The following is a 119,806-nucleotide window of genomic DNA, read 5'->3' on the forward strand; positions in this document are numbered from 1 at the left end:
AATAACTAACAGGATCCTCAATAACTTATAAATAGTTAAACATTCAACAAAATTCACAAAAATAGAAGGAGAGAGCCAAATAATTAATTCAAATAGTATCTACTATTTGCATTCTAGACAGAGAAAAAACATAAACAAAAAATTGCACTCAACCTGCCACCAAGAAAATGGCATTTCAAGATACAATCAAAATGATACTCTTTTCTCATGTAACGTACATTATCCATAATATTTTTCTCTGATTGAGTGCTGTAAGAACATGATACTTTATACCTTCTAAATTAACTTCACTCCCATGACACGAGAAATTCATAAGATTCATAGATACAAAATATCACCCAAGATTCATTTCTATGCATGCCTATTTGTGGTGGTCATTACTCATTAGTTTTTTTTCTTTTTTTTTTAATTTAAAAGTGTAATTAAATAAACTTGTTATCAACATAGACACATAGGTTTTGTAAAAAAAAAAAAAAAAAAACTTAGATACATAGGAGAACTGTAGGTCTATAGTCACGATAAGTTATTTAGCTTCACTGAGGTTGGGTACAAAATTTTTTGATAAAAATTAAGGTAGTACTCCGGCGACCCCGGACACTTGCCCGAACTCAATCGGTACTTTCTTTATATATGACACAACCCAATAGCCCATGAACTCACTTAAAAAAAGAAAATTTTGGGCAAAATCTGAAAATTCTCACATGCAAAGAGGTCTCGAAAAAGACATTTACCTCCTCATTTTATTTAGCACACTATTGACATGTTCATCTCTCTTATTTTAAAGAGTTAATTGTTCAAATTGACCATGTAATATACACTATGTCTGAAAAATGATCCTGTAAAATACAAAACATATATTCTAGCATTGTAACATGAGTTTCTGCAGCAAATTCTGCTACTGCTACTGCTCAAATTCTGCAGCAGCATAACACAGATGCACAGCTGCCTGCTACGCGTGTTCAGTGGCAGCGTCCTCCCCGCGGACGCCTCAAATGTAACGTGGATGCAGGTTTTTCGACTGCCATGAACAGAACAGGGATCGGTATATGCATTAGAGACGATGATGGTGCGTTTGTGCTTGCCAAAACTATTACTTTTGAAGTGGTTCACTCAGTTTATGTTGGCGAGGCATTGGGACTGTACCATGCTATGGAATGGCTCAGTGATATGCAACTCAATAATGTTGACTTCGAGACGGATTCTAAAATCACTCATGATGCTTTTCATGCTCATAAAGATGATGTCTCTGAATTCGGGCATATCATCTCGGCTTGTCGATCTCTTTTCAACAACCATTTAACAAACTCTCGGGTTGAGTTTACTCGGCGACAAGCAAATGAGGTTGCTCACGCTTTGGCTGGAGAGGCTACCTTGTCAGCTAGTCCCATTATTTATTTTAATCCCCCGCATTGTATAAACAATATTATCTTTAATGAAATGCTATAAGCATCTTTCCCTCAAAAAAAAAAAAAAAAAAAAAAAAAAACATGAGTTTCTTCTTATTTTTTACCACCCTATAATATATGCGTAGTCTAAAAATGTGACTTACAGGTCGAATTTTTTCACTATTTTTTCTATACATGTTTAGCACGTTAAAATATAGCTTTACACAAAAAATTAAATTTTTTCAACCAGGGACAAATTAATTATGAATTTTTTATTCCCCCGTAATTCTGAATTTCTTAAACAATTTATAATCAATTTGTATCTCGTTTAAAAACTACAAAATTTCATTGTGAAGGTTCTTATCATGTTCTAGTCATTCCTACAAAATTAAGGAATTAAATTTGACCTGTGAGTATACGCTTACTCGGAACAAAATTTCAATTTTGCACGTTTTGGTTGAAAAATCAAAATAAATTTAAACGACTTCGAAATGCTATGATACTTTACAGATCATTTTTATGTATTTTTATAGATATCTCTGCAAATAATGAGCTCAAAATTTGATTTATAGATCGAGATTTCCGTTGTTTTGTTTTTTGAGTTTTTGACACTTTAAAAATTCATAGTTAATTTGTCATTTGTCGAAAATTTATAATTTTTTTGTGTAAAGTCATATTTTATTGTTTTTAACACGCATCTAAGAAATCATGAAAAAATTCAATCTCTTGGTTGTTTTTTGGACTTCAGAGTCAAAATGTGTTATTTAATTACAAGGTCGATTTTCAGACTTCACGTATATTACAGGGTCAATTTCACTAATTAACCCTATTTTAAATTGTACTTTTGTTGACCTAATGAGGAACCTCTTGATTTATGACTGTTTATATATTATGTCACATGTGAATTTGTGATAAAATTTGTGTCCGAGCTCTATAAAATTTCTGGCTCCGCCACTGCTCTAATAAACGAACCTTTTGGTTTTAATTCAAGTACCAAAACTAGTAAAAATATCCAACTTCAGATTTCCAATAGAAAATATACATCCGTACACACTTTTTGTTTGCCAAAGTGGTTGACATAAAAATCATAACAAATTGGTGACCATGATCTTATTTAGGTTGAAGATTTAGGCTTATCCACGAGTAAGTTAATAGAACCTAAAGAATACAGAGATTAGAAGAAGAAGACAAGAGATTAATAAGTTTTGTCAAAAAATAAAAGAGATTAATAAGCAAATATTAGAAAAAGGTCCTAATAGCAAGATGGTTAAGGTGGAACACCTGAAACTTGCATTACTTTGAAATCTTCAATGGAAATGGAATAATATAATCATGGATCTGATGATGGTTCATGGTTCTCTTTGTTAATTCATGATGATGGTGGTTGCTAAATGAATTGTTTCCTATATGAATCATTTGAAGCACAAAGAGAATCACAATTGAGAGCTATTGGACAATCATTCGGCTACATTTCAAGTTTGACAACAATGGCGTATTCATAACGACTAAAAAATTCAGTTCTCATGATCATGACTACATTTGGCGTATTCATTTAAGTTTTGGTAGAAGTCTCGGTAACATGGATCAACCATCATCAAAGAGTTATGTCCCTTATACCACATGAATCAACTTGAATTTCGTAAAAAAATCTTATATTTGGTTTTGATGCCTAGGCATTCCACAATGCTTCTTCAACAAATCTTATATATCACTTATGTATGAGTAAGTATAGGTTCTGCATGATTATAAAACAATAAAATTGGTCCATACCCAAGAAAAATGTCTTTGACAATGAGGAAGGTGAGATGGGAATGTCCGCCGACAGGTTGGTATAAATTGAATATTGATGCAGCGGGGCCAAATGAGGAAAGAATCTGGGGAATTTCGGCGCTAATCGGAGATGAAAATGGCGTTGTTATGGCTGCTAGTTGCTGTCAAAAACTTGTTCATAGTGATTCAGATCAAACTGAAGCTTTGGCATTAAAGGAGGGCTTAAAATTTATAACGGATATGCTTTTCTTGAACCTAATTGTGCAATCAGATTCTCTTAATTAGAGACCAATTGCAAGTCAGCAACAAAATCACTCTTATTTAAGTGTCATAGTTGAGGATTGTGTCAATTTATTTTCTAGCTTTCATAGTTTGCAATATTCTCATATATATTAGGCGTGTTGTTAATCAAGCTGCACACTATTTAGCAAAATTGTTATATCCAACTCTGATTTTGTTTGAATTGAGGAAACTCCTATCTATATTTTTGTCGACGCTTTCGATTTGATGTCAAACTTTACTTAAAAAGAAAAAAGAAAAATGTGCTTTTGAATTGATACCATGCAAGTGAATCAATCAGTCATCCATAACATTTTCAAACGTAATCAATAAACATATGCCATAAATAGTCAAAGATAATTTCTTAACTATTCATATACAACATCTATTACTAAATTTGTCTATCCCCTATGCTTCTTATTTGATAAATGTTCATGTCATTCACACATGTATCATCATATAAATATAACAATACTGTTTTCATGATAAATGTATTTTTTCGATGCAAGAAAAATTAAAATAAAGGAAAAATTCCAAAAATCGGATTACAAAAAGAGAGAGAATAAAAACCAAATTAAAGAGTTTCTTATTTTTCTATTCGTGATCGCTTAGATCACTCATCAAGAGGATTGAGCACTTGTCCGATAAAGAGGATTGTTCCCGTCAAATCTTCTCTAATTAGAAACAAGAAGGGGTGGTTAACTTCAAAGTTTAGTGGCGGAGAAAATGAACAACCCTTGCTCAACCTTGCAGCACTAGCTGCAGCAACTTCCGTACCTTCTTCATTTACTCTGATGAAAGACTTGTGAAATATGTGAGAAACAAAAAGGCTTTGACTCGCAAGAGAGTCCGCCATTTTTGTCAAACCTCCTGGAAAGAATGGTAAAACCACTCCTAACTCCTTTAGGGTATCACTAGTTTCAAGCCCGAATGAAACATTGAATCTTGGAATTTTAAATTCACCTACTTTCACTTGTTTCAATTGATCATAAAGACTAAGCTTTTCGTGAAGTAATTCATATTTGGAAGTCATCTTCTCGATTAAAGCTGACAGTCCATCTTTTGCGTTTGGCAAAAAAATATACATAGAGAATTGACGCGTATCTTGACCTTTTTTATAAGGAAGACGAAGAACTTTTGAACCGTCATATGCTTCAATAAACTGCATCTTCTTGCTTACCATGAAAGGAACCTTGACTGAGCTTCCATTCGAAAGATGAAAATCACAGTTTTCTGTTTTTGAATGGTCGAACTTCTCATTCCATGCTCCTATAAAGTACAATGCATTACTAAAGATGATGCTGGCTGATCTATCAACTGGTCCTCGAGGAAGAAGTTCTTTAATAAGGCCAAGTGTCTCTTTTTCTGACCATAAATTCACTTTTTTTGTCACTTCAACAACCTTTAAAACCACATCAAATACAATAATCAGCTATGCAAATATGTTGCTAAATTAGTCGGATGCTTGAAAACTGTTAGAAGAGGAAAGTTGTATTCGTCAATTATTTTCATAGAAGTTGATTGATGCTCTAAAATCATTTTAGGTGAATAGTCTTATGCTAAAGGATTAACGTTTATTTCTCTTTAGTACTATAAAATTTGAAGAACATCTGAATAAAAAAGAATCGTTACATACTTGGAATTTCTTTGATTGTTTTAGAATTTGTATTTACCGAAGTCATGAAGCTACACTATCAAAATATAAACCAATTCATACCTCCAAATATATAATACAACTTTCAATTCAAATAAAAGGAAAACAAATAAATGCAATGCAAAACATTGTAACTATGAACCTATCTTTAGGCTACTTGGTCTTTAGAAGTATTGGTATATTATCATATAGCCAAAATATTTTAGGGTTTGCATCGAATAGTGGTTTTTTTTTTTTCCGATAACTAAATCAACTTATTAAAATACATCCTGGAACTAAGTAAATCAAATCACATAGAAGGCACCAGAGGATAGCACCAACGAAGTTATTTCATTGATTAACAGGAAGGAAAAAAAAATGAGATATGCACACCTTGGTTAGAAAATCAAGTGAAGCCGGCGTTGCTTTGTAATTATCACGTACTATTTGTTTGAAGGAAGGTTGAAGAGAAAGGGTTTGTTCAACCCATACACCATCGACAAAAGAGAGGCGAGGGCCACCACCATGAGCAACGTCCTTGAGTAGGACGGAATGGAGATAAGAGGCGAAGGAGTTGAGATGATTGGAGGATTTAAACCGGAGGAAGTCGACAAGTTGTTGTTGTGTGGGACCTTCAGAACCAGCAGCGATAAGGCTGAGCACAATTTGGAGTGATAGTGGCGAAAACACGACGTTCTTGTCCAATTGTTTCAACAAGAGATGTCTGGCGATGTCGAGGGAAACCTTTGTTTGGTTAGTGATTGATTCTTGGAGAGCCATTGTTCTTCGGATTTTTTAACCGATGACTAAGGCTCGAATTCTTGAAACACTAGCTAAAAGACTATTACTCTTTGTTTTGTTTGCAATTCCTTCTGCTTTATATAGAGGCGTTTCCTTGTGCTTCAAGATATATAAGATAATATTGAACCCTTATTTTCTATTGCAATCTGTTATGTTAAATAAATAAAAAATCTTGCGTTTTTTCTTTGTTAACCAAATCTTGCGGATATATTGTTAAAAATAAATCTATGCTTCAAATCTAATATTAACTTTTTATTAAAACAAAATCAACCCAAATATTGATTTCGTTAAAATTTAAATAGATCAAATATTGATTTCACAAGTTCATTGACTAATTATAGGTAAAGATAATAGGTATAGATAATAGATATTTTGCATTTTCATTAAACTTATTTTTATTTTATTTTGATTAAAATTATAGGTATAGATGATAGATATTTTGCATTTTAAAATTGTAACAAACTATACTTATCTTTTTCAATGATACCAATAATATAAAAAAGGAAAAAACTTAGGTACAATTTCTTAGGTGCTTTTCGTATGGTTCTTAACTAAATTCATCATGATTTCCTTAAATCCATAATGTTCTCAAAGTTTGTTATATCCAAAAAAAGATGTAGTTTTAGTTAAGAACCATACGAAAAGCACATAGAGAATTGTACCTAAGTTTTATCCTATAAAAAATATAACAAAAATAATATAAATTTTTATCTTTTTGAATGATACCAATAAAATAGCATTTTTATAGTCAAATTTGTTTAAGGGTATAATTGAAAAGAGAAAAAGTCACACTAAAATTGTCTATTTTCTTTATATATACCAATGGTGTATCTGCTCTTTTTATTGTGTTAACACATGTAGATTTCAAATAATTTTTTTAGTAAATTTAGATTTTAATTAAAATTATATTATAGATATTTGTGACTTATTGAAACAAATCATGCTTTTGTCTTTCAGTTACACAATATAATATAAACTCTTATCATTTTCATTGAACCAACAATATACTCTCTCTGTTCATTTTTAAGTGTCGTTTTAGAATATTAACGCTAAAATAGTGAAATGTATTATTACACATTTTCTTTCTATTATACCGTCATTTTAATCCACCAATATATTCCTATTTTTTTGCACACACTTTCACTTTCTAATAATTTTAATATATCTTTCTCTGGTAACAAACATGTGTTAGTTACTATCTTTTTCTCCAACAAATTCGTTTTTTTTTTTGCACACTCTTTCTCATAACAAACAAATGTCAATTTTCTAAATATTGTTCTTCTATCTTGTCAAACGAATGTTCAACTATTTCTCCCTCTTCACCTCTTATCAGTCGTTCCAATGAGTCTTCCACTCTTTCTTCCTTTTGAACATTCATGGATCCTTTATTTTATTTCTCTCTCAGATCTGTTCTTTTACTTTGCACTTGAAATTTTTAACAATTATTACTCGTCTTGTTTATAGAATTTTAACTATTCATGAAACCATTATTATAGGTAACAAAATTTTATTTAATTTTTAAGATAACAAGAAACAAACTTTGTTTTAAAAAAAACAAACAAACTTTAGTTTTCCAAATATATAACATTAATTAGTTTTATTGAAAAAGATAAGAGTAATTGACAAAGGGTATAATTGACAACCATACCCTCAAAATACCAAAACGACAGTTAAATAGAAACGAAAAATTCACACAAGAACGACTCTTAAAAAAGAACAGAGGGTATGTTTTTATCTTTACTAATTTGTCTTTAGTTACCATGGGTAACTAATTCTTTTTAGGTTTGAGTTCTAAGATGAACCTCTATTTATTTTTATTGGATATTTATTTAATTTAATGTCGTTTATATTTTATTTATCTTTTGTTTGTTATTAAGTTTAATTAGGAATTTAGTTTATTTTGTAGTAGCGCAGCCCTAGATTAGATACATAGGTTATGACAGGGCCTAATATTGATATTACTATCCTGATCCTTATATCTTGATATTTATATCTTGATACTAATATATATCTGTCTAGGAAGTAATTATTTATAACTAGCAAAAGATACCGAAAGCAATTTGACCCTAGTAGTAAGTACTTAGGAGGTGACATTACTAATATTGAGTGTCTACTTGAAGGAAATAAGTCGTAGCATAGTAGAACCATTATATTAAACCCTTGGTAAGGTAGACGTTGATAGGGTTGTCCGTTTGTAGAACTACTAAGAGAGAGAGAGAGAGAGAGAGAGAGAGAGAGAGAGAGAGAGAGAGAGAGAGAGAGAGAGAGAGAGAGAGAGAGGTGTGGTTATGGTGCATAAGGAGATCCTTATGCACCGTGCATAATTGCTTTCTACACCCAACATAATTGCTTTCTACACCCCAAGTGAAAGTTTAATTCTAATAAGTCTTGCATAAGTCCATCTCATTAACACCTAGTCCAACAAAAACAATTTAACCTTTCTACACCCCGATTGCTTTCTAATTCTACCGCTGACAATATCAACAACCAGTTTCAATGACACAGGGCATAAAAATACATAATTGTTTGGCAGACTATTTGGCTTGTTTGTACTTTGAAATAGCTTATGCCTTATGATTTATTTAAGTTAATATATTTTGGCCTTTAATAGAAAAAAAATTAGTTTTGTTCTGTTACTTGTGAAGACCAATTGCTGCTTGTTCATACTACAAACGTCAGATTCGAACAAGCTTGTTTGGTTGTTTAATTGGAACTATCCTAAGGGTGAATACCAACCAATTTGAGCTTAATAAACAAACCGAACTCAGTGTTAAGTCCACCAATGTAAATGGAAATGCACTTAAAGTTGTATAAAAATATTCATGATCATCTAATTTATCTTATTGTTGTGGCTTATAATTTTTTAAATCTCTCACTCAATAAATAAATGAAAAACAAAATAGCACAGGTATTAAAACAAAATAAGCAAAACCATTTTGTTGTGGAAATGGTTTCAGCGAGTTGTACTCCAAAACCATTTTGTTGTGGAAATGGTTTCCAGAATCTTCAATCTCATCATCAACACCGTCGTTCATCATCATCACCGTCATCATCACTGTACCGGAATGCCAAAACCATTTTGCTGTGGAAATGGTTTCTACGAGTTGGACTCCAAAACCATTTTGCTGTGGAAATGGTTTATGTGAGTTGTACTCCAAAACCATTAGATGTACTTAATGGTTTTCTTTGATCGATCTCCTCTCTTCTCTCAACTTCGTCTTCTTAAAAAAAACTATTTCCAGAAACACAATTCAAACCCTCTCTCGTACCAAAAAACGGATCAAACTCATTCAAAAATTCTCAAGAACATTCAAACAATGTTCATGAGCAATTTTTCTAGAAAATCATAAACTCACATAACACCACAAAAATCATCGTTACAATCCACACAAGCACAAATCAAAACACACAAACTCAAATCGTTCATCAATTCAAAGCCGAATTTCGAATCTACGTTTTGCAAAATCGAACAGCAACAACATACTAACCAAAACCACAAATCGGCGTTCAAACCAGTTCAAATCTCCTTCCAAATCGTGAAGCATCGTAGATCCGAAACTCGAATCTCAACAACAACAAACCGTTTTCAGATAACAGAGAAAGAGGTAGACGATTCTCTTCGTATTTCCGATTTACGTCCTATCTTTTCCTTCCTTTCAAAATTTCAAAACTGATGTCGTAGATCTAGAGTGATTTGTAGCTTCTTTTCAAAAACTATTTGAAGATTTGAAACAGGGATGAGAAGAGGTTTCTAAAGATGTAAAAAGATTAAGTTTAAGATTCTGGCGCGGTGGTTCCGTCACCGGAAACTCAACTGTCGCCGGAATCTTCATGTTTATTAACCGGTTTTCTGGAAAAAAATTGAGAAAGATGAAGTTTGAGAGAAAGGAGAGGGTAGCATGTTTGTTAGAGAGAGATGAATGAGATGTTATGACCTCCTCCCTTCGCGTGCATGCTTAATGGGGTCCAGCAGATCTGGAACGTTAAACAAATCTGACGGTTGTGGTGTCCTTATGCATGGTGCATAAGGAAATCACTTATGCACCATAACTTCAGCCGAGAGAGAGAGAGAGAGAGAGAGAGAGAGAGAGAGAAAGTGTTATAAGTGTCTTAAGATTCATAGATGGGTAGACCTACAGGAACATTGGCTAGGCCCACACTAATAATTCTTACGAAGGTGGCAGAATCCTATATGATTAATAATCTTATACTATAGCGCGTGTATAACCTTAGTGTGACCATTATGCCTTTGAAAATCTTGGAAAGCCCATTTAAGTCTATGTTTTCAATTACCTTTGTGGTGGTAAGACCCCACACGTAAGGATCACCGTGTGACTAGCAGGTGTAACCAAACATTGGAGATAGTATATACCCCACACGTAAGGATCATCGTGTGATCAGCAGATACAGCTTGATGACCGATTAGGTTAGTAACGTCCCAACGGCCTCATCACTTGTATAGTCTACTTAAGATAAATGAACGTGACATTACTGTTATTTAATATTCAATAATATAAATATGGGGGATTCGAAAAATCCTAACCGCTGCTTACTTTTCTGCAACCAAAAACCGGTAACTTACTATGTTACATACAGATAAAAATTGCAAGACTCTAACCCTTTTCAATATTATTTTATATCGTCAACTTAAAAAAGGTAACACAAATTGTTTGGTCGAAACAAAAATCCCCGTGGATACAATACTTTGCTTATCACTTTATTACTTGGTAACGATTTGGTACAATTTTCTAATCCTCACATCACAAGCACATATGCCTAGCGCATGGCCTTAGGCACCTGGCGCATGAAGACTTGCGAAAAAAGTTACTTTTTGTGACTTTTTATCCCCTAGAAGACCATGTTTTTAGCCCAAGTCAGGTGGAAAATTTCCATACAAATACTGTCTTCCTCACTCATATTTCTCGTTCTGGAGCAGTTCAAGAGGAAGGTGATCCTAGGAGCCAAGGAGGAGCTCTATCTTCTCCTATCTTTTCTAGGCTATGTTTTTATCTTTTTGTATTTTGTCTTAGTTATCATGTGTAACTAGATATTTATAGGCTAGTATTCTAAGATGAACCTCTATTTGTTGTTGGATAATTATTTAATTTAATGCTTTTAGTAGTCTTATTTAGGTTTGAGTCTTCCTTTATATAACCAGAGAATGCATGAGCTTGATGAACAATCGGGATAAATAATACAGCTGGTCCAATAATCTTCAGCTACAATCTTCTATAAGCATATATAATGTTTCCTAAAATGTTTAGGATATATAATACAAATAACACGACATAGACAAATCGTCATAAACAGCTTCTAGAAACACACACCTCTTGTAGCACAAGCTACATGAATCATATCTTCAATCAAATCTTCAGTGATCTCACGCATAAACCAAATCTTCCACGATTGCGAAACAAAATACTTCACCTTAGACTAAGATGTCGTATTAACATGTTTAGGACATTTGTCCTACAACTTGCTAGAACATTTTGTTTTAACAAAATGCGGCCGACACAATATAAAAACCCAACAAAAAATTTATTTTGAACTATAAAAACCACATGTACAAATATATTCTCTGTTTTTCTATAATGTTAAAAGATTTTGGTTTTTACGTTAAAATTTATTTATAGAAATAAAAAAAAAATATGGTTGTCTTAAAATAACTGAAAACAATAATTTAAATTAAAAAATTTATTCTTGACGGGAAAATTTATACAATTTATTGTTTTCCTACAAATAACACAATAATATGATATGGCAAACTTGACCGAAATGTTTATCCTTTTTGAAAAATTTATTCAAACTATTACTTTTCTTTGGTACATTGTATCAAACTATTATTTTTTTGGGTACATTGATTCAAATTATTAAAAAAATTACTCTATTATATATATGTAAAAGAAACTGTTATATTTAACTTTTGTATATATAACTAATATTTGAAAAATAAAACTGTACATGCACATACTGAATTTTAAGTAATTGCAATATATCTTTAAAATATACCTTATATTTTTTTTGACCAAAAAATTAATTTACACTTAAACAGTTGTAATACATCTTTAAATCATCGAAACATTATTTTAACTAATATTATATAGATTTATTAAATTAATAACGAGAATACAGTTGTATGGCTTAGGCTTATTGGTTATTTGCATGTCTCTTAAAGCTCAACTTTAAAGGATAGATCCTACTTGTGACCGTATAACATGTGTAAGTTTAATGGTAACGACTTTGTAAACTCATGAGACAAAATTTAAATCTCACTTAAGATAGTTGTGAAAAATAATCTCTAGTGTTACCATTATTGACAATAATTTTTCTATCTCAAATTTATTTATTTATTAATAATAATAATAATAATATTATTATTATTATTATTATTATTATTATTATTATTATTATTATTATTATATATATATATATATATATATATATATATAGTGTCAAAAATTAAATTTTTTAATTAACTATTGAACAAATAAGAAATAGCAGACCTCTAAAAAAACAAAGTATCAATACTGCTCTAAAAAAACAGTCATTCGTAAACATATATTTTTCAAAGTATTTAATCTTAGGGGTATTAATGATCATATAACAAATGTCCGATCTGAGATTCAAACTACGTCTCTTAATATTACAAAGTCAATCTCTAACCTCTAAGCCAACACCTCTTAGAAGTACGTTCATCTCAAAATATCATATTTGAATCCTCCATGAGATAACAATTTTCATGTTGGGTCGGTCCGTACAAGACTTTGTTCAAACTTTAATTCAACATTCACGAATGAAAGGTGAGATTGATCCCCCTGATTAGTCGGTTCTTAAACCGAACAGCGAGTTTAAAAAAAATATATTATTATTATGAGTAAATTTATGAAATTAATACAATTACCTTTTTTATTGCATGACTTTTCCCTTAAGAGAGTCCTTCTAGAAATTCTAGAAGTATGAGTTGACCATATCTTGTAGAGGATTTAAAAATAATTTCGACCCCTCAATAGACGTGCCTCGGTTAACCTACAATGTAAACAAATATGCAAAACCTTAATTCTTTAGTTTGAGCGGGAAATCTTGCAAACCTACTCATTTAATGCGATTTTCAAAATTCAAATTCCTCTTAACTTATGCCTAGGCGCTTAATGCATCTGTTGATGCTAATTAAATGTATATTTCCCATTACGAGGCACTTAACTAGGTTTTCTAAGCAGTTTACACAACTCTTCATGTTCCATTTGTTACAATTGAGGTGCGTGTTTCCAAGGCAAATAAAGACCAATGAGCTCTGTCATTACCTCCTATAAAAGAAACACATCCCTTCACCATGCCTTCATTATTTTTCCGTTTTGGGTTAAAAGATGGCTCACAATAACCTGCTTTCAATGCTCTCCTACCATTTCTTGATTGGTATTAATCCATTTACAGCTTTATATCATTTGTTAACGTTTTATTTTTGTATGTAATCATTGTCTAATTTTTCTTATTTGTTTTATGTTTTCTTTAAAGCTCCTCTCGATCCAAATCCTCAGACTAAGATGAACAGGATGATCAATGAATTGTGGCTGCAATATAGGATTTACCTGATAGAGTTGGATGTTGAATACGTGAGTTTCCTGTTTGCTGTTATGTTGTTTACTGTTTTATTATTTTATATGTTGTTTCCTATTATGGACTGTGTTCTTTTTTCCATGTTGTTTCCTATTGTGGACTGTGTTCTTATATTAAGAGATAAAACTATAAAGAGATTTGGATTATGTTCTTCTAATTATATTAAGATTATATGTGAGTTTCCTGTTTGCTGTTATGCTGTTTATATCTCTTCTTTGTAGCTCTAATTATATTAATATTATACGTGAGAGGAACAATCAAGGAATTTACTTGACGAAAGGATTGGGTGCAGGTCTATATCTCTTCTTTGTAGCTCCTCTGTAATTTTAGATGGTGAAGATGATAATGAGTAGAAGAAACATGCTAAGCTTTGTGCCCTTCCAGCTTCCACAACATGGGTCTCAATTGGGGGAATTAATTCCTCACGAATTTTCTGAAAAAGATTTAAGGAATTTTGTCAATTTGTGGGAGAAGTTGCAGAGCTAAGATATATAAGTTGCTATACCTTTTTCCTTTTATCATTACTTTCTTAATTGAACAACTTTTGTATAAGTAAGGACCAATGACAAAAGCAAGAAAATATGTCATGAAGGACCAATTTAGTGTCCCTGTGTTGTTGCAAAGGGCTGTCTAATGTAAGTTTAACTACCAATGACATATTTAGTCAATATTTTGTGGATTATTTGACATTGTTTTTTCTATATGAATTGTGAACTGATATTGAATAACTTTCGACATTGCTAATTGATTTTTCTAGAAAGGTTGTTACTGATTTTCTTCAATAGTCACAATTTGCTATCAATTCTATTTTGAACATTCCCTCCTCTACTATATTGTGTTTTGTATCTTCTTGCTGGTTTAGTATTCCATCATGCACGCTCTTAGAAATATTCATGACAAGCATTTGTAAAACCAACCAAGAATGCCATTGAATCGTAACCACTAGCCATATATTTTGAATTGTCTAAAGGGTCACACCGTCTCTTTTAGCTTCATGAAGAATGGATGTAAGTTTGCAAAAAAAAAAAAAAAGAAAAAGAAGAATAGATGTAAGTTATTCAAAAAAAAAAAAAAATAGGTGTATGTTGTGATTCATTGAGATATAAAGGCTAGCAATATGCAAATAAATATTTGATTCTTTGGAAGGCAATCCATTTATTTAAAATGAGCATTCTGCATGTTAAAATATGTATTCTAATATAACTTATAAAAAATATTTTATTGGGTTCCGAAAAAAATGAAGAAACTATCACTTTTAGTCGATGAAATATCACAATCTCTAAATAATATTCATAAAATATATGAAATTTTTTTAAGATAATTGAGGCTATCTTTTTCGTGGTTTATTAGAATTTTTAGTGTGAAATTTTGTCATCTTAACCACTCTAGGCCCATTTTGACCCTTCTTTAACTTGGTTAATTACTATCATTGGAAAAAAGTGTATTTAATTTCAAATTACTCTCTTTCTAATGAATGGTAGACGTGCAATCTTTAAATTTTACGTGGCTCAATAAATGGCAGTTGTGCAATCTTTAAATATTGTGTCGCTTAACGAATGTTAGACGTGCAATCATTAAATTTTGGGTGGCTTAATAAGGGGTAAGTTGCAATCTTTAAATTTTCTGTGGCTCAATGAATGATAGGCGTGCAATCTTTAAATTTTGTGTGGCTCAATGAATCTTAGAAGTGTTGATGACATCTTGTCATTACGTAATTTTATATGTATTTTAGCACAAAAATGGAGTTCACAAGGAGACTTATGCAGCAAAAGAGTAGAAAAACTGAAGAAAATACAAAGAAAGAAAACGTGTCACGATTTATCAGAAACGTGACACGATTTAAGAGCTTCAGAAAGGTTTGGTTCGACATTATGAAAACGTGTCACGATTGGTAAAACGTGACACGATTTGGTGAAACCCTAATTCAGTTTCTTGCTCCAGAAGGTAAAAACGTGTCACGATTCACTTAAAACGTGACACGATTTGGGCGATTTTCTGTGCCTATTTATGCTGAAGTCTATTCCAAAAACAAGGGTTACGAATTCTGGAGAGAGAAAGTGCGATTTGCAGACCTGGAGACTGAAGAACGGGGCGATTTCCTCCATTCTTTACCAGTTTATGTATGTTTTAATTCTTTCATTGATTATGCTATTTGTAAACTCAATTATGAGTAGCTAAATCTCTTAGAGATTAGGTCTGAGATGATTCCTTGTAACCCTAATTGATACCTTGTGCTGTGAAACTCTATTTATTGTGAATGATATTCTAGTCTTTATTCAATTCAATTGTTCTTAATGCTTTTTATATCCTGATCAAATATAAATATGATTTTGTGAGAATGAATGACTACTGACCATAGCTTTCTACTTAGACCTATTGAATTGTTCTAATAAACATGGTTAGTCTAGGAATGGATAATCGTTTATTAGTGATATTAGGTTAACGTGCTTTAAACCTTCAAAGATTATTAGACCACCTAAGGGATTAGGGGTTGTAGTTTAAGAAGAGGGTCCTAACTCAAGGGATTGATTAGGACTATTTTGTTAACTATCGTGGGATTAGAAGATCATTCATAAGAATAGGTGCAGTATAACAATTAGGGGAACATAGATGATTCAAAAGACCTGATCTCATCTCTCTACTATTTTCTAACCAAATCTTTATTTTATGTTATTTAATTTTATGCAATCAATTCTACTGCCTAGTGGCAAACCAAAAATAACCTTTACACATCCTAAATATTTTACCTTATTGCTGAATTGAGATTAACACAGTCCTCGTGGGATCGATATTTTTACTACTTCGATAGTATTTGGTGCACTTGCCAAACATCTATCAAGTTTTTGGCGCCGTTGCCGGGGACTGTTGAGTCATTTCAATTTGGCAATTTTGTTTTTTATTTAGGATTTCTGTCATTTATATTTTTGTATATATATATTTATAAAAAAAAAAGATTTATGCTCTTCTTTTTCTTCTCATTGTACCGTGCTACTAAAAAGTTTATCCAAGTTTTGCAGCTATGATAGACAGGGTACTCCTCTATGACACAGAAGAGATTGCTAAGTTGCAGTATGAAAAATATATGCTATCTTTTAAGATCAAAATTTTGGACAACAAAATCTCGAGTTGTGGTCTTTATGAGGCGAATCAACCAGGTAGTGATGGTGAAGGAAAGAAAGAGGTGATCAACATCGATTACAATACTCAACTTCAGAATATTTTAGATGATTTCTTGGTGTCAAATCAAGTTTTATTTGAAAATTTTGATGTTCAGTGTGGTGATCTTGTTAAGAAAGCACATGAGTCTCAGAGGAAGCTGGTTCAGATGGAGATTGAGTGTCACAAGGTTGTGGTGGAAGAAAATCCAAAAGTGAGGAGTGTTGACATTTTCTCGAAGTCTGAACAAACAGGGGTTAAGGAAATCACTTGTGTGCAGATGGTTGCTTGTCCTTCTCTAAGGTGGGAGAGCTTAAATTCCAAAGGTTTAACTGTGAGCGCATGGGAGCATCTACTTCTTTGCTACAAATTCATGGAATTCCTACCAAACAAGAGGAAGAAGAAGGATGATGTGTTCTTTCTGACATATTTGCCACCCTAACAGTGGTTGAAGCGTCAAGCTCAATGACGTAAAAGAAAGCGCTTGGTGGGAGGCAACCCACATTTAGATTTCAGGTAGTATTTCTTATTTCCTTTTTATTGCTTTCAAATATTCAAAAATACAAAAAGATTTTTGCTGAAACAGACAGAGGAAAGAAAATTTTTGTTTTCCAATACTATGCAAATCGTGACACGTTTTGGGCCAAACGTGACACGATTTGCCCCCCCCCCCCCCCCCCTCTGAAGCTCCTCTCAGAAATTTTTCTAAGTTAAAAAAGGTGCCATTCGACATTTTCAAAAACGTGGCACGATACTGAAATCGTGACACGATTTTTGGCACCTAAAAATTTTTCTAAGTCTCAAACTGGTGCAATTCGACAATTGGAAATCGTGACACGTTGGCCAAAACGTGACACGATTTCTGGGCAAGAAAAATTTTCAAAAAGAGCAATCGTGACACGTTTAGCCCAAACGTGACACGATTTTAGCAGTTTCAAAAATTTAACCGTTACAAAACAAAATCGTGACACGTTCTTGGCCAAACGTGGCACGATTTTCCCAACCTATAAATATATCCAACACGATTTTCATTCCATTCAATTCCAAAAGTAGCCAAACTCTGCCAAAATTTTCCCAGAACCCTAACCTACGATTTTCTAACCCTTTTCTACCAAAAATCTTCATCTTTTCATCTTCTAATCACCAAACCATTACCATACACCTTCATCATCACCAACAAACAACCAAACCCATTATCTCCATCTTAACCCTAACCCTAATATCCATTTTTCTCCAAACCCTAACCCTAACCATGGTTGAGACCCGCAACAAAGGCAAGTCCCAAGCCACATCCCAACCAGCCAAAAAGGCCAAAATAGCCCCCAAACGCAAACAACCTGTCAAACCTAGCCCTAACACCGCACCCCCACCGTCCATCAACCACCGGTTTTATAATACTGCTGCCCGTGACCGTTTCAAGGACATCCGAGGCTATAGGGTGATCCCGGAGAGAGGTTTTGATTTCACCAAACTCATCTCCAACCCCGAATTCCATCAAGTGATCACTGAGAGAGGGTGGGAGTCTCTTGTGAGTATGATATTTGAGCAGGCCAACAAAACGATTGGGATAGAATTTTATTCCAATGCTAGGTATATGGGGAGGAAGTATGTGTCCTATGTGAGGGGGAAGGAGATAGACTATAGCCCGGAGAGGATTAATCAGTTGCTGGAGATTGTGCCACCGGAGATTTGTGATGTGAAGAGGAGGATGGAGGAGTGCAAGAATTGGGATGATGAAAGGTGGGAGGAGTTGCTATTGCAGATTTGTGTTGAAGGTGCTAAGTGGCATGGAGGGTCACATATGCTGTTGAGGGCTGACTTCAAGCCCCATGCAAAGGCGTGGGCATCTTTTGTGGTGCAAACTATTGAGGGCACCTCTTGTACTTCAGAGATTCCGCTGCCCCGCTTGTTGACGCTGTCTGCTATTCTTGATGGTGCACCCATCAATGTTGGTGAGTTAATTGCCGACAATATCTATATGTTTGCTTCAGGTACCAAGAAAGCACTCCCTCATTTGAGCCTTATCAATTGGCTTTGTGAGGAGGAGGAGTGCGATTTGTTTGCTAATGATTTGAGTGCAGCAATGATGAAGCCCATCACCGACACTTACATGGATGGCTTTGTCAAGGATTATCATGACCGCATGCAGACTATCATGGGTGCCGAGGCAGCAGCAGCAGGACAGCCACAGCCGCCACCACCACAACAGCCACAGCCACCACCTCAGAGTCAGACTTTTGCAGGAGAGGGGAGCAGTCAGCAGGGTACCTATGCACCCATTCATCCGATGATGCTGGACTACATGTTCGGCCATGCCAACTGGATGAATGAGGTGTCAGATCAGGAGTATTGGAACCGTCCGAGGTTTGGTCAGGAGTTCACTGAGGCGGTCTGCCTCAACAGGAGGAAGATGACTGGGTCTTTCGAGCGCTTTGATGGGTCCGAGGAGGCTATGGACCACTACTTTGATGTCACCAGAGGTCGAGCTCAGGATAGAGAGCAGGAGATCCGAGCTGACTTTGCTGCTGGTGGAGCTCAGTCTAGGCAGCACTTTGGGGAGGATACCTATGCAGAGGAGGACCCCAACACTTGGATTCCGACGGACCAGATGCAGGATTGAGTGGGCTACTGATGGCCCACCTTTTATTCTTTTTCTGTTTTTGTTTCAGCACTTTGGTTGTGTAACTTTAATTTTATGTTCGAACAATTTTATTTGCTTTCATTAAGTTTAACTCGGTTTTACTCCCCGTTTATGTAATTATTCCTGCACTTGTTTATTATTGATGAATTTGTTTGTTTAGTTGACTTTTTACAGTTTGATAACAAATAGTTGTTCAAGTGGTATTCCAAAAGTTCAAAAGGAGGAGTGACTTGGTTTTCAAAGGCGAAGTGTACGGCGTTGCTAGGTAGTCACATACTCCCAGAAATCTCAGCCATAAGGTTCATTGCCATATTTTGTTTTTCAATTTACTTATATTTAGCTTAGTTTTCCATGCAACTACATTTCTAGAACTTGCATTGTTTCTCTATTATTGATTGGTCTTTGTTAATTACACACTGAGGCAAAAGTGTTTGGTCCTGTGAGCCTTTTGAAGCCTACCCTGATTAAAATTGTTAAACTTTATCCTTTTCTTAGCCACTTTGAGCCGGTAGGATTAGAACTTTTTGTTCGGTGACAAACTACATTACAAACTTAGAGACTTTTAGGACTTGTCCCTTATTGTTTTTCTGAGTTAGGCATTGTAGAATGTTGCTTAAAATTAAGTTTGGGGTTGCTATTGGAATTTGCAACCAATTAAGTTTGGGGTGGGGGTACCAGAGAATAAGAGAACAAAAAGAAAAAGAATTGTCATGCAAAATGCAAAAATACATTCAAAAATTGATGTATGAAAAAAAAAATATGAAATGAATGATGAAAAAGGGACCAAACTTTGAAACATGCGAGTAACTTCAAACTCGATTGTCCCTAAAAGTTATAATTATTCTCTAGTACCTTTGCATTGATTGTTATTCCACAAGGTGAATGATCGTAGGATTGAATTTGTTCTTTAACTTCCGTAGGAATGCCTAACTCAAATTTTGTGTAGCCTACTTATCCAAATATGTCCCACCTTTCACCTAAGCCCCGTTATAACCCTAAAGACCTCAAAAGTGTGTAATGATATTGACTTTGATTGATATTTAGAAACTTTTCAAGCGTATGGTAATATGTAGACCTGCATGTCGACTGGTAGAACCCTATTTCATATTGATGCGTGGAGTTGTGAATTGGTGGATGCGAACAAGTCAAACTAGCTCATCTTTAGCTAGTAAGGAGTTGAACTTTTGGGTACTATCGCTTGATCAGGTAATTGTTATTTCACTGTCGATTGTCAGCTTTGCAAGCAAATTCCTTGAGGACAAGGAATGGTTTAAGTTTGGGGTTGTGATGACATCTTGTCATTACGTAATTTTATATGTATTTTAGCACAAAAATGGAGTTCACAAGGAGACTTATGCAGCAAAAGAGCAGAAAAACTGAAGAAAATACAAAGAAAGAAAACGTGTCACGATTTATCAGAAACGTGACACGATTTAAGAGCTTCAGAAAGGTTTGGTTCGACATTATGAAAACGTGTCACGATTGGTAAAACGTGACACGATTTGGTGAAACCCTAATTCAGTTTCTTGCTCCAGAAGGTAAAAACGTGTCACGATTCACTTAAAACGTGACACGATTTGGGCGATTTTCTGTGCCTATTTATGCTGAAGTCTATTCCAAAAACAAGGGTTACGAATTCTGGAGAGAGAAAGTGCGATTTGCAGACCTGGAGACTGAAGAACGGGGCGATTTCCTCCATTCTTTACCAGTTTATGTATGTTTTAATTCTTTCATTGATTATGCTATTTGTAAACTCAATTATGAGTAGCTAAATCTCTTAGAGATTAGGTCTGAGATGATTCCTTGTAACCCTAATTGATACCTTGTGCTGTGAAACTCTATTTATTGTGAATGATATTCTAGTCTTTATTCAATTCAATTGTTCTTAATGCTTTTTATATCCTGATCAAATATAAATATGATTTTGTGAGAATGAATGACTACTGACCATAGCTTTCTACTTAGACCTATTGAATTGTTCTAATAAACATGGTTAGTCTAGGAATGGATAATCGTTTATTAGTGATATTAGGTTAACGTGCTTTAAACCTTCAAAGATTATTAGACCACCTAAGGGATTAGGGGCTGTAGTTTAAGAAGAGGGTCCTAACTCAAGGGATTGATTAGGACTATTTTGTTAACTATCGTGGGATTAGAAGATCATTCATAAGAATAGGTGCAGTATAACAATTAGGGGAACATAGATGATTCAAAAGACCTGATCTCATCTCTCTACTATTTTCTAACCAAATCTTTATTTTATGTTATTTAATTTTATGCAATCAATTCTACTGCCTAGTGGCAAACCAAAAATAACCTTTACACATCCTAAATATTTTACCTTATTGCTGAATTGAGATTAACACAGTCCTCGTGGGATCGATATTTTTACTACTTCGATAGTATTTGGTGCACTTGCCAAACATCTATCAAGTTTTTGGCGCCGTTGCCGGGGACTGTTGAGTCATTTCAATTTGGCAATTTTGTTTTTTATTTAGGATTTCTGTCATTTATATTTTTGTATATATATATTTATAAAAAAAAAAGATTTATGCTCTTCTTTTTCTTCTCATTGTACCGTGCTACTAAAAAGTTTATCCAAGTTTTGCAGCTATGATAGACAGGGTACTCCTCTATGACACAGAAGAGATTGCTAAGTTGCAGTATGAAAAATATATGCTATCTTTTAAGATCAAAATTTTGGACAACAAAATCTCGAGTTGTGGTCTTTATGAGGCGAATCAACCAGGTAGTGATGGTGAAGGAAAGAAAGAGGTGATCAACATCGATTACAATACTCAACTTCAGAATATTTTAGATGATTTCTTGGTGTCAAATCAAGTTTTATTTGAAAAGTTTGATGTTCAGTGTGGTGATCTTGTTAAGAAAGCACATGAGTCTCAGAGGAAGCTGGTTCAGATGGAGATTGAGTGTCACAAGGTTGTGGTGGAAGAAAATCCAAAAGTGAGGAGTGTTGACATTTTCTCGAAGTCTGAACAAACAGGGGTTAAGGAAATCACTTGTGTGCAGATGGTTGCTTGTCCTTCTCTAAGGTGGGAGAGCTTAAATTCCAAAGGTTTAACTGTGAGCGCATGGGAGCATCTACTTCTTTGCTACAAATTCATGGAATTCCTACCAAACAAGAGGAAGAAGAAGGATGATGTGTTCTTTCTGACATATTTGCCACCCTAACAGTGGTTGAAGCGTCAAGCTCAATGACGTAAAAGAAAGCGCTTGGTGGGAGGCAACCCACATTTAGATTTCAGGTAGTATTTCTTATTTCCTTTTTATTGCTTTCAAATATTCAAAAATACAAAAAGATTTTTGCTGAAACAGACAGAGGAAAGAAAATTTTTGTTTTCCAATACTATGCAAATCGTGACACGTTTTGGGCCAAACGTGACACGATTTGCCCCCCCCCCCCCCCCCCCCCCTCTGAAGCTCCTCTCAGAAATTTTTCTAAGTTAAAAAAGGTGCCATTCGACATTTTCAAAAACGTGGCACGATACTGAAATCGTGACACGATTTTTGGCACCTAAAAATTTTTCTAAGTCTCAAACTGGTGCAATTCGACAATTGGAAATCGTGACACGTTGGCCAAAACGTGACACGATTTCTGGGCAAGAAAAATTTTCAAAAAGAGCAATCGTGACACGTTTAGCCCAAACGTGACACGATTTTAGCAGTTTCAAAAATTTAACCGTTACAAAACAAAATTGTGACACGTTCTTGGCCAAACGTGGCACGATTTTCCCAACCTATAAATATATCCAACACGATTTTCATTCCATTCAATTCCAAAAGTAGCCAAACTCTGCCAAAATTTTCCCAGAACCCTAACCTACGATTTTCTAACCCTTTTCTACCAAAAATCTTCATCTTTTCATTTTCTAATCACCAAACCATTACCATACACCTTCATCATCACCAACAAACAACCAAACCCATTATCTCCATCTTAACCCTAACCCTAATATCCATTTTTCTCCAAACCCTAACCCTAACCATGGTTGAGACCCGCAACAAAGGCAAGTCCCAAGCCACATCCCAACCAGCCAAAAAGGCCAAAATAGCCCCCAAACGCAAACAACCTGTCAAACCTAGCCCTAACACCGCACCCCCACCGTCCATCAACCACCGGTTTTATAATACTGCTGCCCGTGACCGTTTCAAGGACATCCGAGGCTATAGGGTGATCCCGGAGAGAGGTTTTGATTTCACCAAACTCATCTCCAACCCCGAATTCCATCAAGTGATCACTGAGAGAGGGTGGGAGTCTCTTGTGAGTATGATATTTGAGCAGGCCAACAAAACGATTGGGATAGAATTTTATTCCAATGCTAGGTATATGGGGAGGAAGTATGTGTCCTATGTGAGGGGGAAGGAGATAGACTATAGCCCGGAGAGGATTAATCAGTTGCTGGAGATTGTGCCACCGGAGATTTGTGATGTGAAGAGGAGGATGGAGGAGTGCAAGAATTGGGATGATGAAAGGTGGGAGGAGTTGCTATTGCAGATTTGTGTTGAAGGTGCTAAGTGGCATGGAGGGTCACATATGCTGTTGAGGGCTGACTTCAAGCCCCATGCAAAGGCGTGGGCATCTTTTGTGGTGCAAACTATTGAGGGCACCTCTTGTACTTCAGAGATTCCGCTGCCCCGCTTGTTGACGCTGTCTGCTATTCTTGATGGTGCACCCATCAATGTTGGTGAGTTAATTGCCGACAATATCTATATGTTTGCTTCAGGTACCAAGAAAGCACTCCCTCATTTGAGCCTTATCAATTGGCTTTGTGAGGAGGAGGAGTGCGATTTGTTTGCTAATGATTTGAGTGCAGCAATGATGAAGCCCATCACCGACACTTACATGGATGGCTTTGTCAAGGATTATCATGACCGCATGCAGACTATCATGGGTGCCGAGGCAGCAGCAGCAGGACAGCCACAGCCGCCACCACCACAACAGCCACAGCCACCACCTCAGAGTCAGACTTTTGCAGGAGAGGGGAGCAGTCAGCAGGGTACCTATGCACCCATTCATCCGATGATGCTGGACTACATGTTCGGCCATGCCAACTGGATGAATGAGGTGTCAGATCAGGAGTATTGGAACCGTCCGAGGTTTGGTCAGGAGTTCACTGAGGCGGTCTGCCTCAACAGGAGGAAGATGACTGGGTCTTTCGAGCGCTTTGATGGGTCCGAGGAGGCTATGGACCACTACTTTGATGTCACCAGAGGTCGAGCTCAGGATAGAGAGCAGGAGATCCGAGCTGACTTTGCTGCTGGTGGAGCTCAGTCTAGGCAGCACTTTGGGGAGGATACCTATGCAGAGGAGGACCCCAACACTTGGATTCCGACGGACCAGATGCAGGATTGAGTGGGCTACTGATGGCCCACCTTTTATTCTTTTTCTGTTTTTGTTTCAGCACTTTGGTTGTGTAACTTTAATTTTATGTTCGAACAATTTTATTTGCTTTCATTAAGTTTAACTCGGTTTTACTCCCCGTTTATGTAATTATTCCTGCACTTGTTTATTATTGATGAATTTGTTTGTTTAGTTGACTTTTTACAGTTTGATAACAAATAGTTGTTCAAGTGGTATTCCAAAAGTTCAAAAGGAGGAGTGACTTGGTTTTCAAAGGCGAAGTGTACGGCGTTGCTAGGTAGTCACATACTCCCAGAAATCTCAGCCATAAGGTTCATTGCCATATTTTGTTTTTCAATTTACTTATATTTAGCTTAGTTTTCCATGCAACTACATTTCTAGAACTTGCATTGTTTCTCTATTATTGATTGGTCTTTGTTAATTACACACTGAGGCAAAAGTGCTTGGTCCTGTGAGCCTTTTGAAGCCTACCCTGATTAAAATTGTTAAACTTTATCCTTTTCTTAGCCACTTTGAGCCGGTAGGATTAGAACTTTTTGTTCGGTGACAAACTACATTACAAACTTAGAGACTTTTAGGACTTGTCCCTTATTGTTTTTCTGAGTTAGGCATTGTAGAATGTTGCTTAAAATTAAGTTTGGGGTTGCTATTGGAATTTGCAACCAATTAAGTTTGGGGTGGGGGTACTAGAGAATAAGAGAACAAAAAGAAAAAGAATTGTCATGCAAAATGCAAAAATACATTCAAAAATTGATGTATGAAAAAAAAAATATGAAATGAATGATGAAAAAGGGACCAAACTTTGAAACATGCGAGTAACTTCAAACTCGATTGTCCCTAAAAGTTATAATTATTCTCTAGTACCTTTGCATTGATTGTTATTCCACAAGGTGAATGATCGTAGGATTGAATTTGTTCTTTAACTTCCGTAGGAATGCCTAACTCAAATTTTGTGTAGCCTACTTATCCAAATATGTCCCACCTTTCACCTAAGCCCCGTTATAACCCTAAAGACCTCAAAAGTGTGTAATGATATTGACTTTGATTGATATTTAGAAACTTTTCAAGCGTATGGTAATATGTAGACCTGCATGTCGACTGGTAGAACCCTATTTCATATTGATGCGTGGAGTTGTGAATTGGTGGATGCGAACAAGTCAAACTAGCTCATCTTTAGCTAGTAAGGAGTTGAACTTTTGGGTACTATCGCTTGATCAGGTAATTGTTATTTCACTGTCGATTGTCAGCTTTGCAAGCAAATTCCTTGAGGACAAGGAATGGTTTAAGTTTGGGGTTGTGATGACATCTTGTCATTACGTAATTTTATATGTATTTTAGCACAAAAATGGAGTTCACAAGGAGACTTATGCAGCAAAAGAGCAGAAAAACTGAAGAAAATACAAAGAAAGAAAACGTGTCACGATTTATCAGAAACGTGACACGATTTAAGAGCTTCAGAAAGGTTTGGTTCGACATTATGAAAACGTGTCACGATTGGTAAAACGTGACACGATTTGGTGAAACCCTAATTCAGTTTCTTGCTCCAGAAGGTAAAAACGTGTCACGATTCACTTAAAACGTGACACGATTTGGGCGATTTTCTGTGCCTATTTATGCTGAAGTCTATTCCAAAAACAAGGGTTACGAATTCTGGAGAGAGAAAGTGCGATTTGCAGACCTGGAGACTGAAGAACGGGGCGATTTCCTCCATTCTTTACCAGTTTATGTATGTTTTAATTCTTTCATTGATTATGCTATTTGTAAACTCAATTATGAGTAGCTAAATCTCTTAGAGATTAGGTCTGAGATGATTCCTTATAACCCTAATTGATACCTTGTGCTGTGAAACTCTATTTATTGTGAATGATATTCTAGTCTTTATTCAATTCAATTGTTCTTAATGCTTTTTATATCCTGATCAAATATAAATATGATTTTGTGAGAATGAATGACTACTGACCATAGCTTTCTACTTAGACCTATTGAATTGTTCTAATAAACATGGTTAGTCTAGGAATGGATAATCGTTTATTAGTGATATTAGGTTAACGTGCTTTAAACCTTCAAAGATTATTAGACCACCTAAGGGATTAGGGGCTGTAGTTTAAGAAGAGGGTCCTAACTCAAGGGATTGATTAGGACTATTTTGTTAACTATCGTGGGATTAGAAGATCATTCATAAGAATAGGTGCAGTATAACAATTAGGGGAACATAGATGATTCAAAAGACCTGATCTCATCTCTCTACTATTTTCTAACCAAATCTTTATTTTATGTTATTTAATTTTATGCAATCAATTCTACTGCCTAGTGGCAAACCAAAAATAACCTTTACACATCCTAAATATTTTACCTTATTGCTGAATTGAGATTAACACAGTCCTCGTGGGATCGATATTTTTACTACTTCGATAGTATTTGGTGCACTTGCCAAACATCTATCAAGTGTAATCTTTAAATTTTTGCGCGGCTCAATGAATGATAGGTGTGCAATCTTTAAATTTTGCGTGGCTCAATGAATGGTAGGCGTGCAATTATTGAGTTTTCCAATGCTTAACGAAGTAGTGTGTCTATTAGCGTGCACACATTAAATATTGTGAGAAACAATGGTAAATATGCCTATGAGCTGTTAGATAGGCGTGTACTCCTTAATAGTTCTGTCGATCAACATGTGCATTTATGAACGAATCATTATAGATAGGTTTGCAAGCAAGGAATATAGGAGATGAATAGATAGACATACAAGCATTAAAGATTGTGTGACTCTATATCTACATATCTGTGAGAGAACCACGTTAGATAGCTATGCAAGTACGGAGTCAGGGCCGTCTTAACAAATTCATAGGTCCAGTTTTAGTTTTATAAGGGATAAAAAAAAAATTAAATTCTGGGCCCCAAAAAAGAAAGTCATTTTAAATTTTTTTATTAAAAGTCACACTTTGGTGGGACCAATGACCTCACACCCAACTAAAATTGACTGTGCCACTGCAGTACACTGATCAGATTTTATATTTTCGCTTTTAATAGATATATAACCATTATTTTAGTGTTTTACATATAAAAAAGTATTTTGGGCCCCAAAAAATTGGAGGCCCGGTGACATAGCCCAGCCTCGACGGGCTATGGGCCGGCCCTGTACGGAGTATAAGAGATAAAAAAAAGATAGTCGTGCAACCATGCATTAAAAGTTTTGTGGCTCACTGTATGTCTCTGTGACCATAATGTTGTAGATATGCGTGCAAGTAAAGGGTATATGAGATGAATAGATAAAAGTGCAACCATTTCTAATGTAGTTTACAAGGAGATTTTCCGCAATCTACCCACTTGAGGGCTTTGTTTACTGTAATTCTGTTTTAACCAATTTAATTTGCACTGCAACCTTTTTATTTTCATGTTATTTACATGTTTTGTTTCCAGGAGATAGTCAACGCATCGAAAGCATTTATAATGTAGCTTACAGACAGATTTGAATGCTTTCTACCAACATGAAGTATTTTTTTTTATATTACTTTTCTTTACAAACACTTTATGTTGCACCGCAAGCATTTTAATGTCAATCGTGCATGATTTGTTTCAAATCGATATGACCCGTGCGACAGCACGGGTGGATGGTCTAGTATATTCTATTTCGAACAATTTTTACTATATTTATTAAATTTACTATAATTATTTATATATTAAATACAAAGAAACCTGCTTTAAAGGGACATTGAGAAAATACGACATATCAAAATAAACTGCTCGGTAATAATAGTTGTGACTCGTGAGAATCTCGTCTGGAACATACTGGGCAAAGTAACAATTTGGTGTCTCGCGGGAAACAATGGCTACTTCAAAGAACGCGACAATATCTTCAGAGATACAGCCAACAGTAACATGATCTGCGTAAGTTCTTTCATAATTACTTATAATCAATTTAAGAATTATACATATTTTACTCCACTAACCTGTAACGGAAAAAATGTGATGAGTTTAAATCCTTGTTCATTATTATAATATTTTTTTGGGGTATTATAAACCAAACCAAAATAAAACCATATATAAATTTATCCAGAAAAATTGGAAACTTCACAAAATCGAATATTATTAAATTTGTTTGTAAGTTGTGAAAACAGGTTAGATCGGATTTCACATCACTTTTTCAAAATCGAACCAAACTAAACCAAATTGAATAAGTATTTTTTAATTTTTTGATAGTATAATATATTACATTAATGTATTGTTTTGTGGTTTTAAATTTTATTTATTTTTATTTTTTATTTTATATTTTATGGATTTTTGTTTAAATTACCGACAATTATTCAAAGTAGCTTAGTCTAAAAATATTAATCTCAAAGAAGTACTAGACAATTAAAAGTTTGTGATGAATTGCTCCAACACCTATGGCTACACACATCCAAATTAAATTCGTTCGGAATGAACAATCCTTACTTATAATTATTCTTTCAAAAAAAAAAAGGCATAGTTATCATTTACTTTATAGTAGTATCATGTTGTAATATATTTTTGTTAAATTTCTTTTGAGTTTTATAATGTTTCAAATGGTATCTTACAAATCTATTTTGCATTGATATATGTATATATATAAAGATTCTCCATTACAATTGAACAGATAGCATGCCCGAAAAAATTAACAATAAGAATGAATACAATAAAATATGAAAAATTGCAAGAAAGGGAAAAACAAGACAAGAAGTTTGTTTACATGGTTGATTGGAAAATGCAAGAAAAGAGAACAACACTCACAGTTCCTCTAATGCCTTCATGGATGGTTTTTTCTTGGCATAAACCTCCATCGGTGCAAATCAAGGAAGAGAGGCCAATGAGAAAATGAGGAGAAGTTTGAGAGTTTTTTGTTTTTATATATAAACCAAGAAAATGAGGAGAATAGGAAAGAAAATGATAATATATTGAGAGAGAAAAGACTATGATATCCTCTATTTTTTAAACATGATATCCTCTGCGCACGCAAGAGTGCTTAGATATAGTCTTTTATGATTGGCAGGGACTCTTTTAATTAAATCATTGTCTTGGGTTTGAATGCCAGCTTGAATATACGGCCGGTTGAAACTCTTATGCGGAGAGGATATCTTGTTTAAAAAATATTGGATATCATGTTTAAAAAATATTGTCTTTTCTCACTCAATATATTATCATTTTCTTTCCTATTCTCCTCATTTTCTTGGTTTATATATAAAAACAAAAAACTCTCAAACTTCTTCCTTGATTTGCACTTATGGAGGTTTATGCCAAGAAAAAATCATCCATGAAGGCATTAGAGGAACTGTGAGTGTTGTTCTCTCTTTTTGCATTTTCCAATTAACCATGTAAACAAACTTCTTGTCTTCTTTTACCCTTTCTTGCAATTTTTCATATTTTATTCAATTCATTCTTATTGTTGTTTTTTTTTGGGCCTGCTATCTCTTCAATTGTAATGGAGAATCTTTTAATATATGTATCAATGCAAAATGGATTCGTAAGATACCATTTAAAACATTATAAAACTCAAAAGAAATTTAACAAAAATACTATATTGCAACACAAAAAGTAAATGATAACTATGCCTTCTTTTTTTTTAAAGAATAATTATGCCTTATTGTTCATTCCCAATGAATTTAATTTGGATGTGTGTAGTCATAGGTGTTGGAGCAATTCATCACAAACGTTTAATCTTTTTTTTTTTGAAGGGATCACAAACTTTTAATTGTCTAGTACCTTTTTGAGATTAATATTTTTAGACATAAGCTACTTTGAATAATTGTCGGTAATTTAAACAAAAATCCATCAAAATTATAAAAAAAAAAATCTTTTAACTACAAATTCAATGGAAAAGGCACATAAATTAAAGGATCAATTTCACCATTCTTTAGGGGGAACTGTCTCTTACAATTTATTAAAAGAAAACTACAAACTACATTTCAGCAAATTGAAAATGAAACATGATTTTTCGTAAATAGAAAATAAAAGATAAAAAAATTCACCTACCCTATTCTTGAATCGTTATTTTTTTGTCTATCTGAATGTGTAGTAAAATATTGTGTACTTTTATTTAATGTATAGGGCTAGGAGAAAGAACAATGATGTATTTGGAGATAATTCAGAATCTGGTGCTGGTGCTGCAGGTACTTTTTCAACTATCATGTACCATCGTACTTATTAATTCTATAAGGCACTATGAAATTGTTGTACTTTTTCAAAATCAAAGTTTATTTAAAAACCAATTGAACATAGCCATGTTTGCATTCTTCCATTTCACGTTGCTTGCTGGTTCGACAGTATATATTTGTACCATATAAGTCTGTAACTTTCCGCGTTGGAACTGTTCACCATCGCGCGTGCGTTTCTTCACTTTGACAATTTGTAGCTTCATAATTATTGGCGTGGAACGAGTGTTGTGATGCTAGAAAAATGTTGCAAATGCGTTACTAAACGAGCACTTAATGCGTATATGTTTGGTATACGCATAAGAAACTTTAACCTTATGTTTGGATCGAAGCGTATGTTGTTGTATATGCTGAATAATCTTTAGCTTAAGATATGATATAGGTGTTGCCAGAGATTTTTTTTTTTTTTTCTTTTCATTTTCAAAAGGGAAACATTGGAGTTGAAAGATTTACTGCAGGTGCCAAGCTACTATGAGGTGATTCTCGCAACTATGGTAATGATGAGTAAGGCAAATGCTATCTGTGTGGATGTCCATTTTCAACAAGTTTGGATTGTGATTCGAGTCCATTTTCTTGCGATTTAAGTTACCACCTTGCAGGTAGTTTCTCAGGGAGGTATCATTTCGTCGTACTTTAAACAATAAATGATCATGTTGTAACATTTACAATTTTGCAACTGTTTTCTTAATGTTGTAGGCTCTTTAGATTTAATAGCTGACAGATTTGGTGTCGATTTTTAAAGAGGTGTCTTTATTACGAAATACAATATGTAGTCAAGAATTGTGTAATTTCTTTGGGGAGAATAGCTCGAGTCCAGCCCCTTCATTTCGCGACACTTTTGGATGAAACTCTCATTTTCGCCGTAGTTATCCATCAAATATCAAATGGATGAGAATTAGTCTTGTAGTCATTTACCACAAGTTACATTCATATAATGAATGTGAAAAATGTCTCATCATTGTTGACATGATATTTTGCAGGAAAGCAAGTAATGCTTCTTGTTGCTGAGATGGTACCAAAACATCATGGAAGGACTAAAACACAGGAGACTGTATCAGCATCAACTGCTGGTCCTTCCAACAAATCTGTGCTAGCCATGTCACTACTGTGCTAGCCATGTCAAGTGTAATACAATTCTACAAAAACTATTTGTTATTTTTTGAAAATGCATCGATCAGAGTTGATAGATTTCGAATTGTGTATGATGTGAGCAAGGAGAAAGACTTGAACCAACATCTGGCACAAAGATTTGTATAATAATGTATCATTTGTTGATTGGTTTAGTTCACTGGTGTAAACAAGAGCTAGCTTAATAGATATATGGTAGGACATACATTGATTTCCCCTTTATACGATCAAGTGAACTTGTTTCTTTGAGCTTTGTTTTCGAGCTTGGAGGAAAACGAAGGGGATGGTTTTGGAAAAAAGGAATAAGTGGAATAATTGTAAAGGATCAACATATGTTATTGTTCTATAATTTACAGTTAAGAAGATTTAGATCATTATTCCAGTGTTTAAAGACCTTCAAGCATTACACAACCACATACATGGCGGAATCCATACACTGCAAACAGTCATAAATGGAGATTTTTCTTCAACGATAGAACCGCCAATGATATCATAATTAATAGCAGTTACCATGTTTTCCATAAAGAAGATTGTTATAGGTTAGAATAAAAGCATAATTTCTCAGCTTCAAAGAAAGCAGCATCGTTATCATCATGTGTTTTAGCAACCAAGAAAAAAAAGCTTATCATGGTCAAACCGCACGTTCCTGTTGAAGATTCAATTTCTAGCTTCTAAATTCCACGATTAAATTTATGGGGAAGCGAGAAAATGGAGATGAACACGTAACAAAAAATGAAAATTACTATCAAAAGGTTCAAAAAGCAAAGCAGGAACTCTGAAAAATCAAGCATACAAGAAAATTTCTATTTCTCTATGAACCTTGAACATTTGGAACATCAATGGTGATCTCATTCGCATACACCAGATATCGACAAGGGATCCACGCGTCGAAGGACTGTTTGTAACTGTTGTGTACAATAACAACTAAATGTCTTCAATAGCTACCAATAGCTATCATGATTTCAAAATTAGATCACGACATTGGGATAATACATGTTCAGCATGCATAAAAAGTCCCCTCAGCCAATGCTACAAAGATTATCCTGCCAATCTTGACTTAGTATAGCCCAAACTAATAAGTTTTTGTATCAATATTTTCTCGGCTTCTATCTGCAATCCATGAAAGTTGGAAATCAATATTGAAATTAAAAATGATGCTGAGAACCAATATTGAATTTAAAAATCAACATGTGTGAATACTGATGTAAAATAAGGCAGTTGAATTTAAAAATCAACATGCTGAAAACCATCAATTACAGGTGGCTAATTGCAGTTTTCTGCCATAATATCTAATGATAGTGCCTGATACTAAAGTAACTGCAGGTCCAGAGCTACTATGACATGATTCTCGCAACTATGGTAGTGATGGGCAACTATGGTAGTGATGGGTAAGGCAAACGCTATCTGAAAGTATTACGGTGAAATTTCTACATAGAGCAATGCTAGAAACACTCACTCGTAATACTTTCTCTCCAATTTCAAAAGCCAGTTTTAGCATAGAACACAATTTCAAATTTGAAAACTGTTTTACGGCATAGAATCTCAGGTTTAGAAAAAACTTAAAGGATACTCCACATTAACCCTAACTTGTTTATTAAACAAATTTGGCCAAGATCTTTATAAAAGTTTAATTGATTAAAAAGATCATTCCTTCTATAAATTATACAAACGGAAAAGCTGTGTAAAGAGAATGTTCAAGTCAGATAGTGTGAATTATACAAGCTGAAAGTTTTAAATTTTGAAATTTTACATCCAAAGAAGTAATAATATCAAAACGATATATTAAAACCAATGCAGTAGACTGAGAAATCAACTCAGAGTATTGAAATGTCACTACAGATTCAAAATAGAGTATAACTACTTAGGATAAAAGAGATATCATATCATTGTATCAAAAAGTTATATTAAACCAAGCATGATACAAAGCAATATGCCAATGATTTACTACTTGTAGAGGTAGAAAAACAGAGGCAGAGTTCCAATTCTGAAGCCACCTGACCTGAGCTGTTGCAGGAACAGTAGAGAGAGCACAGAAGAGGTTGGCCGACCAAACGTGCCTCATACAACCAGAATCATGTAAAGTGGAAAAGGATAGATGGGTGGCCACAGTGCCAGGCTGACCTCTAGGGCCCGGCCCAAATGTAAGGAACAGTTTCAGGAAATTAAAAGATAAATATCATGGAGTAAGAATCACTACTCCCAAGGGGCTGTTTCAAACAGTGGGCCGAGTTGTGACATTAGTCAGTAAGACCCATATCACTGTGAAGGTGGACAAACTGGAAAACTTGGTGTTGGCTTATTTCTACTTAATTGACGGCTCTGTTCTATTATAAAGGAACAACATGTTCATCAAGTTTCAAGGGAATGCCATCAAATGCCACTGCAAAATAGGTCCGATTTGTTTGGCTCCTTATTCTTTCAAAAATGGGACCCACTGGATCCAACATTAGTAAGAGGAGGCCAGAGAGGTAACTCTGGCAGCAAGTGAAATTTAAATTTTGGAATAAAAAATATTGCCAATGTTTTGTCATAGTACTTCATTAGTATTTGTGTATTCATTTAGATAGCTGGTTAGGTGGTTAATTAGGTAGTTAGGGAAAATAATGCATATTGCCTATTAATAAGAAGAAGGTGAGGGGAAGGGAGTTCATTTGGTGAATCACTCTTGGACTAGGGAGAGATCGAGTTCTCTCAATAAACTACGCACAAGGAGCAGAGACACCTTCCCTAAACTATGTGTATAGAATGAGTGAATCATAGTGAGAGAGCGTACCTCAACCATAGGACTATTTTTTGGAATATTGCAAGCCATGATTATATTGAGACCAGTCTTCAACACTGTGATAAACAAAGAAAGAATCTTAAACCATGACCAAAATGAATAATTTTTCAAAACACAGAACAGTCAAAAGCATAACAAAGTTACCTAATCGACGAGCAATGCCAGAACCTGTATTATCAGAATTCCCCCCAAGTATAGAAGTTACAGAAACCACATTGTTCTGCAAGTAAAAACAAAAATCAAAGTCATAACCATCTATGTAGCACCAACACATCTAATTGAAGTGTGTCAGGTGTCTGACATGTGTCGGTGTCTGACATTGAATTATGTCATTTTCTCTGATTGATTATTAGTGTCGACGTGTCTGTGTTTTGTACGTGTCCGTGCTTCATATATAACCATCTATGGAGCACGGACACTCCTCGGATTAGGTGTGTCTCAGTGTCAGACACATGTCGTGTCGTGTCCCGTGTCCGTATCTGTGCTTCATAGATAACCATACATAATCTCCAATCATATTAATCATAACAAGCTCAAAAAGAATATGAAAACTTACAGGACGAGTTGAAGCTGCTGCATAAAGTTGTCCCAATTTTGCAGAGTTGTAACCAATCCACACATATATCTATCTATCACAAAAATTCATATTTTTAAATGGAATGATTAAAAAGACAATAACTTTGATTAAAAATCATAATTTGTGAGTGACCCAATTGAAGAAATTAGGGTTTGAAAAGGGGAAAAAACCTGTTTGGGAAAGCGAATAATCTGAAAATGGAGGCTAACATCGTTGACAAGTTCAGTGAAGCAAGTGAATTGCAATTGAGTCTGTTCGTTATCTTTATGATTGAGTTTCAATTCTTGAATCCCTTTTCCTAATTCTTCAGAATTCATTGAACCCTAAACCCTAAATTCTTCAACCAGCTCAAGCTTTTGGAATTTCGCTCACGTCTGACGCACGTGCTAGGGAATAGGGATCAGCGAGAAAAATAAGGTTTTGAGTTTTGACTATCTTCTGAGGTGTCAGGTGGGTCGGGTTAGCCCGCTCTAGACCAATGGGCCAGATTTCATAAATTCGTTAGAGAGAGTTGCTTTTTTGACAACGAATACTTCCAATTGACACATGGAAATGACCTTAACACCCCTGGCAGTAGTTAACAACCGCTGGTAAACACGCCGATTGTTAACTACCGCTGAGACCCAGCGGCTGTTAACTACCGCTGAGCTCTGTATGTTAAATACGCAGAAAACTTCCAGCAAGTTAACAACACAGACTTGCATATTCAAACCAACACAAACCCAACTTCACCCCACATTCAATTGCACGGATTAGAAGCAAATTTCTTCAAGTAATCACATAAGTAAGTAACTTTCTTCCTATTTACATGTAATGTAGGTTGTTTAGGGTGTTAGTTTTCAAAAATTTTAGCAAAATGTTTAGGGTTTAGGTTAGGTTTAGGTTAGGTTTAAAAATTGCAAATTATGATAGAATTAGATGTTGTTTATGATTGTTTAAGCTGACATTGTTGTTTAGAGTAGGTTTAGGTACAATGTAGTTGAATTTGATTTTGAATTAACACTAATTGTGCTAGTATTTTAAAATGCACTTAAAGTGTTTGATGAAAAGCCTAAGTGAAATAATCTTGCTTTTTTTGTGATTTTTTTTCCAAATATGTTAAATTTAATAATGTATATATGTATCTGGTATTATGGTTATGAATTGCGATTAGTGTTGGTGTTGGTTATGAGTTGGCTATGAATTGAGATTAGCGTAAGTGTTGGTTATTAGTGTTGGTTATTAGTTGTTTTTATAAAGAACTTAAAACTACTCTGAGTAATGCATGTATATGTACAATGTTCTGTTACGGATTCAATATATTATTAAGTATGTGTATGTGTAAATATGAGATGTTTTAATTAATTAAAATTATGTAGCGTAAGTTGTTTAATTAATTAATATAACGTAGCGTAAGTGATTTAATTAATTAATATAACGTAGCGTAAGTGATTTAATTAATTAATATAACGTAGCGTAAGTGATTTAATTAATTAAAATTACGTAGCGTAAGTCTTTTATTTATTAAATATAATGTAGCGTAAGTTTTTGAATCATTTAAAATAGTGACAATGTCTTATTTAACTTGAATTTCAGATGTGGCATGATCAAGCGGGTTATAAGTGCGTAAACGCAGGGAAGAGGTTGAAGGAGCTTGATAAGCCGGAGGAGGCTTTGAGATGGTTTTGGGAGCCTGTGGAGGGGTCTGGCCTCCTTGGTTTGATACACGTTGGGTATGCGACTGTGACCCATGCGATGATACGTGCTCTGTGCGAGAGGTGGCACATGGAGACGAGTAGTTTTCATCTACCTGTGGGGGAGATGACGATCACTCTTGACGATGTGCATAATCTTCTGCACATTCCTACTTACGGCCGCATGTTGGAGCACGATGAGTCGATGGATCGGGACCGATCGATTGATATGATGACCAGGCTTTTGGGCATGTCAGATGCTGATGCCAGAGATCAGGTTAGGGAGGAATCTCCTGGTCATATCAGTTATCCAGCACTGAAGCGGGTTTATGAGGAGCACCTGACTGAGGCTTGACGGCTTGAGCATCCACAGTCGAGGGAGGAGATGCAGGAGAGAGCCAGGAGGAGGGCGTGCTGTGTGAGGAGTTTCCTTTTATATCTTGTCGGTTGTGCGCTGTTCACTAACAAAACGAACAGACACATCGACTTGATATATCTGGATTGCATGGCAGACTTGGGGGCGATTGGGAAGTGGTCGTGGGGAGGGATGACCTTAGCCTACCTCTATGATTATCTGGATGATTCTGTTATCTTGAATAACAGAACGATGGCTGGCTCTGCGACTCTTTTGATGGTAATATTTATCTTAATTTCTTTATGAATTTATTTTATAAATTTATTTTATAAATTTTATTATCATGTTAGACTATTTTATAAAGTTTTAGATTTATTGAATATTTAACTCGAATAATTTATTTTGTTAGACTATTATTTATTTTGTTAGACTATTATTTATAATGTTAGACTATTATTTATTTTGTTGCAGGGATGGATTTTGGAGCATTTGTCAGGTCCTTACCCAAGGAGGCGTAACCCGGATTGGGACCCGCGGACACCATGTGCTGGGAGATGGCTCACTACCAAATGCCATACGAGTGTGCACCATTACCGCGTAGTCCTGGATCGCTTGGAGGTGGATGACGTCAGGTTTTCTACCTATGGTGATCGCAGAGACGTCTACCCATTTCAGATGTTGTGCACTTACTCTGGATGGCTCATGTGCGGGAAGGAGAGGGTGTACCGTCATTTGCCTGAGCGGGTGAAGAGGCAGATCTCCTTTGTGCAGGACATTCCCAGACATCCTTCAGTTGTCCCTCAGGTGCCTACACAGATGCTGACTACTGTGTTGATGGACGCTGCTGCATGGTTAGTAGGTGGTTGGGTAGATGGGTGTCAGACACCATGACATCATGTTCCTGGCTACATGGCTTGGTATGCCACAGTCTCTCACCCTCGCATTCTCCCACCTGATGAGGGATCCCCTCCCAGGCCGGCGAATGTGGAGCAGCTGATTGAGGAGCATGCCAGGGAGATGCCTGACACACTGACGATCGTCCAGGATGTGGCGCACATAGCCCGAGATATTGCGGCCAGGCATGGCGAGATGACCAAAGAGGAGTTTGTCCAGGAGGTCTTGCGGATAGTTAGTGCTACTGAGCCTGTCCTTACTTATCAGATTTCCAGGCGGCGCAGGGGGCAGCAGAGGCAGGCTAGGCAGGGCTGATTAGTATTAGGATTTTTTTTATGTATTTTTTGAGTATGATGGTCATGATGTATTATTATGACATGTTCCGTACATTTTCCTATTTTTATGACATATACGTACGTTCGTTATATATTATTTCTTGCGTTTTAATTTAACCATGTTCCTGTTAAATATTGGATGAATATGTTTAGGTATTATTAGATGAAAATTTTAGAAGATTTTTCAATTGGTTATTTGATAAAAAATTTAGATGAAAATGAAAGTTAAAATTGGTTAGGAAAAACACAAAATAAGGAAGATGGAAATGAGCTTCTGGAAAAATGTTAAGCACGTAGCGGCAGTTAACAACCGCTACACTCAACTTCGGCGGTTGTTAACAACCGCTGGCACTCAACGGTGGTTAACTACCGGCGTGTTTTCCAGCGGCAGTTAACAACCGCTGGGGGTATTAAGGTCATTTCCATGTGTCAATTGGAAGTATTCTTTGTCAGAAAAGCAACTCTCTTCGTTAGAATGGGTCGGTCCGTTTGCTAAGTTGAGAAAATTGAAGAATTTTGCTCTCCACCCAGCAACTTTTGCTCGCACCCTGCAGCCATGCCGAAAATGCCCATGCGCTAGTTAACTTGCGCAAGTGTAAGTTACTGCGCAAGTTAAGTCACGTGGCGCAAGTTAAGTGGCGCAAGGATACTTTTTCAAATTATTTTTATTAACTTATTCAAAATTATTTTGTTTATATTAACTTTATTCAAATTATGTTATTTTCTTAACTTTATTAACTTTATTCAAAATTATTTTATCAACTTTATTTTGAAATTATTTTGTTTACATTAATCTAAATTATTTTCTTAATTTTATTCTAAATTATTGATTTGATATTATTCTTTAAATTAATACAAATATAAATAAAGGTAAATACAATACAAATATAAATAAAGGTAAATACAACAAATATAAAACAAAGGAACAAAATTGAGGCATAAATAATCTCTCATTTTATTAATAATTCATAAATTACATTACAATAATTCATATGATAAGTTTGAACTTATTCACTAAATCTACTTATTTTCTCCTTGGGGTAAAAAGTAATCAATCTTCGTGGGGTAAAATAGTGAGCAGCCTTCTTGGGGAAAATACATCATCAACCCTTGGGCTAAATTTAAATCTGTTTATTTTTTACCACAACAAGTTCTTTTTACCCACGGTAAAAAGTTTATGCGGTTAAAAAAACAGGTTTAAAATTATCCCAAGGGTCGATCATTTCCCCAAGTCGGCTACTCACTACTTTACCCCGACGAAAATTGATCACCTTTTACCCCAAAGAGAATATTGAAAAGAAAAAAAAGAAAGAAGAGAAATAGAGGGAGATAGTGATGAGGGGGAGAAAGTAGTATGGTGTGAGGAATTAGGGAAGTATGGAGGGGTATTTATAGGTGGGAATTGTAGTATAGGTGGTAAATACCATTAATGTGGTCAAAAAACGTGTAAAATTTGGTAGAAAATGTGTGGATTGAATGTTGAAACATTGACCACAAACCAAAAAAACGTTTGTTCTTCAGTTCTGACCACTGGCCAACGTGCGTGAGTTAACTCGCGCATTGGCCAGTGGTGCATGACTTAAGTCACGCATGGCTTACAACTTGCGTGACTTAAGTCGCGCATGGCTTACAATGTGCGTTAGTTAAGTCACGCTACATGACTTAACTAACGCAAGGGTATATTTGGAAGTAGTGCAGGGCGCGAGCAAAAGTTGCTGGGTGGAGAGCAAATTTCAAAATTGAATTATGCTCTTTACCCAAATGATTTTGCTCATGCCCAAAGTAAAAGACCAAATTGCCCCTACGCATGTTAAGTCAAGCTAGTGCAAATGTTAACGTATGTTAAGTCACGTTACGTAGGTTAACACGCCACGTTACGTATGTTAAGTCACGTAACAGAACAGACTTTTGAAAAGTCTAGAAAGACCGTAAACACGCCACATTCATAATTTAACCAAATTACGCCAGTTTAAGAAGTTTATCGGATAATACGACATAATCGATCAAAATTACTTAAAAACATCGTTTTTCTCACAATCACGTAATCGCATATAAACGATCCAAACGGTCCAAATTTCATAAATTCGCCGGTAATGACCCGTAATAATTTAAACACACTTAATGACACGTAAACGATCCAAAATAATTCTTTTCATATATTTATATAATATTAGTTACATATTGGCCATAAATATCAAAATTACACAATAGGCCACCAAAAAATTGTCGGGGTGTAATACCACCAAAAAATAGGACAAACACCCACCGACCGAAAAGTGTCATAACCTATCTAACTAGACTAGTGATAGTGCATAATCTTCATCTTCATCCATGACATCGTTCTCTTGCTTTGACTTTTCTGGAGTGTCCAAAGTAATAGGATTGTGCTCATTTATTGGTTTCTTTGGCGGCTTCGGCTCCTTTGACATGAGCTCATCGAATGCGGCGTTTCTATCCAAAAACTCAAAAAGCCATTGCTCCGCATCACCAATGTTGTGAGTCATCCACTCCTTAGGAGGAGGTGGTAGAGGACAATTTTCTTTCAACTTCACATGAAGAAAGTGGTCCGGAATCAAGCAAAGGCACATTATGTTGGAATGTGGCTTAAGTGGTGGAGCACTCCGGATTGGAAAATATGTCTCACATGAACCACTCAATTCTTCTCGATCTTTCCATCTCTCGTTTGTTGTAAAAAATGAACCGGTGTTTACTTCAATAACACGAACACCGGTAGGTACCGGTTTAGGCTTCTCTTCAAAGTTACCGGTAGGTACCGGTTTTGCTTGATTGTGAAGTATGTGAGCTTCAACTTGAAAAGGAATTTTCACTTTAAACTTCACATCATTGGTTGGTTTGCCTACGCCGGAAGCTTCACCTGAAGCTTTTGTTTTTGCCCGGTTTGGGCTCAACGCCATCCTCCGCCACATTTTTAACCATGCCACTCAATGTCTACTCAATAAAAAAAACAAAAAATAAATAAATGACTTGTGCGGCAAGCAAAGCAAGTAAAACAAGAGGCGCAAAATTTCAAAATCTGGACAACACACTAGCGTGAGTTAGCTCACGCTGGTGTTATCTTCCTGCGCAAGTTAACTCACGCAGCACTTACAACTAGCGTGAGTTAACACACGCACAACCCTAGCACCTACTGAACAAAATGACGTGACAGGCAAAAAAACCAGGAAAATAGGATGAGTTTTGGGGATACATTACCTGTTCTTTGATGCTTGATGAGCGTAGAAACTTGCTTCCTGACGATTTGCAATGATTTGGAATGATGATTTTGACCCAAAAATTCGTACTTTTTGGGTTTTTGGAGGTGGAGGGAAAGAAAAAAATGGAGCTTTGTGGTTGCCTGCTGGGTTTTGAACGGAAAATGATACTTAACGTGAGTTAACTCACGCTGCGTGACTTAAGTCACGCAGCGCATGTTAACTCACGTGGCGCATGTTAACATGCGTAGGGGTATATATGTATTTTACTTTGGGATTGAGCAAAACTGTTTGGGTAAAGAGCAGAATTCGAGAAAATTATTTTAGTTTTCTCTTTATTTTTTTAAGTCAAAATACATTACAGGTTTGATAGCAGTTTTGACCTTGAACTTCTTTGTTTGTTTCTACATGTGGTCAGAAGAAGACAAAACTGTAGTATCAGATCTTTGATAAAGACAACTACATAAGACGACAAAACTGACGTGGAGTCTGGGTCCCTGAGGATCTTCACAGTCTGAAGGACTTCCAAGTTTGATAGGGTCTTCTGAGTATGATCTTCACAGAGTCTGATGAGGTTAATCTTCAACTTCTGAGTAGCATCATTCCTTCTAATCTAAGATGTTGATTTCTAAGTGACATTTTTTCAGATCTTCAATCATAATCTTTTAAGCTCTTCTCTGGTGCTTCTGATATTTGTCCTGCACATTTGAACAAATATTTGTATATTCAATTATTCTCCAATATTTTGTTATCATCAAAACCTTAGAGAAATTGTACAAATCAATTTTGTTCCAACAATAATTCCGACGACATTTAGATGGATAGGTGATCGTCTAAAAATGTCATGTCCCAAATTTCATCCAACGTTGACCAATGAAACCAATGTATTTTAGACGGATTTCAAATCATTCTGATACAAACTATAAATTTGTTCTATATATGTGGTGTACAGGATTAATAATCAGATTTATTTTAAAATCCTTTGTCACAGGTTTGAATCAATAATTTTTCAGATGGATTTCAGAAAGAAAAAAAAAAAGCATAAATATAATTAATTTACTACAAATCAAGTTGAGATAAATTTATAATTTTGTTTGGTGATATAAGGTACATAGATAAAACATTAAGTCATACATAAACTTGAACAAGAGGCAAACCTTTGGATAGTAACTTAATGAATCTAGACTACTATTTTAGGACTAACATTTCTGTACAAAGAATCACAAACACGTTTACATTTACAATTACAATCATACTTAAAAAAATGGATGAATTGAAGCTACCTTGATGCTACCAAACTAACTACCTTATGTGAGTATCACCTCAATAGACAAAGCAATTTCAACAACTAGCACCACAAATGGACAATTCCCAGAATGTTGCACATATAATAAAAAATGCAAGTGTCATTAAAACTGTAAAGTCAAATTCAGATTTTGATATCCCACCATCCAGAAAATTTCAGCCTAATATTTAGTTTTAGGTGATTGAAGAATCTCTTGTAATAGAACTGGGATTTATTTTCGTGATACAAAAAAAAAATTGAGTAAAAAACTCAACAGTTTCTATGAAAACTTCTTTTGGACCTCACTTCCAAGACCTAATAAGATTCTTGTCCATTTACTAAGAACAAATCTTTTGAATGAGTCCTAAGATGGAGACTTTTTTAATTGGTATAAAATCTATGCCGGTAGACCATGTAATCCAATTATGTTGTTCTTTCTACAATATTTTAGTTTCATTTTGAATCAATATGTGGATTTTTCCATGCTATACACACAAGATATAATTTTCTCTTCCAATTAAGATTTCTACATGTACAAAAATCAGATGTCAAACTTATAACATTCTTCAAAGGATTAAAATCTTTTACCATTCACACAAACTAAATGCTGCACCATCCAAAAAAAAAAAAACTAAATGCTAAGCTTTTGTTTTGTTGTGGGGAAACTTTGTTACCATCAAATATATAGTAGTATTAATTTTAGAATGGCCCCCAATAACTGTGGTGCAATGAATATTTAGGACATGAAGGACCCTTTAAGAGGGTCAAGTAGTACTCGAGATAAGCCAAGAGACGTAATTGAGTGGTACTTTTTTCCTCTTTGGGTGAAAATTATTCTGTTATTGTATTAAAGAAGTGAACAAATCTTTACATAAACCTCTTATTATTTATTGGCTTATCAAAGTACAAATTAAACTCACATTTTTTAACCATAGAAGGCAAATGAGATTGTCAGGTTGACTCTAATTTACTTTAACTTTCTTGTGTAAAAATGTACTTGAAAATTGTCGGCAGAAGACAAGCCTTAACCTTTGTTTTTTTATCTGTTAAATTATATGATGTGGGTGGCATGCACCTCCCTTTTTGGTCAACCATTATAAGGTATAGAATATAAAAGATAAAAAAAGTTTTATTTATATTAAACTATATGACTTTGAAAAAGATGTATCGATTATTATTGATTGTAGTTCAAAACATGGAAAATAAAATTTATTATGTTTTAGAAAGGAGTGACAAATTTTTGTAAAAAAAAAGTGACTATTAGAGTTTGATTCTTCCCATAATAGTAAAATCCTATCATTAATAGAGATGTTACAATGTACAAAACTATGTTCGAATCTAAAATTCCACACTTTTTATCTTAAAAGGTGAAATTATTTTTTTTGAAATGCGTTATTTGATAAAAAAAAAAATTAGAGTGGTGAAATTATAGCATGCATTATTTGATAAAAAAACAATTAGAGTTTGATTAGCTGAACAAATTCGTGGTCTAAAATTTTATTTTCAAGCACTTATCACTATATTGATATTATTAGACTAGACCTCTTCATTCGGGTTTGAATAAAAGATCTCCTGTGAGTTTTAAGATGCACTTATCACTATCTTTAAAAAGACAAAAAATGAATAGTTAAATTTTTGGGTTAAACATGTTTTTGTTTCCTATAAATATACAAATTTTTCGTTTTAATCCATCAAAAATTTATAATCACTACTTTTGGTCCTTATTTTTAAGTCAAATTTTTTATTTTTTTTATAAATAAAATTGTGCAAAAATACGTAGAATGTTGTAAAAATCTCAAAAAAAAAATAGATTTTTTTTAACAAAACATAAATTTAATATAATTTTTTAACGGCGAAAAATATAAAAATTCATATTTAATTCATGTTTTGTTGAAAAATTCTAATATTTTGGGAGTGATTCTCATAATATTACAAAATTTTTTGCAAAATTTTGTTCAAAAAAATGAATTCTACATATGAGTTTACTTTAAAATAAGAATGAAAAGGAAGATGAAAATCTTTTGAGGGACTAAAAGTTGAAGAATTTTTTTATAGAAACTAAAACGAAAAATTGACATATTTACATAGATCATAAATATATTTAACTCTAAATTCTTTTTAGGGGAAAAAAAAACTAGCTGTAACATTGTGATGATGACTATAGGTATAATAATTATTAGGATATATACATGCATTTTCTTGAATCTGAGTTTGCAAAACAAAACATGCCGCCAATCATATATTAGATTGTATATTATTGGAATGCAAATGCAATCTCTATTATATATAAATGCCTTATTTTTTTTCAAAAGTACACGTGTCACCTTCTAATTCTAAGGGACATTAATTGTTTCACCATGCCATAAAAATGTACACAAATATTATGCAAGGCAATCCTTATTTATTCATTTCTTTAATTGTTTTTTTTAAAGATATTTATTTCTTTAATTGTTGTTTCTAGATTTGGGTGATGTTGCAAGTGAATAATGTCCATATAGAACGGCAATATGATTTTTGTTTTGATTTACATAAAAAACTATATGTGATGGCACATTTATATTTTCAATATTTTAGCATAACTATTCTTTCTTTCCTCGATAATTTTACATAGTATGTTAACCAATTTTTTTTTTTGGTTACGTCGTCACCTTTTATTATTTAAACCAATTATAATATCACATGTGTCATCTTTATATAATATAAATGTCTTCTTCAAAATTTAAAGTACACCTAACATGTTTATTTGCTAAACGACATTAATTGCTTTCAAGGAAATTTACATGTAGTTACTGATATAAGAAAGTGTTTTTTTTTTTTGGTGGTGATATAAGAAAAGGTTTAGTTGCGCATAAAAAACATTGATAAGCAAAACGTTTTTATTTATATATTAAGAAATGTTTAATTGGGCTGAAAAGTCAATGGTTAAGTTCACACACACATATATAGCAAAAAACGTGTGAGATGAGAATGGATCTATACATTAATCAGGCACATTCTTTTTTTTTCTTTATTTTACACATATTTAATAAATCAGTGCCACAAATTTTGGATCTATACATAGTAGTGAGATGGTTGAATTTTTTTCCTATAAATAACCATTATACTTTCACCTGTTCTCGCATCATTTCGACATTCAATCAAAGAATTATAATTCTATCATAATTTTCAGTTTTTCATGTTTTTTTTCTTCTTCAGTTTTTCATGTTTTCAGCTAATTTCTCTGTTTTCATATTTTTTTCAGGCCAAGGAATTGTTCTCATTTTTTTAATGACTCCAAAACCCAAATCTGATTTAATTGTTGAGATTAATCCTATGAGAGAAGCTTGGAGTTTGATTGTTTGTATTGTTCCCATTTGGTTTTTTCGTGATGTATTAAATTGCAAGCTTCCATTCTCACTAGACATGGTGATGAATCAGGGTCGGACCTTGGGGAGTGCAAGAAGCGCTACCGAGCCTCTATGTACTTTGTAATAATTTTTTATTCTGATTTTTATTATTTTAGTTAGTTTGTAATTATCAATAATATATATATATATATATATTAGACTGTGATTTGTATATTTTGACATTATAGGTTGATTAATCATTGAAGACATTTCATTTTCCTATACTAATGATTGAAATTTATAGATATTATTTTATATAATTTGATAGGTTTCTAAAGTGATGAATTATAATTTCAAGTTTATTATATTATCATTTATGTATGTAGCGAATGAGATATTGATGAAAATTGGAAAACATCTATTATATAAAATGATGAATAATGAAAATTGGAAAACACGCCTCTAAATGCCAAGTTACTTTATTTATTATATATCATATCTTTTTAATAAAAGCCCCCAACACCAAGCTAATATTTTGACCGCGAATCTGATTTCTCTTTATACCATTCCTTCACATTTTTTTTTTGAAGGAATACCATTCCTTCACATCTCTCCCTTCTTAATGCTTCTTATTTTGAACATGTTCTTCAAATTTTCTTTCTTATAGCGATTTATTTGATGTATAACCATCATTTATCTCATTTTTAAAAAAATTGATTTCAATTTGGGTTTTCTGCTTTTAATTATATTCATTTTAGAATGCTTCTACAAGAGCTCGAATGTGATAGGAAATGAACCTCGAGAAAAGCAGAAAGGTTTAAACGTGTTATTCATTTGACGCTTTAAAGTTTTTCTTCTTTTCAAAGAAGCAACAAACTGTTTTAGGTTTATAGAAATTAAAGAATATTGTGTGATATGATTGTTATTAATGATTATATCAAAATCCAACAAAGAATTTATTGGCTGAGAATTTTTTTCTATTATTTAAAAATGACATAAATTTATTCTTTTAAAATGAAAAAGAACATTGCATTATTTTTATAAAAAAAAATTAGGTAAGTGAAAAATATTATTAATAGGGTGACATATATATTTTCAGATGAAATTTAAACTCTGTCTATTGGGATGTCAAACTCTTACCATTGAATTGCCACATCATGGATGCATATTTCACTATGTAGGTGCATGTAAGCGAAAAAAAATTGTTTTGAAAAAAAAGAGCAATTATGAAAAAAAAAAAAAAACAAGTTATGCATTTTAGCATATTCTTCAATTATATTTTCAATGTGGGTTTTCTGCTTTGCAATTATTCAATTGAAATAACAAAAAAGTCAGTCCAACATCCTTCTGAAAAGGGCTATAATTTCTTTTTATATATTTTTTTTTAAGTAAACTAGGAAAAAGGAAATGCATCGAGAGGAAACAATCACATCCCATTATGTTGGCATCTCGCGAAACCTCTATCCTTTATATATAGGAGTTTAACTTAGTTGGTAAGGACACTGCATAATATATGCAAGATCCGGGGTTTGAATCCTGGACACGACAAAAAAAATAGTATATATATTGATTGAATATAAATTATTTCAAATAATTTGTATATTGATAAAGCCAACCAACGTCTCACAAAAAAAAAAAAGAGTCCACCAACATTTCAAATCAATTCAATTTAAAGATGTTTTTAATAACTTATTTAAAGCTAAAATGTTACCTTTTTTTGTACAGTTTTTTTTTAAGTCGTACAAAAAAATATAGAATGTTACAATGCAATGAATATTGATCATTCTAAATTAACGGATCTACATAAATGCATTAATGTGAATATTATAAGTTACTGTATAACACACTATCATTTACATGGAAATTAATTATATGTGTTTTAATTCAAATAAATGACTCCTTCGGAAGAAAAAAAATTCAAATAAATGACAAATGTTCAGCCTACATAAAGAAAAGCTTAAAAAAAAGTTGATCACTCACCCCTCTTTTCACTCAACCACAAAGTTGTTGATAAGTTGTTGATTCAACTTTGTTGCCATCATGATAATTTCTTTAGTGAATGATATGCAAATACTTTTTTAAATACTCTTTGAATCATGAGAGATGTCCTGTGATCCAGACGAGTCTTCGAAGTCCAACTCACATAAAAAAAATCAGAAAAAACTGTTTTATTTAAATTGTCAATTTCAAATTTCTATGGTGGTCATTGAAAAGCCTCGATTAGTTTTTTCAAACTGAGAAGACTAAATTTTGGAAAATTCTAAAAGAAAAAATATTATTGAAGAACATGAGAATATCATATAATTATATAAATTTAATACCCAAGTCCACCCTATAATACTCAAGTTCTAACAACTTATCGCATAGATTTAATCACGGAACCTAGAAAATATTTTTAAGCATAGCGAGGTAGAGACTAACTTTTCTAATTTATTTTTTGGAACTAAAAATTGCTTTTAGTTTTCTTAGCAACTAAATTGGATCTCAATTTTTATACGAAACTAAATTTTGTTTTCACTCAAAATTCAATTGTGTCATCATTCACTATGTTAACCTATAAATGTGCGATATCATATTTCTAATCAAACATTTTTTTTTTCAAAAATATATAATACCAATTAACAGCTCATTATTGTATTTATAGCAATAGCAATGACAATCAAACAGTTTCAACGCAAAGATGTATATGACAACATGTATTTCAAAGTAAATAAGGATGCGAACTTTCTTTTGTAAAAAAAAAAAAAAAAAAACACACACACACACACATATGTGGACATTCTTGCTTTTTAAATTTGAAACCTTGACCATTATTTCCTTTATTTGCATTCTCACATATTTCATCTATTGTAGATCAAAATTTGTACATTTTTTTTGTTGTGTACGTATGTAACTCATTTACTAAAGACAAAAAGTGGAGGAATTTGAAACAATATAATCATGCATTTTGTCAGCTCATCATAACACATTGACGTTTTTTCCATGGTTTGATCCCACCAAAGACCAAAAGTGAAAGAATTTAAAATAATTGAAATAATTTTTTTATTTAATATAAAAAAAACCAAGCAAATGACTTACCAATATTTATATGTTTTTAAAATGTCTAATAAGCATATATTTTAAAATGTCTAATAAGCATATATTTTGTAAACTCATCATAACTCATGTGCATTTTCCATTGTCACATCCACAAAAGAGCAGATTTGAAGGAATTTGAAATAATAGAGGTTGAATACAAAAATAGAAGGAAAGCTAATGACATTCAAAAATAAAGTTTTATGAAAAAAGGGTAATTAAGTAAATATTCTCTTTAAATATGAAGATTTTTTGTTTTAGTCCCTAGAAATAAAATCACATTTTTTAATCATTTTAACATTTTCTTTTGAAGTTTTTATGGAAAAAATTGTTGACAAATTTTTTTACAGGACTAAAAATGGTGATGAAATTTTTTACAAGGACCGAAAAGTGTTATTTATTTTTGTAGGAATTAAAAATGACAATTTAGTTAATTAACTTTACAAAAAATAGCAAATGACTAGGGGTGTTCGCGGTCCGGTTTGGATCGGTTTTTAGGTAAAAAAATCAACCGATCCAAAATAAAAATCACGTGCGGTTCGGTTCGATTTGGATGATTATGTTAAAAAAATCCGAACCGATCCGATCCAAATATATGCGGTTTAATTTGGATCAATTTTTGGATATCCAAAGTGCAACATGCAATTTTTTTATTAATATTTTTTTTAAGAGGCTTTTTATTAATATTATTATTACTCATACACAGTAAAATAATAGGTTTGATACAAAATATGACATAAATTTATTTAAAAAGTTAACATTACACAATGAAAATGATTGATTATATTTGAAATAGATGAAGTAGTAATAATATAGATTAAATTAATGTTATATATAAGATTAAATACCAATAAGAAATATATTAATGCAATATATAATACTAATAAAATAATAAATAAGTATAAAAATTTATTTTTGCGGTTCTGTTTGGTTCGGTTCAGTTTTGAAAAGGCAATCTGAAATCTGATCCGATCATAGCGGTTTTTTCAAAACAACATCCAAACACATCCAAAAATATTCGGTTTTTTGCGGTTTTCGGTTTTTTTTTAATTGGTTTGCGGTTTTATTTTGGATCGGTTTGGATTTGAACACCCCTATAAATGACATCCAAACACCAACGAAATATTTCATCATAATGTTGAGTGTACAAAGGAAGCCTACATTTGGTTGGAACATCATATTAAGTTAAGAGGGATCACACAAGTGAGACTTACACCAGATCTTCACTTAAAATGTCTACTAAGTATGTACTTTGTCAACTCAGCATAATTGTGTGTACCATTTTATAATCTAAAATAATAAAGGTTGACTAAAAATATAGCATCAAACCGAATAACATCCAAAATGTTGTGAATTCCAGTGGAGCATAAGCTGAGTTGGTCAATCACATTAGGTTAAGAGAACCCATAAAAGTGAGACTAACATCACACGTTCATCCAAAACCTTAAGACATTATGTATTTGAGTCATCTCACTTATATTTTTCTCACCACCTACTCACTCATACATGGCAAATTAACTTCTCTCTTAAATGCGAGACTCTCTACATTGTAATCTGGTAACATAACTAAATAAAGTTATATTGAGGCACAATACGGTAAAAAAAGATAGATTGGTGTTGGTTTCATGAAGTGATGTTTATGTTCCTCTCTTTCATGAGTATAAAGAAAATAAACCAGAAAAATAAATAAGATGAAAAAGAAATTTTAACATGAGAGAAATAGTAAGGAAAAAAAATAAGGAGTGTGTGCTTTGACCGTGAGAGTATATGGAATAATGATTGTTGTTGGTAATTTTGCGGGTTTGTTGAAAAATTTGGAGATTTTGAGGTAATTATTATACCACACATTAGACTCAATTAAATAATCGCAACACCAATTTAAAAATTCTAATAAGCATATATTTTGTTAACTAAGCAAAACATATAGGCATTTTTTCATTATAAAATTCTACCAAAGATCAAAAGTGAAGAAATTTGAAATGAGGGAGGTTGAATAAAAAAAAGCATGAAAATAAATGATAACCAATAACTAAAATTTAAGATAAAAAATTTAAATAAATGAGATCTATAAGCTAACAAAACAATTTATCTTAGTTTTGGGACTTTCAAGGGATCCTACCTTGAGTTTTATCGCCACATTAGACTAAGAGACAACACACAAGTGAGATTGATATCATATATTCACCCAAAACCTTAAGCCAATAGGTATATGGGTCATCCCTCATATATGTTGTTCAGAATCTACCCGTCCATCTAATATAAAATTTTAACTCATATTTAACACATTAACACCTCTTATTAAAGTTTGCAACCCTCTCTGTGTTCATAATTAGGTGACATAGTCAAATAAGGTCCATGGAAGATGTAATATGTTTAAAAAAATTTGTTGGTGATGGTTTCATTGAAAGAGGTTTATGTGCATTTCTTACATGAGAAAGGGGAAAGGAAATTAGAAGCGAAAAAAAAATTACCAAAAAAGAATTTGAACATGAGAGAAGCTAAGGGAAAAAAATAAGCAGTATGTGTTTTATTTGTGAGAGTATAGGAAATAGTATGAGTAGTCGATAAATCTATGAGTTTGCTGAAGGAGTTGAAGATTTTTAGATAATTATTTTACAAAAAAATTGATTCAATTTAAAAAACCCACATAACTATAAATATCTAATAAACATTTATTTATCAACCTGATATAACAAATCTTCGATTTTCCATAATCATTTGCCATTATCAACCAAAAGAAAATAATTTGAAATAATAGAGGTTAAATGAAAAAATTCACAAGAAAGAGAATAACATCCAAAAACTAAATTTTAAAATTGAACTATTAAAGACTTAATTGCAGTTTTAGACTCCTATTTTTAGTAACTCGCGAAATTGGTCCGTTTATTTTAAAATTACTCAGTTTGGCCTCTTTCTTATATCATTGTATAAAATCCAATGACATTATTGTTGTGCAAAGAACAGGTCGAGTGATCTATTTGTTATAGGGACTAATATGTTATACGGAGTAATATTTTAATACCTTTTTGACAATATTTTGGTCTCATATACCTTCAGGTGCTGGTTTTGTGCTTCAAGTGATGTGGTATCATTCAGATGTACACAGACTGACTTTAATGGAATTTCTATGGCATTCAAATATCATTGACCAATTGCAATAGGTGCAATGCATTCTCTCCGGCTCCAAAATTAACACTGTCTGATACAGTAAGGTGTTTATCTGCTGAAACTTCGGTTTTTCTATTATCTGATAGAGCAGCTTCAATATTCACATACTCGGTTTAATTTTATTTATAATGTCAGTATCCTTCTGATCTTTCTCATTTTTCCTAATGTAAGCTGTAGCTCTTTCAGTGACCATATTATCGGCTATATGTTATCCTTCATTCTTGATACAATATGCTATATACAATCCATCTTTTTTTTCTTGGTTCTTTGGAGCGCCTATGTCTATGTGCATGCACATGATAGTTTTGTAGTCTCTTTATATTCTGTTGTGTTTTTGGTGATGGGTTATATTATAATATCCTTAGTTAAAAAATGCGATAGATAGCTGGTGTCTTTGTCGCTGTTTGTTATGCTTATTTCTTACACAATTGAATATTACAAATTCGTGTTAATTGTTGTATAGATGAAGCAAGTGTATGCTAACATTAACTTTGTATATATAAGGGTATCCGCTATATAAATCATGGAATTTGAAGGGAAACTATATATAAGGGCATCTGGTAGAGACGATTTGTTAGATAGGGACAATTAATTGTATATGTAGTGGTTGGCCTCGAAACTGCAACACCCCCGATTATATGCAGAACATCAAAAAAAAAAAACTCATGTCTCCGCGATCAATTTTAGCCATCCGAGAAAAATATTCCAACGTTAAATACTAATATTTCGACTGTACATCCGTTAAATCATTCCTGTTTAACGATAGGAGATTCCAATTAATTATATACACGTTGATATTGGTATATAATATGCAATAGAAAATACGATAACGATGCGTTCTAATGATATATTGTGTATAAAATATTCAATTTGCCGATTAATTAGACTTTATAAAATAAAAAAGTAGTCGTAATTCTAGCCCGTGCCTGGCACGGGTTTCCAAACTAGTTGCAACATATATAGGATGAGAACACATAGTCGTGCGGCCAAGTAACACAAATAATTGAGTAATGATCCATCTTAATTAGGATTGTTGGATTTGGATGCAGTTCTGATTCTTATTAATTAAGTAAATTAAAACGGTTGTGGTCCAGCCAGCTGGTTTACCTACATGGAATGTGTCTAGTCAAATAAGACTCTTGCTTAATTATTTTTCCATCTTATTATATATTAGGTTTATGCCTCATCATTCACACATATAGACCATAGAGAAGCAAAGAGATCATCTATATAAGTGTGAGATACTTGGAATTGGCGAGATGTTTAACATTTGTCGACTGAGGAGGAACTAATTCATCAGAATCAATTTCATATTATTATTTGGAACAAATCAACACCATTAAAAGTTTTTATTTTTGTTTGACGTTTGTTACAGAATTGACTAGCTACAAAAGACTACTTGGTTCGGCGTGAAATTCTAACAAAACATGAATGTATGTGTTAGCGGTTACGGTCAAGAGAAAAGCGTCAATCATTTATTTTTTGGATGCGAATTTTTTGGGATCATTTGATTATTGGTCAAACAATGAATAGGTATTCATTCAGTTAACCCTTAAGAAGTGTATGCCCACTTGTTGTATTTTGACGCTTTAGTAGGGTTTTCGAAGAAAATATGTACTATTGTTTTCATACTATCTGGCTTGCGTGTGTCTTGGTCATCAGGAAGGAAAAAATAATTGTTGTCTTCAACAAAAGGGAAAGTCGATTATTGGTGGATATCAGCAAAAAAAAAATCAGGCTTAGCTTTTGATCTTAATTATTGGTGGATTAATCCTATGTTTTATCTGGGTTAGCTCTATAGTTGGGTTTCTTTGTTGTTCACTTTTTTGTTTGTTGGCCGTTTGTAACTAATTTTTGGATCTCTCTGTTCTTCCCGTGCATTTCTTGTGCTCTAGAGAACCTTTTATGTGGTTCAAAAATTTCATTTTACCTTGTTTAATATATATATATATATATATATATATATATATATATATATATATATATATATATATAAGCATGGATCATTTAACTAATCAAAAAAGATAAAAATTATAAAGTAGTTACTATAGCTTGGATTTATAGTACCCTACAATATACTTAAGCAAAACATTATTGCTAATTATGTTAATCAAAAGTGTTATGAAGTAGAGTGGCGTAGAGATGCGCCAGTGAGAATGCTCGTGCTAGGAGGCGTAGGGTATGGCGGAGAGAGGATTTTGGCACCGAGGAGGTTATTCTCCAACGAGGAGAAAGGAACCTCATGTTGGAACTCATGTATGGAATTGGGTGAAAAGTTGGAAGACTAAACTCCAAGTCTCGGGGACTTAGAACTAGTGTTGTGTGAATTAAAAAATATGGTAGTCCCATGTCGGAAAGAACACACATATTGGTAGTATTTATACAAGAGAAGAGGGACTCCGAAAGGTCTGTCTTTGGGGTACCCACTTTGTGAAATGACTAAACACTCACGAAAATATATATATCACGCACAATGACGCCACGTCTGGCCGGGATGGGCCTAGGTTAAGGCTTGAGCTAAATGATATATATTTTTTACTGCCCAAAAAAGTTAAAATAATTAATTAATTTTTAACATTATCTGAAGTGTTTTCTTAATGAACATGTCAAAATATAGCTCATGAAATCATATCGGAAGTTATGTAGTTAATTAGATGAAAATTCCAATCTGTCTCCTGCTTGGAAGGAATTCAAAAGACTTATTAGGTACAAAACTAAGAATGTCTCTTGAAAGTCTGATCTCCCACCTTCACATTGAGGAAGAAGTGAAGAAATAAAATATAAAAGAAAAGGTGTTTGTTGTCTCGAACAACAACACTAAAAAGCCTACCAGCAAACAATTTAAGAACTAGAATCATCCTATGAATGAGAATTCCAACCGGAATAAGAATGCCCCCCCCCCCCCCCCCAAAAAAAAGGCTCAAAATTAGCAACCTCCTTCTAAAAATGACTTTGGCTTGCAATTCAACCGTTGCAATTGCAGAAAAATGTGTCATATGATATGCAATGGAGGAAGATACCAAACAATGCTTTGTAGGTTGACCTGACAACTAAAGATCCGTTCACAACTATGACTATTGAAGTGAACCTAGTTGGATGATATCATGAATGGTGGCTTGAAACAGGCGCATCTCATCATGTCTGCTTTGACTATGCTACGTTCAATACATACATTGTTGTTGAAGATAAGAAAGTGTTGTTAGAAGATTATCACCGTTGTTTATGGAATTGGAGACTTGGAAGTAAAGTTCACCTCAGTAAAGACTCTGATCCTAAAAAACGTGGAGCTAGTATGCTTAATTCTGGTGCAACGACTCATTGGTGGGAGAAAATTTTATTGACTATTTTCTATGTGCTATGAAATTTTGAAAAAATGACAACCTAACTTTTCTTATTTTCAAATTTGGGGTTATCCCTATGTTCGGATTCCACACCCTAAGTGCTCACAAAAATCATTTACAAGTTAATAGTGCACATACATTATATAAAATAATAAATACACAAAATTAGAGCTAGAGTTAAAAATAGATAGATGCTACAAGAAAAGTCATGAGATTATTAATTAGGGAATTAGACAATTTCATAAAGGGACATAAGTCCATATTCTTAAACATATTTATAGCTTTATAATGACTAAGACCAAAGAATAATATCCTCTTGTAGCTGATACGTGAAGCAATACATATGCACCCTTTTATGCCTTTGAAAAATTTGCAATTGAATATCTAGGTACCCTCCAAATGCTGAGTCACTAAGATGTCTACTTTAGGTTCATATATAGAAGTAAAAACAAAAAAGGGTTCTGCTTGATAAAGCATTTAGCTTGGACCACAATAATTTTACCTAAAGTAGAATTATGGGACCATAGAAATAAATCACAGACCTTGCTCATGTGTCATATGAATGTATGCAAACTTAGGCCTTTCAAACCAATCATTGTTTTCCATAGTGTAGTGTAGCCTTCTGCTAAAATTGTCTAATGGATGACACACATTTAATTATTTGATAGCAAATATGGGACTTTCTTTCCCTTTCTCTATTCACATGCTTCTATAGTGACATCAATATAGTGGAGGGCCTTCATATCCCTTATTGGCTATTTAGTTAAGTGATGCCTTCAACAAACAGTTTTGTTACCTCAAGGGTTCTGGCATGCATAGTGTTTTTCCCTTTCCTTTCCCTTTCTTTTGTGTGTTTGGAATTGATGTAGAAGGGTTTGGGATGATACTTCCTTTGATTTATATTGACAATTGTCTAAAGAAGGGTTGGACTTACGTGATTAATGAATTTAAGTTAACGACGAATCGTTGGAAGAACACAAATCTAAATTCTAACAAATACAATTATTGATTAAGCTTATTTGCCTCAAACACTAAATTATCGTAACATTTTTTATCTTCAAAACCGAAAGGTTAAAACAATAAAAATTGTTTAAAATTTTGCACATCAATTAAGAAATACAATTACAAATTTCATACCAACGCAATGTCAAAGTGCCTCTAAATGCGAGAGCAAAACACATTATTAGTTTTCCTCCACTTTGGTTGAGGATTGATGCATTCACACACACAAAAAAAAGGAGATTTTTTGATAGGAAAAATGATATGATTTTAGGAAGGTTTTTTTTCTTCTAGCAAATGGTTTTAGGAAGGTTAAAAAGTGAAACTAGAATTGAATGTTTGGATCAAGTTCTATAGGTTTTGGCCAGCATCTTCCATAGATATGATAATTGCCAAGAAAGGACATAGTTTAATAATCAATATCTGATAGGGGTATTATGGACCATGGGATACATCCTGTCCATTTCTTTAACTGTATCTAGCATATGGATGTCAATGGATATCAAGAGGCATAAATATTTCTACACATGTAATCAATCAAAATGGTCATATTAATTATATACTTTTTTTTAGAATATTTGATTTAATAATAAGTTTTTAATATATAAAATTGGGATTCACTGATATTGTATTTTTTTTATTACATTAAAAGTGAATTAAATTTAAACTTATTATCTATATAAATTTGATAATGTTGATTATTTTCTTTTTTAAATATCCACTTTAGAATTTCTTCATGACGACACATCACTTGTCTCTTATAATGATTATTATCTCAATATATGTTTTGTTTATAATATTCTAAAAAGTTGTTAGGATTTCATTTCTAGATATAGACCTATGATATGAATATAAACAAGAATTTATTTTTGAAAGGACAAACTTTGACAAAACTGAATTTATGCAATATTTTTTTAAGAACCTCCTTTTTATAATAGAAAGACAATTTTTTTTTTCTTCTTCTTTTTTATATATATTTTTACTTTGTAATAATGTCTTTTGTGCTTTTTCGATCATGCGTCTGGGGAAAAATAATTTTTTATGTGTGTTTTATACAATCTTTACCTTGTCTTTTAATTAAAGATGTTCAAATTATATTTCTATAAGAGAAATGATCAAATTGTTATTTAATTGACTTACAAATAAATTACTGAGTCATATTAGGTAAGTATAACTCAGTTGGTAGTTTCACATACATTCATATGCATAGATGGAGAATTTGATATTACACTAGATGTAAGTTTTAATTTAGTTAGTCTCTTGAGAATTTTCTGACGATCCAATTTAATCTCCAACAAATAATAATATAGAACAGTCTCAAACATCTTCGTGCAAGGAACAATTTGGTCCCTCTTTTATAACTTGTCATGGATAATTTTGTATTAGTTTTTGTCATGAATTAGATTGAATCAAATTGTAAGAAAATTATGAGAGATCAAATTGAATCTTCAATGTCGTTTAAATAAGACGTCGTATTTGTCAAGAAAGAATACTATGGTTTTTTAAAAGGTTAAAAATATACAAAAACATTTGATACGTTTGAAACACAAGTTTTGATCCAAGAGTTCGGCAACTCAACTTTTTAAAACCATAATAAAAAGAAAAAAAATGTGATCTTATAAGAATGAAAAAACAAATTATGCGACAACAATCATATGAAAAGTTAAAGAATGCTATGCAAAATAAAAATGTGATATGTTGAAATCTTAGAAGTGGTGGTTGAGTTTAACACAACCCTATAAAACCGGCTTGTGAGGTGAGGATTGCCTCCATTTATAAACATACTGTCAGGCTATCTCCTAACCAATGTAAGACTCTTATCATGAAACATTCTTTTTTTATGCAAACTTCTCTTATTTTAAAAGAAAAAAAAATTGAAAATTCTAGCATGCTAAGCAACAAACATTAATGAATAATAAAAAGAATTAAAAATACAAAGTACAAGTAGAATGGAACATAGAAAAAGTAGAGAGAGAGATAAAGACATTGATGAGAGAGAGAGAAGTAGAAGAAAGAGATCGAAGACTAACCAAAACAACAAAACAAAACAAAGAGATTAGTATTATGTAAATGTAATGTAATGTGAAGATTTGAAGAAACAAAAGAAAGTTAAGTTAGTATTGTTTTTGAAACCTTCTCTTTTACTGTATGTAATGTGAGTCATGTCACTGCCCATCACCTACCACTGATAATTCAATACCTTCTTCTTCTTCTTAGCCCCACCACCACCATTTGCTTCTCCTCAGATTTTCATGTGCTTCTTGTGTTCTTCTCCATTTCCCTCCAACTACACACATAAGGGTCAAATAAGTGCTTTTTTGTGGAGTTTTCAGAAATTTCATTTTTTGAGATTGGAATTAGATACCCTTTTGAGCATTTTAGTAAACCCAGATAACAAAATTTGATTTTTTTGAGGTTTTTTATGATGGGTCTGAATTTGGGGTGTTACATGAATGAGGTTTTTGGGAGGTGAATAGATCTAGTTTTGTGGAGGATTTTGTGTTGTGGAAAGGTATTCATTCAACATTTTATGTTTCAAATAATTGTTGTTGTCTTTGGTTTTTTTCTTGGTCAAATTAACATGTCTATGTAATTTTAAGTCTTTGCTTTACATTGTTGTTAAAAACCAAGGTTTGTTCTTTTTGTGTTTTGTTTTGTTGCATTGGTTGTTTAGTAACTTGGCTCAGTTTGTTGCTTAATTTTGAAACTTTACTAGGATGTTTTTTTCTATGTTAGTCTTTGTTGCTTATTTGTTTTTCAATTGTTACATGAAAACCAATTTTCTTTGTTATTAAGCTTCCTAATTTTGTATTTTTCAATGTGTTTGGTTGTTAGACATTTCCTTTCATTTGTTTTGTAATTTTCTATGATTCATTTATGCTTGATTAGTTGGGATGTGAATTTCTGACCATAATGCAGTTTTTGTTCAAACCATTTATCTCCCTCTTTTTTATATGGAAATGAACTTGTGTTGGTATGTGACCATCATATTTTACTTACTTTTTATATAGTAGCATTGACAATATATTTTGTTACTGAGATTTTGAATGGCCAGATGTATGATTAAGTTTCTCAAATCTCCGCGTGTGCAAAATCGCAAAAATCTTAATGTATACTTAGAAATTGTATTTTGATCTGATTTTTTTGCATAAATTTGCCTGGTTGAGAAGTTTGGTGTCATAACTTTTTGTTGTATGTATCAAAGTGCCTTCTAATATTTTAACTCTGATATTTGCAGATTTATTTGACAACAACAAAATGGCATCTGATCTAAATTCAGGGTTGTCAAAGAAAACAAATGTTTTTGGATTGAAAGTGTGGGTATTAATGGGAATAGTGGTTGGTTTGTTCATTATAATCATTCTTGTGGTGCTATCGATATGTCTTACTTTAAGAAAGAAGTCTAGAAGAGGCAAGAGCGGCATGCTTCCTCTTGGCCATATTTTATCTATTTCAGAAGAGATCAAAGAAATTAGTGTCGATCAAGTTTCATCGAATAATCATCCGCAGAATGGTTCTTTTATGAGCTTGAATGATAAGTTTAGTGACGGCGATTCTGGAAAGGTTTTGATCCAAGCAAAGAATGGAGATAATAGTAGTCAATCAGGCTCATTTAATCGTTTAGAGAAAGATCTGAATGGCTCTCAGTCAGGTGAAGATAGCGGCGGTTTTAGGAGCGTTTCGGCTTATAGGTCTTCGTCGCATCCTATATCCGCACCATCGCCGTGTTCTGGTCTGCCTGAATTCTCTCACCTTGGTTGGGGCCACTGGTTTACGTTAAGGGACCTTGAACTTGCAACAAATAGGTTTGCAAAAGACAATATTATTGGTGAAGGTGGTTATGGAGTTGTCTATCGAGGTCAACTTATCAACGGGAACCCTGTGGCCGTTAAGAAACTCCTCAATAATTTGTAAGCTATTATTTCCTTAATAGTTTCATTGCAGCCTTTATTTTTTAGTTTTGAATTATGAACCAGGTTTTATAACAGTGTGATTTCATGTTTTATTAGCACGTCTGCAAATGCAGCTAGTTTATCAAATAACTGTTAATGTTCATGATGCAGAGGACAAGCTGAAAAGGAATTTAGGGTGGAAGTCGAGGCTATTGGTCATGTGCGGCATAAGAACTTGGTCCGGCTTTTGGGTTTTTGCATTGAAGGCACTCACAGGTAGCAAATTGTTTATTGTTTGTGCTATGTATGTGTTTGACTATAATTTTGCGTCCATAAAAGCTTACAATGTGTTTAATGGTTGCATCATCATTGTCTTCATCTTAAAAATCTATCAAATGTTTCAAAAATCAAGTATTTACATCTTTCTAGCATTGGTGAATAACATGGATTTATATCCCAATTGTATTTGCTTACTAATCTATTAGTACCGGTTTATATTATTTATAGATTTATTTTTTATTGAATTTGCTATTTATTTCAGGTTACTGATTTACGAGTATGTTAACAATGGAAACTTAGAGCAATGGCTTCACGGAGCCATGCGGCAGCATGGCTATCTTACTTGGGAAGCTCGGATGAAAATTCTTCTTGGAACAGCCAAAGCGTATGCTCATTTCTTTTTAAATTAAAAAACCACTGATCAACAAGTTTCCTGAGTCTATTTTGTTGAATGAGTTTCCTTTTTATCTATGATTAATTTGATTGATTATTGTATCTTGTAGGCTTGCTTACTTGCACGAGGCGATTGAGCCAAAAGTTGTACATCGAGATATTAAGTCGAGCAATATTCTAATTGATGATAGCTTTAATGCTAAAATTTCTGACTTTGGGCTTGCTAAGTTACTTGGTGCTGGAAAAAGTCACATTACAACTAGAGTAATGGGTACTTTCGGGTAAGCTTCATGTTCCACATTACACTGTGACGTGCATTTTTTCAATATTGCAAATTAAGAAAGTATATAATTATTCACAGTCTAGTCATAATTACAATATATCCATATTAAGTAGTATTTTCCTTTAACAATCTGTAGTATTTCTACCAAAATATGGCATTTATTCATTTACACACAAAAATTAACATCATTGGTTTGGTTTTTTTATTCATTAAACTGTTATTATATGCAGAGAAGTCGTAGCTGTATGTAATTAGCTTCTTCGTTTCATGCTTACATTGCATTTTTAAGATATGAGGCTCTATAGTATATCAATTTTGGACTAAACCACCAAATTAGTCCTTGGCTTCGTAGGATGCTCTCAAATAGGTTCCTGAGTTTATGAATATCTATAAAAGGTCTCTGACTCTGTCCAATTTTACTCATATTAGTCCTTCAGGGAATATGCTAGGGACTAAATTGATAGTAAGTGAATAAAGATGAGGACTAACTTGACAGTTTTATAGAGTCGGAGACCTCTTTGAAATATTCATAATCTCAGAGACCTATTTGAGAATGCCCTACAAAGTAGAGGACTAAGTTGGTGGTCTACTAATCGATTCTGTTTGTCTTGATGAAAGCAAGGACCAAGCAAAAATTTTAATGATTAATTGTGACCTTTGAGTTTCAATTCAACTATATCGTAGTCGACACTTATTAGAATCTGACAAAGTTGACCTCTTTGTTCTTCAGTTTTAATTTTATAGAAATTAATTCTGTTGTGTGCTTTTGCTGCATTTTTACAGATATGTAGCTCCAGAATATGCCAATTCTGGCTTGTTAAATGAGAAGAGTGATGTTTATAGTTTTGGCGTTTTGCTTCTTGAAGCAATTACAGGAAGAGATCCGGTCGATTATAGCCGACCAGCAGCTGAGGTGTGTCACTGTCATCGGTTTTCTGTAGAAAATCATAAATACTACTAATATTCTTAGTTCTTACTATTTTCTATCTTAAAATGAATTATGAATTTGAAGAATGAAACACATTGGTGCGAATGACAACTTAAGGGCCCATTTACTTTCTATCAACACTTTCAATTTTTACCTTGTATGTAGCTTTCTGGCATGACATTTGGTTATAGATTTTCCTTTTAAATTGTATTAGAAAGAAAAGGGAAGGTAACTAAAGTGAATGCATTTTCGGAAACACTGAAAACAATATTTTGAAATTTTTCAATCTATTTTTAAAATGCATTTTCCAAAATTACCATAATGTTTATTTATCAAGAAACACCAGAAGTACACAACCCCTTTTTATTCATAATTTTCTTCCTATTACTACAGTTTTGCTTATTAGACTTTCCTTGATACAATTTTGGTTGTTTCTTAAAGGTAAATTTGGTTGATTGGCTCAAGATGATGGTTGGGTGTAGGCGTTCAGAAGAGGTGGTGGACCCCATGATTGAGACTAGGCCATCAACAAGTGCTCTAAAACGATCCCTCTTAACTGCTTTGAGATGTGTTGATCCAGATTCTGAAAAAAGACCAAAGATGACCCAAGTTGTTCGCATGCTTGAATCGGAGGAATATCCCATACCTCGAGAGGTTTGACATTTTATTGTTATATTTTCCAATGTAGTATGCCAATCTGTGCTTTATGAAATTACATTTGTCTCTTTATAACAACATTTAGAAAAGAAAGCCAAACAAAAGGGCAGGAGCACGAAAGAAAATGGGAATGAGAAAAACTACAAAATTGTTCTGTTTTTACTTTTAATTACAAAATTGTCCCGTGTTTTTCTTAAAATTTGGGTTGAGCCAAACTCAACCCTACAAAACTGGCTTGTAAGTTGGAGATACCTCCCACTTATAAACACATTTTTGGCCATATTCCGTCCAATCCAATGTAGCGCTCTCAATACATCCCCTTGCATTAAGGATTGGACATCCGGTGCGTGGGCGGCTCAACAGGTCTTAGATAAGCTCTAATACCAGTTGGTAGGCATCTAAGAACATGGAGAACCCTCACTTAAAAGCTAGCTATCGACAGGGAAGAACCAGACCACTTAAATACTTTACCGTCTATCAAGCATCCATTCTACTACTCAATAAGGGATTTTGGCACCCCATAATACCAAAGTTCCTATCATAGCTTGAGAGTCAACGTCCCAATGGCTTCACGCTACAAAATTTCACTCATCCTTTCCTGTCGGCCCCTCCATAGGTAGCCGTAGCCCTTTCTGAGCTATCAACAACTAGCTCTGATACCTTCTTAAAATTTGGGTTGGCTTAACCCTTCTCCAACTTACAACACACATATTCATGTCATATCTCATTTGATGTAGGACTCTCAATAACTATCACTTTGTTTCCAATTTTCATAGATTTGTATAGAAAACAATGAAAATGACTTCTAAGCAACATTTTTTGAGATAAATGCTACTCCCTCCGTTTCACAATGAGTGTCGTTTAAGGTTTTGGCACACAGATTAAGAAATGGAATGAAATAATTATTAGACATAATACTTTTACTAAACTGCCTTTACTTTATAAGAAAAAGACAAAATTAAAGTTGTATTGAAAATTGTGTGAGTGAAAAATTGTGTGAGTGAAAAGTTGGAGTATTTATTTAGGGTAAAGTTGGAAGAAAAAAATTAAAGTTGTATTGGAAATGTAAAGTGACATTCATTTTGAAACAAATTTTTTTGGGTAAAGTGACACTCATTTTGAAAACGGAGGGAGTACGACACATCTATTTTGAGACCACCTTTTTAAAAAAACTTAATTGATTTTAGGTTGTATATTTGTAACGTGTTGTTTCTCAAATATTTTGGCTAACATTTCAGGACCGAAGACGGAGAAGGAATCAAGCAGGAAACACGGAGGGAGAGAGCCAGAGGGAGGCTTCTGATACCGACAAAAGTGACAATCCAGATCATAAATCAAATGGGAGAAGGAACCAAAACCTGTAGAGATGGTGATCTCAAAAGTATTTCCAAGAAAAGGAACACAAGTGAACTTGCAAGTTTTGCTTTCTTTTGAGATTCTGTAAGTTCGTATGCCGAGCAGGAACCAGCTACTTTTGAATGGTTTATAATATATTCCTATTATTTGTTGTTATAGCTTTAGGTGTAGATGTTAGAATGTAGATTGTTGTGTATGAATATGGACTGTGCTCCCTTGCACTAATTGTGGTGTGTACAGTTGATTACTATTCTTTCCTTTTGTATTTTCATTTATATCATCTTCCTGAAGGAACTTGCTTTGCTCTCTGGAAGATCAGAAAAAAAATTTACTTTATTTTTGCAGTGAAGAATTTGTTTTCTTCATTTTTGGGCATGCTATAAAGGTAGTAGAGGGTAAAATGAATCAATGATTAATGTTTTGAACACACTAATATTTTTGAGATAAAATGCTGTAAAAGAAATGCTCATTTTAGTAGAGTAGGATCCCCTAATAGTAGAAGTTCAATATTTGCAGCTATATGGCTAGATAGTTTAATAAGAGTGAAAAATCATTTTGAGCTTGCTCAGAAATTTCTGGAATCAGTTTTGTTAAACCTTCATCTAAATTTTTTTAATGTATTTTACCACAACAGAAGCTTCTCCATCAAAGAATCTTACAGTTTTTTTTTTGGAGTAAAATTATACGGTTGTTGTCACCATCGGATTTTAAGTTACACTATTCATGGTAAAAGGGTTACCTCTAGCTCTCTACCTCCGTGTTTCCTATATCAGTTTGTTGCCCATTTGTCTTCTATATGTGTGTGCACGTGTGCGATTGTATGGTTAATAAAGTCCATTTTGTACGTAGAAAACATATGCAAGAATCTTACCAAATCCTTTCTCTTGACGCTTAGTTCTCAGATTAGTATATTTCTCCTTCGCTCTGGTGTGAATCGAGGATCTTTAACCCTTAGTTTACCTGTTTAACCAAGTTAATGCATGACGCTAAGTCGCTTACCTAGTTTTGCAATGTGACAAGTATCACATTGACTTTTGCTACTTTTGTGAAGGATGAAGTCATTTTGGTGTTTGTTAGAGACCAAACTGTATCTTTTTATATGAGTGACAGTGACAGTCCCAGATTGAATTCAGTGCTTAAGTTAATTCTCAGTTTGTAGTAGTGAATCTCCTCAGCTGCCATCTGCTACCTAACGGTTCGAATACACAGTTCAGATCTCGATAGTTTCACATAGTGTGAGATCTCGGCTATTCATTTCCAATCCGACGAACGTGATCAATTACTTCGTCCATGCAGTAACTATGTTAATTTCTTGGATATTTTGCTTCTTAAAATCGTGGTGAAAGCAGCATTGAAACACTATTGGTAATTAGAACTCAAAACTAAACATGCTAATAATCTATACAGGGATTGATTTGTTACTTTTGTGATGGACTAATTTGTCAGGCTAACGCATCACGAAAAAATAGTCAATTTTTTTTTTGCAATATACTAGAATGAGTTATGGCTTAACTCAATTCTACAAAACCGATTTAAAATTGTGATATACCTTCAACTTCTAAATTACGTTCTCCTTGGAGGGACTAAAATGAAGGTTTACTAATACTTTATGTAAATCTTTTTTGTTACCGGTTGAAAAATTCAAGCTTTTAATTCATAATAAAATTGTAAAAAAGAATAGTTCAGGATGAACATATGATAGACTGATCCAAGCTAGCATTCAGCATCTAAAAACTCTATTTTATTTAATATATAAGGCCTAAAAACTAATAATTTTTATTTATGAAAAGAAACTTTAAATTTTAGCAATTTTAGAAAAATGAAAGAACATATATTTTTTCCAATGGTTCTCTCAATTGGATGTAATCTTATTTGAAGAGCGTATGAGATGAAATCTATCTTTTATTCAACCCGTTTATTGAAGTTAAATAATAATTTTTACTATTACTTGAAAACATAAGAGACAGGTTATTTTTATATATTCCAATTTATATTTCAATATTATATAAAATTAAAGATTTTTTTACTAAAAACAGGACCGATCTAGTTTTTCACCAAATTGAAACTCAAAGTGATAAAGATAAAGGTTTCTCCAAGCACTCCAAATTCTTGTGATGAACTAATACTCAAAGAAAGCAATCAAATATCTTATATAAACGAAACCAATAATTCAAGAAACCAAAATGTAACAAATGCATAATTAATCAATATCATAAAAAAATAACAACACATATATTTAGTATACATCATAAACTATCCACTTACTTGATCATATTTTTCAACAATCAAGATCTCATTATGCTTATCTATTATTCATAATAACCAAAGTCTCAAATAACATACATGAACCAAAAAACAAACATATGCAATATAATAAATTTGTCACCAATTAATTTTCTTTGATCTCAACCTCCTTATCCTTCAATTGCAACTTCTCATACTTTTCCTTTTCCTCAACACTCATAAATGAAGTAACATGAAAAGACTTACCAATCCCCATAGGAGTCTTAAAATACATCTTCTTTCCATTAAAACCCTCAATACTCATTTCAACTATAGGCACCCAAACAAACAATTGCTTACTCTTAATTCCACTCATTTTCTTCATCTTGAATTTCTCCACATAAGCAGTAACTTCAATTCCATAGCTCACAAGAGTCTTTGTACCTTCAAAATAATGTTCACTTGGTGCCTTTTGTTTCATCCAAACAAAACCAGTTTCTCTAACTCTTCCACATTCAACAAGGTCTTTTAAGGGAAGAACACCTTTGGGAAATCCAAGCTCTTCTAAGAGTTGTATGGAATGGTTGAAACATTCTTCAGAACCATACACTATTTCTGCACCTGCACGTTCATTTGTTACCATTGTGCTGTTGCTAGCCATTGCAAAAATATGAAGAGAAGTTTAGTATATTTAACTTTTGGGATAAAGTATCAATATAATATATGTATAAATATAGCTTTAGGAAATGAAGGGTGTTTGAATAGGAAATGAATTTTTTGTTGCTTAATTGGAAGTTGAGCAGAATTGGCTTGTTTGTTCAACCAAATTTTTCTACCATTTTGTGGTTAGTTAGGTCAGCTATAATATGTTTTCTATACGGCACATACATGCATAGCGTATGATCTATCTAACAATTACGTTTTAGAACTAGTTTGTCATTTTTTAAACTGAATTTTCAAATTTCAATTTAAAATCAGACTCATCTTATAGTAAAAGAAACATTAATGGACATTCGCGTAAACTTAACTCAGTTGGTAGGAATAATGCATAATATATGCAAGGTCTGGGATTCGAATCCCGGACACCACCAAAAAAAGAAACATTAATTTAAAAAAAATGCAAATTAATTTGAAAATCGAAAAATCGACATTATATAACGAACTAAAATAAAAAAAAAAATGTAGACAATAAGTCTTATAATATTAAATATAGCCACTTATGTCATGATTGTAGAATTTCATTTTTATTTAGAAAGAAGCAAATGAAATTCCGAGCCAATGTTGTAAAACTGGTACAGTTAGGTGGTTTTGTTAGTTGAAAAAATATGTAAATTTTAATGTGTTTTGGTAGTGGGGTACGTAAGGGTAGGTATGGATTTTAGAGTGTGACAAATTTGAATCCTGTTTATATATGTTATCTTAATCAACATGGTTTGCTGTCTGATTGAACTCATTGGAAAATCAAGACTTTATTCAATGACAAATTACAGTGTAAGAAATTTCTTTCATTTTGGGCGCATATCAAAGTTTCCGAATAAAAACAAAAACTATACTTGCTTAAGGGCAAAGAGTAAGTACTAATTAACATAATATGCTCTAAAGTAATGTAATAATTCAACCAAACAATATATGTTGGAGACAAACGATGTCCTCTTGCTTATTATTAAAAAAAAAAACGATGTTTTCTTGCTTAAATTGTCTCGCCTATATATGAAGTAAAATGGCATTATTTCATTTTAAGAGTAAGATGAATAAGGGGAAATTATGTCTTTTCTTTCTTTCTTTTTGATGCAATGAAGAGCTATATGAATGTATCTAGGTGTCATTAATATATCTATGAAAGTAGTTGTGATTCAAACATAAATAGATTCACATAACTTTAAATGGTTATGTGATCGCCAAATAACTTCAAGACTTGACCGTTCATATATGATTTATATGAGCAACATTTGCTCATCTAACTCGAGAAAGAAAATCGTTAGATGACCACTATATATAATCTTATAAAACATTTTATTTGTATAGATCTTACATTGGGATGCTTGTTATTTGTTTAAGATCAATTTGATTTTACGGAACTATATCCACATACCATTTAAAAACTATTTTGACAGCGTTGTGTAAGTCGTTACACCACGATGAACACAGTAGAGAGAATAACAGAAGTATGACCAACTAAATCAATGCATAAATGCCAGTGGACAGAGGGCGGCAACAAGGAGAGCGGAGAAGAAAGAGAAGCAGAAGCGATAGAGGAGATCAAGGGGAAGGCGACAATGGGTAGAGATAGGCGACAATGTAATGTAAACAAGTACATAGTTTTTCTCTACAATTGAACGGTCATTTGAAAATGTTTCCAGAGTCATTATGAAAATCATCAAGTCACCTGGAAAATTAACAGGATAGTATGTTAGCTCTTATCATGGAAGTTTTAATTAAAAAAAACTATTCGTGAATGATCCGATGAATAACGTACTAGTTTGGTGGAGTATGGCTTTACCAATTACCAACTGGCACCCTCTGCGTCCCTCGTCTGATAGAAATCACTTGGTCGAACAATGTTGACCTCCTCAAACTCATTATCATCTGGAAGCAAAAGGAAGATATCTTTAAATTATGTTGTTTCTGAAAAAGATATGGCAGTACACTAATGGTGCATGTACATCCAAAATGATCCTTTAGAGGAATGATGTTGTCAAAATGAAAGATATGAACAAGTAAATGCAGGTGCGTAAGTGCATGTAAATATCATGTCGAAGATACAATGAAGTACTTGTAAATATCAGTTCCTAAAAGTTAAAGATATCAATATAACAGCCATCTAGAAGACCTTCATGAATTTCTTCAATTATCATTTTTCCAATGAATAAGTTATCACTTAAAAGTATTTAAGATGTTTTTAATTCCATGAACATCGGTCCAACCCATCACCTGACAACTGCAGCTGAACAAAACATGTCATGTATGCTTTTATAACAATACACATCATGTATATTGTCGAAATCAATTTTGTTTTAAAAGTTAACTTTTGGATTGAAAAAATTTGTTCAATAAATTTGTTTTTATCTTGGCAACTTTGGTTTCCCTAACCTCACAGTAATGCCATAACAGTCACACAACATTTTTAGTGGCTTGTTACTTGTTAGTTATACCCTTATATGGTAGAAACAGGGAAGTCAATGGAAAACAAAGAGCTCAATTTGAGCAAAAAATGTCACAAGCTCTTATATCAGAATTCCCAATATTAAACAAATTTAAAATTGTTGCATAAGGATAGGTTGTACATACAATCTAAAGGCTAAAAATATTTAAGAATAAAGATAAACATACTCAGGTGATACAAAAATGAACAAGTAAGCACTTTTCAGATGATACAAAAATGAACAAGGAAGCACTTTTTTTGTTCAAGTGAATAAAAAGGGCTAGTTACCAATATCCCCCCAATGTGAATAAACTACGTGTATTTGCCAAAACAAGTTAGAGTGTGTTTTATATCCCTAATATAAATTCATAAATTTCTAAGGCACCCCAAGTTTACCTTTCCTCAAGGTCAGTGCAACAACAGCATCTGTATCAATCTGAAATGTAAAAAAAATGGAAATCGTTAGCATCTATAGCATGTAAGTCATATGAGAAGCAATCAGAATTATTTCAGGCTAGTTATAAACTAAGAATCAATGGAAAAAAACACAGATAGAATCAAAGCTGGATTTTCGCTAAATTCTAACATTTTAAAAAAGAAATATACACATAGTAAATGACATGAAAATTTATGTAGTAGCGTACCTTTTGATCAGCCAGAGTCTTAGAGTCATCTAATACTTCCCCTGTACCAGGTAGAATCAACCGTTGGTCCTTAGCAGGTTTGTCAACAAGCTCTTGTAACTTCTCCTTTATGTCAAGAATTTTATCAGATGCCTTGCATCGGATGAAGTATGTTGTCTTGTCACGCTTAATGCGAATGTACATATCCTGTCAAGAAATGATAGTTAAGATTAAAGACAATCCTAAATTTCACAGAATGCATAACACCTTTCAATAGAAAATAATGCTACAAACTCCATCTATATTATGGATAAAATTAGCATTCGCATCGCATAGATTATTGACCACAGCCTCTTAAAAAAAAAAAAAAAATAGAACACCTTTCACTCACTCGCCTCTGAAGCAGAAAACTCATTTTCTATTGATTCTTTAAGGTTTTGGGAAAAGGTATTCTTCTGAAAATCGAGCACAATGTGATGTTCATTACATATGTTCATCCCAAATTGCAATAAAATTACTATTGTTCTTCAACCTTTCTTCCAACTAGTCTATTTCAAACACATAAAGAATGCACTAGACACAACTTTTGCATACGCTCATTAAACAAGTCTAAAACCAAGTTAAAAAGATTGGGACTTCAGCAATCTACGAAACCAAGGTTGTTGATCGCATGAAATAGCGATTCGTTCAAATTTCGCTAAGCTGTAGCACTATAGAACCTTCTTTATAGCATCATATAGCCTCCTTTTGACATCAAACACTTTGTACTAAATTCCTTATCGCATAACATAATTGTTTCTTCAAATTCTGCTACGCTAATAAATATTAATCTAACCACTAATTACTAACATTTGTCCTTCAAAAACTAAAAAATCAAAATTTAACTATCAAATTTGTTCCGGTCTGAGCCAAGGCCCAAACCTGGGGTAAGTCTGGACTTCCCTCCTCATAGTTCCAGAAGCACCATGATACGGACACGTCCCTTGACCACACTGGAACAATGACCCCTTGGAACCATCTAGGCCGTACGGGCCGGATCCAGGGCCGTTCCTACGAATCCGGAGGCTCGGTTCTGTAAGTGAAAAGAGGCCCGTAATAAAATAAAAATGTATTTTTTTTAAAAGAACGATGTTCTATTTAAATTTTTTAAAAGATAAATACAAGGCTATGCGGTACACACAAAGGTGAAAATCACTACCATATATACATGAGGAATCTTAAACCACCCTTCCAACAAAACACCCACCTAACACTCAGTAGTACTATTGGGCTATAATTTTTTTTTTGAGACCCGTACCTTGGGGAGGCCTAGTTCCATTGAGCTTTTTGCACACCCCAAGGTCCGGCCTTGGCCGGATCCAATGATATCTTCTCATGTTTTGCTGACAGCTGTCCGTCAAGGACAGAGTACACAGCTAAACAGGTAAAGATTCAAGGACCAAAACCCCAAAACCTACACTATAAATACTAACTCAGGGGCATTGGCCGAGGTACGCGCACGGCACGCATATCACCTCACCATTCAAGAAAAGATTGGTATTCAACAACATCACACAGAGTTCTTGGGTCCAGCATGATCAAAATTGAAACCATATTTCATTGATAAATTGCATGATCAAAATTGAAAGTAAACCTAATTAATTAACACTGAAGGGCTATAATTAATGATAATCATAAACAAAATTTGGTTAATATGAATTGAATTTAAACAGTACGCATGAATGAAAACAAGGATTGAAGAGAGTGATAGAAAGAACACATACCATTTGTTATACCAACCAAATTCAAAGAGTTGTGCAATTAGCGTAATTGATTAATCAAAACCAAATTTCAATTCCAAAGAGAGGTACGATTTTTATATTACCCTCAATGGAACTCAAGTGCTGTTCGGTTGTGTGTGATTTCCAAGCACTGCGTTTCTCGCTCACAAAGTACTGTTGATTTTGTTTTTTATTTATTTATTTTTTAAATATACAATTATTATTCGGAAACCATATGAGATTTGATATGATAATTAGATACATCAAAAGTAGTGTTTTATAAACTTTTAAAGATTTACTTCAAAAAAAAAAAAAAAATATTTTGATGTATCTTTTTTGACAAAATATTTTGATGTATCTTTTTTTTTTTTTGTTGACAAAAACAAAATGATATTCATTAATTCAAATGAGAGATTACATCATTCAACACCGCTAAAAACGTAAAGGATGAATCTGTGAACATATTCACATCATCCAAGTTAATAGCATATAACGGCATAATGCCTACAAAAATATATGATAAGACTATAGTGACCGGAATATTCATGGCCTCCGGATCTGCAACGTTGACGCCCAAATGTTTGATTGAATAATTGATCTTTCAATATGAATCAGACGAACACCGCAAGAAGACGAGAAATCAAACAATGTCGCACAAGACGACGAACAACAAACCACCACACTTAGATGATTAATCAAAAAGAAAAAACCTAGATCTATGTGAAAATCACTTATTTAGATTGAAATAGAGAGAGAAAAAGATGAAGAGGGGTGATTTCAGGTCAAGAATTGACCCAAAACCACCCCTCAATGAAGAAACTGGAAGAGAAAACCTAGAGAGAGAAAACTATGGCCGGCTTGTTGGAGAGGAAGGGAAATGATGTATCTTTTTTTTTTTTTGAAGACTTGAAAATGGAATATATTAACACCGGCAGTGAGCCACTTCAGCACAAGGTGTACCAAAGAGTCACCCCTAAAAAATCACAGTCATACAATATTTACAAACCAAAGGTCAGTCGACACCCGGACATAACAAAGGGTCCGACCACCATCTCTGAGAACCATACACAAACGTGGCATTATTAGCCTTAAGCCACTAAAACGAATGAAATTTAATTTTCTCTACAAGTTGGTCTATGGTGGTTTGGATATTATTAAATAATCTATTATTACGTTCATTCCAAACCATCCAGACACAAAGTAACCATATGAGCTGGAGAAATGATGTCCGCTTCTTCGAGGATCATGTATAATGAGTGAACTGAAAGAAGTGATCACATATGTCAAAGGGCTCGACGCCTGAAACACCGATCCAATACCTAACTTTCTGCCATAATGATCCCAAAGTGTGACAGTGCAGAAATAAATGAGATGCCGATTTGTCATTACCACAACCTGATATACAACTAGCTGCCTCGGCAGCAAGCATGCCTCGCCTAACAAGATTAAGCTTTGTTGGCAACCTGTTCCTCAGCAAACGCCAAACAAAAATGGATACCTTCAGAGGAACCTGATTATGCCAAATAAGATTATTTATTCCCACATCTGGCGGATCGGTTTGAGCTGTCACAATGTGGTAAGCCCCGCTCACTGTGTAACCCTCACTAATGTCTAGGTCCCATTTCCACCTATCAAGAACATTAGTCTGCAAAACAACAATATTAACAAAATTACTACACTCCACTACCAACTCCTCCTCCCACGCCCACAATCTCCTCCTCCAACTCCACGCCTCACCTCCAACCTCCCAACCAAGACCACACATATCCGCCACCGTGCACAACTTATTAGTCGCTAAATCAAATAAACGACTAAACCGTTTACATAAAGGAACATCGCCTACCCACCTATCAAACCAAAAGAAAGTCTGAGATCCATCCCCTACTCTTTTCGACACCCTCTCTGCAAACCAACCTCCATCTGCATCTCCAATCCCATCCCTAATCTTCACTAACTCCTGCCACCAAAAAGAACCACTTCGGCCCCCAACCTCCAACCACCCTGCCTCCTCACCATACCGCACCGCCAACACCCTATACCGAAACCCTTCTCTATCCACCAACATCCGCCAGCACCATTTACCTACTAAGGCTCTATTAAACTCCCTTATCTGCCTCACCCCCAACCCTCCATACTCCTTTCGTAAACACACAGAGCTCCAAGCAATCCAGGAAATTTTCCTATTCTCCTCACTCCCTCCCCTATTTTTTTTATTAAAAATAGATTCAATGATAGAGATGATACCTGACGGAGCTTTGAAGAAGGAAATAGCATAGACATGCAGTGAGGTCAAGACAGACTTTAGAAGAACCAATCGACCCCCCGAAAGAGATAAAACGACTCTGCCACCCCGCCAATCTAGACTTAATGGAGTTCAACACAGGATTCCAAAACGCTAACCTCCGAGGATCACCTCCAATAGAGAGGCCCAGATATAAGAAAGGAACCTTTCCCACTTTACAATTTAAAATAGAGGCCGCCTCAGTCAGCCTAGACTCTGCAATATTGATACCAACCAGCATACTTTTATTAAAATTGACCTCTAAACCTGACATGTCCGCAAACAAAGTCAACACCGCACGCAGGGAATGCTCATTAGCCCAACTCTTTGTACCAAGTATCAGTGTATCATCTGCAAATTGCAAATGAGACACACTCACCGAATTGGAGGTTCCAACCGAGTACCCTGTGAACAAATTATTACTCACCGCCGAAGTCATCATAACATTCTAACCCTCGGCTGCTAGAAGAAACAAAAAAGGGGAGAGAGGATCCCCTTGACGCAAGCCCCGTTGCAAAGGGAACTGATCCGCAGGGCTGCCATTAACTAAAATTGAGGCAGTAGCTGTTGACACACATTCTTTTATCCATTTCCTCCACAATTACAAAAAGCTAAAACTATGTGCTAATAAGATTCAATATAGAATTGAGAGATTCACAATATAAATCTTATTACAATCAAATATTAATAGTTCTTGACAATTTCAAATCCAAACCTATAATGATATATAACAAACTACCAAACAAAAACGCAATGTATATGCAACTGATGAAGTGTATAGGAATTGAAACTATTTGATCCAAACACAATAGTAAAATCCAACTCAATGAATTAGATCAGTTTTTATCAAAATTACTTAGATCAATTATCAATTTTATACTGTCATACCCCAATTTTTGATCTAAGGTCCTACATTCATACACTGTTTGTTCTTGAATAGTCGGCAGAGAGATATTTTAAAATACCTCATGTTTGGTTCCGAGTTGGGCCCTCTTCTCTCTTTAATTTTTATTTTTTATTACTTTTATCTTTTAAATTTCCAACTTTTATTAATTCTCTTTTAATTTTAATTTTTTAATTTTATTTAATTAGTCTTTTTATTTTTTTATTTTAATCATTTCTTTTTATGTTTTTAATTTTATGTTGTTTTTAACTAATAATAGTCAAAGTGTCCTATATCTTTCGCCCAGGGTCCATTTTGTTTAATTAATCAGGTTTAATTTGTTGCCTAAAATGAGAACTTGAATTTTAATAAAAGGGATGGAACACATCAGAGAAAAAAAAAACCAGTTTTTGGGAATCACACGTACAATCCAGAAGAAAAACAACACAACCACACTCAAACCCACAAAATCGCACATCCCAAATCACAATCAAAAAAAAAAAAATTAAAAAAAGAAGAAGAAGAAGCGAGAATAAGAGGGAAGAGGGAGATGAGAATTGAAGAGAGAGAAACAAAATGCAGAAATGAAAGAAAGTGAGCGTGCAAAGGTTATTTTACGCCCCAGCGTCCCCTTGATTTCAATCTAAAGGCCATAGATGCTTCTCTCCATGATCAAATCATGGCCGTAAGATTTTAATCACGCGGCCTAGATTCAATCAGCAGGCCCAAGCGCCCCTAACCTACACCCTTGGCCCAATCAGTGTTTGTTTTATTTTCTGCACCCCCTTTTTATCATCTGCACGCCCCTGCTTTTATTTTTATTTTGCTTTGTTATTCTCATGCATTTTTCATTCGTTCATTTTATTTTATTTTTGCATTTCATTTTAATTATTGATAATCATCCCATGCATTTTTAATTTTTGTCATTTATTTTTTGTCTTGCATAGCAATTAGAATGTATTTAGGTCAAATGTAAATCATAAATGAGAAAAGTGTGCGTGCATATGTCCTTTTATTTCTTTATTGCTTTATATATATTGAAAAAATGCAAAAAAAAAAAGAAGGATAGATTAAGAGATTTTGTGGTGATCCAACATCACTACAAAATTCTCACGCTTTTATTTAATTGCTACGTTAGTATATTTTTAGTTTTCTTTTATTATTCAAAAACAACAAAAACATGCAAATAACGAAAAATCACAAAAATATTTTCATAATAAACCTTCATTTTCAATCAAGTGACCGTTCTTTTTATTTTCTTTCTTAATCAAATTTCAAATCAATTTTAATTCTACTTTGAGTCTTTTTTTCTTTCAATATAAAAAATACAAACCAATTTTTTATGTATACGTGATAGGTGGCGTTTATGTTGGGAAAGCCATCTAATTTTCCCATGATGGGAAAAGCTAAATCCCACCCTTGATATATTATTTATATATTGAATGGTTTAGATTCACGAGAGATACTATCCTTTTGTTGAAACAGAATAGGAGGGGTACTACTTTTTTTGAAAGAGGAGGGGTACTACTGTCTACTTGTACGGTTGTCCTTCTTTGTTCAATTATATTATATACGACTATGACGATATAATTTTGTTTTATTGTATAATTTTCAAATTTTTTTAATACTCTAGAATATTGTCTGGTATCAATATCTTGTAGGAAAGGTTAATTTAGAATTTAAATTCAATTTAAAATAAATAAATATAAAAATTTGTTATGGTATAAAATGATTTTTTTTAGAGGTTGTATAAAACGATTATATATAATATGTATCGGATAATACTCCACGATATCGGAGTGTTTGAAAATATTCTATCATAGAATTTGACGTTTATATCAAAGACAACTTTACTATGGGTGAGCAAAAAAATGGAACCGAACTACTGAACCAAACCGAACCAAACAAAAAAAAAAAAAGCTGAACTATTACTAACAATTTTGAAACTGAACTGAAACAATTCGGTTCGATTCAAAACAGTTCAGTTCGATTCGAAACAGTTCAGTTTAGTTCGGTAGCTAAAATTCGATTTTGTTTAGTTTTTTATTTTTTTTTCAACGGTACTAATAACAACACTTCAATTCAGTTCGGTTCAAAATGCAAATTGTTTGGTCCAGTTCAATTATTTTAAATTTAATAAAGAGTTCAATTCGGTTCAGTTTTTATCCCGAACTAAATTATACCCATCCCTAAAAAGAATCTTACGATGTGCTAAAAAAACCTTATCTTCTTCCAATAGCCTCAATAAAATATAAATATTTTGATTTAATCCTTATAGAAATCTTTATCATTATCTATTTTTTGTTTCGATATTTTAATAGAAGAGATTCAAAATATATTTATTTTTTTATAAAAAATAAATACAAATTATTTTATAGAAACTAAACTTTATAAAGGTTTTTGTAAAAAAAAAAAACTTTGCAAAACTAAAAATATTGCATAAAATAATTTGTTTGATCCAAAAATATTCGATAGGAACAAATCCTACAATAAAATTGAGTGATATTAATAAATAATTGCAAATGAAACATAGAAACTGATGCAAAAGGTACAAATTCTTTAATTGGCACAAATGATACAATCATGGAATCTAAAGTTATATGGCAGAAATGGAATCTAAGCCATTCAATATTGAACTAATATATCAATGGTAGAAGTGAACATTTCCCATGGTGAGAAAATTAATAGATGCTTCCACCATAGAAAATATTTGGTTTTATAAAGTTATATAGCAGAAATTTATAAGGTTTAGTTTCTATAAATTATAAAGTTTAGTTTCTATAAGTTATATGCTCCCATGGTGACAAATTATTTTATAGAAACTAAACTTTATAAAGGCTTTTGTAAAAAAAAACGATAATTTAAGAGGGGAGTTTCTAGAGGGGACTTTGACTAGACTAATATATCAATGACAGAAATTTGATAATGGAGTTATATGACCATGCTTTTCCATTAGAAGTTTTGAATACTGAAGTTGGTTTCATATAGAAATTTTTTATCTTCATTTTTCTTGTAGCGAAAAGATTAAGAGGGGAAAAAATAAAAAGAGAAGAAAAAGAGAGGTAGAAACAAATTTTGAAAGGAGAAAGAATGAGAGGAAAGAAATGATCCAATTTGATTTTGAATTTGTCTACAATTTACAAATTTCATATGCAATGCAAATTGGCTTTTACTTTTCTCACGCTATGCTATTCTCGCGCCCTAAAAATTTCCAAAAATACTCTTGGTTCATTTAATATAATCTTAATTAGATTGTTAGCATTTTTCGGATTCTAAAATCCGAAACATTACGAACTGCATTTTGTTGTGTTGTTTTGATATCAAAGGCGTCTGCTGACCGTCGTAGAATCCCGACTAAAATGCAAAACAAGTGCAGGAATTCTATGAACGGTCAGCAATGACCGACCATGACACATATAATGCTAAACAAATTTCAATCTCATATATAAAAATGATGGATATTTTAACATCAACATGTGATTACTCTCGTAACAAATTCAAAGAATCTAAGTTGAATGAATAGGTAAATTAATCATCGAAATTATAGCCTCCAATTCTAATAAGTCTGTTTCACAAGTCTGGGAATTTTTCCCACGATTCAGTTTATGCCTTTGTTTTTTATGATTATTATATTTATTAATGATATAAAATTAATTTTAATGATATGACATCGTTGATTTGAACCAAAAACAACAAATCACAAAAAAAAAAAAAATACATTTGATGAATGAAACTTAAGTTTGCTTTTTGAAGTCCTAATTTGCTATTATGCCACGTCATTAAACGTAACTCTACATCACAAATGAATATGATACAACTTAAGAAATAAACTCCAAAATGGATTGTGGAAGAAAAACCATGTATCCGTTGGAATACTATTAGGGGACTAAAAGAGCTATTAAGTTTTACAATTATTTAGATTTTTTCATAATCTAGATCAGCTCTTTGTAGGAGGTTGTGGTACTATTGAGGACTTCGACTATAACACCCCAAAAATTGCATGTAATGATTTAACAAAGTTAATTTGAAGTATTCTTGATTTTATGATTATAATGATGTTATGATGCTAGAATATTATGTTAGATGAAGAAATAGATTTATAATGATTAATGATGCCCCTTATATATATTTTTGCTCTGACCCCTTGATGACCAACCAGTTTCAGGCACTTGGTCATTTATTTGATTTCTTGGTGACCAACCAGTTTTGGGCACTTGGTCACCTTATTTTGACCTTTTTGTTCCCCACACTAACTTATACTACTTTTACTTTGAAATTTTTGAGGGTTAGTTTACCATTGAATTTAGAACGTGTTCCTTAAAATACCTACCTACACACTTGCTCAAAGATCTGCAACTTTGTGATTTTCTCAAAGAGATAATTTCACATTGAAACATGATGAGTTTAGTGAGACATAAAAAGGGAAAGGGTGTTTACATACACAAAGTCATCATCGAGCTCAGCCTTTTTTTTTTGTTATTTATTTTTTAATTTTTTTGAAATTTTATTGGTTCATAAAATGGGAGAATTAGACAACAAAGCAAAAAAAAAAAAAAACACATTTATTGACTATATAATCAAGGACTAGACTGATAAGGTGGGAAATTCCTCCCCCACACTTATAACTGACATTGACCTCAATGGAAATAAAGAAAAATAGAAATAAAAGAAAAGGAAAGACACTACCTAGCAGATCAATCATCGTCTGGGTCATGGTTTGTAACATCCCGCTCGTCAGCTAATGGAAACTTTATCTGTTAAATGTATCAGGGGACTAAGGTATATGGAAAGTGCTTATGAGGAAGAGTGTTAAGTACGACTGACGGCACTATTATGTAATATCACTCAAGTATGGACTTATGTATCAGTGTCAGGTAAACACGACTGAGACGAAGGGCATATAAGTATTTACGCACAAGGGAGTATATAAGCATGTTTGGTCACAAAATATTCATTTTCCCTTTCACTTTCTCTCTCTAGGTTTTGAGAGAAATAATTTCTCTCCTCCTTCTCTCTAGCCACGCCCTCCCTCTCCTCTCTAAGTCATCCAAACTTCTTCCAAAGCATGATCAAGCATGGATTAAGGCAGCTTAGCAAGCAAGAAACACATAAAGGAAAGGATTAAAGCATGGTTTGGTGAAAAGGGTAAAGATCAAGAATGGATCAAAGCTAGGGTTGATGCTTGGAAATTGCAAGGAACATGTTAGGTGAGTTCCATAGATAGTTTACCTACCTTTGGTTGTGTAAATTCATGTTAGAAAGGATTGATTTATGTTTATGAGGGATTTAGGACCCTAATGTTCTCTTGATCAATTCTTGTCAATTACTTGTTAGTTTGCCATGAAATATGTTTATAAATGTATATATATGTTGCTGGATGATTATGGTGCATTGCAGGATCAAACTGAACAAGTTTTGGGTCAAAACTGGAAATTTTGTACCTCAGACCCGAAGAGCTACGCTATTAGCGAAATCTACGCTAATAGCGAAATTCACAGGATGAGCCACGCCCCAGCTGAGCTATTAGCGCAGCTCTCTGGACTTGGCCAACTTGCTTTGGCCTGTTGGCCCAGTTCAGGGTCCGTGGTGCATTCTGAAGCTTTTCTTTCATCGTTTTACAACTTTATAACCCTAAAACAACATCTAGGCAATGCACATAACATCAAACGATTCTTGAAATGAAAAGCATGGCAATCTTAACATGAATGGCAAGAGTGAATCAAGAGAGTTTAAGCCGATATTACTCGGGTAGCTATGAATTAAGAAGGGCATGAATGTAGAGCCTCAACATAGTTGTTGAGAATTAGCAAGATAGCATGAATCACTAAGTATGTTAAGTATAGGATTATGAATACATAAGTAAGTAAGACGCGAATGATAATCTCTTCGCACATGAGCTAGAATGACTTAGCTAGTATGTAAGTTGTGGATTGATAAGCTATTCTCTCCACCATGTTAAGTATGAACAAGTATAAGTTACCATTAATCGGATCGATTAAGGTTCCGAGGTAAACATGTATGTATGATTATGTTTAACTTATATGCACGACAAGACCATGATTAATAAGTGTAGGTGGCATGTCTCTTGCTATCCACATCAGGGGGATACAAGGGGTTCTCGTAATGAGAACGATTCAAGCCGTAAGGGACCCGCATGTCACCGAGTAAACAAGACGTAGGTGTTCGTGTCTCTTGTTATCCACGCCAGGGGGATACGGGAGGTTCTCGACCTAAGGGGAACGGTTCAAGCCGCAAGGGACCCGCACGACACCGAGGGAGTCCGATGTACGTACATCGGTCATGTATGGGATTGATCTCGGGGTTACTCCACCCGGGACTATCCGTAAAATGAATCAAGATAATATTGTTTGTTCAACGCTAACCTAATGAATGAACTTAAGTACGTTTATGTATGTTATGATTATGATTCCATGCACGACTATGATTATGATCACGTAGGAACTCATGTACGATTATGTATAAGATAAGAGCATTAGATGCTTTAAGACAAGTACAAGTTATGTATAGAGCAATATATGAACATGATACCGATGACGTTCTTAGGTTTCCCCTAATCGTCCAGTTTAGAATCGTGCCATGATTATGTTATGTTTAGGCCTCGATACATAGAGTGTATTCTTGGCAATGCGGTTTTAGTTTCCCCCTCGACCGCCATGACACGTATAGGAAGTGAAACCTATAACAAGTTAAGATAAGATTATGACGGCTCTAGTATGCACTACCGTCTAAGTATGCAAGTCCCCACACACGTATAATCAACCGTCAGGTTGTAATGTAGACACGTGGTGACCGTAGGTTTCCCCTTGAGGTTGCCTATAGCCTAGGATTTAGGGGAACTCACTGAGACATTATGTCTCATCCCAATCCTTATTTGTTTCAGATAACCAGGTTGGATTATCAAGCTAGTAGCCGGATGGATTTTCAGCAAGAGCTCGTTCGTACCTGAAGCATGAAGAATATGGATCTCAATGATGTATTTAATTTCAATTAGACAAGATATGATGTGTTGATATTGTATGAACGTGTTTTGTTATATATAAATTCATTCGAAGTTTTTATGTTGTAAATTTTAATGTATCCAGTACTAATATTAACGCGCGTGCTAGACTTTCTAGATACGTCTGGTATGGGTGTTACATGCTGGATCATCCATTTATACTTGCCAATTTTTTTTTCTCTCTTGCCTTTGGGACATGCCGCCTATCCTTGCCAACTCTGACTGATCTTTTTATTTCTTAAAAAAAATAAACATAATATGTATTGGTTTCCCATGGAGGACGGGAAGGGTCCCATGAAGTCAATGCCCCACACGTCGAAGATTTCGACCTCTAGGATGTTCTTAATTGGCATCTCATGCCTTTTGGAGATGTTCCCGGCGCGTTGGCACTGGTCACACCTCGCAACGAACACGTGGACATCCTTAAAGATATTAGGCCAGTAGAGTCCTGCTTGGAGGATCTTGTAGGCCGTTTTGGATGTCCTGGCGTACCCACCATGAGGGGACGCATGGCAATGAGTAAGGACACTCTTGACCTCTTCCTCTGAAATGCAACGACGGAAGATACCGTCTGCCCCTGGCTTAAAAAGGAGGGGGCTCATCCCAGCAGTATAGCTTTAGATCATTGAAGAACTTTTTCTTCCGCTGATAGTCCATGTCAGGGGGTAAGACCGCAACGGCAAGGTAGTTGACGAAGTCGGCATACCAGGGTGCTACAGTCTTTACGGACGTTATCAGCCTATCATCATGGAAAGAGTCATCCAAAGGTAACTCCTCTCGCTTGAGGTCACTCAACCTAGACAATGGTCTGCTACCACATTATCTGTTCCTTTTTTATCACGGATTTCAATATTAAACTCTTGTACTAGCAGAATCCATCGAATCAACCTGGGCTTTGCGTCTTTCTTGTTTAGCAGATACCTTATGGCGGCATGGTCAGTGTAGACTATAATTTTCGAACCTACCAAGTAAGATCGAAATTTGTCAATAGTATAGACAATGGCCAGAAGCTCTTTCTCAGTAGTAGCTTAATTTATTTGAGCTTCATCTAAGGTTCCGATGGCATAATAGATTGCATGAATCTTTTTATCCTTCCGCTATCCCAAGACAACACCTACTGCATAGTCGCTCGCATTGCACATAATTTCAAAGGGAATACTCCAATCTAGAGGTTGCATTATAGGTGCGGAGATTAGTGCTTGCTTGAGCTTGTGGAAGGACTCAAGGCATTGTTCATCAAAGATGAACTCTACGTCCTTTATGAAAAATCCTATTAGAGGCTTGATTATCTTAGAGAAGTCTTTAATGAAACGCCGGTAAAAACCAGCATGACCTAGAAAACTTCGGACCTCTTTCACCGTGGTGAGAGGTGTTAGCCTCTCAATCACTTCGATCTTTGCTCTGTCAACCTCTATTCCTCGTTTCGACACTACGTGTCCGAGGACTATGCATTCCTTTACCATGAAATGGCATTTTTCCCAGTTAAGCACTAGGTTGACTTTTAGACATCTTTCCAGAACTTTCTCCAAATTGCTCAGACAACCCTCAAAGTTTGGCTCGCATACTGAGAAGTCATCCATGAAGACTTCCATAATGTCCTCTAGGAAATCTCCAAAGATTTCCATCATACATCTCTGAAAGGTGGCGGGCGCATTGCATAGCCCGAAATGCATTCGCTGATAGGCAAACGTTCCATAAGGGCATGTGAAGGTCGTCTTTTCTTCGTCTTTCCTTGTGGCTTTATTCAGTTTTCTATAGTCTATACACATACGCCATCTAGTGGTTGTACGTGTGGCCACATACTCTCCCTTTTCATTTTTCACCACTGTCATCCCTCATTTCTTTGGTACTACATGAACTGGACTCACCCACTTGCTGTCCGAGATGGGGTATATCACACCTGCATCCAGAAGCTTCAGTACTTCTTTTTTAACAACCTCACTCATGTTTGAGTTCAGCCTTCTTTGATGTTCTCTAGAGGCTTTGTAGTCCTCTTCGAGTAGAATTTTATGCATACAAATTGAAGGGATAATACTTGTAAGGTCATCAATTGGGTACCCTATTGCTTTCGGGTATTTTCTTAGCACAACAAGCAGTTTCTCAGTTTCAATATCTCCTAAATCGGCACTCACAATGACTGGTTGGTTAGGCCCTAGAAATTCAGACCTAAGGTTTTTAGGTAGCTCTTTCATTTCGACTTTCGGATGCTCTTGAGGCATTCATTTTGATAAACCGGATTTACATCCAATTCTTCTTGATGGGGACTTGCCTCATCTCCCTCAGTTTCACGTCCATTCCCTTAGTGGGAGGTGGTCTTGACGCATGCTCCTTAATGCATTCATCAATTATATCAACTAAGCAAGCCGCGTCGTTAATGGATGAATTTTTCATGAATTTAGACAAGATAAAATCGATCTTTTCATCCCCGACCTCAAAGGTAAGTTTTCCTTTCTTTACATCTATGATGGCATCAGCCGTTGCTAGGAAAGGTCTGCCTAAGATGATTGGGATAAAATCTGATTTTTTTTTGCAGGAAAACTAGGAAGCTTTTGTTGCTGAACGCGTTCTGTCAAGGTACTCTTTTCACCTCCTTCTTGACTCTTTTACTTTTGACACCCTCGTTACCTGAAACACAACAAAATACTAGCCAGAAGAAATGCAAAACACAATAAACGACCCTAAAATAAATAAAAATTAAACTATTTAGACAATGTATTTTGCATGTTATTAGTCGCCAATATGAATACAAAGTATTCGTCGTCGCCAATATGGATATAAAATCCGGTCGTTGCCAATATGGATATACAATCCGACACCAACATCATGAATGCATGAACATATGACTCAATTAATGCATATGTTCAACAACAAGTGGGTGATTCGTTGCCAATATGGATAACTATTTGTTACAAATGGGAAAGTATTTATCATCTTAAATTACAAATTAAGGTGATTCGGTTTGCACTAATCGAAACCATAAATTTGTTACACAATAGAATTATATATATATATATATAATTTTCCTTTTTGAAGAAGCCAAAATAGAATTATTAAAATCACAATGGATCCTAACCAGCACAAGGAATGCTAGACTAGGAGTTTTCAAGTAGCAACATACAAAGAAAAACAAAAGTTGTACCAAAACCCTCACCCAACATACAGTAAAAAAAAAAAAACTCAACCAATGTCACAAGCTGCCACAAAACAACTTCTACCACCTACATTCTGCTCGCACACAACCCCAAACACAACAACCAACAACCTTTGAAAAACAACCGGTAACTATAACGATTGAAACAACAACAACCACCTTCGCCAAAACAACAATCGATGACACCGTAATGAATCCACCTTTGCAGCAACTACAACAACAACAACTAGCGCAAGAACAAAATCCACCTTCACACCAGCAACACCATTGATCCACATTGACAAACCACCAGATAAACAGAGTCGAACCTGTAATATCCCACTTGTCAGCTAATGGAATATTAACAGTTGAACGAATCAGAGGACAATGTTTGTGAGATCCTTTTATAGCGATGAATGTTTTATGATGTGGTGTCAGTTAAACACGAGTTAATCATCAGAGTCGGTGCAAACACATTTAAGATGAAGGACATTTTGGTATTTGCATCGAGGGAGTATTTAAGCATGTTGGAGTCAAAATATCTTCATTATTCATGTTGTTTCTCTCTCTAGGTTAAAGATTTTGGAACTCTCTCTTCCTTCTCTCTAAGAAGTGGCGCCCTCCTTCCCTCTCTAACTCATCAATCTTCCAAACATAGTTCCTTTGAGAGATCAAGCATGAAGTTTGATGATCTATTGTGCAAGAAGCAACTAGTAACTTTGGATTTATGCTTGAGCTTCAATTCTTCTCTCCTTGTTCAAGTTAGGGTTTGGTGTAGAGTGGAACTTGAAGAGAAAAGATTGTTATTGCAAGAATTATGTTAAGGTGAGTTCTTAGATAGATTATCCTACCTTTGGGTTGAGTAATTTCTTGTGAGAAAACATGATTATGTTAGTTTATGAAAATAGGGTTATAGAAACCCCTTTGTACCATTTATGATCAAATGTTGTTAATTGTTGCAATGCATATAATATAGATTGTTTTTATGATGTTTTGGATGATTAGGATACATTAGAACACTTGAAATTGAGGTTTTTATGTCAAAAATACGATTTCTGCACTTCTGGTCTAATGAATGCTCGCTTAAGCGTGCAAAATGTTGTAACTACAGACTTTGCACGCTTACAAGTTCACTTAAGCGTACTAGCACACTTGGGAGCACGCTTAAACGTGCAGCCTCAGCACAACATTTTTATAAAATTTTCATGTGGTCTAGAAATGTCGTTCGAGGCCCGTTTCTTGCAATCTTTTATTGAATTATGAACCCCTCAATTCCAAGTGACTAAAGTACAATTCTAAACAAGGGAAAGGCATGGAAAATCATTAACAATGGTTGTTGATAAATGATACGCAAGAGTGATATGATATGCAATATGTCCGGATAGTGATAAACTAAGAAAGGGAATGAATGTAGATCCTCGACATAGCTTGTCGAGAACTAGAATGCTAAGCATGAGTCCTATGTATGATAAGACGCAAAGTGATTAGTGTATTCTCGTCGCACATGAACTAGAATGACCATGCAAGCATGTTAAGCCGTGAATAGATAAGCTAATCCCTTCACTATGAATGAGTATGTCTATGTTGGAAGTTTACTGCTAAACGGGTAGATCACGGACTCGTGGTAAATGAGCAAGTATATATAGGTTTAACCTTTCATGTATGCATGACCAGGACTATGATGTATGTGTAGTTTACCGTAAATCGGATCGATCAAGGATCCGCGGTAAATGAGTATGTAAGGTGTAGGTGTCGTGGGAACGGGATAAGCTCCGCAAGGGGGCCCGCACGTCACTGAGGGAGTCCGATGTACCTTAACTAGGTTTTCATCGGTCATGTATGGGATTGTACTCGGGGTTACTCCACCCGGGGCTCTCCGTAAAATGAATCAAGATAATGATTGTTTGTTCAACGCTAACATCTAACCTAATGAATGAATGAATGAATATGACTATGTGTGATACAATATGAACATGATTATGATATGAGGTTAGACATGTATGAGTTATGCATAGAGCAAGCTATGAAGCTATACCGACGACGATCTTAGGTTTCCCTAATCGTCCGATTTAGGATCGTGTCATGAATAAGCATGTTAAATCTCGATGCGTTTAGCGTATCTTGAGTTAGCGGTCCTAGGATCCCTTGATAGCCATGACACGTATGATGTAAGCAAGACCTTTATGAAAACTTAAGAAGAACCTACGACGGATCTAGTATGCACGAATATCTAGGCAAGCATGACCCACACACGTATAATCAACCATCAGGTTGTATTGTAGACACGTGGTGACCATAGGTTTCCCTCGAGGTTACCTATAGCTTAGGATTAGGTAGAACTTACTGAGACATTATGTCTCATCTCAATCCTTATTTGTTTCAGATAAACAGGATGGTATTACAAGCTTGTAGCTGGATGGATATTTTAGCAAGAGTTCATTCGTACCGCTGCAGGATGTCATGGATCTAAGGATATTCTTACTATGTATTAGACGAGTTGCGTTGTATTGATATTGTACGAACACATATTGTTGTATATAATATTCATTCGAAGTTTTATTGTTGTAAATCTTTTAATGTATCCAGTATCAAGTTAATGCGCATGCTAAACTTTCTAGATACGTTTAGTATGGGTGTTACAGAACCGGACGAGAAGGTTCTGATTGAACCCAGCTGTTGAAGACCCACCGATACCTCCTCACACCACAAAAATATGGCCGACATCACCACCTCACACCACCATCACCTCCTTCACATAGATCTGGATCGGAAGGAAACAACCACCACACAAAAACACCAAACAACTTGTGTTTTTCTAACAGCCGCAAACTCAACACCCGAAAGGAAGAAAATCACAAAACCCCCAACACAACACAACCCACAAGCTGCTCATCATCATCATCACCACACCCTCGAACTCACCACCACACAAGAAAGAGACAGTGAACATTTCGCCTTCCAACTCAACAGCAAACACTGCCACTTGTGATACCCATCACCAACAACCACCAAAATCACCATCAACTCAATAAACCATGACCCTAGATCTGAAGATCACCACACACAGACTGCATCACCACCACTTGGACATCACCCAAGACAGTATCACCACTCCCTACATCACCTCCATTGGAAACTTCACAAAAAACAATAGTACATTAACAACACCACCACTCTGATATCACCAACCAAAACGTCTCCCTTGGTCGCCAATTCAAAAAACAATGCAGATCCATATCCGAATATGGTTACAGATTTATATCCAGATTCACATCCACTGCCATAAACCACCACTAACACCTCCACCACCACCGATAAAAACCTCCCCGAAAGCCACCACGAATAGCAAACCATTACCTCCAAAAACCAGCCATCAGGAACACACTATGAAAACCCACCACGATTTGTGTTGCAAAAACCTTCCAAAGTCACCAGCGACGACGCTGCCACTCACCACAGCAAGCCTGAACCAAAACTGTGCTTGATCTGAGACGACGAATTACCGAATAGGATAAGGGGTGCTAGAGGTGAGGTGATGCGGAGGCCGCGCCTCGTCGCACAACCACCAATTGGATCTACATCGTGATGAATTGTGGTTGGGTTTGAGTGAAAGGGAAAACGACGATGTGGTTTTTCAAAAAAAAAAGACTAGATTTTTATATTTTAGTCTATGATCTAAACGAGTCGCACATACACCCTAGTACATGTTCCTCGGCGCTGAGGTCATCCCCGAAGAGCGGGAGATTTTGTTACATTTTGGATTGGTTGTCTTGTGTTTCTAATATATATATATGACTCACCATGCCAACTATAAAACAACTTATTAGAAACACAAGACAACCAATCCAAGATCAATCCTAACTGAATAATTATGAATTTTTTCCTCTGAGCTGAATAATTATGAATTTTTTATATTCTATAAAATCCGGTTGGTAAGACAATTAAAAAGCTAAAATAGCAAATCCTGTATTTATGGGTAATACCTTTCAGGAATACTTTTTAATTTCTTACTCATAAGTAATCCTTCTAATTATATAATACTTTGTTTGGAAATGGTTGTGGGATAATGCTTTTGAGTATATAATACTTTGTTTGCAATGCTAATGGTTGGGGATAATACTTTTGAGTAATACTTTTTTGGATTTTGAGTAATACTTCTTTGGAAAGGGTTATTTGAGTAATCCTTTATTATTCATGAATATTGGTTTTAAGTAAAAATAAAAAGTATAGTAGTATAGTAATTATACTACTATACCTTTTAATCATAAAGCAGTAACACAAGTTTATTGATCTTATTGATAACTAAGTAAGAAAAACAAAAAAACGTAAGAGTTTTTTTATATTCTATAAAAGATTATCAGAAATAAAAAAGTATTGATAAATAAGTAAGAAAAACAAAAAAAACGTAGATTTTTTTTATTCTAGAAAAGATTATCATAAATAAAAAATAACTCTACATAATTTTGTTTTATTTCATGAAGAAATAAGTTACGTATTAAAAACAACTATACTTTTTTTAGTACTAAAAACAACTATACTTTAGTAATTTCTAATAAAAAAAAAGTATTGATAAATAAGTAGGAAAAACAAAAAAAAAACGTAGATTCTTTTTATTCTAGAAAAGATTATCATAAATAAAAATAAACTCTACGTATTTTTGTTTTATTTCATAAAGAAATATGTTGAGTATTAAAAACAATTATACTTTTTTTAGTATTAAAAACAACTCTACTTTAGTAATTTCTAATCAAAAAGTATTGATAAATAAGTAAGAAAAACAAATAAAAACGTAGATTCTTTTTATTCTAGAAAAGATTATCATAAATAAAATAAAAAAACTACGTATTTTTGTTTTATTTCATGAAGAAATATGTTGAGTATTAAAAACAACTATACTTTTTTTAGTATTAAAAACAACTCTACTTTAGTAATTTCTTTTTTTTTTGAACAAATCAAAATGATATATTAATGCTCAAATGTGTTTCCTATCACACAAGATGTGCAAAAAAGAAACACAACCAAAGTTACAAAGTTACAGTGTCAGATACCCTATGAAGGGCCATCAAAGAAACAAATTACAAGAACACACCCATACATGAAAGTGGATGTTTCCACCAGTCATAATAAGAATAAGGTAATGGTGCCTTTTTGGATTTCAACCATAAAAATGAATGCTTTTTAACTTTCTCTAGGAGGGCGGATGATGTTGCTGTCGTATTTTGAAACACACGATTATTTCGCTCCTTCCAAGTCACCCAAATTGTAGCAAACCAAATAACTGTGAAGAAAAGATGAGTGGTTCTAGGCAAACCTGACATCCTAGTAAACTGAATGAAGTGGTATCGAAGCTCAACAAGAGAAACTGAATAAATACCCAACCAAGTCTGCACATTATACCACAAGGCACCAAAAATATTACAATGCAAAAAAAGATGTGTAACCGATTTTGAGACATTACAACCCGCCACACATATGCCATCTGTTGGAATAATAATACCCCGCTGAACTAGATTATCTTTTGTAGGAAACCGATTGTGAAGGAGCCGCCATCCCAACAAAGACACCTTTGACGGAATATACTTGGACCACACGTCATCAACCTGAGATCTATCAACCATGGCGTCTGAATCAGTGATAAAGCGGTAAGCGGCTTTCACCGAGTACCCTTGAACCAGATCTAGCATCCACATCCAAGAATCCTGAACAGAGTCCTGCAAAATAATGTTACATAAAAGAGCTTTACACTCCCTCGCACTCTCCTCCTCCCAAGCATACAAATGACGTCTCCAAACCCACGCACTACCGTTACCGTCCCACCTCACCCGCCTCATCTCCTCAACCGTACACTCCTTCTCCACTGCCAACTCGAACAGTCTAGGGAACCTTAACCGCATCGGAGTATCCCCTATCCAAGTATCATACTAGAATAAGATACCCCTCCCGTTGCCAACCACCCTACAAACATTCTCACCAAACCACCCTCCTACTCCCTCACCTACTCCTTCACGAACTCTACATATCATGTTCCACCACGTCGATGCATGTCTATCCCCTTCCCTAATCTGCCCCCCGACCTCACCATACCGAGCCTTTAACACTCGATACCACAAACCCTCTTTCTCAACCAACAACCTCCAACACCATTTTCCTAACAACGATAAATTAAAAGCTCCCATCCTCCTAACCCCCAATTCCCATTCCTCCGTTGGTAAACAAATTAAATTCCAATTAATCCAAGCAATTTTCCTATGATCCTCACCACCCCCCCAATTTTTTTTTTTTAAAAATAGACTCAATAGAAGAGATAATACCTGCAGGGGCTTTGAAAAAGGAAAGAAAGTAAACCGGAAGCGAGGACAAGATAAATTTCAAAAGAACCAGTCGGCCACCCAAAGAAAGATATTTGTTATTCCAAGAAGACAGACGAGCCACAATACGATCAACAACATGTTTCCAAAAACGCAATTTGCGAGAGTCTCCTCCAATAGGTAACCCCAAATAAACAAAAGGTAGAGTCCATCTACGACAGTTCAATACAGAAGTCGATGTATCTAACCAAGAGTCAGAGATATTCACACCAGTCAACATACTCTTATGAAAATGCACCTTCAACCCCGAGACTTCCTCAAACAACATAAGCACCGCCCGCATGGATCAGACATTCATCCAACTCTTTTCTCCAATGATTAACGTGTCATCAGCAAACTGGAGGTGAGTCAGAATCACCTCACCACTTCGGCCAACCTGATATCCCTTAAACAAATCCGCCCCCACCATCTGATGCATTAAAACGTTGAACCCTTCAGCTGCCAACAAAAATAAGAAAGGAGAAAGAGGATCCCCTTGTCGAAGCCCCCTCTCAATAGAAAATTCCTCCGCCGGACAACCGTTCACCAAAACCGCAGCCTTCGCTGTCCCGACACATTCTGAAATCCATTTGCGCCAAAGGGTTGGAAAGTTCATGTTTACCATCACCATATCCAAATATGTTAGATCTACCGAATCGTATGCTTTTTCAAAATCAACTTTGAACATCAATAGATCTTTATGCGCACGTCTAGCTTCATCAACAACTTCATTGGCAATCAGAATTCCATCTAAAATTTGTTTCCCTTTAATAAAAGCAGACTGAGAGTCGGATACCACACTCCCAATGACGCCTCTCAATCTGTTAGCTAGAACCTTTGCTAGCACCTTATACAAGCATCCCACCAAGGAAATAGGTCTGAAATCATTAAGGCGTTGAGGACTGTTCACCTTCAGAATCAAAGCGATAAAAGTGGAATTTACCCCTTTAGTTAGTTTGCCGTTTCGATTAAAATCCACTAAAAATTGCATAAAATCATCCTTCACCAACTCCCAATTTTTTTTAATAAAATCAAAACTAACACCATCCGGTCCCGGACTCTTGAAACTATCACATTCCCACACCGCTTGCTTCACCTCCTCAAGAGAAAATGGTTTAGTTAAATTACCTGCCTCACCATAAGAAAGTTTGTGAAATGGTAGAACTTCCACACTTGGCCGAACTGTTGCGACTCTTTTAAAATGGGAAGAAAAGTGATTAAAAACCGCTACCCTGATATTATGAACGCCTTCAACATTAACACCATTCACCGACACCAAATTAATATTATTTTGTCGTCTACGGGTTAACATTACTCCATTTGCCATTTAAATTTTATGAATGTCGACAATGCCACTCCTTCAAACTAGACTTCATCATTTTCAGCTTCTGTTTAAGAACAAAACCGCCCCATCTGGTAACATTGAAAGTCGCCCATTGTTCCCGAACAAACTCTTTGTAACCAGGAAAATCTGCCCAACATTTAAGCATACGGAGCGGGCGAGGTCCCCAATTTGCTTCATCAACATATAACAGCAAAGGAACGTGGTCGGAAAGGCCCCGCTGACAAGCAACCTGAATACAATTAGGCCACACTTCACACCACCTATGTGATAATGAAAAACGGTCCAATCTACTCATCGACACTCCGTCTCCGCGATACCAAGTAAACAGACGTCCGCAAATAGGCAAATCAATCAATGAGCAATCTACAATAAATTTATTAAAATGATCCGCTACCACCTGTCTGAAAATCGAGCCCCTCCCTCTTTTCTCTTCACTGTTTCGAACGGAGTTAAAATCCCCACAAACACATAAGCAAACATCACTATTATTACTAACAAGCGGTACCAAACTCCCCCATAACGCCATTTTACCCATTGCATCACATGGAGCATACACATTAATAATTACAAAATCCTCTGATGTCTGGAGTACAGTACCTTGAATAACCAAAACATGAGCCAAACTCATACAAGACCATACTGCTACCCGAGAACTATCCCACACCGTGATCAAGCCGCCGGAGGCACCCACTGACGGTTTGTAAGAAAATGCAAACGGCACATCTCCCCAAATGGATTTTGTCATCACATCATCAACCACAACCAACTTAGATTCTTGAATACAAAGCACAAAAGGATTTTTGTCACGAACCAATTTTCTAACGTCCTCCCCCTCCTAACCCCCTCGCATTATAAGACAACACTAACATCAAAACCACCCTCCTTCCTCACCCCCAACAGCCACTACAACCTCAACACACTCCCCCAACTCCCCCACCGTCCCCCTTACTCCCACACAACACCTCACTCCCACCAGCTGCCCGCAATTCCTTTCTCCCTCCCTTCGTTAACAAATTAAAACTATTTGCGGTGTCACAATTAAATTTCAATCCTACAGTCTTACCAATAGCCTTAACATCATCCACCCTCACCTGATGCTTTCCTTGAAGAATAACCCAATTTTCCCAATCGTTATTGACTGAGGAATTTGAGTTTTTTGATGACTCGGAAGTTGATGTATCAACTTGATTTGAGTGTCGTTTACCTTTGCTTGCCTTTTTATGCCTCTTTTGCTTTTTCAAAAAATGCAGAATTTGTTTACGATCTATTTCAGACATGCGAGCAACCTTTTTCATAAAACCAACTGAATGTTTAACAACTGCTCCTTTTCTCTTTTTAATAACAACTTTTGGTGAAGCAAGCTCCGCATTCTCTTTTTCCTTTATCTCCAAATTCACGTCGTTAACGCCTTGATGAAAACGGGAATTACTTACAGCTTCTATAGCAGGCATCTTGGACAACCAATCAAGGCTCCACGGTACTGAATCATTTTTAATGCAAGGAACAACACTGCTGTTCTGTTGTTGCCAAATAGAAACATCATCTTCTCCTACATGAATTGCTGCGACTGGTTCTAAAACTGGTTGTTTATAATACTTCACAATTTCCTTTTTATCTACCGTATTAATGACATGCTTCGACGGAGAGGCTGCTGCTGTTTGTAACGTCACCTTCTTCCCATCATGTTCACACCATTCTCTTTGAAAATCATTCACTAATTCATCCAATTCCCATTCGCCTTGCACCTCCTCTAAGTCTTCAGCATCTTGTTGTTGAGAAAAAGTTTTCAATTTAGGTTCTAACACCTCCTCCGTCAAAAATGAGTCCTCCCCTAAACAGCACCCCCACTCCTCCACCAAATTAACTCCATACGTACTCCCATCAATGACCACTTTAGCCGTTGTATTCACTATTTCAATCAAATGTGTCGAAATTAGAATTCTTGCAAAATCCAGCCGTGCTTTTTCTGAAGTACACTCATCAGAACGTATATAACGACCAACCCCCATCACACATAACCTGAAAAAATCATTATTCGAAGCATGAACGGGGACTCCGTAAGCTCGCACCCATGCTCCACGTTCATACTTAGCATCTGGTTCTGACCATCTATGAATTTTGCAAAACAACATACCAAAGAAATGCAAAGCCTCGTTAAATACGTGCCAAATATCCCTTCCGTCATTACAATGGAGAAAAACTCTGTCCCCCCCATTGGGGTAGTGACTACATTAAAAAATCCGGCATCCTCAATTCTTTGTTGAAAAGATAAAGCTGAATCTCCGACTGAAACAGTCGCAACCATCCCTGAATTAGCCCATAACCTGTCCTTCTCTCGTGATTTATACACCGGTACATGCTTAGAATTAGGCTGCTGCTGCTGTTTTCCTACCACCGTCTTACCCATAATCCTTCCCTTCTCTTCCCACACCGTAACAACCTCTTTCCCGCCATCCTTCAAAGCTCCCTCCGCCTCTGGCTTCCCTACCATCGTCGAGCCACCTGCTAAACATTCTCCCTCACCCGTACTAACCTGCTTCTTCCCTCCCTCAACCCCTACCTTCACCGCTATGTCTCCCACCTTAACAGACACACCCTCCAACGCCTTCTCCCCCACCACCAAATGTTTTCCCTGCCTCACGTGAACTTCCTCATCTGTCTCCCCCATCGCCAAATTTCCCCGCCTCACATTTTTTACTCCCTCATCTCTTAACACCTTCTCGGACTGCTCCTCAGGCATAAAGTTCTTCTCAACCAAATTAGAAACCCTAGGTGCAATATCGTTATGAGCAAACCTGTCAAATTTAGCTTCGCGTGCCCAGACACAATTGTTATCAATCCAAACGTTATTCAATGCCTGAGCTAACTTCTCCTTATTCTTAACATTAACATACCTAACGAAACCAAATTCTTTCCCACAAGCATTCAAATGTCGAGCTATGTAAATATCAGACAAAATACCACATACCTCAAACTCTTGTCTCAATCGGAACAACGGTAATTGATGAGGAAAATTAGTAACATAAAATGCTGCCTTGTCCTCTTCCTTCCCCACTCGCGATAACACACCTGAACCATGCCATTCTGCCGACGAAACCCTACCTCCAAACTTGTTGGAAACCCTATTGTCAAGTGCACCTTCCTGTTGCTGACGAGTGTGCTGTAAACCCTATCTGAATGTTAAAGCCGAGTCTGTCCCTCAAACCTGTCCGCTACTCCTTGCCAATCTGAATCTTGAAACCTGTCCTGTCCTCTGAATTCCTACTTCGTCGCTTTCCTCTTCCTCGACCGCACCACAGTCCAATCTCCCCTATCCCCCTATTTGTGCCACCCTGGCTGGACCCCTATCCCCCCATAGTTTCTCTCAGCCGGAGAAAAGCTCCGATGCGGTGGTTGTAACATCCCAGACGACTTTAAGCATTGCCGACTGACCCTACAAACCAACACGAGTCTTTTCAGTGTGTTTTGTCCTCACTCGCACGCTTACCGGGAAACTTCCCGGTAGGTCATCCATCCAAAGACCACTCCAAGTCAAGCACGCTTAACTGTGGAGTTCTTATGGAATGAGCTACCGAAAAGAAGATGCATCTTGTTGATATAGGTAGTACCAAACAATTCTTATAAGCCTTCCTTCAACCATGTAGTCCCATACCTACACGGCCTCAGAATCCCTCTCATTCCGATGTGATTCAGTTCCTCTGGAAACTGTCGGGAGCCGCTCATTGTCGTGCCTTGTGCACCGGCGATCACTCCCCTGCTCTCGTCAGTCGTGGGTGTTACAGTGGTCGTTGGTAAACCCTAAGCCGACCACCTCTATCTCTCTCTAGCGCTCTCATTTTTCTATTGTTGACCATTGTATTTTAGTAATTTCTAATAAAAAAATATTGATAAATAAGTAAGAAAAAAAACGTAGATTCTTTTTATTCTTTTTTTTTGGTACAAAAGAGGGCAAAAGCCCAAGAAGAAAACTACAAAACTAAACGAATATTCTGAGGCATGTAAGCGCCGGATCTGTCATCAGATTCTTTTTATTCTAGAAAAGATTATCATAAATAAAAAAAAACTCTAGGTATTTTTGTTTTATGTCATGAAGAAATATGTTGAGTATTAAAAACAACTATACTTGTTTTAGTATTAAAAAGGGTTAATTAAGTAAATGGTCCCTATAAATATTCAGAATTTTGTTTTTAATCCCTACAAAATAAAATCACACTTTTTAGTCCCTATAAAATTTTCCATCAGCATTTTTAGTCCCTATAAAAAATTTCCATCAACATTTTTAGTCCTTGTAAAAAATTTCCATCAACATTTTTGATCCCTAAAATGCTTAAGAAAAATGTCACAGGGACTAAAAAGTGTGATTTTATTTTGTAGGGACTAAAAACAAAACAGTGAATATTTATAGAGACTAAAAACTTAATTAACCCTATTAAAAACAACTCTACTTTAGTAAATTACTAACAACTCTGCTTCAACAAAAGTATTTCTAACCTGTGCAAGATTGCATAGCATAAAGGGTAATCGATGCTTATTTATTTTGTTTTTTTATAAAGTCTTATGAGTCATTTAATTGACCATTTCTTCAACTTTTTTTTTGTCTCTCTCTCGTGTTAACATTTGCCAATGGAGCCCGTAGGAACGAATAAGACCTTTAGTTTTAATCTTCATCAATTTCAATGAAATTCCCCATGAATTATGATTCGTCCCTTTCCCCTTAATCTTCATCAGTTTTTCTTTTGCCCATTAAACAAAATTCAATGTTAAGGATTCTGATTCTTTCCTCTCTAATTTACAATATTTTATTTCATTTAAAATTTGATTGTAGGGTGATATATTGATTGATGGGAACCAGCATAAATCACTAATTAAAATTGAAATTTCAACGAGCTGTATGTATGGCAAGGGTACCGTGATCTGGTTTGTTGGCAATTGTAAAAATGAGAAAGAGCCTTTCACGAAAATAAAATAGGAGAAAGAAAAAAAAACAGTTTTTAAGAAATGGTTAATTAATTGATAAAAAAAAGAAATGGTTAATTAAATAACTCATTAATAAGGCTTTAGAAAAACCCAAAAAATTACGTGTAGTTTTAAAACGGAGGGAGTAAAAATAATTAAATGACTCATTAACAAGAGTAAAAATATTCCTTGTCAAAAAAAAAAAAGAGTAAAAATATTCGATTATTATTTCTAAAAATATTCCTTGTCAAAAAAAAAAAGAGTAAAAATATTCGATTATTATTTCTAAAGAGAGAAAAGTCATATAAATTTACTGAGCAACCTAATCAATTTGTTTTTTAACACACGTTTTCGTTATCTTGTTTGAGAGGGGATTAGGAACGAGTGATACTCATAGATGAATGGAAGAAGGAGAAATGTTCTACTATTTAACTGGTTGGTTCTTTTAACTAATTACTATTGTCATGGTATTAAATTTAGGGTAAATACAGACTTTGGTCCCTTAACTTATTTTTGCGTTTCATTTTGGTCCCTCAACTTTAAACTGTCTCAATTTGGTCCCTTAAATCTTACACCGTTTACTATTATGGTCCTCTCCGTTAGTTTTTTTTGTAAAAACTGTTAACCTTTACCACATGTCAGTTTTGATTGGTGATCAATGGTTGGATTTGAAAAGCACACACTAGCATATTGTGGACTCACATCATATGATCATTATTATTATTATTATTATTATTATTATTATTATTATTATTATTATTATTATTATTATTATTATTATTTCATTAAAAGAAAAAACATCAACTTCATCTTCATCACAATCAACAACAATCCAAAATTCAGAAATTCATCATCATCACCACAATATCAGAAACAATCAACAACTACAATCATCAACAACAACAATCAATAACAAAATTAATTTTCAAAAATAAAAAAAATTCTAAAAATTCTAAAAAATTTGAAAAATTAATTTGATTCATCTCTAGTTGTTTATGTGTTGGTGCAACCTTCAACCATTGATTTGCGTGACACCAAACAATGCAATGATAATTATATGATCTTTGCATTAATAACAACAACACAATTTTGTGGTTATTAATATACCTATGTGCATGGTAAAATCACAAGTTTTCCCAAATTTATTGTTTGGTGCATATGTGCTAAATGTTCTGGGTTAATTCCAGCAACAATAATAATATGTATCCTAATGTTGTCTGCTTGTGGAATGAAGTGTTTAGCTGTTAATGTCAATGTAGCCACAACTGCTTCTACCAACACTATTGCCATCATCCGTCCAAGCGCATTTCCACAACCCATTGGTATCACCTGTGATACCGCCACTTTGTTGTTTCTGCCGCTTCCCCTTTCTTTTCTAGTAATCCATTTTCGGATCCAGTATATTCAACAACACAGTGGGACAAACACTCAGTAGCAAAACCAGATCTAGCACCATCAAGCCACTTTGTTGTTTCTGCCGCTTCCCCTTTCTTTTTTTCCCTCTTACACTGATGTGTTTGTTATTTGTTTTTGTTCATCTTTGTAAAAAAAAAAATCGAAAATAAAATGTAGATCTAGGGAGTTTTACTTTGATTTTGAAAAAACTAAGGCTGAATTCGGACTGTACGTAAAAAAGGATATCTAGATCCGAAGTTATTTTTGAAAAGGGAGGCGTTTGGATTTTCCGGCGCGGTGGCGCCGCCCTGTTGGGCCAGCAGCCGCCGCGCCGGCGTTCAAGTAGCTCGCCGGAGTTGAGCTTGAAGATGAACTTTCATCTTCCTTTTCCAGGAACGTGACTTTTGAGAGAGAGAGCAAAATCCTTGTGTTTTTTTTAAAAAAGCAAGAATGATCATATGATGTGAGTCCACAGTATGCTAGTGTGTGCTTTTCAAATCCAACCATTGATCACCAATCAAAACTGACATGTGGCAAAGGTTAACAGTTTTTACAAAAAAACTAACGGAGAGGACCATAATAGTAAACGGTGTAAGATTTAAAGGACCAAATTGAGACAGTTTAAAGTTAAGGGACCAAAATGAAATGCAAAAATAAGTTAAGGGACCAAAGTCTGTATTTACCCTTAAATTTAAAAGAGAAGGTGAATAGACGAAGGAAGAGGAAGAATGAAGAACAAAGAGTATGTGAATTGAACGGATTGAAGAAAATATTGGCACCTCCTACATACCTTAGTCCCTGCCTTATCTTAGGGCTGGCCTAGATGATAGTAGTTTTAGATGTAGCCAATTTGGTTTTATACTTTTCTTCGTTTGTTGATGCTCTAAACATCTCTTTAGTCAGATATTAGATTGTCCCCGTGAGCTTAACTTAGTTGATAAGGATAATACATAATATATGCAAGATCTGAAGTTCAAACCCCGGACACCACCAAAAAAAAGTCAGACATTAGCTTGTTTTCATTATTTTTACCTTTTCCCCACTTGAAACAAAAAAAAAAAAAAACTATGATGAAAAAGTAATTTTCTCACTTCTTTATAAAATATTAAAATTACCCACTCCTCATTTTCTAACACCTACCATTTCTAACACCTACACCCTATCTGATCTTATTTGAATTCTGCCATCACACCGATCCTCTTCCTTCTCCATATCTCAATCGCCTCATTCCTCTCCATAACGAGCACCTAACACCATATACCATAAAATTACTCATTCCTCCAACACCCTATAGCAATATAAAAAAAAATGTTTTCTAGTTGTTGTTTTTTACCCTTTGGTTTTCAGAAAATGGGTTATGATAATCCGAAATTCGGTCATAAGGTAAATATCGTTTGACCAAGAGCTTCAATCAAAAATCGAACATGTATAAATTCTTCTAAACAATTCGTCATTTTTTTTTGGTACAACAACAATTTGTAATTTAATAGAACTCATTAACACATTGAGCTTAATCAAAACTTTCTTATTTATTGGACTCTCTTATTTTATGTGTCTCTATCATATTGAAACCACTAAATAAACCTTAATTCAGCTGGATCATTTATTTTATTTATCTTTTGAGTTTGAGATATATCTTACTAACATTTAAAATTTTTAACTGTCTCCTTAATATATATATATATATATATATATATATATATATATATATATATATATATATATATATATATTGTTCAATATAGTCGATCGATCCCTTTGTGTTTTACAATATGATCCTTTAATATTTTATCAAAAGGTGTACCGATTTATCTCTTTTCTAACATAATTTAAACATAACAACTCATTTGAAGCAAATTAAAAAAATTAAAGAAAAAAATTCAAACCATTTTTTATGACAAGTTAGTAAAAGCATCCCCACACGTAATAACTATAGCGGCTATAGCCGCAAAATTAGTGTGTTTTAATTGCTTAGCAAGATTAAATTCATATAGATCAACAAAATTGATATGACCAAGATTAATTTTGTGGCTATACTTTGATCGAGTGTACATCAATTACCACCTTTATGGCTATATTCTCTCTCTCTCTCTCTCACTCGGGGTATTTAAGTAAATTACACTATTTTTATAAATGAAATCAACATAATTAATCATTTTCTTAAAAATCGTGCACAAATCTTAAACGACTATTATTTTGAGACGAAGAAAGTATCATTTAAGACATAGTGACAAAGACGTAATCAAAGGAATTCAATAATTATAAGTGATTCTAGTCTTATTAAAAAAAGAAAAAAACAGATGACTTAGTAAAAATCACATAAGCAATTGCGCATGATTTATGAATCGTAGAATAGAAATGGTGAGGAAATATGCTAAAATTAATGGTTAAATAGTTAATTATTAATGGTTAAATAGTTACTTTTCCTTCCCGTGAGCATAGCTCAGTTGATAGGACAATGCATTATTAATGCATTATTATATGCAGGGGTCGGGGTTCGAACCCCGGACACCCCACTTATTCACCTTATCACCCTATAAGGTGAATTATAGCCACTAGGCTACCTGACCAAAAAAAAAAAATAGTTACTTTTCCTAATCGCTTATAAGGTGAATTATAGCCACTAGGCTACCTGACCAAAAAAAAAAATAGTTACTTTTCCTAATCGCTTACATGAATTGAAAAGTAATGCATTTTTTTAGGAAAACTAATGCATTTATCAGCAATTAAAAATAAGAAGAAAATTTGGCTAATTTGCACCTTGTACGTTAATTTTTTTATTGAAAAGTAATGCATTTTTTTAGGAAAACTAATGCATTTATCAGCAATTAAAAATAAGAAGAAAATTTGGCTAATTTGCACCTTGTACATTAATTTTTTTTGGCTATTTTTCACCATAAATTAATCAAAATAAATGCCCGAGTAATGCTATTCTTTACGAAAGAAAACAATAAGAGACGCAAGAATAACACATGGTATTCGTTTAAACCATAAAGTAAATCACTACAAAAAAAAATAAAAATAAAGCAAACAGTTAGAAAATTGGGTTTGACGGAAATCAAGTAGGCCAGGCTTTGTAAATTATTATTCCTGCATTTCTTGCAATTCGGTTTCGTAACATTAATCATTATCCCAAATTTAAAATATGTATCATGCATATAATTCTGAAACTTATTGGACAAAAAAAAATATACTACTATGTACTATGTGCTAACATGAATGGGTGACTAAGCAATACCTAATAAGCAAACTTTATTTAGATGATAAAGAGTACACATCTTTTCATACAATATGTCATTAGAGAGCTTATTAACCATTTGAATTTAATTATTTTGTTCATGTATTAGTCATATTGAGATGTACTCCCTCCGTCCCTTAATGTAACCACCCATTTGATTTTATTTTTGTCCCTAAATGTAACTCCCTTTTCAAATTACTAGATGCATTTATTACTTTTTTCCTAAACATACCCCTAATTAATACTACCAACATATTAATTATGTTTATCAATGCGTGCTTCTTATCAAGTGTACTTTATTTTTTGTGCTTTATAGGATAATGTTTAATATCGCGACAGTAGTTTCACGAACCACTCACAATATATAGCAGTGCCGTTGTTTAAACTATAAAATCTAGATATTAATTTCTTTATGTGCTAGTAAAGCAATTCTTCTTCTTTTTTTATAACAAACTATTAAAAAAAATTACAAAACTATATTAAAACAATTCATTAAAGCACTTTATTTACATTCTAGTATGTTAAAGAGAATTCAAATATTTGTGGAGCTTGCTAGAGAAATTATGCTTACATAAGATGCTATCTTATAATAGCATTTGAATTTGGATATATATGAGAGAAATTATGCTTACAACTAGTAGATAGGCTAGCAATATTAGCTTGGTTGAGGAGTATTGCGTTTTTTAATACATATATATAAACACCAAATCAATAGTCGTAATAGAGTAACGACAACTAAAACACCAATGACGATCAAATATATATGGAGAAAACATTCGGCTATTAAAAATAAGGGTCAGTCCTATTTATGAAGATCGAACTTCTGATGAGTATATGTTTGAGATATATCTTAACATTTAAATTTTTTAACTGTCTCCTTAATATATATATGATCCTTTAATATAGTCGATCGATCCCTTTGTATTTTATAATATGATCCTTTAATATTTTACCAAAAGGTGTACCGATTTATCTCTTTTCTAACATAATTTAAATATAACAACTCATTTGAAGCAAATTAAAAAAATTAAAGAAAAAAATTCAAACCATTTTTTATGACAAGTTAGTAAAAGCATCCCCACACGTAATAACTATGCCAACTCTTTCACGTAAATATGTTGGATTATTTCTAAAAGAGAAAAATCATAATTTTAGTTAATCAATTTGTTTTTAAGTAAAAGCATCCCCACACGTAATAACTATTCACGTAATTCATTTTTAACACAAGTTTTCGATATGTTGTTTGATATGGAATTTGCAAAGTCTTTATTTTTTGGATAATTGAAAAAAAAGACTTTTTTATGGATATAGGAGACAAAAATGACATGGAGATAACATATTAGAAAGATTCTATTAGCATCATCATCAATAAGCACTAATGATCGTATATAGTTTATATATATATATATATATATATATATATATATATATATGGAGTCTATATAAGTACACAAGTTAGTTTTGGTTCGTATTTTCTTTTCAAAATACACATAGTTTTGGTTCGTATTTTCTTTTCAAAATACTCCAACTTTGGGTTCGTATATTATACTTACTATTTCATCTCTTGAAACATTTTTCTCTTCGTTTCATATCAATATGTAAATATTGAGAGCATTGAAAGCAAGTGGCAATCTCTTAGATGAATTTGATTTTTCCATTTAGAACCAAATCAAATTTTGCAAATTCAGAACCATATATTGGGCAAAATTTTTTACTGCATACTAACAAAAAAATATTATGCTTTGCAGGAAATGGGGCGTAGTACTGGTCAAAGATTTTCTCCGTATGACGACCAGAAGAATACTCCTTTAACTTTAATTATATTTGCTGCTGTCGTTGGTCTTATGATAATAGGAGTTTTTATTTGGCTTCTATACATATGTATAAAAAATTGTAAGTCTAGTCAAAGTCAACCAAATTGATAGCCTATGCCTATCTATCTATAATAATATATATGTTACTAGTGTGTAATATTTTGCTTCAAGAACAAAAACAATCATCTGCTTCCAAGTTATTATGGTTGATCATTCAGCTGGTGTTGTGCCTGAAAAATAAACACCGATAAAATAATTTATAATTTTGTATTAAAATTCTACTAAATTAACAGAAAATATAGTAGAATTTACCTGCAAAAGTTCAGAGTCTGTAACATTTTGGTTTATGACAGCATGGTATGGAACCTACAAAAGAATTGTATTAAACAAGTTCTTTCCATGACATAAATGTTCAAATACAAATAAAGAACAATAGATTCTAATTTTGTACCTCATTTAACCCACTAAGATGATTTTGATTTGGATTGAAGGGGAGCTAAATTAGCAATAGTACAGTCACCATCCTGCTAAATTAGCTAAATTAGCTAAATTAGTTACTTGAATGTTCTCTTGTGTGCCATTTCCATCATGTTGAGGTCTGAAAAACTCTTCCTGATCAATTTCTTCAACTCTCGAGCTGCATTGGCCCTGCCATAAAAAATCTAAAGTTAGACGGATGTGCCATTACATTTTAAAATATCAATAAATATTATAAATTTCATCATCACCTTTTCTTGACCTTAAATTTTTTGACTGCATTTTAGAGTTTTCTTTCATGCAATCTTCGTCTTCACGATTTTAGCCGGATTTTGAGCTGAATTATCTTCTAAAATTCTTGGAGATGTTTATTTACATGCTAATTTAACTTTCAAGTCTTTAATCCAGTTCATCACGTTCAAGAGATCATCTTCATTATTTATCTCTGATGAAGCAACTTCATAAAATGCACCACAAGCTTTATCAACATGCCCCAATTCTGATTTTCCATCAAAACCACATTTAATGAGTGTATGTCTCAATGATTATACAATGATAATTGTCCGGGTTTTGTGCAAGTCAATAGTAACAAAGATTATACTCTTGGAATTGTCATGTCGCCCACTGATTCAATTGGATCAACTGAAAAGGTTTCTTTTTTTTTTTTTTTTTTTTTTTTTTTCTCATAATCAAACAGGTAAATTTGTAATTATTGTAAATACATACAAATATATTATACATTATTATATATATTTTTGCAAACTATTACATCAAATTTAAAGTGTTTATAAAATTATTTTTGTTTGACAATATTATATTTAAAACTTCTATTAGTAATTACTTTAATATATAAAAAGGATAATTTAAGTAATTGAAAAGAATGATAATTAAATATAGGATCATAATCATTTATAACTCTTTATGAAGAACTCATTATGAGTGAATATTTTGTTTTTTAATTAGTTTTAATATGATTGGTTAATATCTTCTCCTAGTATTTCTCTTACCTTTTTAAATATATGTAGGATCGATCTACAGGTCATTGGTGGTTACTTATAGAACATGAATCAATACAATTTGGATATTAGCCAAAAGAGTTATTCAATCACTTAAGTACGGGAGCATCAAAGATTCGATTTGGAGGTCAAACTTATGCTCCACCTGATATGGATAGTCCCCCAATGGGTAGTGGAAGATTGCCTAAAGAAAAATTTGAAAACTCGGCTTTTATGGGAACACTTAAGATTATTGATTCACAATATAATGAAGTTGAAGTAAAACCTGAAAACATGAAGCCATATAGAGATACTAATTCAGATTGCTATGACTTGATATACAATGGTTTTGAAGGACGTCTTTATAGGCAAGCTTTTCTTTATGGTGGGCCAGGTGGACGAAATTGTGGTATATGATTGTATTGACAACTATATTTAATAAAACTATGATTCGTCCTTGATATATATATATTGTTATACCCCTGGCTCAAAACAACATAATTAACATAAAATTTGTGGAAAAGTAAAACTTTATGCTTATAATTAACAAAACCACATTTCACAAAGGTATACAAAATCATAAAATTTGACAAATTTTCTTTTCTTGATAACTAATTGATTTAAATTAGTTTTTTAATCGATTATTGATTGTTGAATTTAGCAACTGTATTAAATCTTCGTCAAGTAATAAAATTTATAAGTTCATCTCCATAGAGATTATGAAATTGCAAACTATCTACTACACTTTTTTTTTTGTTGATAAAGCTAGAAATGGATTAAAAGAAATCATAAGCTGACTGAAACTCTTACAACAATTAGTCCATAAAAACCCTATTAAAAGGTAACCCTAAAGAATCCCTAACAAGAAGGGTTGAAATAAAAGATGGAGGGTACTCCCACCATTGAGAGGAGCAATGGGCAAAGACCATGACCATTCCTGGCCAAAGTATCAACCACCATGTTCCCTCTCTAAGTACATGAGTGAAAATACATCTAATTTGCCTACAAAAGTGCATACAATTGTGTCATCATGTATTCATCCTCCAAGGAACACCTTCTTGCTTGCTGAAAGCTTTCACAACACTAAGTGAATCAGTTTCAATCCAAATATCTCTAAGGTCCAGATCATCAGCTTTTTCCATGGCAAACATACAAGCACCAAATTTAGCTTCTAAAGAAGATTCAATGCCAATATTCTGAGCCAAAGCACCTATAAAGAAAGATGGAGAAGCTATAAAGACAACACCATTGGAACCAAAAAGAGGATTGCCAAATGATGAGCCATCACAGTTAACTTTAGTGCAACTAACTGGAAGAAATATCCAAGAGACATCCTGGATGGAGAGATCTTTCTAGCCTTCATAGGTATGCCAAAGACTCTAACAACCTTGAAATCTTGCATGCTAGTAGATCCCTTAACAATATCAAGAACAAAGATGCTATGAAAAAGAGTGATCATGGAAGAATGCTTGTTGGAGAAGTATCTTTTATTTATTTCCATCTAGATGCTCCAGATGACATGAACAATAGAAGAATTCATTACATATTTATCCAGTTTACTAGTAGTAGTATTCACACTCAGCAGAAGAGAGGTTATGGAAGATAGATGATCAAGCAGTTGATCAGTCCCTTTCACCAGCCATTCCCATAACTGATAGGTAACAAGGCACCTAAGAAAAATGTGTTGAGAAGATTCATCTGTTTTATAGCAGAAACAGCATATAGAAACAATGGAGCAACCTGTTAGTCTGTATTTTTGACAGGCTATAATAAATGCAGTCAATGAAGTTTGACTTAGGTTTTGAAGGGAATTAATGAGTTCGACTCACCAGTTTGATCGAATTTATGGACTTAAAAGAGATTTTCTGTTTTTATGGTGAGGGTTCGAAAAGCAAGCAAGAGTCAAAGAGAAGTTAGTGCTAGATAAAGGAGCTAAGTGGCGGTTACTATCGAAGGATATTATTTGAAATTCAAATATGTCTATAATAGTTATTAGCAGTTATGTTATAACATTTCTGTGTAGGTAGTTACTTAGTATAAATAGTAGTTTTTCATAGGAAAAACATGTCACAATTCAATCATACAAAAAACTTACACTTAAACTATCCGCATTCAGAGAGAAACGAGTAACAAGTCACAATGTATGAATCTGTGTACCAATTTACATTCGATCAATGCAATTTACGTTTATTTCTTTAAATTCCATTGCAATTTACTTGTTCTTTTCAAGCAATTTACTTTATTCCTTTGAAGATAACTTCAACTGGTTCAACCATCGTTGGATTCGATGGTTATATTCATATTCTGCATTATAATATAATGAACATTCATCATTTTTCTGGAAAATAACAAACACAATATGTCCCAAAGGTTTACTGGTTAATCTTGCAAGTAACTATTTTTAAACCAGCGGTTGTTTACCAAAAACCAGGGTAAACAAATTGGCACGCCCAGTGGGACTGTTTGTGCTTTTTGTTTAAATTTTTCTTGAAAGTTTGTTCTGTTAAGACTTGTGATTCTTGTTGTGCATGTTCTTAAGAAATAAGAAGCAACTTCCAGAAATTGTACGTCCTCTACGCAATAACGATTCGCCATCAAGCTCAACAATGGCATCGATGGCGGATACAACGTTTGATGCGACTTCACAACAAGGCCCACAAGCAACACCAACTGTTGGTGCAAGTCATACGGAGGCTATGAGGGCAAAAATTCCTGTCCATGTGTCGTCGACTATGCCAGCTTCGTCCTCGACCGTTGCTGCGGTGGCCCAATATAATGAAAGTTTTGGTGCAGAGCAAAATCAAAGTCTATGGACTTTTGAGACCTAGAAAGAATAGTTGCAAATGATTCTGAAATTCTGGCACGTTAGACTTAATATGTTCTAAACGATGTTCCAACATAAAACACAGTAAACAGATGTTATATATGATGTTTAGAACATTAAGCTAACAAACATAAACATAATAAGACAAAGTAATAGACATGAAAGAAAAGAGGCACAGGGAAATTGTTTACCCAGTTCGGTGCAACGTCACCTACTCTGGGGGCTACCAAGCCAGGAAGGAAATCCACTAGTGCAGTCCGTATTCAAAAGCTCTCAGCAAACCTCGTTTGCAGTTATGACCTAGGACCTACCCGAACTAGACTTCAACCTAGGAACTCCTAGATCCGAGATCCCATCTCACTCCCTTACAACTGATCACAAACCCCTGTGATTCCCAAATTACAGACTTAAATCAAATGAGGTTACCCTAAAAAATAACAACATGCAACCTTGCTTAAAAGCTTAGATGCTGTTCACAATCTACCTAACTCCTTGCTTAAAAGCTTCGGAGTAGTGCACAGTATTACAACTCAAAGTACAATCCTAAACATGCATCAAGATGATACACGAAAGGCTCACAAGATATAAGACTCAAAACCTAAACAAAACTCTATTTTGTAAAACAATGTCTTCAATAAATCTTCAGGTCTTGCAGCCTCCTTTATATACTGAAGCAAAGCGTGTCATCCCTTCAATCAAGCTTCAGATCAAACCTGTGACTTATTGCTCAATCAACATGGCCGGATAAGGAAACTCATAGAAAGTAGGTTCATTAAAAGTCACATTATTATCACCTTAAAATACTTTCCTAAGTCATTTTAACAATTCTTTAAGAAATCACATATGTTATGATCTCCTCATAATTGCACACGATTCAGACCAACTCAAGCTGGTGTGGATTCATTCAATCAAGCAAGCGCGTGCGAAAACATAGGGAAAGCACAGAACGTACAGACCAGGTCGGGATGTTGGAACATTGTGTTCCACATCTGAAGTGAATATTTGTTTTAGGCAAAAGTGAAGCCAACATACAAATATCCAACAGATTCAATACTTTAGGAGAAAGGAGGAGAAGAGTATATATAGTAGTGAGGGGAAAGGCTAAAAATTCGCACAAAATTAACTAAGTGAATCGATTCACTTAATGTATGAATTGATTCAAACCATATAAGACAAAAGAAAGAGAAGGAAAAATGTGATGAAGAATGAAACGTGTCAAGTGAAAAATGAAACGACTCAAAAAATCCCAAAAGGAGATTGATACGATTCAAAGCTAGATTGAATTGATTCAAGCTATGTCAAAGAGTTTGATAAATCGTTTCAAACAAGGAATGATATGATTCATAATTGAATCGATTCACTGTAACAACCCGATTTTTCGCTAGATTTATTTAATTATTTTTGTGTGTTTATATGTGCTCTTATGTGATTAATTGCCTCTGGGTGTATTTTTGGTTGGGAATTGTAGAATTCGGTGTTAGAAGGGTATTTTAGTCATTTTAGATTCAGGGGTATTTTGGTCATTTTGTGAGTAAGGGGTAATTTAGTATTTTTGATGATGATTATTTTTAGTGCTTAGTGAGAGTTGTTATTTTACTAAGTTACTGGAGGGTGTAGTAATTTATTTTTAACCGGTAGTATATTTTACCGTTAAGTGGATATAAACATTTCGAATTAGATTAGTAATGGGTTAGGCCCATTAAGGCATTGTGAGTTGAGCCCAATTATGTAGAGCCTATATAAACTCTAGTCATTAGAGAAAATAGGGTTCCATAATCATTTTACACATTTTGAGAAGAGGTAGAGAGAGAAAGAGCAAGAGAAGATAAGGGTTTGAAGAGGAAAGCTAGAGAGAGCTAGAGGAAGGTAGAGGATTCAAGGATTGGAGCTAAAGTGAAACCCTAGTTTGAGTTTGTGAAGAATTAAGATAAGGGGGTTAGACTTTAATCATAATCTTGTAGTTTAATTTCTACCCTAATTCCTTGCATGATTGCTTATTGTGGTTAAGTGGTTAATTTGGTTTTGGCTGTAGAAATTCATGTTTAATTATTGTGATATGATTATGTACATGAATTGAATGATAATTGTGTTGTTGTTGTTGAATTTGTATGTCAAAATGGGTATATATGAATATGATATGTTCTTGATTGAAATTGATGGAGAATGAAGTTGTGGTTGTTTAATTGTGGATGATTTCATGATTAGATGTTGTTGTTAGATGTGTTGTTGATGAATTGATACATTGGGTATCATGAATAAGTGAATTATGATGAGATTTGTTGTTGTTGTTGAAAGTTGTGGGAGTTTTGGTGAATTGATGAATTTTGTTGAATTGAAGTTGTAATCTCAAAACTTATGCATGTTTAAGTGTTTTAAAACGTATATGACCTGTAAACATCTTTTGGATTAAGTCTTGGGGTTTGGAATAATCAAAATTGGGATCTTGGGGTGAAAAGGGTTTGAAACCCGAAAGTTAGAGTCTGAACTGATGAAGCTTCGCTTAAGCGAGCCATCAGCGAGCTCTAAGCGAGCGTGCCCAGAGCCTTCTAGACATAGTTCGCTTAAGCGAGCTGTAAGCGAGCTCCCAAGCGAGCGTCATCTGCAGGTTCCAGACGCAGGTCGCTTGAGCGAGCTCCAAGTGAGCGAGGTCCAGTAGCCCTTGCAAGCTGGTCGCTTAAGCGAGCAGACTTCGCTTAAGCGAGCCATGCCCTGTTCAGCCATTTTTTATTTTTCGTTTCGTGCACTTGGGGACCAATCCGGGCTCTCTAAAATGATTCTTTGTACTTGTTTAACCTCTGTTTATACACTTAAACCTACTGGAACATCGGGTGAATCGAATTGGACTTAAATTTGTGAATTGAACTTAACTTTTGAAAAATGGTCCAAGAGTGTCGATTTTTCCGAAACTCGTTTTTTTCGAAGGATGGAGTGGGTTTAAGGTTGTATAATGTTTATATGGTTTCTAAAAATGGTTGAGATTGGTTTCTTCAAGTCTTAACTTGTTTTGCTTTGAAAATGGGATTTTCTTGAAAAGTGATAAAGAGAGACGAACTTTGTGATTCTCATGAATTCGTCGTGTGTAGCCGATGAAACGTAATTGTATACTCTACTGCACCTATATGTAGTCTAGAGGTATACTTAGTTGAGGCATTGGATCTTGTTTACTTGGTTTTGGTTCAATAGCTTCAATTATTGTGAAAATGGGATAACGATAGACGAACGTGATTGAAAATGGTTCCTTTGAGCCGATTACTTTATAAATCCTTTGAGCGACTTACTTGGCTTATGAGACGTATATGGAATTGTTGAGATATATTGCGTAGTTGATGTTGATGTATGTTGATCCATGTTGATGACTCTTATTTGAATTTTGATTTGTTGAATGTGTGGACATGAATATTTGATAATGCAAATGTTGTTGAGCTAGTCAATGTAATTGGAGGTGTACTTTTACATTGTCGTTGGTAGTTGTTATGTTGAAGTTGTGCATTATCGGGTCGTTATTGTATGTCCATGCATCATAATCATATTGAGTCATATGTTGAAATGTAAAAAGAGGTGTACTTTTACATAGTTGGTTGTAAGAGGAGGTGTACTCTTACATAGATGTGCGGTTGGCATCTAATGGTTGTTGTTATGGTACCACATGCATATATGTGTCGAGTATAGGCGCATTGTATATTGAAATGAAATCTTGTTGTGGTAGGTCAATGATGTTTGTTGGTGATGATTGTGTTGATGAGCGCATGTTTGAGATACTTGGATTGGTTGTATATATGAGAGTTAACTATTCATGTAACCTATTTGGGAATTGAATCGATTTCTTCATGCCAATCATTATTTATTGATTATGATTAATGTAAAGCTTACCCCCAGTGGTTTGACCGCTTACCTGTCTATATGGATGGGTAGACGCTGTGCAGGATTAGTTGGCTTTGGTGAGTTGCTCGATGCTTTGCTTGGATAGCGGGAGCTAATCTCCGTTGTCGGTTGTTAAGTCTTAGTTTTAGGCTCTGATTAGGTGATAGTTGTCGTTGGATTTATGTATTGTTTATGTTGAGGAGTTTTATCCATTATCGGATTTCGGAGATTTCATTTATGATTTGATGTTGTTTTTATGACATGTAAATTCTGGTAATGTATGAATTATTTTCGCTGCGACTGTTGAGAATTTTATATGCATGTCTGTTGGTTTATGTTGAGACGTAGCGTCTATTTCTTGAATATTTTCTATATTCGTGTGTTTTATCGCTTAATAGAAATAGGCGTTACAAGTTGGTATCAGAGCCATGGTTAGTCCTGTCCTGTTGATACGCGAATGGTAATGGATTACCTTCGATACTTGTTTTGCTGTGCTGTTGTTCTTATCTGTTGGTTGGTTTTGTGTCGAAGTGAGATTGCGGGTGGTAGAGATGATGGAGCGATTGCAGAGGCTTTGACTGCAATGACACAGGTGTTGGCTCAGGCTAATGAGCAGGCGGTGGTTGGTCGTCGTGATCCTGGAGAAGCTGAGGAACGAAGGCTTGATCGTTTCTTGCGAAACAGTCCGCTGATATTCAAGGGTAGGTATGACCTGGAAGGAGCTCAGACATGGGTGCAAGGCATGGAGATGATCTTCCATGCTATGGTGACTAGTGAGGATCAGAAGGTCAGATTGGCTACTCATATGATTGCTGAGGAGGCTGAGTATTGGTGGACGAATGCTAAAGGGAGGCTTGAGGCAAGTGAAGAGGCTGTGACTTGGGCTAGGTTCAAGAGTGAGTTTTTGAGGAAGTACTTTCCTGAGGATTTGAGGACCAAGAAGGAAGTGGAATTCTTGAACTTGAAGCAAGAGAATCGTTCATCGGCTGAGTATGCGGCTAAGTTCGAAGAGCTTTCGAGGTTTTGCTGAGGATGCGATGGTTTCTAAGTGTGTGAAGTTCGAGAGCGGTTTGAGGCTGGATATCTATCAGTATTTATGTATTCTGGAGATCCGAGACTTTGACACTTTGGTGCATAAGTGTCGTATGTTTGATGACGCCGGAAGGGCTAAAGCTAATCATTACAAGGCTCAACATGATAGGAAAGGAAAGAGTCATGGATTTGGGAAACCGTACAACAAGGACAAAGGAAAGAAGAAAGAAAGTGGTGGAGGCTCTAAGTCGAATGTTGCTGTGGTTAGATGCTTTAAGTGTGGCGCGTTGGGTCATTTTGCTAATGATTGCAAGAAGGGTGATAGTTTCTATAAGTGTGGAAAAGCGGGTCACAAGGCATTTGAGTGTACTAATATCGAGAAGGAGGTTACTTGCTACAATTGTGGTGAGAAGGGTCATATCAGTACTAAGTGTACCAAGCCGAAGAAGGCGGCTGGAAAGGTGTTTGCACTGAATGCGGAAGAGGTGGAGCATCCGGATAATCTCATCTGAGGTATGTGTTTTTATCAATAGTACTCCTTTGATTGCAATTATTGATACTGGTGCTACTCATTCTTTTATCTCGGGTAGTAGTGTTGAGTGTTTGGGTTTGGTTGTGACTGCGTTGTCGCAAGGGATGGTCATTGACACCCCAGCTAGTGGTTCGGTAACTACTTCCATAGTGTGTGCTAAGTGTCCTGTTAGTTTTGGTAATGTTGATTTTGAGTTGGATCATGTGTGTCTTTCGTTGAAGCATATGGACGTGATTTTTGGTATGGACTGGATGTTGACTTTTGGTGTTAACATTAATTGCTTGACCAAGAGTATAACGTTTTCTAAGCCGGTAGCTGAGATGGGTGGGAAGTTCTTGACCGCAGAGCAAGTGAGGAAGTCTTTGGACGGTGAAGCTAGTATATTCATGATGTTTTCTTCGTTGAAGGAGAGTAGTAAGGAAGGAGTTGGTGATTTGCCGGTAGTGCAAGAGTTTCCAGAAGTTTTTCCGGACGACATTACCATGTTGCCGCCAAAGAGGGAGGTGGAGTTTGCAATTGATTTGGTACCAAGAACGAGTCCTATTTCGATTGTGTAACGTCCGTTTCGATTATTTAATTATTTTAATGAGTTTTAGAATATATTTATACGATTAGTGTGATTTATAAGATTTATGTGATTTATATGATTTTAGAGAAATTTATGAGACGTTGTGACTTATTTTATTGTTTAATAAAATAAGATTCGAAAATAAAATAAATATTAAGTTGTGGGTTATTTTGTGTAGAAATATATTTGTTATTTGATGTAGAGATATATTTGTTATTTTGTGTAGAAATATATATGTTATTTGGTGTAGAAATATATTTGTTATTTTGTGTAGAAATATATATGTTATTTAGTGTAGAAATATATTTGTTATTGTTGGAACAAAATGTATTTAACAATGAACCTTAAAGAGTTTTGATGATAACAAGGTATTAAAAAATTGTAAATTGGACTAGCTAATATTTGTTCAAGTGTACAGGACCATAGTTAAAAATGTACATCATATAAAGGTTCTGAAGAACAAAAAGAGAGCTATGGACTAAAGAAAAGGAAGCTTGAAAGAATCTGAAATGAAGTGCATGTGAAGTTATAAGTGCTCCTAAAGAATGACGACGTCATCAGAAGCTAAAGGTCATCAGAAGTTGAAAGTCAACAGAAGCAGATAGCCTTCAGAAGCGGATAGTCATCAGAAGTAGATAGTTCAGAAGCGACTTGATCAGAAGCTGAAGCTCATCAGAAGCTGATTATCACCAGAAGCTGAAGATCAACTGAATTTGAGAAATTCAAGGATTCAAGAGTTGTGTCATGGATCGAAACTCATCAAAGGACAACAAAAGATCAATGGAATTTTGCAACGGTCATTTCAAAGGTGTTAGAAGACATGTGCTTGCAATTTTGGACGAAAGCGTTGACATTGTACTTTGTACGAACTGTACAACCACGTTCTCCACTACTCTGTTTTGTGTCCACGCTACAAGACAAGAAAACAGCTCCAGAATACGGCTTCGCCTGCATAGATGTTCCTTTGGATAAGGAATGGTTTTCAAATTAGTTCTTCATAGGACATCAACCAAATCAGGCAAAAGATCATTGGTGAAAGATCAAGCTTCATCAACGACTCTTTGATGTGCTGGCAATTTCACAACGTCTCTTTCACACCTCTATATAAAGGAATGAAGACTTAGAGTTTTGGTAGTGCAAGAACGTTGAACGAAAGACTCGCAACATTTTTACAAGTGCCAAACCTCTGCTGAAATTGTTCTGCATTCACTTAGAATTTCTGTGTCTCAAAGTTTCATCTTAGAAATTCTTAAGTTATTGAGTCTGTATCTGATTTGTATTGTGAGCACCTCTGATTGTATATCAAGTGTTCAACCTTAAACAATTTTCTGTGTAATTTTGTTTAGTTAGAAGTCTCTTGCAGTTATGCTTGAGCAGGGAAGTCTCTTGATTGTGTTGTTGAGCATAGGAAGACTCTTGCAAAGTGTGCTTGAGCAAAGGAAGTCTCTTGCAGGTGTGCTTGAGCAATTGTAATTAGATATTACTCTTAGTGAAATCTCCTTGGAAGTGCAAGGGGGACTGGACTACTTCCGGATTGTGGAAGGAACCAGTATAATTGCTTTGTGTCTTTCTTCTTCTCTCTCTCTCTGTTTTATTCCGCTGCGTTCAGATTCTGATTATCACTTCAGAAGCTGTTTCACTTAGCTTCTGATCAGTGTGTTCAGTTTTAGGAGAAACGAAGAATTTTTCAAAACACAATTCAACCCCCCTTCTTGTGTTTTTCTCACCTTCAATTGGTATCTAGAGCCTTGGCTCTGTTGATAACACCTAACAGTGTAACTGTCCAAGATCAAAGAAAAACATGTCTGACGAATCTGTTTCTGGAAATGGATCTGGCAACAACAACAAAAGTGTTGCATATGATTACAATGTTGACAAGAAATCTAGTGTTGGAAAGATTCCAAAGTTCAACGGAGATGCTGAAGAATTTTCTTGGTGGAAAACCAACTTCTATAGTTATATCCTGAGCTTAGATGAAGAACTATGGGATATTCTAGAAGATGGTGTTAGTGGCTTAGACCTTGATGAAGAAGGAGCTGCTGTGGATAGAAAGAAACATACTCCTGAGTTGAAGAAACTCTACAAGAAGCATCACATTATCAGAGGAGCTCTTGTCACTGCCATACCCAAAACAGAGTACATGAAGATGAGTGACAAATCCACTGCTAAAGCTATGTTTGCTTCTCTCTGTTCTAACTACGAAGGCAGCAAGAAGGTCAAAGAAGCTAAAGCTCTCATGCTTGTACATCAGTATGAGTTATTCAAAATGAAGGATGATGAAACTATTGAGGAGATGTACTCAAGGTTTCAAACCTTAGTCTCTGGGCTACAAATTCTAAAGAAGAGATATGTTGCTTCTGACCATGTGAGCAAGATACTCAGAAGCTTGCTTGCAAGATGGAGACCAAAAGTGACTGCCATTGAGGAAGCTAAAGATTTAAACACTTTAAGTGTCGAAGATCTTGTTAGTTCTCTCAAAGTTCATGAGTTAAGTCTTAATGAACATGAGTCTACTAAGAAGAGTAAATCAATAGCTCTTCCATCCAAAGGCATGTTATCAAAAGCTCTCAAAGTGGTTGAATCTGAAGAGGAAGAACAATCAAGTTCAGATTCTGAACCAGATGCTGCTGAAATGGCCATGCTCTCCAACAGACTTCAGTATCTGGCCAAGAAGAACAGAAAGTTTCTAGCCAGAAGGAGTAACTCTAGAAGCTCAAGAAAAGAAGATCAGATGGGATGCTTCAACTGTAAGAAGCCTGGACACTTTATTGCTGAATGCCCTGATCTTCAGAAGGAAAAGTCAAAGGACAAGTCAAAGAAGTCAACGTTCAAACCAAGCAAATTCAAGAAGCAGATCAAGCAGAGTTTAATGGCAACCTGGGATGATTTGGGAAGTGAATCTGGATCTGATAAAGAGGAAGCTGATGAAGATGCAAAGGTAGCAGTTGGGTTAGTTGCCACAGCAACTTCAGAAGCTGGATTAGAATCATATTCTGAAGATGAAAATGAGGTATATTCTAAGATTCCCAGAGATGAACTTGTTGAGTCACTTAAAGAACTTCTTACACATTTTGAAGTAAGAACCAATGAGTTGAAGGATTTAAAAGAAAAATATGCTGATTTGGTAAAACAGCAAAAATCAACTCTATTGGATCTGAAAGCTTCTGAACAAGGACTTAGGGGCTTTGACTTCATGTGTAAAACTTATGAAGATCAGCTCAGGTTCTTATGTCAGAAGCTACAAGAAAAATGTAATGAAAAACCTTTAAGCAACCATGAAATTGCTCTTGAAGATTTTATCATATCTGGCATTGACAGAAGCAGAGTTGCTTCTATGATTTATAGCATTTACAAGAACAATGGCAGAGGAATTGGTTTTCCAGAAGTGAAACTTGAGAAAACCAATCTTAAATCTTGTTGTGAATGCATCAAGGAAGGTCTGAAAACCTTCTTTGTACCTGAAGGTGCTGAGTTGGAAACTGTTGTTCAATCAGAACCTGAAGCTTCTGACTCTAAAGCTAAGATTACTTCAAAGCCAAAGAACTTTAAGCCAAAGGCTATGATCAAATATGAATCCAAGACTTCAAAGATCAGGATCCTGAAAAGATCAGAACCTGTTCCTCAGAGTCTGGTGAAACCAAAATCTGAGGTTCTGAAGTCTAAGTTTCAGAAGAAGACAGTTACTGCTTCTGAAGTACCAAAGCCTAAGGTGATGGTTAATCAGAAGCAATCCAACTCACAACACAAGGTACATGAAGTGAAGAGTAAAGCCTCAAGTACTAACCTTTCAGGACCCATAGGACAATGGGTACCTAAATCTGAAAATGTCAATGATGCAGGTATGTCTAAGAGCAGGACCAAAGCAAAAATCATGGTACCTAGACAGCGGTTGCTCAAGACACATGACAGGAGAAAAGTCCAGCTTCCTCAGCCTAACAATGAAGGAAGGAGGAAATGTGAAATTTGGAGGCAACCAATATGGCAAGATCATAGGTACAGGAACTATTGGTAATTCCTCTACCTAAATTAATAATGTATGGTTGGTAGATGGTCTTGAACATAACCTTTTGAGCATTAGTCAATTTTGTGATAATGGTTATGATGTGATTTTTGAGAAAACCAACTGTACTGTAATCAACAAGGAAGACAAATCCATTGTGTTCAAGGGAAAGAGAGTTGATAATGTCTATAAAATCAATTTTTCTGAACTGGCTGATCAGAAGGTGATTTGCCTTCTATCAGTGAATGATAAGAAATGGATGTGGCACAGAAGGTTGGGACATGCTAACTGGAGATTAATCTCTAAGCTTAGTAAGTTACAACTTGTCAAAGGGCTTCCAGACATTGACTATCATTCAGATGCACTCTGTGGTGCATGTCAGAAAGGGAAAATTGTGAAATCATCTTTTAAAACCAAAGACATTGTTTCAACCTCCAGACCCTTAGAGCTACTCCATATTGATTTATTTGGACCAGTAAGTACTGCCTCCTTATGTGGAAGTAAATATGGATTAGTCGTTGTTGATGATTATAGCAGATGGACTTGGGTAAAATTTATAAAGAGTAAAGATGTTGCTTGTGATGTATTCAGTAGTTT

The 119,806-nt window shown here is 34.4% G+C and overlaps 8 protein-coding genes, 2 long non-coding RNA genes and 1 pseudogene across 11 annotated transcripts in view; 5 read left to right on the top strand and 6 right to left on the bottom strand.

Annotated features, from left to right (window-relative positions):
- The window catches only part of LOC146946308 (uncharacterized), a 3,084-nt gene extending 1,638 nt beyond the window's left edge, over positions 1-1,446 (top strand). Inside the window, exon 2 of the mRNA XM_085748190.1 lies at positions 887-1,446. Within this exon, the coding sequence (XP_085604316.1) occupies positions 887-1,446 (560 nt within the window). The remainder of the gene's footprint in view (positions 1-886) is intronic.
- Positions 1,447-3,822: 2,376 nt separating this feature from the next.
- LOC146946309 (serpin-ZX-like) lies at positions 3,823-5,847 on the bottom strand. The gene is made up of 2 exons (XM_085748885.1): positions 5,461-5,847; positions 3,823-4,836 (listed from the first exon to the last, which is right to left on the bottom strand). The coding sequence occupies exons 1-2, from the start codon at positions 5,845-5,847 to the stop codon at positions 4,048-4,050; spliced, it is 1,176 nt and encodes a 391-aa protein (XP_085605011.1). The 3' UTR covers positions 3,823-4,047.
- Positions 5,848-12,914: 7,067 nt separating this feature from the next.
- Positions 12,915-14,250, top strand: LOC146946310 (uncharacterized). The gene is made up of 2 exons (XR_015028234.1): positions 12,915-13,478; positions 13,775-14,250. It is a non-coding gene; the product is annotated as an uncharacterized LOC146946310 (long non-coding RNA).
- An 18,427-nt stretch (positions 14,251-32,677) lies between these two features.
- On the bottom strand, positions 32,678-35,707 carry LOC146946311 (proteasome assembly chaperone). The gene is made up of 5 exons (XM_085744434.1): positions 35,484-35,707; positions 35,293-35,361; positions 34,881-34,956; positions 34,728-34,792; positions 32,678-33,064 (listed from the first exon to the last, which is right to left on the bottom strand). The coding sequence occupies exons 1-5, from the start codon at positions 35,628-35,630 to the stop codon at positions 32,993-32,995; spliced, it is 429 nt and encodes a 142-aa protein (XP_085600560.1). The 5' UTR covers positions 35,631-35,707; the 3' UTR covers positions 32,678-32,992.
- Positions 35,708-58,922: 23,215 nt separating this feature from the next.
- LOC146946312 (putative receptor-like protein kinase At5g18500) lies at positions 58,923-65,214 on the top strand. Its single transcript, XM_085744436.1, has 8 exons — positions 58,923-59,488; positions 60,215-60,887; positions 61,041-61,145; positions 61,411-61,533; positions 61,652-61,822; positions 62,608-62,737; positions 63,194-63,406; positions 64,648-65,214. Exons 2-8 carry the CDS (start codon positions 60,235-60,237, stop codon positions 64,771-64,773), a joined length of 1,521 nt encoding a protein of 506 aa, XP_085600562.1. The 5' UTR covers positions 58,923-59,488; positions 60,215-60,234; the 3' UTR covers positions 64,774-65,214.
- Positions 65,215-66,934: 1,720 nt separating this feature from the next.
- On the bottom strand, positions 66,935-67,711 carry LOC146946313 (DUF538 family protein (Protein of unknown function, DUF538)). Its single transcript, XM_085744437.1, has one exon. The coding sequence runs from the start codon at positions 67,647-67,649 to the stop codon at positions 67,155-67,157; it is 495 nt and encodes a 164-aa protein (XP_085600563.1). The 5' UTR covers positions 67,650-67,711; the 3' UTR covers positions 66,935-67,154.
- A 1,273-nt stretch (positions 67,712-68,984) lies between these two features.
- On the bottom strand, positions 68,985-72,724 carry LOC146946314 (Ubiquitin-like superfamily protein). 2 transcript variants are annotated; one of them, XM_085744438.1, is made up of 5 exons: positions 72,517-72,724; positions 70,775-70,960; positions 70,527-70,566; positions 69,465-69,574; positions 68,985-69,374 (listed from the first exon to the last, which is right to left on the bottom strand). In XM_085744438.1, exons 1-4 carry the CDS (start codon positions 72,517-72,519, stop codon positions 69,492-69,494), a joined length of 312 nt encoding a protein of 103 aa, XP_085600564.1. In that variant the 5' UTR covers positions 72,520-72,724; the 3' UTR covers positions 68,985-69,374; positions 69,465-69,491. The 2 variants fall into 2 exon arrangements, with proteins under 2 accessions (XP_085600564.1, XP_085600565.1); XM_085744439.1 differs by having other exon boundaries at positions 69,489-69,574; positions 72,517-72,704.
- A 12,209-nt stretch (positions 72,725-84,933) lies between these two features.
- LOC146946315 (uncharacterized) lies at positions 84,934-93,484 on the bottom strand. Its single transcript, XM_085748191.1, has 9 exons — positions 93,083-93,484; positions 92,551-93,019; positions 92,163-92,343; positions 91,797-92,092; positions 91,355-91,682; positions 91,137-91,209; positions 86,047-86,175; positions 85,283-85,320; positions 84,934-85,186 (listed from the first exon to the last, which is right to left on the bottom strand). The coding sequence occupies exons 1-9, from the start codon at positions 93,482-93,484 to the stop codon at positions 84,934-84,936; spliced, it is 2,169 nt and encodes a 722-aa protein (XP_085604317.1).
- Positions 93,485-104,584: 11,100 nt separating this feature from the next.
- On the top strand, positions 104,585-105,133 carry LOC146946316 (uncharacterized). The gene is made up of 2 exons (XR_015028235.1): positions 104,585-104,640; positions 104,855-105,133. It is a non-coding gene; the product is annotated as an uncharacterized LOC146946316 (long non-coding RNA).
- An 815-nt stretch (positions 105,134-105,948) lies between these two features.
- LOC146946317 (protein neprosin-like) lies at positions 105,949-106,851 on the top strand (annotated as a pseudogene).
- Positions 106,852-107,420: 569 nt separating this feature from the next.
- On the bottom strand, positions 107,421-107,893 carry LOC146946318 (uncharacterized). Its single transcript, XM_085748192.1, has 2 exons — positions 107,639-107,893; positions 107,421-107,588 (listed from the first exon to the last, which is right to left on the bottom strand). Exons 1-2 carry the CDS (start codon positions 107,891-107,893, stop codon positions 107,421-107,423), a joined length of 423 nt encoding a protein of 140 aa, XP_085604318.1.
- Positions 107,894-119,806: the final 11,913 nt, after the last annotated feature.

The sequence above is a fragment of the Medicago sativa genome, chromosome 2 (genome assembly GCF_051527215.1).
Source record: "Medicago sativa cultivar Bolivia chromosome 2, Bolivia_mono, whole genome shotgun sequence".
Classification (NCBI taxonomy): domain Eukaryota; kingdom Viridiplantae; phylum Streptophyta; class Magnoliopsida; order Fabales; family Fabaceae; genus Medicago; species Medicago sativa.

Excerpts from the sequence above, each read along its gene's own strand:
- LOC146946309 (XM_085748885.1), bottom strand. The coding sequence starts at position 5,847 with ATGGCTCTCCAAGAATCAATCACTAACCAAACAAAGGTTTCCCTCGAC. Across the intron at positions 4,837-5,460 it reads CACTTGATTTTCTAACCAAG|GTTGTTGAAGTGACAAAAAA; the intron begins GTGTGCATATCT and ends GTGGTTTTAAAG.
- LOC146946311 (XM_085744434.1), bottom strand. The coding sequence starts at position 35,630 with ATGAATTCTGAAGAATTAGGAAAAGGGATTCAAGAATTGAAACTCAAT. Across the intron at positions 35,362-35,483 it reads TTATTCGCTTTCCCAAACAG|ATATATGTGTGGATTGGTTA; the intron begins GTTTTTTCCCCT and ends TGTGATAGATAG. Across the intron at positions 34,793-34,880 it reads TGGCATTGCTCGTCGATTAG|TGTTGAAGACTGGTCTCAAT; the intron begins GTAACTTTGTTA and ends TGTTTATCACAG.
- LOC146946312 (XM_085744436.1), top strand. The coding sequence starts at position 60,235 with ATGGCATCTGATCTAAATTCAGGGTTGTCAAAGAAAACAAATGTTTTT. Across the intron at positions 61,146-61,410 it reads TGCATTGAAGGCACTCACAG|GTTACTGATTTACGAGTATG; the intron begins GTAGCAAATTGT and ends TATTTATTTCAG. Across the intron at positions 61,534-61,651 it reads CTTCTTGGAACAGCCAAAGC|GCTTGCTTACTTGCACGAGG; the intron begins GTATGCTCATTT and ends TGTATCTTGTAG.
- LOC146946313 (XM_085744437.1), bottom strand. The coding sequence starts at position 67,649 with ATGGCTAGCAACAGCACAATGGTAACAAATGAACGTGCAGGTGCAGAA.
- LOC146946314 (XM_085744438.1), bottom strand. Across the intron at positions 70,567-70,774 it reads AGACTCTGGCTGATCAAAAG|ATTGATACAGATGCTGTTGT; the intron begins GTACGCTACTAC and ends TTTACATTTCAG. Across the intron at positions 69,575-70,526 it reads TGCACTGACCTTGAGGAAAG|ATGATAATGAGTTTGAGGAG; the intron begins GTAAACTTGGGG and ends TTTTGCTTCCAG.
- LOC146946315 (XM_085748191.1), bottom strand. The coding sequence starts at position 93,484 with ATGTTAACCCGTAGACGACAAAATAATATTAATTTGGTGTCGGTGAAT. Across the intron at positions 92,344-92,550 it reads GGTTGGCCGAAGTGGTGAGG|GGACTCTACCTTTTGTTTAT; the intron begins TGATTCTGACTC and ends ACTGTCGTAGAT. Across the intron at positions 85,321-86,046 it reads TTGTTGTAGTTGCTGCAAAG|GTAACGAGGGTGTCAAAAGT; the intron begins GTGGATTCATTA and ends GTTGTGTTTCAG.
- LOC146946318 (XM_085748192.1), bottom strand. The coding sequence starts at position 107,893 with ATGGAAATAAATAAAAGATACTTCTCCAACAAGCATTCTTCCATGATC. Across the intron at positions 107,589-107,638 it reads TCCTCTTTTTGGTTCCAATG|AATATTGGCATTGAATCTTC; the intron begins GTGTTGTCTTTA and ends GCTTTGGCTCAG.